We start from the raw sequence: 144,179 nt of genomic DNA, 5'->3' as shown, positions 1-144,179 counted from the left end.
TCCGGGCTAAGTACGTTACCAGCCCACAGCACGGATGGTCCTAACCGTCCTCTGCATATACGCCGATCCCGGCGTATGCCAACAGAGGGCAGAAATGAAATGGCCGACAATGCCAATCGGTAGGCTGTGAGGGGCACGAAGAGTGTTGGGGAGAATCGAGGAGTCAGGGAAACACCCAGCCGGGGTCTCTACCTGAAGGGAGCAGCCGCTCAACCTCTTCCTCAGACTGCACCGGGACGCGGAGTCACCTCCTGGTGATGCGTCACCGATACCCCAATCACAAGCAAGAAGACTGAACCGAGAGCAGCCGCTCGATCGATCCTGTGGACTTCCGAGTCTGTAACGCGGCAAACACCTCCTGGTGTGCGTTACAGCTGGCAGTCCCTGTGTCTCTGGTCGGGCTGGGAGTTACGACTCCAACCAGCATAAGCGCCACTGCGCTTGGACTCAGCCGAGTCAAAAAGCGAAGCTCAATGGTTGACCGGTAGAGCTTCCGGGTCCTTCACAGGTGACGATGGGGCAAGACACGGCCCAGGGAGTAACGACTCGACCTACCTCCGTTCTTGCCTTACTGGAGCACCACTCCGGAACACTGCTCTTCACGAAGCAGGTACGTCGGTGTAAACACAATATCCGACAGCCTTGTACCTCCCGGTTCCTCCCTTTATAGGGCGTGTTTTCATTGAGTTATGTAACAGCTCTCCTGTTTACATAAGGGCGTGTTTCCCTTGAGTTATGTAACAGCTCTCCTGTTTACATAAGGGCGTGTTTCCCTTGAGTTATGTAACAGCTCTCCTGTTTACATAAGGGCGTGTTTCCCTTGAGTTATGTAACAGCTCTCCTGTTTACATAAGGGCGTGTTTCCCTTGTATGACAGGAATTCTTGACAGTACATCCTCCCTCTCAGCGGCTCCCCACGGGTCCAGCGCTGGCAGGAAAACGCCGATGGAACAAGGAGACCAAGCGCGGAGCATGAACCCCTTCAGCCGGTTCCCATGAATGCTCCTCCGGGCCATAGCCTTTCCACGCAACCAGGTACCACAGCTTCCCCCTGCGCCATTTGAACGCCCGTATGCCCGACACTTCATACTCCACCTCCGACTCCACGCATACCGGCCTAGGTGTCCCAGACGGCTTGGAGGGTGCTGGTTTGAGCAATGATACATGAAAGACAGGGTGTATCCGCAATGACTGGGGCAAGCACGCCTTCACGTTCACGGGACCCATACACTTGGTAATTCGATAGGGGCCCATGTACTTGGGATGGAACACACTGTTCTTTCGAAACCTCATGTTTCTTGTGGATATCCAGACGTAGTCTCCAGTGCGGTACAGTGGCCCGGGCCTTCTCTTCCTATCTGCCGCAGCCTTGTATCTTCTCTTGGCCTCTATTAGGACAGCCCTTGAGCGCATCAATGTGTCTTTTATGTGTGCCACCCTGTCCGCTGTGGCGGGAATCCTGTCCTCTCTGAACGGATGTAGAAATGGCAAGAACCTGGGATGTTGGCCATAGTTGCTATAGAACGGAGATGACTGTGTGGAGCTGTGAGTGGCGTTGTTATAGGCTATCTCTGCAACCCATAGCAAGTCGACCCATTCTTCCCTGCCCTGGTCCACAAAACATCGCAGATACTGTTTGAGCGTTTGGTTCAGGCGCTCGGTTTGGCCGTCCGTTTGAGGGTGGTAGCTGGTGGACAGGGCGGTCTTAACATGCAGCGCAGTGCACCAAGTCTTCCAGAATTGCGCAGTAAACTGCGACACCCGGTCCGACACGATCACCCCAGGTAATCCATGCAGTCGTACCACATTCTGTAGGAGTAGTGACGCCAATTCCCCGGCCGTAGGGACTCTCTTGCAGGGGATGAAGTGCCTCATTTTCGTCAAGTAATCCACCACCACCAGTATTGCCGTCATCCCCTGGTCTACCGTTAGGCCCACCACGAAGTCCAGTGATATGCTATCCCATGGTCTATCCGGGGTCGGAAGTGGATGTAAGAGCCCTTGGGTTCGGCCATGGTCGGCCTTCATGGTAGCACACGTAGGACACTCCTGTCCCCACCTCCTGACATCCACTCTCATGGTTGGCCACCAGAAATGCCGTCCCATGCTAGCCACCGTTTTTTCAAAGCCCAAATGACCTGCGCATGGAGAGTCATGGCACCAGATGAATGCTTGTTTCCTTAGCCTAGGCGTGGGTATCAATAGGCACCTGCCCTTCAGGGGTATCCCGTCCTTCAGCTGCCATTCTCTGTGACTGAGGAGCCACCTCCGCCATGCGAATGACCTGATCCCTCTCTTTATTCCCCTCAGGAAAGTATCCGGTTGGATAACCCCCAATACCATCCTCGGGGAAATGATGGAACGCTCGGTTGCAGGCAATGGTTCCTTAACTGCAGATTGACGGGACAGGGCGTCCGCCTTCCGGTTTTCCGTCCCCGGCCGATATGTGATGCGGAAGTTGAACCCCGCAAAGAAGATCATCCACCGCAGCTGCCTGGGAGAAAGGTGTCTAGTGGCCGTCATGAACTGTAGGTTCCGATGGTCCGTGTACACCGATACCACATGTCTTGCCCCCATCAACCAATGCCTCCATTCGGTGAAGGCATCCTTGATTGCGAGAAGCTCCTTCTCCGCAATATGGTAGTTGCGTTCGGCGTCGTTGAGTTTGCGGGACATGTACGCAACGGGATGAAGCACCCCTGTGTCGTGGTTGCGTTGGGACAAGATAGCCCCCAGCGCCACATCCGACGCGTCCGCTTCCACCACGTAGGGGAGATCCGGATCGGGGTGAGCCAACACCGGCGCCTTACCAAAGGCGCTTTTCAGGGCCTCAAAGGCTTTGTTCGCTTCAGGGGACCAGACAAACTCCTTGGACTTCCTCAGTAGCTGTGTGATTGGGGCCACCACTCCTGAAAAGCCATCTATAAACCGCCTGTAAAAGTTGGCGAAGCCAATGAAACTTTGGACGTCCTTCACGCTTTGGGGCACCGGCCATTCTTTCACCGACTTGATCTTTCGTTCTGCCATCTCCTGTCCCTCTGGACTCAGCATCACTCCGAGGAATTCCACGGATGTGACGTGGAAGTCACACTTGCTGAGTTTACAAAACAGCATGTTTTCCCTCAGCTTTTGGAGCACAGCTTTGACGTGGTGTACGTGCTCCTCCACACTGGACGAATAGATGAGGATGTCGTCGATATATACGACCACGTAGATATCCAACTCCTCTCTGAATACCTCATTCAAAAAGTACTGAAAGGCTGCCGGGGCGTTGCACAGACCGAACGGCATGACGAGGTACTCAAAAAGGCCGAACCTGGTCTTAAAGGCGGTCTTCCACTCGTCTCCGTCCCTCATGCGCACCAGATGGTATGCCCCTTTCAAATCCAACTTGGTGTAGATACGAGCTTTCTTGACCTGTTCCAGAAGTACACTGATGAGAGGCAAGGGGTACCGATTTTTTATGGTTATCGCATTCAATGCCCTAAAGTCCACACAGGCTCTCAGCTCCCCATTAGCCTTCGGGATGAAAAAGAGTGGCGAGGCGGCCGGAGACTTGGACGGGCGGATGAATCCTAGCTTGAGGAGTTTATCCAGGTACCCCCGGAGATGCACGTTTTCAGGCTCCGTCAGGGCATACAGCCTGCCGCTGGGAACGCTGGCCCCTGGCACCAGGTCGATCTGGCAGTCAAACTGTCTATGTGGTGGTAGCACTTCCGCCTTCACCTCATCAAATACATCCTCAAAACTGTGATAAGCCTGGGGGAGAGCCACATCTTTTTCTGCCGCTGTAGCCACCGTCTGACTCCCGCTCTCATCTGCGTCAAGGGATTCCGTTCTTATTCCACAATGCAGGATGCAATACGGTGACGTCATTTCGATGCGATGTGTTGGCCAATCCACAAAGGGGTTGTGTTTCTGTAGCCACGGCAATCCCAATATGACGCCATATTGGGGCGCTCGGATGATGTTAAAATCGATTTGTTCCAAATGGTTCCTCCCATATCTCATCGGAAGGACCCCCGTGTGCTGTCCGATGGGCCCCGTCACCAATCGCCTTCCGTCTACCGCATAGACGTCTTCGGGTACTGCTTTGGGAAGAAGCACTAGCCCTAGCCTGCATGCCTCGTTGTGGTCCATAAACATGCCAGTGGCCCCTGAATCCACCATGGCCACAACGGGTATCCACTGGTCATGCACTCCCACGTGCACCGTGATAAACAGGTGTCGTTGTCCCTTAGTGACCGAGTTGGAAAGTGAAGGGATGGATGAGAGACTCCGAGATGCCCCTTCTCTGGTCTTGGAGTCCTCTAGTTTTCCGCCGGTATGTCCACCACGGCTGTTACCGACTGGTTGGCCCGATAACGTGACGTCTTCGGTTTGGCAGGGCATTCACGTACGTAGTGGCCTTTTTTGCCACAATATAGGCACAATCCTTGTTTACGGCGTGACTCTTTCTCCGTGGCTGTGAGGCTCGCTCGTATTCCGCTGATGTCCATGGGTTCTCCCTTGGATGCGGTGGAAGTTTCAGGACTTCCCACCGTCACATAGGATGGAAGGGATTTTCCTTTTCTCCCATGATCCCCCTTTCTTTCACTTAGCCTATGTTCCAGCCGTAATACCAGGTTGATAAGGCCCTCACATGTCTTGGGTTGAGGGTCAATATGAGCCACGGCGTCCTTGAGCTCATCGCACAGCCCTTGATGGAAGAGCGCCGTCTGTTTAGCAACAGGCCACTTGGTTTCCGCAACCAGCCTTCGGAACGCGTTGAGATACTGCACCAGGTCGTTGGATCCCTGTCTCAACTCAAGCATTTCACGGTCCGCCGTGTACGAGTCAGCCCTTCTGTCGAATACCTTCAGGAATTCCTCGCGAAAAGCACCCCAATCACATAAGAGGGGGTCGTCCCTGCTCACCAGAGGTACGGCCCATTGTGCCGCGTTTCCAGCCAAATAGGATATAAGGAAAGCCACACGAGCCTGACTCGTGGGGAACGCCTTTGGTTTGCACGATAAATGTAGCGCCACTTGTGTGAGGAATACCTGCACTGTGTTAGGATCCCCACTGTACCTCTCTGGTGTTGCCAAGGGGATGGCTACCGGCATTTCCACTACTACCGCAGGGGTCTGGTTCGTGAGGGAGGTGCTGGGCGTGAGCGGGTCCAATTGGATAGCATCCAGTCTGGCTTTTACATCGGCTGTTTCTTGCCTAGAGGCAGCCACTTCAACTTGCATGGCCAATAAAGCAGCCAGCACATCATCAAGTGTTGCCATGTCTGTTATCGACCGGGAGACAGTTAGTGTTATTAAGGTCGGATATTTTGTAACGCCCTGAACGTCTCAGGATCGTTTAACAGACACGCCAATGAGGACGCAACCACTTGTGAAGGGTTAGTTCTTTTAATGAAGGCAAATAAAATACAAAGAACAAACAAAAGTTATAGTCACTGGAATCCTCCGGGCTAAGTACGTTACCAGCCCACAGCACGGATGGTCCTAACCGTCCTCTGCATATACGCCGATCCCGGCGTATGCCAACAGAGGGCAGAAATGAAATGGCCGACAATGCCAATCGGTAGGCTGTGAGGGGCACGAAGAGTGTTGGGGAGAATCGAGGAGTCAGGGAAACACCCAGCCGGGGTCTCTACCTGAAGGGAGCAGCCGCTCAACCTCTTCCTCAGACTGCACCGGGACGCGGAGTCACCTCCTGGTGATGCGTCACCGATACCCCAATCACAAGCAAGAAGACTGAACCGAGAGCAGCCGCTCGATCGATCCTGTGGACTTCCGAGTCTGTAACGCGGCAAACACCTCCTGGTGTGCGTTACAGCTGGCAGTCCCTGTGTCTCTGGTCGGGCTGGGAGTTACGACTCCAACCAGCATAAGCGCCACTGCGCTTGGACTCAGCCGAGTCAAAAAGCGAAGCTCAATGGTTGACCGGTAGAGCTTCCGGGTCCTTCACAGGTGACGATGGGGCAAGACACGGCCCAGGGAGTAACGACTCGACCTACCTCCGTTCTTGCCTTACTGGAGCACCACTCCGGAACACTGCTCTTCACGAAGCAGGTACGTCGGTGTAAACACAATATCCGACAGCCTTGTACCTCCCGGTTCCTCCCTTTATAGGGCGTGTTTTCCTTGAGTTATGTAACAGCTCTCCTGTTTACATAAGGGCGTGTTTCCCTTGAGTTATGTAACAGCTCTCCTGTTTACATAAGGGCGTGTTTCCCTTGAGTTATGTAACAGCTCTCCTGTTTACATAAGGGCGTGTTTCCCTTGAGTTATGTAACAGCTCTCCTGTTTACATAAGGGCGTGTTTCCCTTGTATGACAGGAATTCTTGACATCCTGGGTCGATATGGAGACGTGTGAAAAGTCCAGAGTGATTCCTATAGATCATTTTCCTAGAGCAGCGCATGCGTGCTGCGCTAGGCTCGACCTAAAAAGGAGTATGCATGGTTTGTTCACCAGTGGCTGGTACTGACTCTACCTGTCAATACCCCAGAGTGCTGTGGACCTGTAAACCAATGGCCACTATCTCGTTGCTCTTTGCAAAATTGGATCTTCTGTTGTGGACTCTGTTTCCAGTCGCAAGGAAGCTGGTTATTGTTCTCACATGTGGTGCATCAGAAATAGACTAAGGATAACTTGGTTGTCTCGTTTAACTGGTAGCCATTAGGTTTTCATCTGTACCAAGTGTCATTAGGAAGAATCTTTTAGGGCATGCCTTGTGAATGTAACATGCACATGTCGCGCATTTCTTTGTGTATTTTCCATTATTATCTTGCCAATGATATTTCTTCTTGTGTGTTCGTATTGACCCTTACAGGAGGGTGGTCTTATTGTTGTTATGAGTGGTTGTCACTCATCCCATGGCTTTTATTACCGCGCTCTTTGGCGGCCTCGGTATAGCTGTGTCACACAGAGCTTGGTGGGACGTACCTTATAGCCGGGTACAGCGGGAACGATGCGATGAGAGTTAACCCTATCCCCTCAGAGGTGATACCCAAGCGTGCTCATAAAACACAGCTCAGTTACCACCCTCCCCCGGGGAAAGGGAAAAAAGGGACAAAGAAACCAAAAGGAAATAATCAGCTGCTGTTAGGCAATGGCACGGGCTGTCTTCACTAGGGAGTAACTTCGTCAACAGCGCTTCACCCCAGAACCCTGTGCGTGAGACATAAAACAAACACCCAATCACGCAAGCTCAAGGGCTACACCACCCTCTTCCCTTCTCCCTTATGTGTGTAAACTTACAGAGGCAGTGCGCGTATTGTCCCCACAGCAGCAAGCGTAAATGAACAGAATTTCCAAATATGGATAGTCTTAGAATGACACTTAGAATGTACTTATCTCTGGGCATTGGGAAGTGAAGATCTCCTTCCACGGAATACCGGTCTCTCAATTGCCACAGGTACTGCACCAGGTACTTTGGAACAGCAAGCGGTACTCTTCGGTGGCTTCTGTGGAGAGTTCTAGTTATCCTCTGACCATCAACAGTCCGCTGCAGGCAAAGAGGACAGCGGGGATTGCCCTGGCAATGGCAGGCGTAGCCAGGGGTTGTAAGTCACAGAACAAGCAGTCCAAATAGCTCCCGCGGAGCCGATAATGCTCAGCAGTCCAAATAGCTCCAGCTGAGCCGGTAATGCATTGCTTCCGTGTTATGTGTATCGTTGGCGCATGCGCATGGAGAGTCCTCGTAACGCGTCGCGCTACGGTGAAAAGGCTCATCCTGTATGAGGCGTTTAACTCGAGGAAAGTAGCTGAAACGGATACCGGCAATGGTATCCCCAAAGCGAGCAAGACGCTCGCATAGGCTTACTGCGATAGTCCTCCAGGAAGTCTTCGTAGTGGCAAGCCCCGCACTCCGTGTGGGCGGAGCTTAAATAGACCAATCCTTTGTTCCCCCCAGCATCATGGGAACAGTAGTTCTTTCCCCCCAGCCTTATGGGAAAGAACGTTCCGGTCTCCACATAGTCATACATTACGTCGTGTGCCTCCTCTCGCGCGCCTCCTCACCCGATCCATGACAGAACCCCCTTGCAAAGCCCGACATCTCGGCGGACTGCCTGGTTTCATGGGGTAGCGGGAGTGAAAGCGCCTCAATAGACTTGGGCAATGCAGATTGGCCTGGGGTTCCCATGAACGGTCCTCTGGACCATAACCCTTCCAATCTACTAGATAATGTACTCGTCCTCTGACGATCTTGGAATCAAGAATGTTGTGTACTTCGTATTCCTCCTCCCCTTCAACATCTATGGCTGCGGGCCTGACTGGCAACCGCATACCTTGGTGACATGGTTTGAGTAAGGACACATGAAACACGGGATGTATACGCCACTGGAGCGGCAGTACAAGTTTCATGGCAACCGGATTTATGGCCTTGGCTATTTTGTAGGGACCTATGTACTTGGGTTGTAACCTGTTATTCCCTTTGAGTTTCAAATATTTGGTACTCAGCCACACCCTATCTCCTGCTTTATATGTTGGTTCAGGTGCGCGCTTTTTATCTGCTTGTGTTTTGTCTCTTTTACAAGCCTCTTCCAAATGTTCCCTGGCGTGTCTAAGGTCTTTTTTAGATTAGCATGATGTTCCTGTATGGACGGGTGTTTGGATGTAACCGGATATTCGAAGGGCAACATGTTGGGATGGAAACCCTGGAGGCAGTAGAAGGGTGAACAGCCCAACGAAGAGTGAGAGGCGTTGTTATATGCAAATTCTGCTGTCCATAATAACGCGCTCCATTCATCCATCTCTTGTAACGTGAAACAGCGAAGGTACTGTTCCAAGGTTTGGTTGAGCCGTTCGGTTTTTCCGTCCATTTGAGGATGATAGCTGGTAGAGAGACGGGCGTCGATTTTCATTATCTTGCATAATTCTTTCCAAAACTGGGAGGTAAATTGGGTTCCTCTGTCGGTGATGAGGTAGGACGGTACTCCATGCAGCTTAATTATGTTTTGCAGAAAGATCGAGGCTAAGGTAGATGATGTGGGTAACTTGGTAAGCGCGAGGAAATGAGCCATTTTGGTCAGGTGGTCAACTACCACCAGAATGGTGTTGTAACCTCGACTGGGAGGCATTTCCACTATAAAGTCCATGGAGACGGTGTGCCACAGGGCTGGTGGGATGGGAATCGGTCTGAGCAGTCCACTGGGTCGCTGATGTTGTGTCTTGGCTTGGGAAAAAACAGAGCATTCAGAGACGTAGGTGGTCACATCCTTATGTAGGGATTCCCACCAAAAATATCTGGTTAATGCAAGACCCGTTTTCTGGATTCCGGGATGTCCCCCCAAGGAGGTGTCATGTATCCATTGTAAGGCCTGTAGTTGAAGAGGTCGTGTGGGCAGAATGAGTTTACCCTCCTGGAACAGCAATCCTTCTTTCACACATCGATGTAGGGGGGCGTTCTGTACCCATTTGGCCTGATCTAAGAACGCGGAGTGCTGCATGACTTCTTTCAGGAAGTTCTGTGAAGAGAGAAGCGCCACAGTCTCAGAGGGGAAGGATGCCTTTTGTAGGATCACGGGGGATTCTTCTACCTCCTTGTATTCAGTGTCTCCAGCCGAAGGGGGTCTAGAAAGGGCATCAGCCTTCCCGTTCTGGGGGCCAGGTCTGTATTTGATAACGAAATCAAAGTCTGCAAAAAATAACGACCATCGTAGTTGCCGGGGTGTGAGGGCTCGGGCGCTTTTCAAAAACAACAGATTTCTGTGGTCCGTGTATATTTCAACGGTATGCCTGGCTCCCAACAGATGGTGTCTCCACTCCTCACAGGCTCTCTTGATGGCCAAGAGTTCTTTGTCAGTGATGTTGTAATTGATTTCTCAGCTGGTTAGCTTTTTTGAAAAGAAGGCAACGGGATGTAATTGTCCTGTATCGGGGTGTCGTTGCGACAGTATTCCTCCTACGGCATAATATGAAGCGTCAGTCTCCAGGATAAAGGGTTGTGACGCATCCGGATGTCGTAAAATGGGAGCACAAGTAAAATGACTTTTGAGAGTCTGAAAGGCTTCTTCGGCTAGTGGTGACCATTGGAATACCGCCCCTTTCCTCAGGAGGTGTGTCATAGGTTGAATGATCCTGGAGAAATCTTGGATGAATCTTCTATAAAAAATTCCTAAACCCCAGGAAGCTCTGTAGGGCCTTAATACTTGACAGTGATTCCCACTCCCTGATGGCCTAAGTCGTCTTAGTGTCCATACATAGTCCTTTGGGACCAATGACATATCCCAGGAATTCCACTTCTCTGGTATGGAAAAAAAAAAATTCCAGTTTGGCATAGAGTGAATGGCTTTGGAATCTCTCCAGCACGGCGGTTACATGAGTTATGTGTTCAGTTAAGGATGAGGAATACACTAGAATGTCGTCGATGTAGACGATACATGACACATCCAACAATCCCCTGAGTACTTCAACCATGAAGTACTGGAAGGCGGCGGGGGCATTACAAAGCCCAAAAGGCATTACCTGATATTCATAAAGGCCGAATTTGGTTCTAAAGGCCGTCTTCCATTCATCCCCCGCCGCACACGTACCAAATGATAGGCTCCACGGAGGTCCAGTTTCGTGAAGATCGTGGCTCCTTTTAATTGATCTAATAGTACAGGAATCAAGGGCAGGGGGTACCTGTTCTTCTTTGTAATGCAGTTTAGAGCCCGGTAGTCGATACACGCCCTCAATCCTCCCTCACGTTTAGGAATTAAAAAAAGAGGCGAGGAAGCCGGGGAAGTGGAGTGACGTATGAATCCTATGTCCAACAATTTCTTCAAGTACTGTTGAAGATATGTGGTTTCAGCTTCAGTGAGAGCGTATATGCGACTGCACGGAATGCTGGCTCCAGGTTCCAGATTAATTACACAATCATATGCTCTATGTGGGGGAAGAGTACTGGATTCTTGTTCGTTGAATACGTTCTGGTGTTTCTGGTAGACGCTGGGTAGCGTTGTGGTACAACTCACGCTTGCGGTGCCAGAACTGATGGCTAAGAATTCCGCGGGGTTGATTGTCGTGGGCTGAGTTGGTCCTGCCTCGGACTTACAGTGTTCAGTACAGTAGGGAGAATTCAACGTAACCGTCCTAGCTGCCCACTGTATATTCGGATCGTGGAGCGTGAGCCAAGGCATCCCCAGTATTAGAGTGAACTGAGGGGCGTCTATTAAATCAAACTGGAGGGATTCCCTGTGATTCACTCCGACCAGCATCTGGACCAAAGGAGTGTGGAACCTTATGTGCCCTGATGTTAATTCTGAGCCGTACACGGCTTTTACCAATTCGGGTATCTTCTTCTTAATGCATCTCATGCCTATTTCATGGGCATAACGTTGGTCGATAAAGTTGCCTGTTGCTCCGGAGTCCAATAAAGCATGTACAGACACCATCCCGATTCCTGGCACCTCCAAGGTAACGCAAACGTTGAGATGGGCCACAGCGTTCTGAATTGTGTTAACTACTGTATGGCAGACCTCATCTTCTGGTGGCCACAAACAAGGGGTCTGAATCGTGTTTGGGCAATCTAGTTTTCCGGCATTTCAGGCAAGTAACCCAGAGCAGGCACCTTCTGTTCTCCCCTGCTTTCTCTATATGGTATTCTGGTTTTCGCCTTACACTCCTTAATGAAATGTCCTGCTTTCCCACAATACAAACACAGGCGCTGCTTTCTCCTTTTCTCCCTCTCCTCTTGGGTTAAAGGCCCTCTAATGCCACCAATTTGCATGGCTTCTGTCCCTTCCAGGCTGGGGGTGACCCCTTCATTAACTGCTCGAGTGCGAGGAGTTGTGTATCGTGTCTCGGGGAGTTGTTTATCTCCTTTCCTCTCCTGTAGTCTATCATCTAGTTGTACCGCGAGATTGATGAGCTCATCACATGCTGAGGGCACGTGGACTACTTGGGCCAAGACATCTTTCAACTCGCTTCTTAAACCTTGATAGTACAGGGAGGATTGTTTTTCCATGGGCCAATCTGTTTCAGAGATGAGTCTATTGAACGTAGTGATGTATGTAAGTAAGTCTTGATTTCCTTGCTTCAGTGTGAGCAGTTCCCTGTCTAAGGAGAGGAGGTGTGCCTTCCTATCAAATAACTTACGCATTTCATCACAGAATGTGTCGAAATCACGCAGGGCGGGATCATCCCTTTCTATGAGAGGAAAGGACCAACTAGCTGCGTTCCCTCCTAAGTAGGACATAACGAACGTGGTTTTGGTCTGGTCGTTAGGGAATACAGCCGGCTTACACATAAAGAGCAACTTGCACTGTCCCAGGAAAATGCCAAACTTTTTTGGGTCTCCATAGAATCGTTCAGGTGGTGCTAAGGGCATGTGGGCGGTCTGGATAACTTGTATGGTCGGAGAACCTGAGCTACCCCCTACCGCTTGAGCCGGTTGCCCTGATCCTACCCCCTGCTGATGGGGCGGAGGTAGCGTCCAAGGTTTAATATATTGAGACCCTCGAACATCTCCAGGCCCTGGACGCGACAGACCTGCAACCTCCCTCCTCATACAGCTCATCTCATTACGGAGCTCTAGATTCTCGCCCCTGAATGTCTCTACTTCTATTCTCAAGGCGGTTAACGTTTACATCACCGAGGTTAGCACGGTGTGAGTATCCATCGTTCAGGCTGTATGTAACCGTGGGCTTGCCACTCTGTCACAGAGAGCTTGGTGGGACGTACCTTATAGCCGGGTACAGCGGGAACGATGCGATGAGAGTTAACCCTATCCCCTCAGAGGTGATACCCAAGCGTGCTCATAAAACACGGCTCAGTTACCACCACCCCCCCGGGGAAAGGGAAAAAAGGGACAAAGAAACCAAAAGGAAATAATCAGCTGCTGTTAGGCAATGGCACGGGCTGTCTTCACTAGGGAGTACCTTCGTCACCTGCGCTTCACCCCAGAACCCTGTGTGTGTGACATAAAACAAACCCCCAATCATGCAAGTTCAAGGGCTACACCACCCTCTTTCCTTCTCCCTTATGTGTGTAAACTTACAGAGGCAGTGCGCGTATTGTCCCCACAGCAGCAAGCGTAAATGAACAGAATTTCCAAATATGGATAGTCTTAGAATGACACTTAGAATGTACTTATCTCTGGGCATTGGGAAGTGAAGATCTCCTTCCACGGAATACCGGTCTCTCAATTGCCACAGGTACTGCACCAGGTACTTTGGAACAGCAAGCGGTACTCTTCGGTGGCTTCTGTGGAGAGTTCTAGTTATCCTCTGACCATCAGCAGTCCGCTGCAGGCAAAGAGGACAGCGGGGATTGCCCTAGCAATGGCAGGCGTAGCCAGGGGTTGTAAGTCACAGAACAAGCAGTCCAAATAGCTCCCGCGGAGCCGATAATGCTCAGCAGTCCAAATAGCTCCCGCGGAGCCGGTAATGCATTGCTTCCGTGTTATGTGTATCGTTGGCGCATGCGCATGTGGAGAGTCCTCGTAACGCGTCGCGCTACGGTGAAAAGGTTTGTCCTGTATGAGGCATTTAACTCGAGGAAAGTAGCTGAAACGGATACCGGCAATGGTATCCCCAAAGCGAGCAAGACGCTCGCGTAGGCTTACTGCGATAGTCCTCCAGGAAGTCTTCGTAGTAGCAAGCCCCACACTCTGTGTGGGCGGAGCTTAAATAGACCAATCCTTTGTTCCCCCCAGCATCATGGGAACAGTAGTTCTTTCCCCCCAGCCTTATGGGAAAGAACGTTCAGGTCTCCACACAATCAGATATTACGTCTTGTGCCTCCTCTCGCGCGCCCCCTCACCCGATCCATGACAAGCTGCTATTGGCCTGGCTTTTTTGTATCCCTTTCTTGATGGATGGGAATGGGTTTTAGTCCCATTTTCACGCAGTAAGTCATTTTACCCTTAAATTTGGGGTGGAAATGGGTTATAGTCCCATTTTTACAAGTTTACGCTACCAACCCCTACACAGGGGTGTCCTATGGGTACTAGTCCCATTTATGCAAATCGTTTTGCATACCCTTCCTTGAGGGATATTTTCGGTGTGTAAGTCACCCGTTGCTATACGTATACATTTATTTCTTAAACGCTGTGTAAGTCACCTTGTACTGCACTTTTGTTGTTTGGTGTGTAAGTCACCCTGTGCTACGTGTATACATTTATTTTTTAAACGGTGTGTAAGTCACCCTGTGCTACAGTTTGTTGTATGGTGTGTTTGTTACCATGTGCCACATGCGTTGTTTTCAGCCTTAGGTCATAGTGCTGTATGGGTGGGGGTCAAACTTCTTTTCATTTTCCCATAAACCCTTAAAATAGGATGTTGTTGGGTGTCCCCTGTTATTTCAGGTTTATCCACCTACCCGTGTTTTGGGGACATTCTTTCGGGTGTTCTTCACCCATTTTTACTATTCTGTATTAAATTTGTAGAGGAGAAGAATTTGTGATATATTATCTTGTATATTTATCTGCGTATCTCCTCTATGCTTTTCAAGTCTTTATGTATATTTTTCTTTGTTTTTCTTCTTCATGTCCTTCCTTCTTTGTGGTCCACTTCAATTTCTCTTGTATATTTTCTTGTGTATCTTCTGTGTATTGTCTTCCATGCTCACTGTGGTTTTTCATTGTATCTTTGCTGTGATGCTTTCATTTGTGGGTTCTATTCCTTCTTGCATTTTCTTACTGTTGCTTATTTCTCTTTCTCTGATTCATACCTTACTCAAGGTTGCTGTTTTATTTTTGTGTTGTGGAAGGAGGGAGGATGTGTAGTAACCTGTATTGTAATTACCTTGTTGCTTTCTCCCTAGCTGCTCAGCCAGTGTGAATGTGCTGCATGGAATGTTGGTGTGATTGACATGAACGGAAAGTTTGGATGCCTGGAAAGTTAAGTGTGACAGTTGGAGTATGGGCTGAGTAGCAGGCAGTCTGCTCCTGGTGGGGCTGCTTCACATTAATTCTACAACTTGTAATTGAAGCTCAATAAAGCTACATCCCGGCTACTGGACTTAATTACTACATAATGCTATTAGTGCAGTCTTTGTTATTTTTTGGTTAGTCTGTGCAATCGGTTCTACTTTGTCAGCATAGTTCTTGATAAATCTGGAGTATAACTTGCATAATCCCAAGGATAGTAGTTTGTCCAGTACTGTGGGATGTGGTGAATGGACAGTTGCAGACACAAGGCTCAGTTTGGGGACCACACCATCAGCTCTGCTGGCATGACCTAGCTTCTCCACTTTATCCTTGAAAAATATGCATAGTCAATGCTATATGCTTGTATACGTTTGAAGACCTTCTGTAAAATTTCCAATTGACATTCCTGGTTGTTAGGGACTACAAGTACATCATTTTGAAATGCTCGGGCTCCCTTTAGTTTATGGAAGAGTTTGTTATCACTTTCTGAAAAATTGCCGAATTTAGGCCAAAGGGCATGTGACTAAACTTGTATGGCTCTCTGGCTACAATGAAAGAAGTAAGGTCACATGAAAGCTTGAGAATAACACCTTGATGGTATGCTGTGTTGAAATCAAGGATCAAAATTACTTTAGCATCACATAAGGTAGCTACCATTTTGCGGCTCAACGGAAGGGGTTGACTTTCTACCACAATTTGTTTGTTCAACTATCGTAAATCTATACATAGGCTGATGTTTCCATTTTGTTTTGTTTTTTGGTAGAACCACTGGTGATAATCAGGAAGATGCTAAAGCTTGTTTGATTATGCGTTCCTTGAGTGAATGATCCAACATTTTCTTGATGTCTTTGCGAAAAATGTAATTACATGTTGCACACTTTGTTTTATTGACATAGCCTGATCCTTAAGTTTAATGAAATGCTGGAACCTCCTCAACTTATCTAAGGTACCAGAGAAGGCTGCTCGGAATTCACATAAAATATAGTTGAGGTCAACTGATAACATACGACCCTTTTTTTTAATTTATTTATTTTATTCTTATTGATTTTAACCAACCATGGTGAAGCAGCATTAAACAAATAACATTTCAATTCTTTACAGCTCACATAAGCCACTTCTTCCCATACCCTCCTCTCAGTCCCTCCCCTCCCTCCGCCGGTGCGCTTCGAGTCTCTGCGTTATCATCAGTAACCTATTTCTGCAATTTTCCCCAAAATTACCGTGCCACAGCCTGTGTGAGCCATTGTAGCTGAGCTGCCAAATAATACCACTCAAAATCTGGCACCGCCATACCCCCGTCTGCCCTTGGCCGTATCATTGTAGCCATCGCCACCCGCCCACCCGTCCCCCAAATAAATCCACCGGCCAGAGATCGGAGCTGCCGAAAGATGGAGCCCGACACCCAAATTGGCAAGGTCCGAAAATAATACAATAACCGCAGCAGTGCTACCATCTTCAGGAGCACCACTCGCCCCGCTATCGATAACGGCAGCGTGCTCGAGAACGCCATACTGCTCCTGAGCCCCCGTATGGCCCGACCTAAATTCCCCTCCAATAGATCCTCGGGGGCATGGCAAATATTAGTGCCCAAGTAAGGCAAACAGCAGGGCTCCCAGCAAACATCCTCCAGCTGGAGGAGGCGCATCCCATCCGGCCTCTCCGGAAACAAGCAAGTCTTTGCTCAATTCACCTTCAGCCCTGAGTGTTGTCCGAACATATGGAGCAGATGTCTTGCGCCCTCCAAAGCCTCCGAGGTATTCGCTAAAAACATTAGCAAATCATCTGCGTATAGAGAGATAAATTGCATGTCCCGTCGCAGGTATAGGCCAAGGTAGTGCTGTCCCAGTCGGGCGTGGGAGGCCAAAGGTTCAATGGCCATGGCAAATAATAGCGGAGAGAGCGGGCAACCTTGTCGCGTACCCCGCCCTATTTGGCAGGACGCAGATATCGTCACTCCCGTACGCACGCACGCGCACCGTCGCCGATCTATAAAGAAGCTCCGTCCATCCCACGAAAGTCTCCCCAAGTCCAAATGCTAGTAGGATTTGGTACAAATATGGCCACTCCAGGCTATCAGACGCCTTCTCAATATCAACAGAGAGAACCGCTGCATCAGGCACATCACTATGATCCTCTCCCAGGATCCGTAGAAGGCGGCGGACGTTGGTCGCGGTAGTCCGCTTCGGGATGAAACCCGCCTGGTCACTGTGGACCAGATGCGTCATATAGGGCAGGAGCCGGGTCGCCAAGATCCTGCTTAAGATCAGTCGTCAACATGGATAACGGGCGGTATGCCGACCTGGATAACGAATCCCTCCCTGGTTTCAACAACGGGACAATGATAGCCTCCCGAGTAGAAGCCGGCAATCTCCCCAGTTCCTTGGCTTCTCGATAGAGTGCCTGAAGCTTGGGGGCTTGGGTGTCCACATACGTCAAATAAAATTCTAATCGGCAGTCCATCAGCCCCTGGGGTTTTTTTACGCGCCATGATTTTTATCGCATTGCGTATTTCACCCTCTTCAATTCCCCGACGCAATAGCTCCCCTTGGTCTTCCTCAATGCGCGGCAATCGTAACCCAGCTACAAACTCACTCAATCCACCACTCGGGCCCTGCAACTTACTTTCGTAGAGCTCCGCATAGTACGTAAGGAACATCCCATTAATCCTGTGTTGGGTACATTCAGGTACCCCCTCTGAGGTAGCCAAAGCCAGGATGGGTGTGCCCCTCGGAGCCGGGTTCGCCAACCACGCCAAAAGAGAGCCCGCCTTATCCCTTTCCGTGTGCACCTTCACCAAATACTCCTTGTAGTCGAAGCAACGTAATCACTCCACCTGCTGTGCTACTGCTTCACGTGCAGTTGTAACTTCATCCCGCATATCTGGGTCCTCAGGATAGGCCCTTTCTGCACAAAGTAATCTTTGCTCCTCCCTTTCTTTATCTTGCAGCAGAATTTTGCGCACCCCTACTGCTTTAGTGATGCATAAACCCCGTATCACCACTTTAAACGCATCCCACTCCAAGCCCAAGGTCGACGCAGTCTCCTCGTTCTCAAGGAAGTAGGGCTCTATACCCTCCCGCACTTCAGCGCTAAACACCAGGTCTTCCAAAGCTTCCGGGCGTAGGCGCCAGGTGGGGATAGCAGGTCGCTCCCGAAACCACTCCAAAACCATCAATAGGGGATTATGATCCGGGATTGTCCTTGCCAGGTACTCACTACACCGCATCAAAGGATGAACATCCGGGGAACACAACACCGCATCCAACCGCACATGCAAGTCATGTAGGGAGGAATAGTAAAAATAATCCCGCTCCCAGATATGTTGCACACGCCATGTATCTATCAGTCCCCATTCTGCCTGCCAATCTCTTCGGAGTTTTGCAAGTTTATGTAAGGGCGCCTGGGGTAGCGGTGGGTGTGACCTATCCAGCTCAGTATCAGCAACAGAATTAAAGTCACCCCCCAATAACACGGAGCCCGTAAGGAAGGACACCAGCTTCCCAGATAAGGTCGCAAAATATGATTTCTGGTCTACATTAGGGCCATACACACTGCACAACGTTATATCTCTCCCGTCCAGGCGTCCCATAACAGCTACATATCTCCCTTCGGGATCCACTAGTTGCTTGGTCAGCTGAAAAGGAACCCCCGCCCACACCCAAATCAATACTCCCCTGGCAAAAGCGGAGTACGTGGTACAGAAAAGCTGCCCCCTCCAGCGACGTTGTAAGGCATGGCCTTCAGCTCTGTCTATGTGGGTTTCCTGGAGAAAGGCTATTTGTACTCCTCTTCGAACCAAATAAGCATGCACTTTATATCTTTTCATCATTGTATGCATCCCCCGTACATTCCACGTAATACATTTTAATTCAGGTAACACCCCCATTATTCAAATTATTCTTGTCACTCAACTGCACTCTCTGGTGCGGCGCATCGGCGGTGTGAACTGCCCCAAACTCAACAACAACCCAAAATCCCTCAACTCCCCATCCCAGAACAGGCTCTAAACAGCTAGCACCCATCCAAACAATCTACTTATAGTCCCTCTGGCAGCTACCAGAGAGTCGCCCTAGGGGCGAAACCTGACGCCAGAAAGTACTCGGCCGGAAGCCTCATTACATTTGGGCGCCTAACCCCTCCATAAAGAAATCTTCAGTCTTCCCCAGAAGGGACCCCCCCACAGGGGAGAACCCCTCCCCGGGCATCCACACGTCCAAAACTCACCCCTCATCCCAACCGGTAAATCAGCCAACGCCCTCTCGCCTCCCCCCCCGCAAGCAACAACATCAGGTCCAGCTGGCCCCTCTTACTAGATACTGCCGAAGTTCAGGCGTCAACAATCTCATCAGCTGTCCTTGGAATAATGTGCGGCAGAGCCACACTTCCATCAGAATCTGTCCCCACTGATCCTTTTTCAGAATCAGTCAGTCTCAACGGTGCCGTGCCGCCTGCCTGCGAGATCTCTGTCACGGCCTGCAGTGCTACCGACTTTTCTCGTTCCGTCTGAGCAATGGAGGGCCTCCGCATCTCCTAGCGTCGCCCCCTAGGGCGCCTTACATGGTGCGGCAGTGGAGCCTCCTCTTCCCGTCCACCTGCGCTCCCTGCTCCGGTTGTTCCTGCTCGGTGGGTTTCCAGCCAACTCCATGCCTCGCCTGGATCAGTATGAAAGAACGTTTTGCCGTCCAACGAGATCCGTAGTCGTGCCGGGAACATCAGGGAGTACTGAATGCCCTCTTCCCAGAGGGCCTTCTTGACTCCCAGGAACGAAGCTCGGCAGCGCTGGACCTCAAAGGTGTAATCTGGGAAGAGCGATACACTGCTGTTATCTACTTTATACGGGCCAGCCGTACGTGCTTTATGTAGCAGAAGGTCCCTGTCTTTGTAATGGAGGTCTCCCAGGAGCTTGCCGTGTACCCTCTCCAAGGTGTAGAATGGTGATAAGCCCTCCGGGGCTAACACAGTGCGCAGCCACTGTTCCAGATAGTCAGTCATATTATCACCTTCAATTTATTCTGGAAGGCCCACTACACGTATGTTATTCCGCTGATTACGCCCCTCAGCATCTTCAGCTCTCTTCTCCAATGCTTGAAGCCTGCAGGTAACCTCAAGCATTTGAACATCCAGCGCCTTCTGCGATGGCTCCAAGACCTCCAGAGTAGTCTCAGCTTGCTTCTCACGGTCCACAAGCTTTGCATGATCGGCCCGCAGGAGACCCAGTCCCAGTGACACCTGAGCAATGTCCTGCTGGAGTTCTTCTTTCGTATCTGTGATAGCGCTGAGGATCTGATCCACCTATGGCTGCATCAGTCCCTCAGGGTGCGACTCAACTACGTCCTGCGGCCTCCGTTCCAGCGCTCCATTATCCGGCTCTGGGTGCGTACCTCCCTGTGGGCCTCGTGGTTTCCCCATGGCTGCAGATCCTCTGGGGTTCCAGCTACAGTCACACCTTCCTGTGTCCTCTGCAATCCAACAGTATGAAACCTCCCAGTCGTCCGGGATTCAGATACACCAGGCCTCTAAACCCTTCTCTCTAACTCGCCTCCAGGGGAGCCTCCCAAGGTCTCAGTTCTGGGCGGGGGACTCCTCCGAACAGCCACCGCCCATTAAATTATGTTATTCCTGAGCGAAATTGTCCCCACTTCCTCTAAATTCACTTTGACCCGGCTCTCAGAACCCAAGTTACTGACAGTCCAGTGGGATTCACTACGCGGCACTTTCAAAATCCAGTTATGAGGAGCCCTGGCGCACACTCAACCAGGTTGTGCAGCCGTCCGCGTCCTTCAGCCCAGAACCTTCGAGGCGCCTCAACAAACATCGGGTCTGTCCACTTATGAACTGCACCACTCTCAGCTCCCAGCGTCAGCGCTATTAGTCAATCTCCTGCCTCCGATCGGTGCCACCGGCCATGCCCCCTCAGGTCCAGGCGACCCCCCGCAGCCCAAGGTCCACAGTGCCGCACAGTGCTTCTTCTGTCTTCACCTTTACGTGGCGCAGTGCAGGGCCGCCTTACAGTCAAATCCAACCTCAATCTTCAGGGGGCGACCCCGCCAGGTACTCATCGCCGGATCCAGGGGTCCATCAGAGTCTATACAGGGACATTTCTCTTTGTTGCCCAAAAATGTTGTCAGCAAAGTCCTTAAGACCTCGTGGTTGCGCTCCAATGAGTATGGGGAGTCGCAGTCGCTCCCTCGGCGACTGCCTTGAACACCTGATTAGCTAGTGTCCGTGCCCAACACCTCTAGCTTCCAGCAGGGGCTGAGAGGCCAACAGTTAATGCTGCCGCTCCCCAACAACGATGGTCTACAATGCCTGCCACAGACCACGTCATGCCCCCTATCAGCCTTGCACGATCCCAGCCTCTAAGCTTACCGCTGAGGAAGCAGTGTCTGTATGGGTGACGGCTGGGTTTCAATGCACAGCTCCAGCAGCAGTGCGGCACCGCAGGGTCACAAAAACACACATCGGCATTCCCATTGTCCACTACGCGTTCCTCCAGGCCGTCGTCTCTATCAGTGGTGACACCCAGATCCACCGCTCTCGTCGTCCGTGGTGGGGCCCCACAGTGCGCGCCCTGCGTGTGCCGCCGCCCCTGGGTTGGGGAAGCGCACTTTCCTCACGCCGGTATTCAAAGGCGCATTAGCGTCGGGGCTGCACGCACATTAGAGTCGCTGCCTCCTGAAGCTGCTCGGCTGTCTCTGAGGCACCCGCACCACAGCAGACGCAACTTCCAGCCCCAGGCGCATCAACAGCGCCTGCCAGCCACAGCCAACATCGTCGGACTTCTGCACGCGTGGGGGGGGACAAGGCTCACCCCACAGGTTCAGTTCACAGCAGACATGAGGGGTAAGCGCATATTCCCCTCAGATCGACGTTTCTCCTCGCGATCCTATCGCGCATCATTCATCAGGTCCGGGTGCTCGGTTTTTCTCAAGCTCATTGTCGGCGCCCAGGGGCAGCGGGAGCCCGGATCACTCGCAGAGTGGGTCCCCTCCTCCAAGGGGGCCCCCCCCGGGGTCACCGGTAGAACAATCCGGCGCTCAGAGCAGGATAATAGGCGAGGGTGGCGCGGAGCACTCGGCTCACGCGACTGTCTCCATCGGCGTCTAAGCCACGCCCCACCAACATACGACCCTTTGAATGAATTTATTAACATGCTTATATTTTACTGATCTGACCAACTTAATATGTTGACACCCTTGTCAACAGCGTATACTTTAGCAGAGGCAGCCCTTCAAAGTCAGATTAGCCCTGAACACGTTGTCCATGGGATAGGCACCCGGTGTGATACTGTAGGGATGCAGCATATTCCCGATCCGGCAGCACCGAAAGCGAGAAATTGTACAGACTAGGAGATTGCACCCCTGAACACAATATGCCTTTCAACCTGCGTAAGCCAAAGGGATAGACACGCAGCGTACCCTCTTAAGGACTTATGCACTTAAATAATTTGGATGGAATTGATACAAACATTGTAAACAGTGTGGCCAATCGCTTTCGTTGTGCTCTTGGAAAAAAACAGAACGTAGGAATGACTAATGGCCTAATATATCAGGATATACAATTTTTGACGCTTACTTATTCTTTAGAGGAGTCAAACCTCTAGAATATTTTTGTGTTTACTGCACCAGTTGGAATACGGATCAGGTGTTTGGAAATCAGAGGCTACGCCAATAAACACACAGAGAACCCCTATTCGTTCGCCGTTCAGACGATAAAGATACCTTTAATAATACACTGGTCCTGAAGAAGGAGACGTGGAATTTATATACAGTCTCCGAAACGTACGTAGACCGGGAGTACCGACCATACATCTGGGAGATCCACAGAAGAATTCAATCTCAACGTCCTGATCCTAGTATCTTAGGACTTAGCAAGAACTATTCAAAATCTATATGTATATTTTCTTTGAATCAGAATTTAAGTAGGATCTCATGCCAGAGTTGGTTTGTGGTTTTAATAGGAAATCAAATCTTTCTTTACCCTATGTAGAATGTCTGATGGTATGTAAGAGTGATTGATAGGTGAGAATGCTGATGTGACGGTTTTTTCTTATTTTCCTTTGGGATCTCTTTTCCACAGGCTTTTTTAAACTGTTTTGCCTTTTATATTCACAAGTATTTATGAAATTCAATTAATGTGGAAATATTGTGTGAAGTAATGTATGTTCTATATACAAATTATATGCTAATAGAACAATTATGAATGTTCTGCTATTTATATCTTTAAAAAAAGAAAATAATAAAAAAATGAAAATGTTTTTGAAGTAATTTTGCATTCTGGGTTTTTTTGTAACACATAAGTGATTAACTCTGTAGAAATAAGATAGGTCAGATAAGAGGTTCTCTCTCTTCATTGGTCTCTTTCCCCTCCTCTTGGACCTAAAAGTACCTAGGGGAAACCTTTCGCACACATAAGATAGTGATGCATACAAACGTGTCCACTAAGATCGTGACATCAAGTTGGGTTACTTGAATGGTGCATCTGGGTGGAACCGTAGCATTAGATTTATCCAGGATAGCCATCAGCACAAAAAGGTCTTCTGAGTGTTCCTCATAATCAGTTGCCTCTCTGTTTTGCCGAAGACCTTTTTGGGATGGCCATTTGCATGAAACTTTTGCAAAATTAGCTCTGTTTCCACACTTGTGTGTTCTTTTGATTTCTTAAACATTTTCACTCCCTTGGCTGAACTTTCACAACTTTTGATAGTGCTGGTGCCTTTCTGAAGACAAGGGTTTCTGTGGCATAGTAACCTCTCTTGCTCCTTAGCAAATGTTGTGCACATGACCACTTGGTCTCAGATCATTTTTAAGTTACCAAAATCACAAGTCAATGCTAGTATGTGGAAAGGTCCAACATATGACTCTATTGTCCGACGCTTGTTATCTGTAGTAAAACTTATGACGCTCTTTATGTAGCAAATAGTTGTATAAAAATGTTCCTCCATTATCTCCTTGGCTTCTATGAATATGTTTCAGTCTTCATCTTCTTCAGGTTTTTCAACGGTGCCATATTGTCAATCATCTGCCTACTGCGCACACACATATATAATCCCAGGATGATGAAATCCTAAATTCTGGATTTGGCGTGGTGGATACAGGAAGCAGAATACTATGTTGTTGTAGTCTTATCCTCTTTATTTGAATGCAAGTGAAAGCAAAGACAGCTGATACGTGTTTCACACCAAAGGCCAGCAGGCCAGAGCTTTTTCAATGCTGATTATAGATGTGAACATAATTACATAGTAGTGAGAGAGAGTGTGCTGATGAGTAGACTCAGGTGTCCGGTTGAGGCCCAGAGAGGAAGTAGTGTTGTGCAGGTAAGAATAGAAGAAATTAGAGGGAAAGAGGAGTATAGAATTAATGCAAGTGTGGTACGTGTAGGCGTGAAGGATGATGTAGAGTGAAAATGGAGTACAGAATAAGTTCCCAAACCATTGCTTAGATGGCGAGAAGGGCTGTGGACCCTTCCGTGTCCCCAATTCACCCATGGTCTGGGAATATCTGTGTGATCAGGAACACCTCACAACAGACTGTATGGCAGTGAACTTCAAACTTTTTAGTGCAGCCCCTCCCTACGTGGGGAAAGAAAATCATCAGGGCAACTCCTCTACATTTTTAACAATGATCCTATTAAACTGCCAATGTTTAAATATGTCTACACTTATTTTAACAAGTTCTGTTACAGATTTAAAAATGCAATCACATTCATGATTGCCAACGTATTCTGATCAGGCAGGCCTTATTAACCTGTAAAAGAACCCACAGTGTGATTATTAGAAATGGAGTGTGTGTGTGTGTGTGGGGGGGGGGGGGTATGAACAATATTTGGAGTCCCTTCCTTTTGGAAACCTTCTCCCTGCCAGGAAATAAATGACAAAAGATGTTAGTGATGGCCCATTACAGAGCAGCTTACTGCCGCTAATTTTTTTACACTGGAAAAAAAGCAGTCATCAGCATAATGCTTCTTTTCACTAGAGCCTGACGCCCCCCCCCCCCCCCCCCCCTGGGATCACTTGAGCCCCCCAGTTTGAAGACCCCTGCTGTATGCGGAACATCATTTAGTGGTATACCACTGTTAGTGAGAAATGGAAAGGCTGGGATGCTCACCGTGATTCCACTGTTATATTACAGAAAATGGTTGATGTGTTTGGCATAAAGTATGAGGGGAAGACGGTGGCAGACAGGGCCGGCTTTTTGCAAATGAGGTGCCCGGTGTGACAATTTTTGGTGCCACCCGTGCCCTCCTCCTTGGATGCCCTTACTACAGCCGGGCAAAAATGCTCCTCATCCCTCTATAGCCCCTCTCTTGCATACATTTTTTTTTTTTAACACTGGTAAAAGCTGGCTTTACAAATAAGAAAGTATATCTATCCCAAAAAAACTTTTTAGCAACCTTAGGAATATATAATGAAAGACTGGGGTAAAACATAACTTCCTAACCTATTTTATTCAGTTTGCATGCAGCTCTTTGATGACATTTCATAAGACACTGTTCGATATGTTGTATCTTATTAACTACAGTAACAAAACAATCTCTGTGACAAAGGCAGTAATCCACTCCGCTATACACCCTAAAATACAGATGTGTTATTTGCACCCTGCAGGTTCTTTGCGATAGGTATTTGAACCATCTGACCTACTTTATGACAAATCAAAGCTGCCACTAGACAACACCCCGATCCCGCTCTCTAGCGGGATCATTAATCACAAGAGTTATCTTGACATTGTTCTTGCTCCCTGAAAGCTGGGCGCAAAAGGAACTCTAGAGCAGATGTTTTTAAATATAGTAAGTTATTACTGAACACGGCGCCCAGGTAAGTGCACCCCTTCCAGGTCAGCGCCCTGTGCGGCAGCACCAACCTAAATCCTGCCCAGGCTGCAGATGTGAGACAGAAGAGCTGAAAGCACAATGGGATCGGAGCCGCACCGTATTGGCAAGGTACGTCCTGTCGGTCCTGGGTGCCGGGAATTGTCTCGGTTTGTATTAAGACATTTGGTTGGGAATAAAATGATTAGGCCAGGCACCCAGTCTGGTCGGTGCTGTTTCTCCTCTCCTCCACCCGATGGCTACTCTGTAGGGGAGAGGGTGTCACGGCCTTCGGTGACGTTTCGTGCCGTCACAAATCTTAGACCAGAGCTGGAAGGAGCGCCCATTGTTCGGTCATGGACACCGGCTCCGGTAAGAGCGCGCCTGATACAGGCCAGTCTTAGAGCATCCAACGGCCACTGCCCATCACGCGGCGTGAGCCTCCCCATACGAGATGGCAGCGCTGTCACTCCATCCAATGAAACCAGGCATCGCATGCTGATTGATATAACGCTTGTCGAATTAGCGATGGAATTCGCCGATTGATTTCCCTCGCGTCCAATCGTTGGTCGGTGAGTGGGCGTGCTGTCTGCAGGGCTTAACCCGCCCACTGCTGGAATCTGAAGGTAGTTCGATCGGCAGCGGGAGCGGACGCCAGGGAGCCCGAAGGCAGCAGCCACCGCCGGCCTGATACCATCAACCCCCGGGGAAGGAGTCAAGTCACCACCGCGGACACCAGCATGAGCAGCGAGGCCGACACCCAGCAGCAGACCGAGGCTGTGGAGATCAAGCCCGGCCTGGCTCCGGCGGCCCCCGCGGGGGACAAGAAGGTCATCGGTGAGGTTGGGGTGGCACATATCAGGGGGTTAGTGTGGGTACACCTGCTGGGGGCGAACATCTTTAGAAAGTGAAGTGTGGGATGCGCGCTGGGTCAGTGCGCGCCCACCTGCAGCCTCTGGTCCTTCTGTACTGACAGGTGAGCGCGCGCTGCAAGCGGCTAGAAAAGCGCGCGACACGAGGAGGTGGGGGCTTAGAAGGACCCTCGTACGAGACAAAATGTCTGCCACCCCCACACCAGCCTTTTGTTTGCAGTGAGATTAATACTGTTCCCTCTTTCTCCGTGGAGGCGGGCTGTTTTATCTATAGTGGCAGCAAAGAGGCGGTTCTCCTCCTCTGAGTGCACGTAGTACCAGCCCCAGGGCGAGTGGTCCTTCTTCCTTGCGAGTGTGTGGAGGGGAGGAAGGGGGTCCTCTTAGTGTACACCCGCAGCACATCATGTGTTTCCCAGTGGGCTATTTGGAGCGCGTGCCAAGCCAATAGTGAAGCCTGGACATGAGTTCAGTAGGCAGAACTGAGCACTTAGTCGCCTCCGAATTGGATGGGGCCGCCACCTAGCGTGCTCTCCTGAGCGGCAGTGAACTTGAACTACGTTTCCCAGAATGACGTTTTCAAATGAAAGCCCAGGCCGTGAAATTTGATGACGTGCAACTGGCATATGTGTGTGTGAGCAGAGGCCAATTTATTTAAAAATTAAGGACGGGGCTTTAAGCTTTGATTGGGACCTCCCTGCCCCACCCCGCACGATTTGGGAATTTGCGAATACCAAGTCTGATTGGCTCGTCTTGCCTATTTCTTCCGCCTCATCCTACACACTTTCTCCCTCTCACTATTGTTTTTGCCTCTTTCGCGTTTTTTTTCTCCATTCTCGCTTTCTAACTCTGCCACTGTTTCTTGCCTTTTTGTTCACAGTTCTTTCTCCCTGTTCTTTTTCTATGTCAAAGTCTAATTGTTAAAAAAAACAAGGCTTTGCTCCTAGATTCGTTTTGTGCTCCCCACTTGCACATATTAGACCCTGCAGTAATTTCTTTCAGAAGAACAATCAATCTGGACGGGACTTTTAGCTCTGTTTATTCTGTCTTGCCCTGCCTACCGAAGAGATCCTTCTGTACTGTGGGCGGGAGAAACACATCCTAATACATCACGAGGGAACTCCTATTTTTAACTCAATATATTTTCAGGCACCAGGTTTCCAGTATGGACTTCAGCACATAACCCAACAAAGCTGTGAGAAGGGCGAGAGAGGCCAGTGCCAAGGTAGTTGTGTAATTTTGGTTAGCTAATACAATCGCAATTTTATATATTACTGGACATCGCGAAACCCGTTGCAGAATGGGCCTGCATGAGCCCTATTTCTAACCGTCTCAGTGGCAATAGTCTACAATTGAGTGTTCGAATTTTAAAGTGTAGCGATTTAGATCGATTACAGAAGAAAATGTTTTTACTCATTTGTTAGTTGTCTATGTCCGCCTCCCAATAAGGTATAGCGACAGAGTAAGAAGGATATTCTTGACTTGGCTATTTCTCTCGTTTCTTTCTTTCTTTTTTGTTGTTGTTTTTTGTTTGTTTTAGAAATGGCTCTGTGCACCTAGTATCTGCTGTCATAGCCTGTTTGGGGGGGAAAACTTTCTTGTGAAAGATTCATAAACCTGGTTATATAGATTGAACTGCATGTTTCAACTTGAAGTATAGCAGGAAAGGTCCAAACGGTTTTGCCACCTCTGCCCTTAATCAAAGCTGCCACTTTGGGAACATATCTCCGAGCACTGACATTTTAGAGGAGAGAGCAGTAGGCCAAGAGACCAGGCCAACCCGTACAATTCAAAACAGATGGAATGTGCTGTTCTTGGGCTTGATGCTCAGAGCGGCATGCAATGAACAATATATTAGTCCAGCAGTTGTTTAATAATGAACTGTTTATAGCATGCTAGAGTGTGTAACCAGAAACCCTCTAAATGAGCTTGTGTTGATGAGTGGACATAAAGGGTCCAGTACAGCTATGTCGCAAATCTACATTGATCTTCTGAGGATCTTCTTCCTATCACTAGCCAGTTGCTTTGCCCAGATTAAACGTAAACAATGATACAAAAGCAGCGGGGTTTGCCCAACTCACCCGGGCAAAGAAACTACATATAACACAGAAAAACTTGTATAGAGGAGCAAATATCTATGCATTTACTTCATCATAGGGAACCTCAAATTACCCTATAAACGGTACAACTTCCCATTTCAATTTATGGAGGACTTTCTTTGAAAAAATCAATCATCTTTTTTGTAAATAGAAACATGAAATTACACACATATAAACATTTACATCACAAACATATATAGATATGAACATAAACAAAGTTTTTGTTGCCTATACCCACTTATATTTACAATAAATCAGTGTTCGCACACTTAATCTAGGCAATACACTGTGAGATAATCCTCTTTGCACACAAGGTTTCAACTCCTCTAAAGACATTTATTGAGTGTGCCATGAAATACAATAATACATCTTGTTTTCAAGTGGATTCCTCCCATCAAAACTGTTGACGCGTTTCAGCCCCCATTCCTTTTGGGCCTCATCAAGACAAGGGTAAAGGAACCAACGTGGCCTAAACCAATTCTGGCTCTGGTGCGTGCTCCAAATACACAGTACCCCTCCTTGTGGGGAATGATGTTTTACCGTAAAACATGGTTCAGTCACCTCTCAGTGATGTCAAAAACTCTTAGCTGAGGCAGAACAGATTCATACACTGTTGCCTGCCCAACCTATGAACATGATAGGGATCCAAATTTCCACAGATGTCCGTTTAGCTCCTACTGGCTGAAGCAGGCAAAATGAGACTCAAACAGCCATCTCAACATTTACCCAAATATGAAGGTCTGGTGGCACTGCGTCTCACACAGATCATGCTTCCTGCCAGCAAGACAGTTGAAGCAAATGACCAGAACAGGATATGCATTTATCACCGTTAGCTCAGTCCCCCCCCACCACCCCCTCCCCGCCCAAACTTCACATTAAGTCCACAATACCAAGAGAGGGCATCAAAAACAAGGTAAAAGATGGAATGCTTGAATTAGTCTTAACCACTGGCAATCCCACTGGCCGTGTCTCCAGCCATCGTGTTTCGCCCACCATACCAATCAGTTTGGACACAGGGCTAAAAATGATGAATTGGAATGTGGCGCTGATGCACAAAATCAAGAGACGTAATTATCAGAATAGGATCATGGAATGTTGCAGGCCTATAACAACTAGTCCACTGCTCTCAGTCTAATTAAGCCAGAACATGTATTAGCTTCCAAAAGACCTGGAGCACACTTCTGGAACTCATTGCTGGTTTTCTATCTTAACACAACCTAGCAATTAAACAAGTAAAATGAGGTAGGCTTGGGGGGGGGGGGGGGGGGTGGCTAGAAATGTATTTAATGTCATCTCTCACTATTTCCATAGATGAGATTGAGATCAATCTCACTTGCATTCAGGCTTTTCTTGTTATGCAGAGGCACTGTAAACCCACGTCCCCTAACTTGATTATAGTAAATCTCTCCATCAACCCAGTGGCAAAAATAAAGAACTTCAAGTAATTTTGGAGGAATCGACTTATCTGAAAGTTTAAAACATAGTAGCCAAATTAATAATCACTGGGGATTTAACATGAATTTAGCACAAAGCTATCCCACATACAAGACATCTGCCATTCAAAACTCACTATATGAGGTTCCGGAATGTGTCTTATGAGACTTAAAAACACTAAGCTTGGCATAAACTTCTAAACCCATCTTTTCGAGTATGCTGTCTAAACTGACAGTCTTCCTCAGATAAGCTTTCCCACTTCACCTGTCTCCAAACACAAACATTTCAGATTACACCTTTGCAGACTGCTCCCTATTCAGACACACACAATATTTTAAAATCATTGAGACGAATGAGAGCAGTCATTTTGTACAAAGAGCGAACGTCAACATCGGTGAATGCTCTGTCATGTAAAGGCTTGCAAGATGAAAGTGGCACATGGGAGGACCATAGACATTCTGGACATTTGCAAACTAGAATCTGGTTCAAATAGTGAATCAGTGGCACTCCCGGTTAGAGCCTTGCAAGAGAGCCTAGCCATGTGCACCCATGGCACTTTAAGAGAGCAACATTGACACCACCAACCATAGCACAGTTACTTCATTTCTTATAAAATATAAAAGGGAATGTGGCTGAAGCTAAGTACGACCCTCATCCAAACCAGAACATCAGGTGACTTCCTCTATAGTTGAGCATCAAAAAAGGGGAAATAAACCACCTACGACGAATTGCCACAAATACAGATGCGAATTAAAAACCCAAATAGCTGTATAAGATGCAAGTATGGGAGGCCAAGCATCATCAAAGGGAGATGGACAGTCTTGTACCACATGATATATGTAAGAACAATGACCTAAGTCAGTTATAGGCTTACATAAACTTAATGGAATACGGCTACCAGGCAAAATAAGATAATTATATCCCAAGAAGCTCTTGGAAAATGCATGTTGCAGCATTATATTGCCAGGATCAGGAAAAAACAGCTATCCACTTGAGTTGCGTAACTCATGCTGATCTAAAAATCGGCCTGCAAGATCAGATGAAGTCTTCCTCATGGTGCACGACCCGTTCTGTAGCCACCGGCATCATGAATGTTAGAGCTAATGGAGCCCGCGGTCCAAACAGACTGATTGCAAAACTATATAAAATTGGCACGGAGTACTGGTCCAGCAACCATTGTACAATACTTGCTATTTCACGGTTCTGTTTGCGCCATCCTGGAAAACTCCTCCTCTGTCCTGTACATAAAAAGGCTCCAGCTTATGACTGATCAACTACAGGATAATAGCCCTCCTAGACACAAGCCAAGCAATATGCCAACCTCTTACTGAAGGACTTAAAACACTGGACTGACAACTTGGATCTTATCCCTTGGTTCCAAACAGGCGTTAGAGACAGCCATGCCACACTCCAGAACAACATGTCACTCTCACAGTTTGCCATAAAGCACCGACCCATTAATCTATTGATTTGTTGGCACATTTCATAATGTGCAAACTGCATGTGATTAAATAAACTGTGGCTCAAGCTGGCAGGCTGGGGCAAGAATCGAACCCACTTGCCAGTTATTCAGGTATTGTATACAGATAATGGATCAGCCTTAAAATGTGGGATTGCTCTTCCTTAACCAGCAAAATCTACACAAAATAGTGGTCTAAACAGGGTTGTTTCGTTGCACACTACTTTTTAATCTCTATGTAGCTGACATGGCCCCCAACCTCTACAACAGACAGTACCCCTCCAAACTCAGAGAAGCAACTATCAAACTTTTAATTTACGCAGTCAAATCTGTTATATTTGATTAAACTGGAATTAGCCTGCAACATACACCTCACCAGCTGGTATCCTATTGTGCAGCCAACAATCTAAGCATAAATCATGAAAGGCCAGACAGCTTCTTGCACTCTGGCAGAAGGATCAGCTGGAAGGGTGGTTGGCGCATAAACAAGACCATCAAAGCTGCTGAAAAGTACCTGTGCCTATTGTTTAACATCAAAGGTTTCCTCTCCAGACAATTTGAGGAAATACAATCTAAAGAGAGCGGCTTGATTTACGCTCATTAACCTATTCGATAATCTGTCAGAGCCCATTTTCAAACGATTACTGGTGGTAATAAAAGCAAAGTATATGCCTTCCCTGCTGTGCTTCTGCAAAATTGTGTCTATCTCTCAGTTCGACAAGTTGGAAATAACAGTGCACTCTCTTTAGAAGAAGACTATTTACTTTACGGTTGTCAACACACCAGCCGACACCAGGGTAGGATTTGATTTGTAAAAACGATCAGTGTATCCGGTGGATTGGTTATTTTCCTACTCGCATAACTGCAAGAGGGTCAAACGGAGCTTGTTAAGATCATTTCTCAGGCGAAAACTATGGGCCTTCCTGGAGCTAAAACACTCCTAGCACCCTTGAAGAACCTAATTAAAATTCTCAACATAACAGACTTTGGGGCCCAGCTATAGTCTGGTATCAACTATAATTGCTATTCAAAAACCAACAGCTCCTCTGCTGCTTTGCACCCCACACCTCCTTCCTTGCCCTCAAGCACTCTGTGCTTTATTACACCCTTAAAAACAAAATACTGTCCAACTTTACGTGACAGGCATTCTTGCTTAAATTTAAAAGGGAACTGTCAAAACTGATATTCGGACTGTTTGATGCTGTCGAAATAAAGCAGACCAGGAAGCTTGCCAGGTCCACCAACAGTTGCTGCTTCTGTTCATACAAGACTAAATCCCTGGCTCATGCACTTAACTGCTGTAAAGGTCGTGCGGAAGACCAGCTGGACATTTTAATACCTGGATGTACATTTTTGAAAAGGAAGACATGCAAAAACGCAATCTGTGAATATTGTAACCCCTCGGGCATGCTAGTGGCACAGTGATTATTTTTTTTTCTTCTTTTTTTTAGCTTAATTTTAGCAGAAGAAAATACTCGTTGAAAAGCCCAAAATCGTCTAATGTCTGAGTGAATGCTTTGATTACATTTTTTATAACCTGTTAAAGTTCGACTTGAATCCCAGTTTTGTAATGGTCTTAATTAAGTGTACAATAAAGGTTATGCTTGTTTTAGGGAGATAGTTGCATGACAATAATGCGTACACTGTTGCATTTTTATCTAGAACCCTCAAAAAGAACTACAGTACCACAGAACACGAGGCACTGGCTTGTGTCTCGACTGTGGAATAGCTTAAAACGTACTTGTGGGGTAATCCATTTGATTTACACCCAGACCATAAACTGGCAAGGACACCCGAAGACTAGTGAGATTGTAGGAATATAATTTTGAGCAGAAACACATTTACGGGGTAAAAATGTTAGACCCAGTTGTCTTTCTCGTTTACCTTTAGAAGATGTGAGAGAACATTTTGAAAGTTTAGAGTTTGAGTGTGTGGTGGTGACTGTAGATGCTAGTCACACTTGCATGGCTGCATTTTTGAACTGGAATGGAGTATGGCCTGTAATGAAGATTACGTTTTGAGAGAAGTTCAAAGAAGCATTGTGCATGGGTGGCCTTGTATTAGAACTTGAGCTGCTTATTCCCTTTCATCACTTTTTTACTGAATTGTCATTGGAGAATAACAGGATCACTAGGCATAATCTGTTTGTTCCTTTGACTAATCTGCATCACAGGTTAATTGAGATTGCTCACACAGGCCGTTCTGGTCAAACAGCCACCAAGAAGATTTTGAAAAAAAATTCTCAAAGTCTCCAGATAAAAATTATACCGCATTCGTGAGGGTGGGCCAAGTACCCGCAGCAGGGAAGGACCCAAAACGTATTGTGGAGACATCAAATTTACCAATCACAAAACAACCTGGTTTTGCGACGGCGGCACCTACATTTTTGGTCCCGGGCTCAGCGGCCATCTAGGGAAACCTACCAAACCCACCGATTTCTGAAAACTCGTGTGGGGGGCAGAGTCCAGGAATGAGTGGCTTGTGTGGATCCCCCCCCAACATTTTCTACCCAGAATCCCCTGCAAACCTGTGGTGTTTATAGGTTCTTCAGAAATACGCGATACATAGAGCTAACAACTGAGCCGCAGCTTATAACCGCTTTTCAATGTGTGCCTACCGTACAACAATTCATATGGATAAATATAAGGTAAAATATATTAAATGAAGAATAGGTATGAAGGAGACCAATTTATTTCTAAAATGTGCACAAGATAGAGTTTAGGAACAGTGGTTAACTGTACACTTCTTAATTTTTCGTTACCCATACTATCCTGTGATCCAGTGGGTATTTTTCGAAATGTCTTTTCACACTGGCTTACATTTGGAAGCCAAAGATGCAGGGAAATCCAAGCAGTAATGACAAATGTTCTTCTCCCAGTTGAAAACGGTACTTCACCCCCTCAGACATTCAGCTAAATTGTAGATTGACAAAATACCTGACGAGACTAGAATTAAAAATGAATCGTTCAGCTGGCTGTATTGTATTTGAGGCGGATTAGGTATTTTGAACTCTTTTCATGTACAAGTCTAGTCACCACTGCCACTTTAGATGAACACAACTGGACTAATTGGAACAATAACCAGCTGATGGAAGCACATGCGGGCTTACTCATTTTAAACGGATTACCTGCACCCGAGTGGTTTAGAGGGCAGCTCGACCTCCTACGTGCAAGACTATGTCCATACTGCCATTTTTTTGCGGCCAAGGTTTGTTCAAGACCCTTACTGCTGCCGCATTTTAGTACAACAAAGCATTTGTTTTACATCATGTACTACAGACTGATTAATTACCGTGTATGGCCAAAGCGTTAATCTTTCTACAGTCTATTAGCTAGCCAGAGAAGAGACCAGCCATGGAGCTTTATGTTGTGAAACTTCAGTATTGACTTTGCAATTATCAGAACTTTTGTATTTTACTGTTTTATACACATAGTACTGTACATTTAAATTATTTCTATTTTGGATAATTATCTCTTTCAGTATTTTGACATTTTTAAATGAATTGTCTTAAACATTTTAGTGACAATGTTTTAATTAACTACACACTCAATCTCGTACTTAGTGTGCCTTTTTTTTATCCCATCTACTTAATCTGAAAATATTATGCTAGTAAACTGTACTGCCCACTTGCAGTGTAAGTGGGCATATGTTGAAAGTATGTGCTTACGTTTCTTATCAGATTTTAGTTTGAATGTGTTTTTTTTTTGTTTCAAATCTGTTTATTGAACATATGACACACAGAAAGGAAATATAATCCCATCAAAGAGCATAAAAAGAATATCACCACCCACATTGGATGTCAAAGTATTACAGAGGAAAGGAGGAAGACTAAAATGAAAAGCGAAACAATATGCAACAACCCTTTCCAAGGTATCAGAACCTCGCTCTCCATTCGAGGCAGACCAAAGGAAAACATCCAACAACGTTGAGATCATATGGAATATTGTCCTTGTCAAAACAATTGGATGATCCGTATGGAACTACGTATAACATACCCTGCTCACCTCTGCCATTCGGAAGCCACTAATTATTTTGAATGTTTGAAGTACCTTGAATCTCAATTCTCAAATCAATACAGATTGAGTTTATCCCTCTGTAACAATTCCAATTAAAGTAATGTACAGCCCTTCCTTGAACAGGGCAGCACATTGTTTCAGTGCATGCCAAAAAATGCTTTTGTTGCCTCTAATATCGCTTTGACACTAGCCCACTGTTATTTATACTGCTTTCAAGAATACAACTACTCTAGATACTCCTACCAGAAATACTTCCAGTGATACTTTAAATACGGCTACCAGTACTAAGTTTCATGTTAGTTGAAGCCATTTCACCGCTGGTGGATTTTGTGGAAATTTGATCGTCCGACCTGCTAGGTAAAAAGCAAGTGTGTAAAGCCATTTTTTCTGTGGAATCATTCTAGTGTAGGATGACTTTAAAATTCCACTGCTACTTCCACTTGCAGATGAGGGAGAGAGAGAGGCATCTAGTAGTTTGCCAACTATTTAAACCCTTCTGATTAGCGGGCGTCGGCTTGCAGTATGGACGTTTGCATCTCTGGCCTCAAAGTGGATGTATCGCTTCCTACCACCATGAAAATAGTAGGCTCTTTCCTTCCTTCCTGAATTAGAATGTTCTTTTTGCTTCCTTAAAGGCTTAGGCTAACGGATGCGCTGGTGATGGGGAAGAGGGGCGAGGCAATTCAGCCTTGACTGCTGTATTTCCCTATTTGCTCAGTGTTCATGCTCCCTTTTATGCAAACCCCCCCCCTATGGGGTTAAGACCTTTACCTGGGCAGGTGGACGCAAAGGACCGACACAGACCGGCCAATACAATGTAGTGATCACTCCAGGCTGATTGTGATATTTCAGGAGGATTTATTCAGGTTGGTTACAAGATGAGTAATTTAGTAGTATTCAGCCTCACCAGGAGCAGCCAGCAAGGCGCTCAGCCCTTCTCCAACTGTGTACTTCATACCCAAACATTCTATGTTACATCATCTCAAGAGTGTTCCACTGGTGGAGCAGTGGATGACATGTAAAACATAATAACCAAGATACTACAACAGGCTAATCAGTGCAACCGTTAATTTCATGTGCGATGCACCGTAAACTTTGTTTTTCATCACTCTAAGATCTCTTTTCTATATTGTCGTGTTTTGAATGTGAATTATTACTGTAAAATGGTCATGCATACATGACTGCATTCACGCAAATTATGGATTTTTGTGCTGTTAATTATATGGCTGAGAAAACGTGTGAAGCTAATTTTTGGTGTCCTGCAACTGATTTTAATCTGTTTCTTTTCAGCAACAAAGGTTTTGGGGACCGTTAAATGGTTTAATGTACGGAATGGGTACGGTTTCATCAATAGGTGAGCTGGATATCAAACTTTCATATGTAAATGATGTTTTGCTTTTTTTAGCTCATGTACCTTTTGTCTTTTAGAAGCATATGCATTTTGTTTTTTGAGATGACGATCATGAGAGAACCTATACTCTTTGTATTGCTCTGGGTGGTGTTGACTTGATGCAACTTACCAAGGAGCACGGCAATGTTTCATTTTATGCCCTTTAAGATTTGCTAAATATTTTTTTCCAACGACTTTGGTACTGCAAAAAGCATGTGAAATGTACAATTAAGCTATCTCGCTCTTCAATTTCCCAAACAGACACCATTGCGACTAATCCTTATTCCGTCCCTAGTTCCAAGCAGATTTGTTTTGGCCAAATACTTTACACTCGTCAACTATGATACATCATACACAACATAATTTCTTCAAAATATGCAGTGCTCATAAAAGGTTGGTTTTTCAATGTACCAAAAATAGAATTAATAGATAAAAATTAATCTATTAGTATAATGCTCAATTGAATTTATGAATTTCAAAGAGTTACGTCACATTTGTTACAGTAGTATTGTACTCGATATTCACCACACAAGTTCAACAAATAGGATAAATGATACATTGTGGCAACTATGTACCCACCTAAAATATTGTTATGAAAGAGGAGATTATTGCGTATGTAGCTTTTGAATGATTTAGGTTACAAAAAGATTTTTAGTGGGCTTTAGAGGGTTAATGAGGGAGCACTTTTATATAGCATAGCTGATAATTTATGGATTCTTCGAGTAGCTGGATCCTTGCCTCCTTCGAGAATACTAAGTTTGAAAATCTAACAGATCATATTCAAAGAGAAAGCATTTTTTCCTTCATCCAATACAGACTGCTTAGTTCAGACACTTTTGTTGTGGTGCCCATAACAAGATGCCAGACCTCCATCCTGGGGACAGGAGACCAGGGAACTATCCCCCCGAGAGGTAGATACCCCGAGTGTTTTTTTTTCCCCTTAAAATTCTTTCACAGAATGTACAGATTCAATTTCAGTTTGATAGCCAAAATCCTTTCACCTACAGCCAATTTTCAGATATTCTACACTGATGGCCTCTGTTTACAACAAAAAAAAAAGAAAACTACTGGGTATAGAGAATTGGCTGCCACCTTGTATATTTACACACCTATTATGACACCTGTCTGTAAAACAATGTATTAACAGTGTTTGGTAACACTTCACTGTCCGGGTAATCACAGGTTGGCAAAAGTCTACTAACTTAAAGTGAGTGAGCCACCATTACAGTAAATATTGCAGTTTGCAGGTCATGCAAAATGGCATGATAGTTGTGGTGAGCTACACTGGGGGTAGTTGGGTAGAGCTGCTAGTAAAGTTCTAGGTAATCCTTTTGGGCTTTGGACAAACAGAGAGATGATGAAACATGTTTATTCTTAAACTCCCATATGCAGTCATGTGGCACTGGCTTGCTGGGAGGTTTAGTTAAGTTCTTTACTCCACACAAGCAGGGGGACATTGTTTTGGCTGATAAGAAATTCTATTCAGCATCAACTTAAGCTCTTAAATTCTCAAGCAGTTATAGCTTGTTGCACTTTACAAATATTGGAACAGTTGTATTACTGTAGCAGCATCTACCTTAATGCTCTAAGATGAGCAAATGATGGCATTCCTTCTCACAATTCAGACAATATAAAAACAGTATCAAGTGGTTAAAGTCATCTTGCTTCACTCTAAAACGCAAAAGAGGTAATTGGATTTCTCTTTGATGGGAAAGATGTTTGCTGGTGTGGTTTTATCATAATTTTGAAGCACTTGCTGACAAATCATGGCCCATGATCAAAAGTCCATACAACTTGAAATCCACGGACTCTAAAATTCTGTTGTCTCATTCATTAATGGTTCAGTATAGGTAGACAGATTTGGAACTCGCTGCCCTTGAATCTTAAAGATCACATACAATTCAGTAAGAGACTATAGACTTTTATAGTACACTTGCTCATTTTGCTCTTGGGCAAAGGCCAGTTTGGTATTGGAACTCCCTATAAACTACACTACCTAAGCATGTACTCCAGCAGTGTTATGTCTTGGACGGTCAACTGGAAGAAAAAGGTTAGGAGTAAATAACATGTGACTTACAGTTCATGGGGAATGAACCAAAGATCTGGTCTGGTCTACAAGAGACATTAACCTCTACTTCGTGTACATAGGAGGAGTTTCCTGTCTCAAAATTTGCTAAAAATCGGTGAAAAGTAAACCCCTTAAGTGGTTAATACCCTAGCCAAAAATGAGAAAGTTGGATGTTTGGCAGCAGATCTTTCGGTATAACATAACATTTCCACACATCAGTTGCACACCTCTTTGTCTAGGGCAGCTTCGCGGCCACATATGTGGCCACATTCTATGCCGCGCCCAATCCTATGATCTCTGGTGCAGTAGATCATCTGGGTTCAGCATGTCAGACCCATGGGTGTCTTTGTCGTCGTCGGACGACTTGTGGTTTGCCAACCATGCCATGGTCTGTCTGGCTCTATATGCCCATCAGACCCCTGGGGAGACGGGGAGTTTGCTGTGTTTAAGGTCATTTTAGCACGATCCCCAGCCGGAGGCAAGGGGGGGTCCAACCCTGAAGGGGTGGTAGTATCAAGGAATGCACGTTTAATCCTATCAAAGGCGTCTAGGTCGACACCTAGGTCCCTGAAGCGCTTCCCCTTGGACTTATGAGCGACTGGCTGCCCTATATGAAAGGGGGTCAAGGACCCATGTAGGTCCTCCTTTGAGTTTAAATAATCTCTGCCATTGCTAAATTGTTAAGAGCTTCCGCTCTTAAGGGCTCCACTGCTTCGGAGACCGCCTTACAAATAAGTGTCAATGACATCTCACAGGTCGTAGGTAGGAGACGCACTCCTCCTACATAAACGAGTCCTACGACTCCTGCGTAGTTGGGGCAGTTATAGTGGGGGAGGTGTAGGAAACTGGCTCTTTATATATCAAGATGAGGTATATTGTGTAGAGATTTCAGGTATGCTGTACTAGTGGACAGGGCTTGCTTCAACAAACCCAAGGTGCTCTTTTTGTGGTAGTGTGGTCGAGCAGCCATAGGCTTATCAAGGAGGAATAGTCGACTTTTGTTGCATACACACAGTCAAAATTTGATAGACACACTCAATAAGGAGATCACACCAATTTAGAAAAATAGCACATATTTTTTGACACTTTGAACTTTGTTATTGGGTAAGTACTTTTTAAAATAGCAGTTTTGAAGAAAACCGGTATGTACACTTGTATTGCAGTAATGTCATCCTATGGGAAAACACATATACTGCATACAGGTACTAAGCAGCGACTTACAAGATCAATCTTGTGGAGTTAAGGTAAGGCAGCACCAACAGGTCACCTCAGTAGGTCAAGGGGAGCACGGGTGCACTAATGCATTACGGAGTCGGGTGCCTGTTGATGTACATGGGAAACGGCCCTGGGACAAAGAGGCTGCACGTAGGGACGGGGGAGGGGGGGGGGTAGTCCGGGTGAACTAACAGGGTGGCTCTGGTCTCCTGATGCTCGGGCATGTAGTGACCCCTTCTGTTTACTTCTCCTCGGGCTGTACGGCTCTGGTGCAGTGGTGTTTTGAGGAGTCAGGTTTTCATTGCAGAAGAAGCTCTTGGCAGAGGCAGGCTTGCACAAAGAAGCAGCAGGTGGCAACTGGAAGTCCAGTCTGGGCAAACCTAAGCTAGAGTTCGTCTCTGGAGGGTTTCAGGGCCTCGCTGACATAACTGGACCACTTCGACTGTGACTTGGGGACACGTGTGCAATGGTGTTTTCTGGTTTCAGGCTTATGGAGATCCAGATTTCTCGCAGTTCTTCTTGGGTGGCTGGTGGGGGAGCAGCTTCGCTACTTCACTGGAGATCCTGGTTGCTTCTTGAAGTTCTGGGAGTCCTCCCAGGCTTTTGTAGACAGAGCAGCTGCAGGACGAGTAGTCTTTGGCACTGTTATTGGAGACAGACGGCAGGCCAGTAGGGTTGGCACCAGGTCACTTGCTGTTCCTTAGCTCTTTCTTTTCACAGCTCTTCTGTGTCCTTCTTAGGTCAGTAGAATCTGCTTTTCTGGTGCTAGGGGCTCCCCTAATACTAAATTTAGGGGTGGCAAGGGGAGTAAGGGTGGTAACCAATGGGTTACTTACCCTTGGGGTCATTACGCAGCACACGCCTCCACGACGCAGGGATCCGAGACAAGGCCTTGGACTGGACCACCTCCTTCCTCTCCGGCAGAACTCAGAGAGTCTGCCTCCCCCCCAATCCCCCCCACCCCGTTCCAGTCCGAAGACTCCGAGATAATCTGCGACGTCCCACAGGGATCCTCCCTCAGCCCTACGCTGTTGAAAGTCTACATGGCACCACTCGCACGCATCGCCCGACAACACGACCTCAACATAATCTCCTACGCCGACGACACGCAGCTGATCCTCTCCCTCACCAAGGACCCTCTCACCGCCAAATCCAACCTCCCATTAGGGAATGAAGGCGGTCGCCGACTGGATGAAGGAAAGCCGACTTAAGCTGAACTCAGACAAGACGGAGATCCTCATCCTTGGGCCCAACCCCTCAGCATGGGACGACTCCTGGTGGCCCGCATCACTGGGGACACCCTCGGCTCCTACCAACCACGCACGCAACCTGGGAGTCCTCGACTCGAAACTCACCATGACCAAACAAGTCAACGCAGTCTCCTCTACCTGCTTCAACACCCTCCGTATGCTCCGCAAGATCTACAGATGGATCCCGACAGACACAAGGAAAACAGTCACCCAGGCCCTAGTCAGCAGCAAACTCGACTACGGAAACGCCCCCTACGCCGGAGCCCCGTCCAAGCTCATCAACAGACTGCAAAGAATCCAGAACGCCTCTGCACGCCTGATCCTCGACGTCCCGCGACGTGACCACATCACCCCCCACATGAGGAACCTGCACTGGCTCCCCGTCGACAGAAGAATCTCCTTCAAGCTCCTGATTCACGCACACAAGGCACTCCACAAAACCGTCCCAGCCTATCTCAACAGTCGACTCTCCTTCTACGTACCCAACAGGAAACTCCGCTCCGTTGACCACGGTCCCGCGCATCTGTAGAACCACTTCCGGAGGCAGGTCCTTCTCCCACCGCGCCGCCAAGACCTGAACACCCTCCCCCCCTCAACCTACGACAAACCGAAGACTTGCTGACCTTCAGGAGACTACTCAAGACCTGGCTTTTCGACCAGTAGCAGCAGCAACCCCCCCCCCCGCGCCTTGAAACCCTCACGGGTAAGTAGTGCGCTTTACTGATTGATTGATTGATTACACCACCATATATGACCACTTCATGTGGGAAGTGAGCATAAACCTGACCCAGAGTTCCTAATGCTGCAATCACCAAGATGAAGGAATTTTCCTAAAGAACGGCATATCAGTCAGCTCATCTTAAGGGTGTGATTTTCCCACCTGCCCTGGTGCCAAATGGGCCCAGGGCAGGGGGTTGTCATTACCCTGTCTGGGGAAGCTGTAATCACATATCAAAGGCGGAAGAGGCCTTTGAAGCCTCATGCTGGGAGGAGGTGACAACACCTCTAGCCAGAGAAGGCATTTTCTCTGCCCTCAGAGAACCTAGGCTCTCACATGCAGGGGGTCAGAAACGTTTTTGGTGGCAGGTTGGTCTGCACCAGTCAGCCAGCATACTAGAGGCTGTTGGGTTTTCAGGGGGTACCTCCAAGGAGCCCTCTGGGGGCATGTTTTAATACATTCACCACTGGAATCAGTTCTCTTCCAGGGGATCCTCATCAATAGTCATAAGCACTGAATATTCCAGCCCATGTGCGGGGACCCCGGAAATAATAAAAATTATATATGAAAAACATATATAAATATACACACATTTTTTCTCATATCAATGCAGCTCCCATCTAGGAGGCGAAACAATGTAATTACACACATAAAGACTGAATTTGCCAATATATATCTAAAAACACAAGAGGGCAAGTAGCACTTGAACTCAGTTTTTTTATTTTATTGTATTTTTTTTATGAGCAAAGTACTCATAAATAGCAAACTGCAAATAAAGTAGACATTGTTAGCCTACAGGCTGCATTGTAAACCAATAGCATAGAAAATGAAAGCATTCAACAAAAACTGGCACCGTGCCTTTAAGGCAGCCATGACCCTCAACTTCCCATCATGCCTCAGGGGTGACAGTTAGGTCAGCTGTTCTCTTCGGCTCCTACAGTCAGGACCCTGGATTTTCAGCTCTTCCTTTTTTTTTTTTGGCTTTTAGTCAAAAAATATCTCTAAAACTTCAAGTTTTTCTACCTTCACTCGACGTTTTTTTGCCTTAGAGTGAAAGGGACACCTTTTTTGAGCTCCAGAAAAGGTTTATTTTCTTCAGAATGCCTTCTTTATTCGACCCTTGCCCTGCCTGAGGCAATAAGAAGGCCATATCTGATACACACCCTGTGTGTGTTCTCTGCCTCCCTCAGTCTCACTCTTCTTACAATTGCCATCACTGCAAGAATCTATCGAGGAGAACCTTAAAGGAGAGAGAGAGGAATCGTCTTTATGGCCTCTCTGAAAGAGGTAGGTCTCCTGTGAGGCAGCAGAAGAGAACTCAGTCGACGTCGAGAGGAAAGTCACGACCTGTTCTCCATCGGCGTCCGGATCGACGTCGAAGCTAGCGACGACGAAGAAATCGGCGTTGAAGACTTCAATGATGCAGGTGCATCATCGATAACGAAATCCTCGTCGACGGAGGTAACCGGTCCTCCGTCGACGTCAACCAGGCGGCGTCCGACGTCTAGGGACAAGTCTCCGTCGGTGCTCGGTGGGCGATCGATGTTGAGGCACATCACCCCGTCGGCGCATCATCGACGTCTAGGTACATCACTCCGTCGTCGCCGCAGCGTTCGACGTCGAGACACATCCCTCCGTCGTCGCCCCATCATCGGCGATCGACATCGAGAGGCAGATCTCCGACAAGATCAGTCCAGAGATCTCCGTCGTCGAGGCACAGGACACTTCCTTCGACGTCGAGGCAGAAGTCTCTGTCGAAGCCAGGTGAAGAATTGTCGACGTCAAGACATCATACTCCTTCATCGACGTCGAGGCTGAAATCTCCGTCGAGATCAGATCCAAGATCTTCAACGTCGAGGCAGCATTCTCCGTCGTCGGCCGTCCATCGCCAATCGACGTCGAGACACCAGTCTTCAGAACGGGGAAGGCAGACATCCAAACAAGGCACTCCGTCGGCGTCGGGCAGACGTTCGACGTCGAACACGTTCGGCTGCAAGATTAAGTCCCGCTTCCAAGAAGAGGAAGTCAACGTCGAGACAGATTTCTCGGTTGAGGCGGCAATCTGTGCAGAGGTGCTCCAGATCACATTCGAGGCTTCCATCCAAAGAGGCCTCACCTCCAATAAGCTTATCCACTTCACCACCATCTAGAACTGGCTCACGCAGTTTTTAAGGATCACCTTCAAGGTCCCTAGAAGTGGTGATCTCGATGTCCTGCAGCCCAGAGTCAAAGGGACACCAAGAGTCTCCAACTAGGTCTGCACAAGAACAGGTGACCTCCCCTCCTCCTGCAAAGTCTCCTGAGGGGCGAGAGAGACACAGATCGTCTTCCATTCATCTATCACCACGGTGGTACAGGCCGTTGCATCACTGGGCCAAACCCTCCGCAGCAGGGGTCCAGCATTATTCTAGTCCTCTTCACAGGGCTTCGTTGTCTCGTCTGGTGGAGGCTGTTGATAGAGAACTTCATCTCTCAAGAGACAGAGCTCGCAGTCGCACACCTGCATGCTCGCACAGTAGGAGGTCTAGATCTCGAAGCAGGAGGAGGACACAAAGATCTCCAACTCCGTCCACTCGGACGTCCCACAGAGACCACTCACCTACTCTGATGGATAGTCCACCGTTGAGTGTCTCCCCTTGTGGATGGCGTCTACACTTTTCAGGACATTCTGGGTAGAGGAGCGGCGAAGCTAGGCATTCCTATGCTGACTCGTCAAAGTAAGTCCTCTGTAATTTTTGAGACTCTACACCGGCGAGAAGAATCCAGACCTTTTATTGCCATTAGTACCAGGCCTCATAGAGCCAGTAATGGACATCTTTCTCACTCCGGCGAATGTAAAGACTGCCCCAGCTCTTCCTTAGAGCTGATCCTCCCCCAGATTCTGTCATAATTCCTGCTGTTACCTCCTCCTCTACTGTACCACCAGACAAGGAGAGTAAAGCACAGGATTCATGGGGTAGAAAGGTTTGTGGCACTTCCGCCTCCATGATGGTCTCCAATGCATCAGCCCTCCTGGGCAGGTATGACAGATCGCTCTGGGACTCACTGCTGTGATTCACGGAGACATTGCCGCAGGAGGACCGCAAAGATTTTGAGGAAATCTTGAAGGAGGGCAGCTTGGTGTCTAATCAAGTTATCAGCGCTGCGGCAGATGGAGCTACTCTTTCGGCCCATGCCTATGGAATATGTGCCAGAAGAACATCTTGGCTCAAACTGACAGCGCTCAAACCAGAAGCGCAGGCACTTATCCTGAACCTTCCCTTCTCTGGTTCCTTTCTGTTCGGGGCTCACATTGTTGAGGAGATGTCCCGCATGAAAACAGAGCTGGACACACTGAAGGCAGTGGGCCTCGAGAAAAGGAAGGAATTCCGCAAACGATACAGGCCTTACAACCGGCGATCCTCCCAACAGAGGGTTCAAACCCCTCATTAGCAGGGTCAACAACGATCTCCGTATCGGGGCAGACGTTCCTCCAGAGGAGGAAGAAATCCACGCCAAGGTAACAACTCCGCCAAGACGCAGTCAAAGCAATGAGTGCCCACTTCCCCCGTCACTGTTCACCACTTCAGTGGGGGGGGGGGGAAGTATCGCAAATCATCTCTAGGAGTGGCGAGCTATCACAAAGGATCGGTGGGTGCTAGCTACGATGCAGCATGGGTACTCTCTACGTTTTCGACTCCGTCCTCCCTCAATTCCGCCAGTTCCATCATCGTGTCACCAACGGAAGCTCTTACAAAAATAAGTGGCCACCCTTCTCAGAAAGTCAGCCATCGAGAGGGTGCCAGTAGCTCAGAGAGGGAGAGGAGTTTACTCAAGATACTTCTTGGTAAAGAAGAAGGGTCGAAAATCGGAGTACAGACCCATTCTGGACCTACGGACACTTAACCAATCCATCGGAAAGGAGAAGTTTCGCATGTTGGCTCTCCACCAAATATATCCACATCTGAGACAAGGGGATTGGATGTGTTCGCTGGATCTGCAAGATGCGTATTTTCACGTTCCAATAAATCGGCATCACAGACCATACCTGAGATTTCTGGTGGGATCATCTCATTACCAGTTCAAGGTTCTGCCCTTCAGATTGAAGTCAGCCCCCCGGGTGTTCACGAAGTGCATGGCGGTAGTGGCAGCTGCACTGCGACGCAGAGGAATCTTCATGTACCCATACTTAGACGATTGACTGTTGAAAGACCCCTCTCCAAACAGTGTGAGGAATCATTTCCTGAACTGTCTCGCACTTTGTCACGGGCTGGGCCTGCATGTAAATTTCGACAAATCGACTTCTCTACCAACTCAGAGAATTCATTACTTAGGTGCTCTGCTAGACTCCAAAGTAGGAAAAGTGTTTCCTTCGGAGGAGAGCCAGTGTTCCCTCATACAGAAATGCAAGCTGGTTCTGCGCGACAGCAGGCTACCGGTACGTCTGATTGCCTCCCTGTTAGGGTCGATGGCATCATGCATCTTCCTGATTACCAATGCCAGGCTGCGAATGCGTCCCCTTCAGCAGGATCCGGAGGACAAATGGGACCAACAAGCAGCTCGCTGGGACGAAAAAATAAAACTTTCAAACGCAGCAAGAACCGCCATCCTGTGGTGGATGAAGGAGGGGAATTTGCAAGTCGGGATTCCATTTCATCAAACTCCGCCTGTTCACACACTGATCACGGACGCTTCACTGCAGGGCTGGGGAGCCCACATGGGGTCTCTCCAGACTCAAGGTTTATGGTCGCCAAAAGAACGATCCTACCACATCAACATGCTAGAGCTGAGGGCCGTGCACCTAACCCTCAAGGCTTTCCTCCCCTCGATTCAGGAAAATTCGATCTTAGTACAAACGGACAATACCACCACCATGTACTACCTGAACAAACCGGGGGAACACGCTCATGCACACAGTCATTGGAAGCGCAAGCTTTCTGGCATTGGCTCCTGGCACGAAATCTATCTGTCACAGCAGTCCACCTGCCGGGAGAACAGAAAGTGAGAGCAGACGCTCTGTCGTCACTTCGAGGACAGAGACTGGGTTCCCAACGACGAGGTCGTAGAAGACATTTTCCAAGCGTGGGGTCGTCCCTCCATCGACCTCTTCGTGGACAGAAGAAAATACGAAATGTCAAAACTTCGCCTCAAGGTTTTACCGACCAGGATCGAAGGGGAATTCTCTTTTGATAGACTGGCCAGGGGCATTTGTGTACGCCTTTCCACCCCTCCCTCTCATCCCGAAGGTGGTGACGAAGCTGTCTAATTCACGCACAAGGATGATACTGATTGCCCCGGACGGCCCGAGGCAATGGTGGTACCCGGACCTTCTACATCTGTCGGAGTGCCCTCACAGGAAGCTGCCGTGCAGGCCGGACCTGCTATCCAAGATGAACGGGAGGATTCATCACCCCAACCATCCCTCACTGAACTTGGCAGCATGGCTCCTGAGGTCCTCCAGTATGGCCACGTAGGACTGTCACAGGACTGCATGTCCATCTTAAAAGAAGCAAGAAGGCCTTCCACGAGGCACTCGTATGCATGCAAGTGGGAAGCGTTTTTATATGTGGGGTGTTCAAAACCATTGTAACCCAACCAAAGGACAGGAAGAGGTCATCCTTCCTTACCTGCTCTATCTGGCAAAGGCAGGTTTGAAGTTTCCTTCCATTAAGGTGCACTTAGCAGCTATCACTGCATATAGACGTTCACCTTCTCAACCTTCCTTTTTTCAATTACTGGTTGTTAAAGACTTTTTACAAGGATTAAACAAAGTTTACGCTCTGGTACGGCCTCCTTCTCCACCCTGGGAGATAAACCTGGTGCTATCAAAATTAATGGGTCCGCCTTTCGAACCCATACACAAAGCAACCTTACAACACCTTTCTAGGAAGGCGGCTTTCTTGGTAGCGATCACGTCAGCTCGCAGAGTGAGCGAAATACAGGCTCTCTGCTCTAAGGAGCCTTATACAGTCTTTAATCTGAATAGGGTCGTATTGAGGACGCACTCCTCTTTCCTCCCTAAAGTGGTGTCTGATTTTCATGTAAATCAGTCCATATCTCTACCCACTGTTTTTCCTAATCCCTCCACTCCAGCTGAGAGGGCTTTGCACTCTTTAGACTTGAAAAGAGTTTTAAAGTTCTATCTGGATAGGTCCAAGTCCACGAGACAATCTGATCAACTATTTGTTAACTATGGGTCAAGCAGAACAGGTTGTGCAGCCTCAAAGAGGTCCATCTCCAGATGGATAGTTTCATGTATCAAGCTTGCCGATCAACTAGCGCAGAGGCCCCTTGGGTTTACTCGCAAGGCATATTCTACCAGAGGAAAAGCGGCTACTACTGCTTTTCTCCATAACGTGCCCTTATCTGAAATCTGTAAGGCGGTGACTTGGAAGTCCGTCCATACTTTTACGAGGCACTACTGTCCAGATTCAGACACCAGAACAGACACCCAAGTAGGCCAGTCCTCCTTGAGGAATCTTCAACAGTTGATTACGACTGTTATTATATGTTGGGTCATTCTCTCTCTCTCTCATTTGCCTGCAGGTGGAAGATGTGCTTGCTATTCTATTCAGTGCTTATGACTATTGATGAGGATCCCCTGGAAAAGAAGGATAAGTTACTTATCTGTAATTCTAGTTCTCTTCCAGGGGTATCCTCATCAAAGTCATAAGCAACCCACCCACCTCCCCAGGCAAATGAGACTTTTCTTCATTGTTAAAGGATATCTTTGTGCCCTGTTCTTCAGGATTACGCAAAGAACAACTGACCCAACTGTCACCCCTGAGGCATGAGGGGAAGCTGGGGGTCATGGCTGCCTTAAAGGCACAGTGCCAGTTTTTTATTGGCAAATTCAGTCTCTGTGTGAAATTACATTGTTTAGCCTCCTAGATGGGAGATGCATTGATATGAGAAAAAATATATGTGTGTGTATATATGTGTGTGTGTATATATATATATCTACTGGCGGTCGCCAGTAGATAGTTATAGTTAGGACCTATCTTCCATAGGCAATCCGCAACATTCTATTCCCAATAAGTGTGGCGCCGGTTAACGTATCTTCGCAAAATTTTCCAAACTTTTGGCCAGCTCCGCTCTGCTCCTACCCTGAAAGTTTTGCAGTGATCCGTCAAGCGGGGGCCGAGAAAAAAAGGGGGGTCCCAAAACACGTTTACCCCATGCAATTTCCCATAGGATCTGTTGTCGCAGCTACAGCCCGAACCGCTGAACGGAATGACACCAAATTTGGCAAAGAGGTAGTCCTCAGTTCGGACTTGTGCCTTTTGCATATATGGTGTGAATCTGTTCAGTAGCTCCTGAGTAAATTAGGGTAAAAAAGTTTGTGATATCTATGGCTGCGGAGGATCCGCGGACCGTACACGCACCGTAAGCGCACCCTCCTCGAACCGGGCGCGCACCCTCCCGATCGCGCGCTGAATGCTAATTGGCTGTCGAGTGTCTTTCTACATTCGAAACCAGGAACTGTTGGCGGCCATTTTCTGCCTCGGTAGAAGCGAGGCTGAAGATGCAAGGGAAATAAGTGTATAAAACATATAAAGGGGGCAGAGTGGAAAAACTCTGACCCTCTAGAGGTGCTTAGGGGGTCCCAGAAGGACCCCCTGGGGCTCCCCCTTTTTTTTTTTTTAAACTGCGAAATGCGCGCATGGTGCGCGCATCCTATCGCGTTGGATGCACGGATCCTCTCGCGGTGGGTGCGCGGATCCACGGCAACGTTTTTTGAAAAACGACAAGAAATCATTGGTTGTATGACAACTTTCTACACTGAAAGGTAGGGTGTATATTTCTGTTTTTTAAAGGTATGATTGTTATTGGTTAACAAAAACAGATTGTAAGGAACATTAATATATGATAAGCTGATATGTTGAAAAGTCAAGCACACTTCCTGTCTTGTGTAGGAACATTGTGTGCTGAACTTGTGAGCTCAGTGCAGTGTTCCATGACCTGTTTCTATGGTAACAGGCAGAAGGCAGATTGGGGGGGGGAAGGGTTGAAATGTATTTCAGTTGGAAAGGGTTGAAATGTTTAACCAATAGAAATGTGTGTTTGCTTTTGAGTTTATGTGCGAAGGATTGTGATTTGATGTTTACATGTATATGTGTGGAAAATGAAAGGGAAACTTTTTCATTCTTTGCTTTTGCTGAGAGGTGCACAGTGCAGAGATTCTGTAAAAGAAAATATGGTGAGTGATTTATATACTTCTTAATCTACAAAAGAACTTGAAAGATGAGTTATTTAATTGTGAGGGGATGTATGTAGACTATTTTGATTTTAATCAGACTAATGTATTTTTCCTGCTAAAGTGTAGGGAGTACTTTTTTTCTCTACAATGTGTGTGCATGTAGAAACCATTCTGTGATAAGCATTTGTGTTTTTTCATGTGTTTGTAGACAGATAACTGTGCTGTTTTTATATTTTGGTAGAATTAGAAACCAGTCATTGTTTATGAATTTGTGAAATGAGTTATGTTATGTTTCTATACTAAAATGTAGTACTACTTCTAGATGAAGAAATGTGTTTTGGTATAGTGCAAGGGATAGTGTTTGTTTAGAATCACAGAGTGAGTCTGTGTGCATTTGGGAACCACTGTGAGAGAAGCATTTGGTAACATCGTGTATTTGCTGACAGATAACTGTTTTAACTTGTCATGTTGTGAAGTTTTAGTAGCATTAGAAGACAGTTATGGCTTATGATTTGATTAAATGAGTCAGGCTTTGACAGAAAAGTGCAGTCCTGAAATATGTAGATTGTGTGCAGTTCCCTTACAAGTTGCACTGTAGTGAATGAGTTTTGGTAAACTCATAGGGATAGTGGTGCTTGTCTAGAATCACACTGTGAGTTAGTGTGTATTTGGGATCAGTGTGAGAGAATCATTTGGTAACATCATGTATTTGCTGACAGATAACTGTTTTAAAATCTGTCATGTTGTGAAGTTTTAGTAGCATTAGAATCCAGTCTTTGCTTATATGTTGATTAAATGAGTCATGCCTTGACACTGATGTGCTGTACTTAAATATGTAGATTGTGTGCAGTCCCCTTACCCCTTCCACAGTAGTGAATGAGTTTTGGTAAAGTCCTAGGATAGTGTTGATTGTCTAAAATCACACTGTGAGTCTGTGTGCATTAGGGTAAGGATTGTGAGAAGCATTTGGTAACATTGTGTATTTACTGATAGATAACTGTTTTAAAACCTGTCATGTTGTCAAGTTTTAGTAGCATTAGAAGCCAGTCTTTTCTTATGTGTTGATTAAATTAGTCGGGCATTGACATTAAAGTGTAGTTGTGAAATATGTAGATTGTATGCAGTTCCTTTACCACTTCCACTGTAGTGAATGAGTTTTGGTAAACTCCTAGGGATAGTGGTGCTTGTGTAGAATCTCACTGTGAGTGTGTGTGCATTTGGGAATCACTGTGAGAGAAGGATTGGGTAACATCGTGTATTTTCTGACAGATAAAGTCTTTTAAAACGTGTCCTGTTGTGAAGTTCTAGTAGGATTAGAATCCAGTCTTTGCTTATGCGTTGATTAAATGAGTCATGCTTTGACACTGATGTGGTGTACTTAAATATGTAGATTGTGTGCAGTACCATTAACTCTTCCAGAGTAGTGAATGAGTTTTGGTAAACTCCTAGGATAGTGTTGCTCGTCTAAAATCACACTGTGAGTCTGTGTGCATTTGGGTAAGGATTGTGAGAGAAGCATTTGGTAACATCGTGTATTTGCTGACATATACCCGTTTTAAAACCGGTCATGTTGTGAAGTTTTAGTAGCATTAGAAGCTAGTCTTTGCTTATGCATTGATAAAATGAGTCAGGGTTTGACACTAAGGTGTAGTACCATGTACTATTCTGTTCACTGTGGCAGAACTGAAAATGTAAAAGTTTTATCTAACCACTGTCCTAGAAGTAGTCTGATTATTTAGTCAGTTTCTAAGTACCAAATAGACTGCTTCAAATGTCTATGCAGTATGCATGTAGTGTTCTAACCTACTATACACTTGTCTTTTACACCTTCAATTCCCTAGTCCGTATCCATACACTTCCAGGAAATATCCTGTCACTTCGTTTGCAGTCCTCTAGTGACCCATTCAGCATCATGTACTAATCCATTCACTGCGCCAAACCCTAATAAATTCACCCAGGCACTCTCCTTGCAGTACTCTAATCATTCAGTCAGTACCCAAGTACTCATCCAGTGACCCAGGCCTTAGTATATGGACTGCTTCAAACCCGTATCCACTATGCATGCAGTCCTCTAACCACCTACACAATTGTCTTTCTCACTTTCAATTCCCTAGTCAGTATTCATACACTTCCAGGAAATACCCTGTCACTCCCTTTGCAGTCCTCTAGTGACCCATTCAGCACCATGTACTAATCCATTCACTGTGCTAAAACCCAAACACTTATAAATTCACCAAGATACTATCTTTGCAGTACTCTAATCATTCAGTCAGTGCCTAAGTATTTATACACTGAGCCAGGCCTTAGCACATGGACTGCTTCAAACCCCTATGCACTATGCATGCAGTCTTCTAACCACCTAGACACTTGTCTTTCACACTTTCAATTTCCTAGTCAGTATCCATACAGTCCAGCACTTGTGACTGCCTTTGCACTCCTCTAGTGACTCATTCAGTACCAAGTACTAATCCATTCCCTGTGCGAAAATCCTAGCACTTATAAATTCACCTAGGCACTCTCCTTGCTGTACTCTAATCATTCAGTCAGTACCCAAGTAGTCATTCAGTGAGCCAGGCCTTAGCACATGGACTGCTTTAAATGCCTATGCAGTATTGATGCAGGCCTCTAATCACCTACACAGTTGTCTTTCACACCTTCAATTCTCTAGTTAGTATTCATACTCTTCTAGCAAACACCCTGTCACTCACCCAGTGTGTCTCCTTATAGTACTGTAATCATTTAGTCCGTTAACACGTAGTCTTTTAGTGAGGTAGGCTTTAGGGCATGAACTGCTTCAAAGTAGTATGCACTATGCATGTAGTGTTTTAACGATCGTCACACTTGTGGTTCAGGGCTATAGTTTCTTAGTCAGTTTTTATATAAAATGTGTTTGTACAGTAATGGAATAGTATAAATTTGAAAGTTATTAATATACATTTATTTGTGATTCTTTTTTATAGATACAGAATGGGAGTGTTTCTCATCTGTTTGCACTCTTCTCGTGCAAGATTGTTTGGATGAAGGGGTCTTAGGTGTTTCATCATACTTGCTGTGCCGCACGAGTATGTTTTGTTAGGATCCCCTCGTAACAGAACTCTTTGGCAAATCTTGCGAATGAAGAAGGTGGCATTGGTCTTTGTTTGCCCCTTGGAAAAAATTAAAAATTTCTTCACCACTGATGAAAAACATTGTGGGCGTGGTGCCTTCTGCAAAAAAATGTCCTCAGATTCGGTAAATATTTTAAAGCGGCAACATTTACAGTTTTTGTAAGTTAAACTTACAAAAATTTTGTTAGCTGTATACATCTGTGATTTGTTTCTTGTGGTATTTTGTTAAGAATACCATGTTGTTTTTTTTTTTAACAATCTTTTTGATTTTCCAGGTCTGTCCTCGACATCCGTGGTTCCCACAGGAGTGTTCTGCTTTGTTGTTTTGTATTATTGTTGTTACATTTTGTTTATTAGTTTATTGTTTATATTTATGTTAATAAAAATATAAAGTTTGAAAATAGTTTATATATTTATTATTATAAAAAATAAAGTTTGAAAAAAAATTAATAATGTTTTTAGTTGTTCTCTTAACTGCTGTGTGACTCTTTCTTATTACTGTTATTTGATGGAGTCCACCATGGTGTTAAATTTTGGGGCACTTATCGCTGGAATAATAGTGATATCTGCAGTTTGCACCAACTTCTGAATAGTGTGTTAGATTTATCTCAACTTTACTTTCGTTAAAGTGCTGACAATGAAATGCAGAGTAGCCGTTCCCGTGCAAAAAGACATGAGGTGCACCTTTTGCGATTTATTCTAAATACTAAAATCCTGTATTGTATTGCACTGAGGTATTGGCTGCACTTACAGTGTACACACAAAATCTATAAAGAAATCTCATTGTATTTGTATTGATTGGGAATAGTGCGTCAGGTGCTGGATCATGACGAGATACACTGCTCAGTTCGTATATTGTTCTGCATACGAAAAAAATCACATCACAACTTTCACACTAATTGCAATGCAAAACAAATTCCGGCGATAAGACACGTTAGCACCAGGGATTTTACACCTGCTTTCTGCTGGTGTTAAGCAGGACAACTACCTGCACCATGAAAGGGAACACAGCGAAGAGCCACACCAGAACACCCACAGGTGCCATAGAGTCAATGAGCATGATACAGGGATACCCATGAGGGCCAGAAGACTCCTCTCAACAACTCCAGGACCGCCAATGCCCCCCAAACCCATATCTTAGTAAGTGTGTCCCTGTGGTCATTGTCTTAGCATGATAGGCACGAGCCCTGCAACATCAGTGTGCTGTCACCTCAGCGTTGGCAGTGAGCCTGGATGTGTAGCTACGTACGCATCCTCCTGCATGCACAACTGGCCTGTGCTGGTTTGGGGTTCACAGGTCAGTGGAGGGGTGTGCCTATCCGGCAAGGGGAACGGGGTGTCTCGGACATGTCCGTGTACAGGAAGTGCGGTAAGTGTGTCTCTGTGTTCTGGTGTGGCCTGTTACAAGAGCCGCAGCAGTCGATGTTGCAAAGTGGCATGTACCACCTCCAAACGGCACTGTGATGTTGTTGTTGGAATGTAGCAGGACATGCGCAAATAGGCATTACAATGGCGTGCCGTACGAGTGCACGAGATACAACAGCTCACCGTACAAAAGTGTGGGGGCTCGTGGGAGGGAGGAGCAGCCGTTTGGGAACATAACACACAGTGAACTCGACCATGTGCCACATGCTGGGCATCTCATCCATGATGACCACGGTCGCAGACATCCCACAACACCAACGACTGGCCTTTGTACACATCCTGTATGAATGCAGCGTGGTTTTCACTTCTATGCTCGTTCAGTGATGTGATGTTGGCGGGTTGTGTGACTTGTGCTCCTTGTTGGTGTGTTTCATTTTGGCCATTGTTTGTCTATACTTGTGCTGTACTTAATTGTGCATGTGTGCCATTCTGCCCATCTCCCCTCATCCCCCCACTCCCTGCTTCTTCCTCTTCCTGGTGCTGTTGTGTCTATAATTTTGTTGCTGTACACATAAATACATGTAAAGAATAAATTAGAATAGTTCCTTGATTCTTTTAGGTTTCAAAACTTCTCTATTGGTTTCTTTTTAATTTTCCATATGAACAACACATAGAAGTCAGAAGTGCAACGTATTCTAACAACACACTTTCTAGAACATTCTAAAACACGTGCAGGTTAAAAGTTCATCAATTTTTTAAAACTTTACAATATTTTTTTGTAACATTTTCTTGAACATTTAATGACGCGTGCAGGTTAAAATTTGACGATTGTTTTAAGTTCAACAGTGCCTTCCAAATGCAAGTAGCAGGTGTGGTTGAGCTGAGCAAATTTTATCCTATGATATGTACTCCACGTTGAAACTGCTTTTTCTTAACCGATCACAAAGATGCTTTTCCACAAAACTAATGTGCACCCTACTTTTAAAAAAAAAAAGGCTTTTCATGATATCTTCAGAGATAAGTTATAGATAGGAATTAGCATTTAAAAAACCTTTGAAATTCACTGAAAAAACCATAGATTTCATGCACGTTATAGTTAGGAATTGGCATTTAAAAAACCTTTGAAATTCACATTTGAGATGTCATCAGTGATGTCACTGACCATGTCATGAGTGATGTAATATGTGACGTCATCAGCAGTGCATTGCGGGGGCGTGAGTTATAGTTAGCTGAACTAACTATAACAGGGGAATTTCTAGGGTTTTGTACGAGGGAAATGTCCAGCTAACTATAACACCCCTGAAACCTATGGTTTTTTTCAGTGAATATATGAATAATATATATATATATATATATATATATATATATATATATATATATATATTACCTACTGGCGGTCGCCAGTAGGTAGTTATAGTTAGGACCCCTTTTCCATAGGAAATCCGCAACATTCTATTTTGAATAACTTTGGCGCCGGTCGATGAATCCTCGTGAATTTCTCAAAATAGGTGGGGCGCTACGCTCCGCTCCTACCCTGAAAGTCTCGGGGGGATTCGTCAAGCGGGGGCTGAGATAAAAGGGGGGTCCCAAAACGCGTTTTTCCCATGCATTTTTCCATAGGACCTTTAGACAGAGCTACAGCCCGAACGGCTGAACAGAATTACTAGAAATTTGGCAGAGAGGTAGTCCCTATGTCAAGGAAGTGCCTTTTGTAGGTTTGGTGTAAATCTGTTCAGTAGATTCTGAGAAAATAGCCTTTAAATCAATATATATATCTGAGCCCGCTTACGGTACGCTTACCGTACGCGTACGGTGGCGTGCGCGATTCTGATTGGCTCTTAGATCTTAGTAAACATTCGAATCGGCCGAAACCAGGAAGCGGCGTCCGCCATTTTGTCTCTCGCACTGAGTGTTATTTATCAAACATGATGCCCAAAAACATGTTACGGGGCTGTTTTGACAACTCCCTCCCACATAGTCATGTTGAGGGAGTCCCCAAACATCCCCCAAGAGCAAAAACGGTTTTATTTTTTTTTCGGCAATTTCGCCGAGTACGCTTACCGTACGCTTACCGTAAGCGTACGGTAAAAAATAGAAATAAAAAAAACACTATCCACACTTACCCCACCCCCTGTGCTTTTGGTGGCCGTAGGCCACCAAATGTACTTTGCTTATTACATCAGTAAAAAAACTATATTTTGGCAACATGAAATTATAAAATCGAAATAAAAAAAACACTATCCACATTGACCCCACCCCCTGTGCTTTTGGTGGCCGAAGGCCACCAATTGTACAGGGCTTATTAAAGTTGATAAAAACCGTGCACGGAACGCACTGCGTTAAGTGGGCGCGCACGCCTCGAATGGCGTAAAGTAACTTAGCATTTAAAAAAACGTACAAATTCACTGAAAAAACCATAGGTTTCACACACGTTATAGTTAGGAATTAGCATTTAAAAAACCTTGCAAATTCACTGAAAAAACCATAGGTTTCACACATGTTATAGTTAGCGGAAATTTTACTGATAAAAAACCAATGAAATTGCCCCGTTATAGTTAGTGCTGGCAACTATAACTCACGCGACCGCAATCTTCTGCTGATGACATATGTGTCTTTATAAAAAAAAATATTTGTAATATATGTATAGCTAAAAATGTATGGAAGAAGACATGGGCAAATAAGTGTCTAAATACAGTATTGGCATCAGCAGAGGATTGCGGTCGCGTGAGTTATAGTTGCCAGCACTAACTATAACGGGGCAATTTCATTGGTTTTTTATCAGTAAAATTTCCGCTAACTATAACATGTGTGAAACCTATGGTTTTTTCAGTGAATTTGCAAGGTTTTTTAAATGCTAATTCCTAACTATAACGTGTGTGAAACCTATGGTTTTTTCAGTGAATATATATATATATATATATATATATATATATATATTACTGCTCCCAAACACCAGTCAGGTGCACTCTCAGGCGGGTGCTTTCTCAGTGCGGGGGTGTACCCCCATATCTATTACCGCTGCAACTCCCCTTCTCTCGTTAGGTTTCTCTGGAGAAAGACAGCACTCACGGGGGGCCGTTTCTGTAAATTTAAAAGCTATGCGAACTTGTTCGTAGGCTGGTGGGAGGAGCAGGTAGCCTGGGATGCATCCAATATGGATTGGACGAATTAGGTGGTCGGGTGGTAACGTTTCATTGATGACTTGTTCATCGTGTGGAACGGTTCACTCGACACAGCTAGAGATTACATCAGGGTCCTGAATACTAATGAGGTGAACCTTGAGTTTACTGGTGAGGTAGATGCAGTATCAGTTAACTATCTTGATCTTAACATCTATGTTGAGGGAGGACAGATCAAAACGAGACTTTATCGTAAGGAGACTGCAGGGAATTCTGTCCTGCATGCCTCGAGCAGTCACCCTACCAATTTGGTCAGGAGTATCCCCTATGGGGAATTACTCCGGATTAAGAGGAACAGCTCGGATGACAGAGAATTTCAGAAGGCAGCTAGTAACAGTATCAAACGTTTTGAAGCACGAGGTTACGGGAAGGGAGTCCTGGATGAGGCTTTTGGGAGAGTCAATGTCACCAAAAGGTCAGATTTATTGAAGAACAAAGAGACACAGAGCTTAGATAATGCAACCAGTGAAGGCAAATTCAGGCTTATCACTACCTTTTCTAAGAATGCTAGTGATATAAAAAGAATCATGAAAAAAAACTGGCATATTCTTCAGACTGATAGTATAATAGGGGGAGATCTTCCATCTAACCCACTAATTACATTCAGGAAAGCAAGATCACTTAAGAACGATCTAGTGAGAAGTTATTTAAGTGATACCCTAAGATCAGCATTTGGTACGTTGCAAGGTTTCTTCCCGTGTGGCAAGTGCAAAGCTTGTAAAGGTAGTAAGAGGGTGCTTTGTTATGATATCCCAAGCATAAACACTAGCAGGAATATCAGAAAGTTCTTGACGTGCACCACGCCTTACACAGTATACTGTCTTACGTGCCCGTGTGGCCTACGATATGCGGGCAGCACTATTCACCCCACGAAGATTCGAATACTGGAACATATGCGGGCTATAGCCAAAGGTGATGAGACATATCCTGTAGCACGACACTTTGACAAAATGCATAATCGCAATAGAGATCAGTTGTGAGAAGTTGACCTGGTATATGATGTTCACTAGTTAAAGTGACCACCTTGTACCATGCCAAGCAACCCTTATGGTGTGGTTGTAAGTCAACCTTTTCGGACCAGCTGCCCTAGTGGTAGCGTAGGCTAAGCAGTCTTGGAGGCTAAACTCGTTTAGGCATGTAAAGCAAGCTGTTTTACCATATGTAACCCCCCTTTATACCAATGAAAGGACACCACACAGATATATATTCAAAATATATATGTATTTATTACTCAAAGTATCCCCTAGACTCTTTATGAGCACAGGAGCACAAATCGTTAAACAAGAAAGTATCACAATATACAGAAGTTGCACTTTATATGGATAGGCCCTGGTGGCCACTCAAACCATATACTAAAATAGTGGTATAAGTACCACGAATAGGAAAGGGAAAAGGCCTAGGGCCTCTAGAATCGCTGGGCCTACAAGGAGCTAACTTTAGTTAGTGACCAGGAGGTCCACGGGTCGCGTGTGCAGTGAGGAAAGTTACACGCGGGCTCCCATAGGTTTTCAATGGGTGCGTAAAAGTTCAAAAGTTACTGCTAGAAGGGTCTTCTGGTTGGACTACGAAATCAAGACTTCAAACCTAGACATTCGAGATGTTACTCTACACTTGTGCACCGGAGTGTCAGCTTTACCTCACCCACAGGAAGCGGGTGCATAGGTCTCGAAGTGCGTCGGGTTTCGTCTATCTGTTCAATGGAGCCTGACGACAAAGATGCTGCAGGCGGTCGGTCCAGAAGAGATGCGGTGGATCCAAGGGTGGATCGGAAGTGTAGAAGACCTGTAAGCAGAGGGGACAGTGTTCACAGTCACTAGCCAGTGACTGGCGTGGCACCAGGTAGGTACCAGGCGATGTCGGGTGCAAACAGGTGAAGAGGTGTAGCTGGTCTCTGCAGCCACGTGGTCCCTGAAGGTCGACGACGTCCAGGAGTCGGTTCACGAGCTGTCCCACGCAGGCTCTCGCTGTCGGCGGTGTCGGCGACTCAAAAGAAGCAAACAAGCCTTGGCAAAAGCAGGAGTCGCAGGAATCGAAGAAAGCTTGTAGCTCTGACCAGCAAGGTCAGAGGGGCTGCTCCTTTGGAGGGGAGCAGGGGCCAGTCTGGAGCAACCAGACCAGCGTCGTAGTTTTCAAAAAGGTTCGCCAAGATGGCCACTAGCCAACGGGCCAGGGACCGGGTAGGCGCGTCGACTCGCAAAGTGCAGAGGGGCCCCACGCAGATCGTGGAGATGCTGGAGGGCTCACCTTTGGTGCAGATGCTGCTCGGATGTTGGGCTTCTCAGGACCCAAAGCACAACTCAGAGGGAGCCTCTGTTGTCGCGCTTGCAGCTTGTCGAGTGTCTTCCAAAATGGCTGGCTCCACGTGTCTCGGTGCCTCCACGGGTTCCTTCTTTGCAGGGACTGTGGATCGGGCTGTGAGAGGTCTGGAGATCCAGTTCTTGTCGGTCTCTGGGCTCGGGCTCCGGCAGGAGGCGGCGGCAAAGCAGACGTCGATTTGCTGGATGGTGCTTGCGTTAGCAAGATGGTCACTCCCTGACCATAGGGGAGATTTCCTTCAGTCTTCTGTGCAGCAGAACGTCGAAGTTCCCGTCTTCTTCTTAGTTTCAAGTTGATTCCAGGATGTCTGAAGTCTTAGGACACAGCTCCTACCTTTAAGCGGATTCTAGGGGCCGGACTACCTGCTAGGTCCCTCCCTAAGGGTGGGACCAGGAAGGGGGGTGGTTACACCCCCAATCCTTTGTCCAGCTCGCCCCAGGTCTGCGGCTGGTGTGCCCCAGGACCGGTATGAACTGGCATATGCACCGAGGCTCCTTGTGAGCCTCAGGCATGTCTGATTCTATTCAAGCCCTACCTGACCAATACACAAAATCCTGTCTGGGGTGGTGCTCGCACCTCCCCTGGCAGGAAACCCTTTGTCCACGTCTCCCAAGCTGGAAGGACTCCCAGCAGCAGGAGGGCAGACTTGTGTCGGTGGTGGCAGCGTCCATTTTGTGGAGCTGAGGCTATGTCTGATTTTACCCGGGTTTCAGGTTCTGTACATGTCGTGTCCCTCTAGAAGGGTGGAATGCTAACCCGCGAGGGGTTAGTATTCCAATTCGTATGACACCTTACTCGACATGTTTTGATAAAGCCAAACCAAAGATAGCATTTAACCGCGAGGTTCATAATGCACTTAAGAGTATATGGTATGGCGATATCTGGAAACGGTAGAAGGAAGTTGTTCCGACCACTGCAGACAGGCTCAGCTCATGCCAGAGCACCATCTCACATGGAACCAAGCACTCTGCCTTCAGGATTGTTAAGGCCTGCCATAGGAGTGACTTATAGGTTAACATGTGTCCCATTTATGGTTATGTATAGGTATACTACACCTAAGTAAGAGGTGGATACACCAACTTACCCCAGCTGAGCAATCAGCCAGTTGTGTCAAATTGTTAGGCCAGGCCAGGGGTGGCACAATACATGCTTCAGCCCCTGGTAGGCCTTAGATACACCAATGCCCTGGGTACCTAGTGTACACTGGTACAGGGGCTCACAGGGTGATCCAGTCCCAATTGGTTATGCACCTAAAGTGCATAGTGTCAATTTAGTAGAGAGAACAGCAGGCTGGGGGTCTGATTAGCAGGCCCACAGCCTCAGTATGTCAAAAACCAGTGAAGCAAAAAGCAAAAATTTGGGGTGACCATAGGATAGCCGACCCTACTCTCCTACATCAGTTAAGCTATTTTTGTCTTGACCATGTACCGATGAATCCCAGAGGAGGGGATAGGATATTGAGACTCCGGAGATTGGAGTCGCGGTACATTATTGATCTGCAGACAAAAACACCCTGGGGACTTAATAGTAGTGAAGAGCTGGCTATCCACTTGGGGGAGTAGAAGTAATAGTATTGCTTCATACATCTATTGCTGTGATTAGCCTTAGTGGCTTTATGCATTTTACCCTTAGTGGCGGGATGAATTCTTTATGATTGATGCATAGGTGTCGAGGCCTCAGGCGGCAGGAACAGAGTGTTGCCAAAATCCACAGGAGCGAAGAACAGGCCTTTCCTCTCCTTCGAGATAGCACCCTCCTTGATATTTTGAACACCAAAAAGGGGGCAGTATCTCTAGGGAGGGGAGGGACAGGAAGTCAGCACCAAGGGGAGTTAACCAGGAGCTCTCAGCAGGACAGTGAAAGGCAGAGAATGAAAGAACCTGCAGCGATACAAAACAAAGGCAGAAAAGAACAGGTCACTTAACAATGCCAAAGGTATATTAAACAGGTAATCTTTGTATAATCTTATGCCTTTGTGTGCCCACACAAACTTACTCAGGGACCAGCAACACCTTTCCTTAAGTCAGGAATATAAATCAGACAGGGGTTGCAGCCCCTCTCGAGGGGATAACAAGTGTAGAGTTTCAGACTGTTAGGTGCCGATTCGATGGAAAGCAGATGCTAGCTGGCAGTGTCACAACGACTCCGGATTTATCAGAACACGAAACAAAAAGGCTCCTCAAAGTAGTTAGTACCCAAAAGAGCTTTTCTCAATCCGCTTACTTCTGTGGGTGTAGGCAATAACGGTAAAAGAAAACCCAGTACTTAACTTTCCCTTCTCTCACGTTCCGCAGGAAGGAGGGAACAATCCACAAGGTTAGGTACGTCCCGTATCCTTGATTAACAGCTGGTCGCTGCACGAGAAGTGTGCTCTCTGAAATTGTTCTCCGTTGTAAGCACGAATAAAAATAAAAAAAAAATAAAGAATGCTCGGAAGTCTCTTACGTGCTCTCTGCGCGTCTTAAAGGTACAGCGTACCTTTCAAACATTAACGTCTCTCAGGATTCCCAAAGGTTAATAAATCAGTGGCTGGAAGTTCTGGTTATGCAAAGGGAGACAGGGAAGAACTTTAAAGAAATCAATGCGGTATTGCGCGGCTTCTCTGGGGTAAATCCATGACAATGGAAAACGCGATCTCTCTCGCGTCCGATATCCGGGATTCTTGATGGCGGGAAAACACAGTCTTTTACTAGCACAGCACGTCCTTGCGCGAATTCCCTGGGGGAGTCTCAGAGGCCCGACATAGTATCAGGGATATTGCCAGAGTTCGAGAGTCGATTCTCAAAGGAAAATAACACACACAACGGTGCGCGACAAGCAGGAGCTTCAAACGTAGGTGTTGCAATTAGGACCAGGCATCAGGTATTGCAATCAGGAACAGGGCGGGGCTTCAACAGGAAACAAAGCCAAGCTCAGAGAGGCGGGTGTTCCCTGCTTATAACCCATACTCCACAGCTGTGTTCGCCAGGAAGTCTGGGAAGGCACACAAGAGACCGCTACTCTGATGCATTGTGGGACACGTAGTTGAGTTAGGGCCTGAAGTGAATGTCTACCTGTAACAATAGGACAGGTATATACTCGTATATTTGTACATATGTATTTTTGTATATATTGTATATATTGGATTAATTAGAACTTGATCGCTTGTTCTGTCTCCGTTCCTTTGCATTTAAACTTATAATTCTTGATTCTTTTTCTTCTTCTTCTTCTTCTTTTTTGCTGCTTCTCTTTTTCTTCTTTCTTTTTTCTTAAAGGAATTATTTTGAAGGTTAGCGTAAGCCCACTTGTAGATTTGTAAATATTTATGTAAGACATAGAGTAGAATGTATAATCAGGCAGCCTGAGTCATGATTTGAATTGGAAGTCTTCATTTTCCTCCGAGGTTTTGCCCATTCAGGGCTTGATGATGTGAATGTTTCTTATACTATATATATATATATATATATATATATATGAGTTTGGAAACAAGGTTTACCCATTGGTGGGTTGAATTACAAATATCTTTAATTGGGTAGCACTCCTATGTTAGAGCATCCCAGCCTCTCGTGATGTCAGGATTTGGCCTGGACATCTCAAGATGGCGCTGATGTTTACGAGGAAATGAAATGTTTGGGACAACGTGATCCACGTTTGTCCCTAGTCGATATCCATGAAATTGTTGAATGTTTAAAATCATGGCGAAATGGCGCTTCGGTAAACATAGAAAAAGGTTGTTACCGAAACGCGTCTGTTTTGTGAGCGTGTGAAGTTTCCTGTTAATAAATTTACGGAAACGGCCCCCGTGAGTGCTGTCTTTCTCCAGAGAAACCTAACGAGAGAAGGGGAGTTGCAGCGGTAATATATATATATATATATATATATATATATATATATATATATATATATGTTTTTCATATATATTTTTTATTATTTCCGGGGTCCCAGCAGATGGGCGGGAATTTTCAGTGCTTATGACTTTGATGAGGATACCCCTGGAAGAGAACTAGGATTACAGGTAAGTAACTTATCCTTATGGTTTATTAATACAGGGTGTTTGATGCTAAACACCATAGATTTCAGTGAAGCCATCATGTAGCTGTGGAACTCATTTTTACCAGTATCCCCCACCTGTACTTAAAATGGTTTCCCTGGTAACTTGTGACATCTAAGCATTGGTTCAGACATATCTGCTGTAGAGGTGGCTTACCTATACTGCATGGAATATCGGTAGGCATGGCACACAGGGATGTGTGTCATGTTGTGTTTTACTTTTATCTGCATCAAGACACGCAGCCTGAATGGCAGTCTGCATGAGTTAGATGAGGGGGTCCCATAGGGTGGCATAAGACATGCTGCAGACCTTAGAAACCCTCTTTAGCCTCCTTGCCCTATGTAAAGGGGTACCACTTACTAGTGGCTTACAGGGGGTGCTAAAGATAGTGCCAATTGGGGAAACAATTGCACAGTTTAGGGAAATAGATCTGGCACTGTGGATCTAGACTCCAGAAACTCAGTGCACTATTGTCAAAACTTGCATCAATTACCAGGCAAAATCTGGGGGTGACTACATCAAAAAGGGGCACTTTCCTACAGTGGGTCCCAGTTATACAGATATGCATTGCCTAAAGGTTAATAATGGTTAAACCCCACTACTGTGGAAGCAGAAAGCCTGGGTCAGTGTCCCCACCGGGGAAGTGAGCGTGTTATATGCAGGTCAGGTTTCTAGATCAAATAGGGACGACAGGTCCTCATTCAAACCAAATAATGAGGAGGCAAAAGCCTAAATAGAGACCTCTTCACTGGGGCATGTTGGTGCCCTTCAGGCACTTCAGAAATACAGACCCCTTAGAAGGGGGGGTGACACTTCAGGCAGCGGGGCAGTTACTTGTGTGGCAAGTAGCATTGCTCCAATGTTGTTTTTGAAACTATGCGTGTGCGCCGGCTGGGACCAGATGCACCTCTGGGAGAGGTGAGCAACATGTGGGTGCCTTCTAGCTGTCAAACAGCCCCGCCTGTTCTCACCGCGAATGGCCTCCGAGAGTTGAGGTGGCCACGTAAAAAGTGCAAAGGCGTCCCCGCTGCCGCTCAGTACCTCTGATGAAGCAGTAAAAATACAGCAAGATGTGCAAAATTATAGCCATGATATGCCAGATACATAAAAAAAATACACTTTACTACGACCCGAAGGCCAACGTACTTAACTGAAGTCTACGGGAGCAGTGAAGAAAGAGTCAACAAGGGACTACGAAGGGAATCTCATATGCGGATTGAATAGACTTTGGTTCCTGTTTTGCTCCTTATGGTTCATGGGATTTTCAAGTTTTTTTATTAGTTGGCAGCTGTAAAAATAAAGCTAAAGTTTAGCATAATCCTCGCCTCCGGTCCTGACATCGAATCCAAAACCGCTATTTGAAGAAAAAACAAAAACTCTGGGTACTCCTACATTATGACACTTTCACATACTCAATCTGTGGATTCAGGGCCACTTGCTGACCTTTAGGAAACCACTTCATAGCTGTCCGTACAGCTTTGCATGTCTGGCACCTGTGCATTCTTTTCCTAAGAACCTTCCATTCCCAGAAGCTATCAGGACCACATTTTTATGACCCTTCCTTACTCTCCAGGGATCGCCTCATGGTATTGCAGGACTTTGCAGACCATATATACTCCATTTGCAATATAGTCTTTCCCTTGCTGATGGGTTGGAGATGGAGGTGGGCCATCAGAGTTGCATTTTCCCAGTGTCTCTTCTGACATTCAGTCCCTTCAGCCCTCACCATAGTGTGGTCGACACAAACCTCCAGCCCTTGACTTAGTGATCTCTACTGCACCACTGTAGAGCCATCATGGGGTTATGTTGATGTTCAGTTTGCAGCACCAGTTCTTCATTGGGTTTCTATGAATTCTGGCACTGGATGTTCCACCTCTCCCTCACTGCCTCCTTAATGTGGAGCACATCTTGTTGGTCGCCAGCTTGCTACTAGGCTTTAGGCTTGAAGATCAACACTCCACCACCACCTTCCATTGACCTCTAGAATGTCCCACTGTGTGTGACGTTGTTGGGGCTTATAGAATCATCACGCTTTAAACAGGCTGCGGGCCAGGCATTTTTAGCCATGGGCAGACCATGGTCATTTATCACCACAAAGGAGGAGGAAGGATTGATTTGGGCCTCCTCCACCTCACTACTTTAAGATTCTCCAGAGCAGGTCTACATTTGGACTCCTTTTATCCTGAGTTTTTACTATTGACAATGCTTGTGCCCAGCCATCTGCTTTTTGCCTGTTTTGACAGGTTTAGGAACATTCAGCTGTTCTGCATGTAAATGGTACTGTTTTTGCTTGCTATAGTGTTTTTTTTTATCGGAGCACTAGGGAGGTCTCAAAACATTGAAGAATTTGAGCAATGGGAGCTCACCATAGGAACAGCCATCTTGTCAGTGTCGTGTTATGGGCTTCTTCGACAACTGTGGATGTTCTCTTAGTGGTTGAAGATGTAGGATCTTGTTACATCTCTATGCTGCTTTTCATGTAGAAGTACATACTTTCGGTTTGTTGAAGCAGCCTTGGCTTCTTGATTTGTTGTCCCTCTCGGATCAGTGCAATTATTGTTATTTTTTTTTCTTAATAAATTGTTATTGAGCAGAGCATTGAGAACATAACAATCACACAGAAGATATGAGCAGGAAAACATCATTTGATCAGCATGATACAAATATAGATACAATAAATACGTTTAAAACACAAAGTAGGTGTAGGAATCATATTCCTTCAAAGATTCTGGCACGTAAGACATTTTCTCGATGATAGCAATAATAAAACGGGTTCAAAGTTATATTCAAATCATTTTCGCTAAAGTGCTAGAGAATTAAAATATTAAAAAGCTAAAGTGCTAGAACTGCTGAAAGGCAACCTCCAGTTTTGCCAGCCTTAAATTTCAGCAGAATCGTAAATTCATGGTCGGAATAGGACTGTTAAACAATCTATTTTTCCAGATTCCTTAAATACTTCCAAATTGCATTATGCTTTTTGAATGCACCCACCCGCCTCGCATAGGCTTCCTCGAAAGCCCTTGTCCGTTTCATTTTATTTAACCACTTCTCAAAAGTGGGTGCTTCCGCCGACCGCCAATTCTGGAGAAGTAAAGATCGTGCAAACAGAGAGGAGATAGAAAGAAAAGTCTCCTTGGCTTTTGTCAAATTTGCCCTATATTTACTCATTCCGAAGAGGGCAACCTCTGCCTCGATTCAGTTCAATTCTCAGTGATGAATCCCAGTAAAACAGAGCTAGATATGTTCAATCTATTCCTGATCGTTTGAACTGTGGTTCTTGCACTGTTCTATCCATCAAGAAATATGTTGTCTCCCCATATTAGCTATTCTGTACAAATTTGCTTGGTATTGTCTTCTAACGTTTTGTAAGAGGTTCAGATTCTAGAAATTCACTCATATTTACTCTTCCATTGTGGCCTTTGTTTTTAGGTCTCGCGCCTAGCGATGCAGTGCGGATCACTGCTCGCGCAGCGAGAGTCCTTATGTGGAGGGTTCCAAAACGTAGCCTGGAATCGCACACGCTCGTGCGTGTGCGATTCCTTTTGGTCACGGTATTGGGGTTTGCGGTCGTCTTTTTTAGAAAGACAGCATGCAATAGGCCAAAGGCGGTTGCGTTGCTCCGCCCATGGCCTATTGGTGTCTGTTACCTGCACGCCGACATCTGTTTTCAATTTTCGTGCCCAGACACGGGCGCGATAATTGAAAACCGATCACTCGCTGTGGCGCGCGCACGCACCACTCACGGGCTTGTTCTGGATTTGCTCAGTGGGCACTCATGGCGGGAAAGCGGGGGCTGCCTCGGAGCGCAGTTTCCTCTGAGAGGAGGGCCAGCCCTGGAGGTGCTGACAGCCATCTTTACCAAATCCGCTTTTCATCAAGTTTTTTGTTTACTGTTGAGGTATATGCATCTCGGAAGCCCGCTTTTTAAATTATTATTTCCAGTTTGGCAGCAACATAAAGCGTTGCGGTGTATCTCTTGCACACAGGACATCCAGGCTCTTCACGGGAGGTCTTGATATTAAAACTACAATCGCCAAGCAGGCCTCAGAAGCCGGCAGAGGCATTGTAGTTAAAATGCCGACACCTGAGGGGAGAGAGATGGAGGGGGGAAAGGGGGTAGACAAGAAGAAAAAAAAGGTTTTGTCATGTGGGGATCTTTTTTTATCTTTTCAGCTGCTATCTTCCTATTGGCTCCTTGAAGCATTCCTGAAACGCTTCAGAGCAGCTGACAGCCTGGATTTTGTTTGAAGAAATGCAGCGACATTTGCTCCAAATGTCACGTTTCTCCCCACAGTTTAAAAACAGCATATCTCGTGACCCCCGGCTTTGCAGAGCCTCTTGATTATCAAACCGAATTGATGGAGTGATGCGCGCCCGAACCCTGCCCCTTCCTTCATTCACCACTCTACCAATGTATTATTTATCCACCGTGTAACATGCTGTCTACATGCGGCCTTATTTTTTTACCAAACGAGACAAATCAGTGGATTATAATTCCGGAGCAGTTTTTGCAGGGTCCCCCCCCCCCCCCCTTTTTTTTTAGCATTTCCGAGGCAGGTGATGCTTGTAAGTTGAGCGGCGGACCCTTGAGTGACAGCATACGACCTGTTAAAATAAGGTGCACTTTTACGGTAATGTGACATTTTATGAGCCGGCTGACTGCTTTCATTACTGCAATTTATGCGCAAAATCCTGTGTGGCTGGAGGTTGGCTCAGTGGTGGGAGAGGGGTAAGAGAGCGGGGTATGTTGCATTAGAGGCGCTTTTTCAGCATGACTTGCTGTCAAGAGGTCGCTACAGTGCGATTCCGACCAGCTGAAGGACCCTTCTACGCAGCTGATATGTGGATGGTGCTTGATGGTGAATGAAATATACCAATCTCGGTAAAGCTGCTAAAATAATGCTATCTGTCATTTGTACGAGGCTCTGCAGTGGCATTGTGGCCGTGACTGTCCGGAGGGATTACTGGTCTGGTAAAAAGAGGCGTGTGGTTGTAATATGACATATGTGTTGGGTAGGGTGACTAGGCTTCCCGGATTTGTCCGGACAGTCCCGGGTTTTCACCAGCTGTCCTCGCAGATTTAAGAAATGTTGGCTCATGTCCCGGTTTTTAGAGGGGGTCGACTGAAACTAGTGAGGGACAGTTATTGGGTGTTCTAAACTTGTGCTAGTTAGCAGCTGTTATAAGTAAGCAATTTAATTAACAGGGTGATGCTGGTTTTTAGAAATTACATGTTATTTATTTTCTTAGTGCTTCTTCTGTGTTCCTATGTTGATACTAGGTGTCATTCTGCGCAGCACCCTTGAAGTAAAATTCTAGTCCCTCTTCTATTTTTGCAAAATGTCCCGGATTTTGGTTCTCAAGGTCTGGTTACCCTATGATATGTGAAAAGATTTAGGTGGGATGCGTAGACATGGTCTGGTAGTATCATGGTGAACTTGATGCTACATGTGTGCTGATGAGAACAGGAAACAAGCATTTGCAATGCAATAGGTCTATCATTTGCTAGAGTTTAAGCTATTGGCATTGTAAATGACAATGCTTTTATTTATCTGTTTTGAAAACCAAAACATAAATAAAAGGCATTCTCATTTACAATGCCAGTAGCTCAAACTCTTGCAAATGCGAGACCTATTGCATTGTAAATGCTTGTTTGTGGTGGGACTGTGCCCATCGGGTCTTTTTGGATCTCCCAATGTACACCTTTGCTAAACCCTAGCAACGAATAGCTATAGTGGCCCTTGTTATACTTAGTCTGCTAGTCTGGCCTCCCAAGACTCGGATCTCTTTGGATCTTGCATTGGTTTCTGCTAGAGAGTCAAAGTTATAGATATTTTGTATAGCTTGAGCAAGCATTGACCTGGAGACATTGTTTCCTACCCAAAAAATTCAGAAGCCTATTCCTGATCGCGTTCGTCCAATTACTTTCTGCTCAAAGTTCATACATCAGAAGAAAACAATTAATTTGATACTCCTTGTATTTGGATGCTATCTCAGGGCACTTTACAATTGTCCACTGAGACTTTGCTGCTCTCCTCAGTTTCAGAAAAGGATTTTTTATTCTTAATTCTTGAATATTAACACTCAAAACTGCTTTGTAAAAATTGTTGAAGGGTTTCATCTAGACACACCATCCCTATATAGACTCCATAAATGTTGTGATTTTCAAATAACAGCTGATGTAATTTAACTTCCATGCTGGATCATTATCAACATGCAGAATAAGAACATGTCTTCTTTTCTTACTAACAATGAAATATAAAACATGTAATTAGTGGCATTAAAAAAAATGTCTGCCATGTTAACGTGAATATCTTGCTGTGTTTTAAAGCAAGCATTGTTTATTGTGCCCTGCACTCACAGGCACAACACTTGCACTCCAATCACATGGGTAGAGTCTTTTATCTCTGATGTAGTGGTAAAAGGAGCGAGAACTAAGAAAGAGTGTCTGCTGCTCCATTGCAATAAATGGGTGCATAAGGAAGCATGCCTTGGATGAATAATTAAAGATGTTAGATTTCAAGGAGGGTAGAAGCAGAGTTCTAAGTTACCCAGGACAAGTGCGAGCATGTGCCTTGTGCACTATGTAAAGTGCCTTAAACAAGTTTTATTTATTGAGTTGTAACTCTTGGAAGAAGTCAACTGGGATTTAAAAGAAGTGGACCGAGGTAAATTAAGAAACTAAATTAACAGCTGCAATCAGAAAGTGAAGCAAAAGTTCACTCCTATAATCCAATCTGAATGCCTAGATCACCAACGTTCTCTCTTCAACTCCGATACAAGGAATATTCCTTGCTCTATTAAAAAATTAACAGGACCAAGAGAACTTGTTGACATGCAGGCTGAAGGTAAGTTCAACGTTAACAGTAACACCATCATTTTTAGGGCTCGCGCCTGCGTTGCAGTGCACAGCACTGCTCGCGCAACGAGAGCCCTTTTGTATGAGGTTTTGAAAGCTGACCACACGCTTGTGCGTGTGATCAGGCTTTCGCCGGCAGGCATTGGCTTTCGCGTGTTTATTTATTTACTTTTTAAAGGCACGCGATTGGGCAAAGGCGGCCGCATGTCCTGCCTTTGCAACACCCATTCCCGACCGTGTCTAGCACGCGCAGCAGCGCGCTTTCGCCTCGCTGCCGCGCTCCCTCCCACCGCTCCTCTGTGGTGCACGCGCACCACTGGTTTGTATTTATATGGATGGCAGATATTTATATAATGCGCAGACATTTAGCACATTAATAAAGTTTGGGGATTATCGGAAAAGCAAGCCCAAGGTGAAGTTAACAGCAGGGAGACCATGTTTTGCAGCTGCTGGTGATGCTCTGAGAGGGAGGGAGGAGGGAGTGTGCCGGTGCTGCAGACACAGCCCCGGTGTTGCACATGCGCACACTGACAGCAGCGTATGTTCCGAGCACCCGTGTGAACACGCTGACATCGGCTAAACCGTGTTCGGTGCCAGCAACCAGACGAACGCTAATGATGCTGATGAGAAACCACGTCTCCCCGGACACTTGTCCTAGACTTAGGAAAACCTAAACAGCCTCCCTTTGTTATAGAAGGATGGTGCAGCACGATAAAAATAACGACAAGCACCGTCCTCGGCACAAGCGCGCAGAAATGTGTATTCGATTCATTTAATATATGGCTTTCATAGGGCGTGGATAAACTCTGCTGTAGAGACCCCCTGAGATTTGAGACTTAGTGTAATGAAAACAATACTGAGAAGCGCTAAGAACTCGAGACATCAGCGTGTTGAACATTCCCTGCTGACATTTGGGGTGACCTGCAACATGTTGGGAGTTCGAATCCTGGCAGGATCAACTTCGCCTTTCATCCTTCTAATGTCGATAAACCAAAGCCCATTACATTAACAACGGGCGCTCTACAAACACTTATTTAACATTATGATTTTGTAGAAATCATGTATAATAAAAACAAGATGTCAATTATTTCAAGTGTATTGGAATGTCCTTCCTCAGCCCATCTGAACCATAACGACTTGCAAGAACATCTCATCATCAGCCTTCACCTGCCAACAACCCCCCCACTAACTAGATACAATACGTATGTAACTATGTATACTTATCTATTCATGTTCATAATAGCAATATTAATAATACTAAATATAATATGCTTTACACAGCGTTCAGAAGCACAGTCCTTGTTTCTAAGCGCTTAAAACGCCCGGCGACAAGCCGTAATTGGCCCCTGCCAGCTGTGGCATGTTTTTCTGACCGGTTATGACAGTGCTGCATATACGATGATTTCTCATTTCTACAACAATCCAAACTCCAGGATATTGTGCTGATGTCTGGTCCAAGAAGCCAGGCCCACGTAAGGATTGGTTAGGCCTGAAGACCTGTGTGGACCGCTCAACAAGGCTGGTGCTTCCATAATTCGAGATGAGGGCTCCAGGCACTAGCAGTAGGCGGGGCTAAATACCAAACCATGCAAGAACGGCCTTCTTCCTAGTGAATGGGGAGCGCTTTAGTGGCGAATGGTATTTCGCCTTCCACATTTAACACCCTTTCACTGTTCACAATTCATCTGACATTCCCATCTCTGCACATGCTTGAAGGTGTAGACATGGAGGCTTGCAGGCGCAGCAGGCTTACATTCTGATGCCGCATATACAGGAAAGTGGCCATTTATCTTGTCTGCAAGAGGAGGACAAGAGACTGGCTCCACCGGTCAGCGGGTAAATCTTTATACCTGAACACGATTCACATTTGGTGTCCCTTCTTCACGCCGTAACTTCTAAGAGAGAGGGGCTCCACTCCGTTCCTGATTATAGCTACTTGTTATGTAGAATAACTAAAATGAGCGCTAAACAAATAGTAGAGAAAAGCTCCAGGCTTCATTTCTTAAGGATGATACAGTAGTTTACATCCCATGTACTCGTTGCAGTTGTGTCTCAAGTATCCCAACTGGGTGTAAATGCAGAAGTGCACAGGCGAACATACTTTTCTTATGTTTTCGTCTCGATTAAATCCTCATACTTGAAGTGTCGTTCTGCTTCCAACAGAAAATACCGTTCAAACTTGGTGAGAGCAGCTGAGGACAGCTTTCCGAGGTGACTAGTGTACCAAGTGATTTACACTGATACATCACTTGACAATGAAGAAGGTGTGGCCAGTGTTCAATTGTGCTATAAGGGGGTGGTGTCTTGGATGTTGAGCATGCCAGCAAACAGGAGGGGAATGGGGGGGGGATGTGGTTATTTAATTGTGCTGGACGTTAATTAGTAAGTCCATACTATTGGTTTTGTCTTAAGTTGCAGATCAATGCCATCCTCTAGTTGTTCTCTCTCACCCCCAGAACTACCTAAGTCTTGATGGAGTGGGTTGTGCCTGAGGACAGTTCTTGTCCTAAATTTGAGTTGATGTGAGGTGGTAATACACGGAGCAACTGCTCAATTTCTGTCCTGGTTCCACTCACATTCTCAGTCAGCCCTTGTTTCACAACTGAACTCTTTGTGACGTTGGGTCGGCACTGTACACATCCCTGTGGCATAGTTGATCCTTGGTCTTGTGGTGTCTTCTCTATTCATGATTTTAGCTATTAGTTTTAGGTCGGGTCATGGGGAGTGAGTATCTGCAGCCCACTGGGAGAGCACGCAGCCGAGCCAGGGACGCAGCCTGCTTTAGAATTCAAATAACGCCAACATCCGCCATTTTAATACTATGAGAGGATGGTGTTTTCATTGCAAATGCTTGTTTAAAGTGGCAGCAAGGTGTAGGAAATCAATAAAGGGGGGGCCTTCTGGCCGAAGATGCGTCCATAGCATTTTCGATCTCGTGATACGGTATGGTTGTTTGACCCTTCTTTCTAGCCATGGTACATACCTATAAATGTGAATACACCTATCAGGCTATAGTTCTACCATGGTTTTGAAGGCCTTTTGATGCCTACATGGATGCAACGCTGTCGGATATCCTATGCACGTATTCATGTGCAGTAGATTTGACCCTGCTGCATATTATTATTGTTGGATTCGACTTTTGTATTTCGCTTTAGAAATGCGTTTTTGTGGTTCATTGATTTCTGAGCCGTAGGCCTCATTGCACTGCCATCTGCCAAACAGCAAAACTTTTATTTTGTAAATTTTACAACTGATTATGCTGGCAGCATTATTGTTAGATTCTTTGTAGGCATTTTGTTTTAAAAATGTGTTTTAGAAATCTTGGATTGTTGATTAAGAAGCCTCGCTGCTCTGTTACCTAGCTATTGTTTTTAAGTTGCTGTTGTAGATGATGTACTGTAGATTTGTTATTTTTTCTTAAATAACATTGAATAAAGATACGATGATGACTAAATTTGGGTTATAGGTGGTGCTAGTAAGAGGTATGCACAGTAAAATATAGCATACTAAATACTTTTGCTCGAATTACTATTACAAACGAAAATAATGGTTTCAGTTTGCATACCAGAGAACTATGTTTTTATGCATTTGCAACGCATCTCGAGCAGGGGTGGGTGCTTGCTGTTGATGTGAACCAAATAACATTTTGCAGGGGATAGCGAATGAGACTTTAAGAGACTGCTCACAGGAGCGACAGTAGACCTCCTGTATTAGAGCAATGAGCAGCATTTGAAGCAGCTTTGATATGTCAGCTGTAGTAGTAGTGCAAAGAAGAAAACTGTGTCCCATCACTACCCCCAGTTGATAGTTGTTATGCATGAAAAATTTACCAAAGGATTTTATTGCTGGGTTTTAATTTTCTGTGTTGATTTATGTGTGCTAGTAGTCTTCGATCTGCTGTTTGCAAGAATTTTATACTAATGCGTATCCCCGTGAGGGAGTTCAGATGTGGATTACTTGTTCTCTGCCAATACAGACTCAAGCTGCTGCTTATTGGTTTGACACCCCTTCCAACCAGGCATTAGGATTTGAGGTCGTTTCTTTAGCCACTTCAGAGAGTATGGGGCCTAGAAGTGTACTTTATGCTGCAACAATAGTTATGGTGAAACCAGTTTGCATATAGCTATTCCCATGCACCTTTCAAATGGCACAACCTAAAAATGATGGACTTGTGTATTACAGGGATATAAAGTAGTGATATCTTGTCTAGTTTATTTGCATGTCGGTCTATGTGTCCTTGTTTACACGTGTCTGTGTGTTTACTTGTGTTTATTCATCCGTTTAGGCATTCTCTATCCCCCCACTATCCTTCTCAATACAAATAATCTGACTAACATATCCACCACTCAAATTACTTTCATATTTTTCACTATACGAATTCACCACTAATCCCTTATGGGTTCTGAAGTAGTGTGCTACTCACCGAAAAAAGGAAACAAAAACAAACAAAAAAACTTCAACATCACCATCAGGGGAAGCAACCGCTATATACCTAATGTACTGCATAGCTAAATATTTATAAGGTCCCAAAAGCGAAACCGTTTGCATTGCAAATGCTTGTTTATTGTAGTTCCAGGAGTTGGAGTCAGCCAAGACCAATTGACTATGAAACTGAGGTCCGGGTCTAAGGATAATTCCCTAGAACCAACACTTCTGTTTTATCTGCATTCAACTTCAAAAGCTTATCAGTCATCAGACTCATGCAAGACAGTCACAGATTTTAAGGGGAATGTTGGAGTTGCTTCCACTTGGTTACATCAGAAATTAAATGCAAGTAGCTTAGTTCAAAAAGTATACGAACAAATTTAGGCAACTGTAAGGATTAAATAAGTGCTAAATAACTCAGCAAAGTACACAGTCTTTACTAAATCAATGTGCAGTGTACTTTTGAAAAGAAAAAGTACTCAAATTAGCACAAAGGTAGAAACTGAACATACCATACAATTGTACACGATGAAAACCAGACCTATTAACGCCACCTGAGCTAGAGGTCTGTGTCCAAAGTTTGCTTAGTGTTAAACATAGTATAGTTTACCATCAAGGAGTTCACAACACAAACTGGCTTCAATTGCAGTTGATACAGAATTCTCAGTGTAAAACCTTTCCCCCTTAAAATGCATAGTCAGAGTTCACATTGTCAACCCCCTACTTACTACGCTCAATAAGTATTTCACAGTGTAAAACCTGGGTCTCAGGGTATCGACGAGGAGCAGTCTAAGGTTGACTAAGGGAGGTGTTGTGGGACAGAAACTAAAAACTGAGCAACACACAAACATAACACCCATTAATATCTAAACACTGCTTTTCCTTTAAAAAGTAGACGTTTTAATGCACTAACTGATACATGTAAATCCACTTTCTCTTGCATTTGTTGAAGTTCATAATGTAACCATTATCCAGTATTGGGGTATTTTTCATAGGTTTACATGCCTGAATCATTCCCCCATCTCGACGACTGGGAATGATTCAGGCATGTGAATCTATGAAAGATACCAATACTGGATAACCGTACAGGTAAGTAACGTATTTTCTTCGGTTGTATTTTATCATAAGGTTCACAATGTAAACACTTCTCCTGTTTATTTGGCAGAAAAAAATAATATTGTAAAAACCCTTCCTAATTGTATTTGTCAGTATTCTCATTTTCCTTTGAGGATTTGTGAATTCACAATGTAAAATACTTTCCTGTTGAATTTCTCACAGAGATTACATTATAAAACTCTTTCGTGTAGTGTTTCACAGGATCACAATGTAAAACCCCTTCCTGTTACTTTATCAGTGAGTTCACAATGCAAAACCTCTTACTATTCTATTTGGCATATCCGATTTAGGATGTCTCAGGGCGTTCGGCAATTACTGGAACACAGTTGTCAATTGGGAGTCTATATCCTTTGGTGCCCTGAAGCCTCTCTACCTTGGTCCCACAAACTGGGTACCAGCAGGCTTTAAGGATAAAAAAATAGCAAAGGCCCTAATGGGGCCTATTGAAAACCATCACATTTTCCAAAATCGAAAAGATTGTGTACTGGGACCGTCAAGTTGTTTACTATGTAAAGTTGGAGGCCTACTGCCTTTGTCAACACCTTTTAAATATCAGTAAAGCAAGCTTGTTTACTCCCTATAAGTCATATAATTAGGTGCTGCAAAGTGTTGAGTGTGATGCCTAAAAAGTCTTAACAGATGTATTTAATGTGTTATGTTCTGAGTTATTTGTCCTAACGGAGAGATGGAACTTTGGCATTTGAAATATCTATAAAGTTTTCAAATCTTGGTTGTTTTTTCAGGAATGACACCAAAGAAGATGTCTTTGTACACCAGGTACGTCAACTATATATCTCAATACTACCACATGTCTATCTTTCTTTCTGATTTAGAGCATTTAAAATGCAAGCTTTTGTCTGTTCTACAGAATTGTTGCTAGAGGTTAACCTTCCTTGGTATGGGATCCTGCTATACTTTGATTACAGGTGGTTTGGAGGATTCTGCATAAGTGCATCCATAAAAGACTGCATCTCAGTCATGGCAAGCAGTTTCCATTTTTTTCATTACTTTGTCATATGCTGAGTCTTTACCTTTTAAAATATTCCCTGCTCAAGGCTTGGAATATGGACTTTTTTATTACATTGATTTTGGCAACAAGGATTACAGAATGTGTCTCAAAGTGTTGCTTATGAATGAATGAATGAAAGAAAATTTATAAACGCGCAACTAAGCCAGAAGGCATCAAGGCGCCTAACCAAATAAAATCATAACAAGGCAGAACAAAACTAAGGGTAGGCTTTGGCAAATAGCCACGTCTTAAGGGCCTTCCTAAAAGCTTGCTTTGAAGGAAGAGATTTAATTTCCACTGGCAAAGTATTCCATAACTTAGGGGCCAAGATTGAAAAAGCTCTGCCACCCCACTTGGCTCTACGAGCCCGGGGGACTGATAACAAGGATTTGTTAGCAGAACGAAGAGTTCTGGAAGGAGTATAGGGGGCCAACAGATCCCTAAGGCCTCCAACCCTGTTGGTAGCCAGAGCCCCATAAATCAAACACAAAGACTTAAAAGAGATCCTGGCCTCAATGGGGAGCCAGTGTAAAGTCCTTCTGGCAGCCTGAGCAGAAGCCCGTTTAGGCAGATCCAATACAAATTTAGCAGCGGCATTCTGCACCATTTGAAGTCGCATTAACAGGCCCTTGTTAATGCCTAAATAAAGGGCATTACAATAATCAAGTCTGGAGCCTATCAGTGCAATAACAATTTGTTTTCTGGCTTGAAGGGACAGATAATGTCTAATCTTCCGTAGGATATTTATTAGACCCCAACAGGTGGAGATAGTCCTTTTTACTTGTTGGTCCATCCCCAGGGTAGGGTCAATCATGACTCCTAGATTTCTAGCCAAGATAGTAGGTATAGGACATACACCCAGCGAGGTGGGCCACCAATCTGCCGACCAAAAAGCCTCCTTTCCACCAAACACCAGAATTTCTGTCTTTTCGCCATTAAGCTTCAATGAATTACAGATCATCCATTAAGCGACTGCTTCCATGCAATTTCTAAAATTGGAGGCAGCGGAGATGACAGGTTGGGCGAAAGACAGCAATATCTGTGTGTCGTCTGCATAGGAGATTACCTCCATCCCGTAAGATCTAATAAGCCTGGCAAGTGGGGTCACATAGATGTTGAAAAGGGTCGGGCTTAGTGCCGACCCCTGAGGGACCCCACAATGCACAGGAAGGGATGGAGATAAAAACTCCCCCAGCTTTACTCTCTGTTCCCTCTGGTTAAGGAAGGAGGCCAGCAAACTAAGTGCGGACCCCTCCACCCCTATTTCTCTCAGCCTAGATGTAAGAACTGAGGGAGACAGGGTATCAAACGCAGCCGTAAGATCCAGTAGGATAAGGAGAGTGGTCTGACCCTTATCTACTCTAGTGCGGATGTTGTCAAGCACAATTGTAAGGGCAAACTCCGTACAGTGCTCTCTCCTAAATCCGTGCTGCGAGTGATCTAACCGACCAGAGGTTTCCAGGAAGACTGCAAGATGCTGGTTAAGATAGGTTTCCAACATCTTTGCAGGAGCTGGGAGCAGCGAAATGGGGCGAAAGTTTTTAAGAACCCCCGGATCTAACGTAGGTTTTTTTAACGGGGGTTTTACCACCGCTTTCTTCCATTGAGAAGGGAAAATCCCGTCCCTCATAGCCCTATTCATAATGTCCAGTAAGGGAGGCAAAAGACACTCCTTACATTGTTTCAGGAGTTTCAAGGGACACGGGTCTAAGGGAGACCCCGACCTAGTCTTAGTCAGGAGGACTTCAAGTTCCTGGAGGGAAAGGGGTGGGAAACTAGACAGACACTCTAATAGCCCCTCCTCAGATAAGGTTGGCAGAGTGATGGGAGTGCATAAAGAGGTAGAGAGTGTTAACCTCTGGAGCTCTAATGCCGAATGTATATCGCCAATTTTAGAATGAAAAAATTGTGCAACATCGTTGCAAAGCTGTTGTGAACTAACCACAGAATCCGGCATCTTCAATGAAATGAGCGAGTCTACAATTTTAAAAAGCTCTTTCGGTGAGGAAAGTGATGAGGTAAGAGAGGTAAAGTACTCTTGTTTAGTACTAATTACCTCCATCTTATATTCCTTTAGGAGGGTTTTATGAATATCCCTCTCCCGCAAGTCCCAGCTAGTCCTCCAGAGACGTTCCTGTCTCCGTAGTCCCTGCCTCAGCAGTCTCAATGCTTCAGAGAACCACGGGGCCGAGGGACTTTTACTCGCCGAGTAGCGTAGTGTAGCCGGAGCCAGTTCATCAAGAGCTGTTTTAATAGCACTCTCCATCTTCACTACTGCAGAGCTTACATCCTCCTCAGGAGAAATCGTTAAACTCAGCAGTCTAGGGGCGAGTACATTATTAGTTATATTTTTTAAGTTACGTCTCGGTTCCATCTTACTAGGCTCATTTCCCTTACTAGTGACCAAAGCGGTCGTTAGTACTAAAGGGATCGCGAAATGGTCAGACCAAGAGAGAGGAATGGGAGTCTCAATGGCAAGCCGATTGTCATTAGAGAATACCCCATCAAGCGTATGACCAGCCTGATGGGTGGAACCCTTGACCAACTGTCTTAACCCACAACCCGAGAAAATGTCCAATAAGGATAAAGTTTCGGTTGACTCCAGGTTTTCCAAATGGAAATTTACATCCCCAAGAACTGTAAAATGCTCACAGCCAAAATGTGACTCTAGAATATTGAGCATTTGATGACCAAAATTCATTCTGGTCCCTGGGGGTCTGTAGATGAGAAAGCCAGTAAACGGCGCTACATATGATCCATTAATGGAAAATTGAAGGGCCTGAAAAGAGTCTTGAAACTCATCTAGAGGAGTAATATGGCAGGAAAGGCAGTCCCTATAAAGGATACCAAGCCCTCCCCCCCCCCCCCCCCCCCCCATACGACCCACTCTATCCATCCTCACTAGTGTGTAGCCTTCTGGTACTGCCTCAACCAATTCAGGACCCGAGGAGTCCTAAGCCCAGGTTTCCGTTATAAACACCCAGGCGGGTTCTCTGGCCAATACAAACTCCTTAAAGGCAAGATTATTCTTAATTAGTGACCTCGCGTTTAAAAGAAACCCCTTATCGGTCCTCAAACTAGTCCCTGCCTTAGGACTCAGAGCTGTAGATGTAGCTACCGCCACGGGAGTCAGCCCCAGAGTGGAGGACCGGAAACAGTGGCAAATAGGGGAAGTTAGAAACCCTTCCGGAGCATACCCATGATGACAGGATAGCTTAGGAGGCTTCAAGGTAATCAAATCCTGCCGCGAATAACCGATTCCAGTGGTCACACGATTTAAATATCCAGTCGCCCCGCCATCCAGCCCGTCCCTAGCGCGGACGGGCGCAGACGGGCTGGACTCTGGCGTGACTCCGGCGTTACTGCGGCACACACGCCGCGCGCCTGCATGTGAGATCTATATAGGGCTCTAGCGAGTCCACCTGACTGCTAGAGCGCTCCGAGGCCTAGCGTCCTGACAGCGTCCCCTACCCAAGATGGCGCTGAAGATCACGAAAGAGCGCGAAACGCGCTAGGGAGGATCCGCTGAAGCAGCGGTGAGGGCACAATTTAGAATGCAGGTAAGAGTGACCTTTTTAAGAACAGGGGTGAATAAATGAATTAATTTTAACAAAAATACAAAAACGGGTATTATTTAAAAATAAGTATAGCACCTAAATGTCCAGCGCAGCGCTTAGTAATGAGCAGCCTTAACCTGCAGGCCTACCTTTCACAGCCCCTTAAATACAATTCCCAGGTGATTGCCTCTAGCCAGTCCACCTGACTGCTAGAGCGCTCCGAGGCCTAGCGTCCTGACAGCGTCCCCTACCCAAGATGGCGCCGAAGATCACGAAAGAGCGCGAAACGCGCTAGGGAGGACCCGCTGAACCAGCAGCAGCATGCTTAGCCATGGGCCTGTCTTTGCCATTGCCCTGTCACTAAGTGCTTAAATGAATGTTAAATGCTAGAGTGAGTGAGATGTGCCTGTTACTACTATTATGTCATGTTGTTGCATGTTCCATTTTTTAAAATTATTTTTGCTCACTTGTGTGCATTGCAACCTGCGTCTTGTGCTAAGCATGATTCTAACTAATGTGGCACCCTATCTTTATGCCCCACGGTGTTTGTTTTTTTGGCTGTTTGTTCCCTCCAACCTGTTTTTCCTTCAGCTGGTCCACCTTTAACCCAACAGTGCAACATTAACCTATGCACATCGTCACCAACCATTGGGAACATTGGATTTCCATTACCTCAGCATCTCATTTTTGAGGTTTGAGGAACAGTCATCCAAGCGCAAAGTTGCACCAACCCCTTTGGGACTTGGACTTTATCATTTGGGACGATAATCACATTGGCCCTGCATAAGTATTTCACGTAACTGATAGTACTTCGTTGCAAGAATGTTGTCTCTTGCTCTCGTGGGCAAGACTTTAGAGGCAATTTTGTGGTGATCGTAGTGGCCTCACCACGGAATTAGAGCATTTGTGCACTGGTGAAAGCACCAGCTCCTTCAACTGCAAGATTCCCTTTCTCAGTCCTTAGTCGTACACTACATGGACAACATGTTCAAAGATCCTTAAAGACTTTTATTCTATTTCAGTGTCACCCTCCAGTTCAATTTGTTGTGAGGAAAGTAGCTTTCCTGAAGGTTAAAGCAACACCCTGTTACATGAACAGGCCAGGTGTTAGGAGAAACTAAGCAGAAAATGTACCAGTTTAGAGGTCTCTCTAGACAGGAAATATTAGTCTAGGGAGACCTCAGTGGTAACTTTGGGCTACATCTGTGGCACAATTTCTTCCTGTGGCCTTTTTTTCTCTCTTTCAAGTCCCTTGAGGAGTATAAGTTCATGCTAAGCCTGCCAAGGAGGATCCAGGACAAAAGCTGCTGATGTGCATGGAAATGAGCCTTACATCTGCTGTTGCCAGAACTTCAAATAGCAACATGTTCATGCACAGGAAATACAGTATTAAGTCCTCCTGCATGTGAATTTGGATTAAGTTCTCGACTTTCCGTTCAGCGTGGAGAGAATCCATTTTATTTGTTTGCAGATAACAAGAAGATGGGCATGACCAAATTGATGAGTGCCATTCAACTGATTCCTTGAGACCGTCCTTCCTTTTGCAGCTAATGAAGGCTTTCTAGTCTTTCAAGACTATGAAATCCTTTTGCTTCAAGATCCTTGTTAGAGGCGCCTCTTCAAGAAACCAGCAGAGAAGGTGCTTCTGAGAGATGAACAAATCAACTTCTTTAGACTTAATAGAAGCCAGGAAGTCCCAGTGACTTATGGGGACCTTCTGCCCTTCACCGCATGATTTCAGATGCCCACTCTACGCATGTTGAGGGGACAAGACTTTCCTCTACAGCTGGCTCTGGACCAGATAACCGTAGATGCATATGGCACACTCAGTGGCGAAGAACAGCTATCCTCCACAGCAAACACATCTCCCTCTATCCTGGCCACTTCTGTCCCAGGGAGCACAGTCATCATTCCTGCAATAGCAAGTAATATTTTCTTGTTAGCCATCCAGCCAGTCCTGCCCTCAGAAAAAGTGTCAGGCATATTACTTTCACTATTTCCTGTGAGGACAAAAAGTCGATACTGTTGTGCCTCATCCTAAACCTCCATTATCTGCAAGCCTTCAGTATGAAAAACGTTCATGATTTATCATGAGATTCCGCTTTCCTTCACCCTTAAGAGTTCTATCTTAATGAGAAGGTAATTCTTGTGAGATTATACGCGTGCTCCACGGCTTCCTCAGAAGAGCAGACCACATGAATGTAAGTTGTCCCTTGTGCTTTTGTTTTGACAGTTCAAGGGGTCTGCAAGATTTTGAGGAATTGTGGCCAACCAAGAAGACTGGTTGGCCACCATTGCCTGATAATCTGTTGGTACACCTAGCATGGAGCTCGGCCTATGTCTAGTGAAATATCACCTGTGCCAGAGCTCTTGAGGTGTCTGTGGAATTCTCCAGGTAGACAATTGTCAGAGACTAATGTTGGGTGGCTTCATGCATTCTGCTGAGTCTGCTCTCCAGGCTGCTTACTTCAGCTAGGGAAGATTTTGGCAGGAACCGATCTTTAACTGCTTTGCCTGTGCTGCCTTATGCCTTCTACTCCTCCCTTTCTCATTGTCAGCTTCTTGCATTCAGTTCACAAATGAGAATGCAGGAGTAGAATAAAGGTACCACAGTTCTCTCTTCTTTAGCTCTTTCCAGCACATACCCATGTGTCCCTTTTAGCATATTTAAAAACAATGCACTGATTGATGACTTTCTCACTAGGGACGGGCTTTGGGGTACGTATGCAGGGATAGTAGACTGCCATGTATGATGCACACATGCGTGGACTATACCAGATGGCATTGGCCTGAAATTAATAGATGGAGAGACCGCTTCCTATCCAACCACCTGGTTGAAGGGTAGCCACAACATTGATCATGAAAAAGAGCCTATGGATTTTGAGTATAGGAGTTACCATAAGGGTAACATTGACATTTTCTGCTCCACAGGCAGTTGGGCTTTACTGTCTTCAGAAATGGAAGTATGAAGTTCCCTTTGTAGTACTGTCTCAAAAATAAGCACACATGCTATAAGATTTTAATACTACAGCAAACATCATTCAGTCATATCTAAGACAGGCTCCCAAAGTCAGTGTAGGTATTTTGTGATCTCATTATCATATTTAATTTATTATTACTAGGGTTGAGCCTGCAAGAGTATGCGCTAGCGCATGCATCCCGCTTGCGAGACACTTGTATACAGAAATGGGCTTGTAGTCTGCCCATTGCTTACCATTTGTTGCCTTGTGTGGCACTCTTCTTTACAGCCTCGTAATTTGTCACGGCAGACCTAACATCATTTCCCTTCTTTTCTGTGGAGCAGGGACTAAGCATTGATTGATTCAACTTAATCAGTGCCCGTCTGCTGCTCCCGACGTGATTGAGATACTGTTTTGTTTGTTTTAGGTTTTAGTGCCCTGCAAACAGAAGTCATGTGACTGGCAAAGACGTTCCTAGCAAGACAAACAAAATTGTAAAGATTTATTTTCTACAGATAACTTTATTCTATTTTTCCAGGTCTTCTTTTCTCACTTTGCATTCATGTGTTTTTTTTCTTTCTTTTCTTTTTTTTAAGCAATTTTTATTGCGTCATTTGTCAAATACAATGCAGAGCTCTGTAACCCAGAGGCGGACTGCTACATAATACAATAGAAGTGTTGCGTTAATTTTTAAAATATGCATTTTACAAAAATGAACTAATAAAGAAACAAACAGCCCCCATCGCCTCCCCTGTGCACTGTCCTTGCACCACTCCGTAAACCACAGGTATTCGCCCGCCCATAAGTAACAAATTTAGCTGGACCCTCTAGATCCCATACCACATTCCTGCCCAGTTAACCCATAACAGCAACATCCACAACGGATGGGGGCTCTAGGTACAAGCCTCTATGTTGCCTACCTCCTCCAGATCTTAAAGTGCTTCTGCGGACACCCTGGAGCTTTAAAAATAGGAACCTCCAGACCCTTATTAAAATCAAGACCATTTTTCCATGCTGAGAGTGATGGCGGAGTCCCTGCCTTCCACTTTCGAGCAATGTCTCGTTTAGCAAGCGTGAATCCCAATAACATCAGATGGCGTATTATAAATATTACCCCCTCTATTATATGCAGCAGCACCAATTTTGAGGAATAGGAGAGCTCCCACCCCATTTTTTCTTTTGTTTTTGATCGTGGGGCTGTTCTCAAACGATGAAAATTGTTAGTGCAAACCGACCTTGTTTGTTTCTTATGTGTAATCTCAAAAATTATGCTGTAACACATAATCCTACAGTACACCCCACTCGCTCCAATTCACGCCAGACCAATCCTCTCCACTCAGTCCAATCCAGACCTTGCGCCTAAATCCAGGCCACTCCAAATCACCACACTTCAGTACTCCCAACGTACCCCGCTCCACTCCACCCTACCCCACACCAATCCTCTCCACTCAGTCCAAACCACCCCAGACCAATCCACCCCACCCCGCTCCAATTCAGTCCACCCCACCACAATCCAGACCACTCGCCCAAATCCAGGCCACTCAAAATCACCACACTCCAATACTTCCAACCCAACCCACCCCACTGCAACCCGCTCCAGTCCAAAGCAATCTGCCCCACTCCAATCCAAAACAACCTACCGCACTCCAGTCCAAAGCAATCTACCCCACTCCAGTCCAAAGCAATCTGCCCCACTCCAATCCAAAACTACCTGTTCCAATCCAATTTGCCTCTATCCAAATCAATCTGCCCCACTCTAGTCCATCCTACTCCAATCCACCCCACTCAAGTGTACCCTACTCAAATCCAAAACAGTCCACCCACTTCAGTCCGCCCCAGTCCAATCCACCTCACCCCAGTCTACCCACTCCAATCCACCTCGTCCAAATCCAGTCCACCCCACCCAAATCCAGTCCACCCCATTCCAATCCAAAACAATCTGCCCACTCCAATCCAAAACAATCTGCCCACTCAAATCCAAAACAATGTGCCCCAATCCAATAAAAAACAGTCCGCTCCACTCAACCTCTCCCGAATACAGTAACCCTACTCCAATCCAATCTACTCCAGTCCAATTCACCCCCCTCAAGTCCGCCCCACACCAATTCAATCCATCCAAATCCAATCTACCCCACCCCACCCCAATCCTCAATCTAATCGAATCCACCCAATACAGTTCACCCCACCCCAGTCCAATCCACCTCAATCCAATCTATCCCACTGCAATCCAGTCTACTCCAATCCTTCCACCCCACCCAGTTTCATTCCACCCCACCCAGTTTCATTCCACCCCACTGCAATCTTATTCTCCTCATTAAATCCACCACACTCTACCCCAATGCACCCCACTTAATCCAATCCATCCAGCCAACCATGCTCAAATCCAATCCAGTCCACCTCACTCCAATCTATCCCCCTCCAGTCCATTCCACACCACCCCAATCCACCCCACTTCAAACTACCCTACTCTTAAGTCAATCCACTCCACCCCAAACCAATCTAATCTACCCCAATCCACATCACTCCATTTCAATTCATCCCACCCCAATCCAACCTACTCCAGTCAGTCCACATCATTTCCTCAATCCACTCTACCCTATTACACCTCATCCAATCTACTACACTCTGCAACACTGCACTCTACAACACCCTGCCACTGAACTCTACTCGCCTCTGACATTCTACTCTAACTTGTACAGTCTGCAGCACTCTACCCCCACCCCCTCACTCTAGGACACTCCATGCCACTTATGTTTAGCCATACTGAACAGCAGCTACACTGGTGTATAACATGGCAAAACCACATTGCCAAAGCCAATAAATAGCTCTTGTAAAGGTGATACCTATTGGCTTTGCCAATGCCTGTTTTTATGTAGCACACACTTGACCTAATGGCATTAGAGCACTTTGCAATGAGCACTTGATCACACAAGGTCACAGTTTTGTTTTTGGCACATGAAGGTTAAGTAGTTTTCCAAGAATCACAGGATGTCAGGAAGACTCCAGGCCACATCTACTCAATTCCTTCATGATTGAGACCTGCTGAACATGATGTGTTTGGGAAAATTGTTCTCGAAAGAGGAAGGTGCATCCGAATGTGTTTAATTGCTCAAGCGTGCCCTCAATTTTCCATGTCGTTTGAATCTGAGCAGAGCTCGTCAACACTCTCTGAAATAGTGCTAAGCCTACTTGATCTCACAGTGAATCAAGTGTTTAAAAACTCCCATCATTCTCAGGACATAAAAGAAGAAAGCAGTGGTGAAGTATTTCTCGGTCTCTCCTTTGTCGTATTAGGTGGGGGCAGGGTGCGCTGGAAACTGGTGTTTGAGTTTTGTAAGTGCTCCAGAGGTCTTGAGAGCAACCCAGGTCTCCTGGTTTGGCAGTGAGTAGTTGTAGCAAGCAGCTTGCGCCATTTCTCTAGTATATTTGCCAGCAACATTTATGTCTAAAGTTTTTAGAAACAGGTTTTTGGAATAGTTTTGCTCTTTTGCAGAGATACAGAGAACTGTATCCTCCTGAGGCGGAAGCCGGGAGTAAGCTAGTTTGCTTTTAAACTTTGAGTGTCACATATACTATTGCTTTTTAAAAAAAACTGTTTACCTTGTTCCTGGGCACTATTTGGGGATCCAAGCTTGCCTTTGTCAGTGATTCGTGGCGGTTCTTGGCGCCGCTGCAGGACCTGCTTCGCACTCCTCGCACGCCATCACCGCTCGATCCCTCAGGCCACGCCCCCTTAGTGTGGACACGCCCCCTACCGAGACTATTTAAAGTCTCCGACCTCAAAACCAGTCAGAGAACTGTATCCTCCTGAGGCGGAAGCCGGGAGTAAGCTAGTTTGCTTTTAAACTTTGAGTGTCACATATACTATTGCTTTTTAAAAAAAACTGTTTACCTTGTTCCTGGGCACTAATTGGGGATCCAAGCTTGCCTTTGTCAGTGATTCGTGGCGGTTCTTGGCGCCGCTGCAGGACCTGCTTCGCACTCCTCGCACGCCATCACCGCTCGATCCCTCAGGCCACGCCCCCTTAGTGTGGACACGCCCCCTACCGAGACTATTTAAAGTCTCCGACCTCAAAACCAGTCAGAGAACTGTATCCTCCTGAGGCGGAAGCCGGGAGTAAGCTAGTTTGCTTTTAAACTTTGAGTGTCACATATACTATTGCTTTTTAAAAAAAACTGTTTACCTTGTTCCTGGGCACTAATTGGGGATCCAAGCTTGCCTTTGTCAGTGATTCGTGGCGGTTCTTGGCGCCGCTGCAGGACCTGCTTCGCACTCCTCGCACGCCATCACCGCTCGATCCCTCAGGCCACGCCCCCTTAGTGTGGACACGCCCCCTACCGAGACTATTTAAAGTCTCCGACCTCAAAACCAGTCAGAGAACTGTATCCTCCTGAGGCGGAAGCCGGGAGTAAGCTAGTTTGCTTTTAAACTTTGAGTGTCACATATACTATTGCTTTTTAAAAAAAACTGTTTACCTTGTTCCTGGGCACTAATTGGGGATCCAAGCTTGCCTTTGTCAGTGATTCGTGGCGGTTCTTGGCGCCGCTGCAGGACCTGCTTCGCACTCCTCGCACGCCATCACCGCTCGATCCCTCAGGCCACGCCCCCTTAGTGTGGACACGCCCCCTTTTACCCTCCCACCTCCCCTATAGTCATGTGCATCTTCCGGTCGCGCAGCGGGCGCGCCGCTGGCGCGCCGAAGGCGCGCCAAAGGCAAGCCCGTCTGCGCCCGTCCGCGCCCCGCCCGTGCCCAGTGCCACCCCCCCTGCACAAAAAATTATCTATTCAAGAGATGACTTATTAAAAATTAAACCAGACCCTACTTCCTGCACCAGATCCCTTGACCTGACCACTTGGTCTGGGGCCTGGACCTGCAGGTGCTGTAGTTACAGCCTTGGCATCAAAGCAAGTGATCAGCCACCCTTACAAGCTAGGAATCTAAGATGTGGACTGATCAATGTCAGGTCTATGGGAAAGCACGCCCCACATATATTTGATCTCATAATGGAGAATAAACTTGACTGTCTCTTTATGACGGAAACCTGGCTGACACCAAATAGTAACCCTGACATAACAAACTCCTTACCCCCAGGATATCTAATCTCTAGAGAGGATAGACCCTGTCAGAGGGGTGGAGGCATTGCTATTGTCTATCGCGACACCCTCAATTGCCAAACTTTCCTTATACCTGACCTCAAAGGGGCGGAAAATGTTGGCTTTGCTCTAAAATTACATGACTCTTTCACCTTTACAGGGGTCCTGATCTATCGACCACCTGGTTCACATACTGATTTCATTGATAGTATCGGTGAAGCTCTAGGCCACTTAGTCCTCAAATCAGCTAATTTCACCATCCTGGGAGACGTAAATATACATCTAGACGCCCACTTGGATAAGGCTACAATCTGCCTCACCGATACTATGAATGTACTCGGTCTAAAAACTCTTACCACCTCCGCCACTCACAAAGCGGGACATATACTCGACTGCATCTGCTCCAATATTGAAACGATTAAGGTAGATACCCCGCAAATACTAACTTGGACAGACCATAGATATATCCCGTTTGAATTCCCCGTAACATCGCATCCTCGGACTAAGAAATCCAACAACCACCCAGGGTCTGACATGAAAGGACCCCGCTGGAAAGAGCTGATAGGACAACCAGATCTCCTGATAAAAGCTGACACATTTAGACCGACTCTGTCGGGAGCCCCCGACAAAGACAGCCAGGCCTTTAAGGAATGGATCAACTCACTCATAAAGGACCAGGAGTCTACTCTTCCTTGTTTGAGGACCAGGAGAAAACAGAGACCTATCGCCCCGTGGTTCTCTCTCACTCTAAAAGAGGAACAACGGAAAGTTAGGGCTCTTGAACGAAAGTGGCGACTCAACTACACAGAGTACGACCAAGATATGTACAAAATCGCCCGTCGTCTATACCACAGGTCGATTAAAACGGCCAAAAGGGAATACTACAAGGAAGCCATCGATAATAGCAAGAACAAACAAAAAGAAATCTTTAATATTGTTAACACTTTCCTCAACCCCATAACTATGCAGAAAGTTATCCCCCCCTCACAGAGTCTCTGCAACACTATTGCAGACTACTTTGAGGGAAAAATCTTATCCTTGACCAAAGATTTCCCACAACCCCACAGTAATGAGGAGAACAAGGTCATTAATTCCGGACTAAAACTCAACACCTTTGCCTCCTTTCAACCGGTAAGCAAAGAAGAAACGCAGACAGAAATCCTTAAACTTACATCCGGATCTCCCTTTGATCCCTGCCCTCCGCTAGTGCTTCATTCACTAATAATGGTTGTTAACCCATTTATCAATAGCATCATAAACTCCTCACTCACCCTAGGTCTGGTCCCTGATGAATGGAAAATCGCAGCAGTCAAACCCCTGCAAAAAAAAGCACTACCGGACCCCGCTACCCTTACAAATCTCCGTCCGATCTCCCTACTCCCAGCCTTCTGTAAACTTACAGAGAAAGCTGTTAACAAACAACTTACTGCCTTTATGGAAAATAATAACATCTGGCATCCCAACCAGGCAGGCTTTAGAGCCCAACACTCCACAGAATCAGCCCTGATCTTTTCCTCCGAAACCCTCCGTGGAGCATTAGATCAGGGAAAGAAAGCAGTCCTGGTTCTATTAGACCTTTCCGCGGCGTTTGATACGGTGTCCCATGCCATTTTATTAGACCGACTAGCCGCGGCAGGAATTGTTGGAACCGCATTAGACTGGATAAAGAGCTTTCTTGTGAATAGAAGACAAGTTGTGGTCTTAGGACAGTACAGATCAGAGGAAAAGTTAGTAGGATCTGGAGTTCCTCAAGGATCCTGCTTAAGTCCCACACTTTTTAACATATACATGGCCCCGCTAATCACTCTTATCTCATCCTTTGGTATTGACACCATTGCATATGCAGATGATACCCAGCTCATCCTAATACTGGAAAATGATTCCCAAGAAGCCGAAAGAAGGCTCCAAAGCTGTCTTACCGCCACTTTCAGATGGATGAACTTGAATCATCTCAAGTGCAACACTGGGAAAACAGAAATCCTTCCCTTTGGTAAGGATAATTTCTTCAATCCCTCAGTATGGTGGCCGGACGATGCCATTGCTCCCCCTAGCACTGCCTCCTCAGTCCGTAACCTAGGGATCAAATTTGACCCCACCCTGAGTTTCAAACAGCAAGCCACAGCCGTAGCAGGGACCTGCTTCGGAATCATCAAAGGACTCAGGAAATTCTTCGACCTAATTCCCCTTCCTGCAAGGAAAACGGTCGCAGTAGCCCTTATCACCTCCCGCATCGACTATTGTAATAGCCTATATGCAGGGACTAACAAAGAAGTCCGCCATAAATTACAAATTGTACAGCATGCGGCTGCCAGATTAGTACTAGGATGGAAAAAGAGGACCTCAGCTACGGCAGCAATGAACCTTTTACACTGGCTGCCCATTAACAAAAGGGTGCTCTTTAAAATTCTACTGATCACCTTTAGGGCTTTCAATGGAAAGGGACCCAACTATATTCTAAAAATGTTTAAACATTATAACCCCATGCGATGCCTTAGGTCTCAAACGGCCAATCTTCTTACCATTCCTAAGTTCAGACTCAAGACTAAAGGAGGAAAATCTCTGGCAGTACTTGGGTCCAAGGCCTGGAACCTTCTTCCCTCCTCCCTCCGTCAAATCCCCACAGAAGCGACTTTCAGAAAGGCCCTCAAGACTTGGATTTTTGCTCTCCCTGAATGGCAGTGCAAAAATCTAGTCTAATTACCTTCCGCTTGTTTCATCATCAGGATCTGATTCTTCTCTATAGCGCAAAGATGCTCCCTGGAGTGCAACCTGCGCTTTATAAAAACCCCATTACATTACATTACATTACATTGTTGAGTAGAAGGGGGAGGGTGTCCAACCTCATCATGTTGCTTACAGTATTTCTGTGCCATTCACTCTGCTGGTTGTGGCAATTTTTATATTTTTGTTTGTGAATGGTTTGCTCAACTTCCAAAATAGAATTAGGAAAGAAAGTTGGTAAACAGATTTTCTTCCTGTTTCAAGTGGATATTTTGAACAGCTATTGATAGAAAATTACTATCAGTCTTTAAAACGTTTATTTCACAATAACCTATATGGATCCTCATCCAAATGAGCTTCTAGCTCACTTATAAACCACCATTGTAGAGAGTACGAGTTTAAGGTTTAGGACATTACTAAAAGACCACTCCGGATGAGGCTTCTAGGTTTTACTTAAAAGAAAACCTTGAAAAGGTCTTAGAACTACTTCCATTTTGTAAGATGTGTACATATGTATGTATGTGTGTGTGTGTATATATGTGTATATATATATATATATATATATATATTGTATGTATATATATATATATATATTGTATGTATATATCTCTCTTTCAAGTTTTTCCCAAATGGGAGAAAAGGCAGCGTAGTAAATTTCACATCATCAGTGTGTAGGTAGTCTCCAGGTGAATGAGTACATTAGGTGAATTTCCATATATCAGGCTACAACCATTATATGAATCGGTTTTCAACTTGGTCCGTCTGCCTCTCCTTTTTATAATCGTTTTTACCCTAATCATTGTACTGTGCCTTTGTACATAATAAAGTGGTTCATGCAGGGATTTTGTAGCTGGGATGCCGTGAGGCTATTGCTGACCCTACAGAGGAAGTTTGTTCCTCATTTGGATCAGAACTGTTAACAGCTCATTTTGACAAATCCATACAGCCATCATTTGTATCATGGCAATTTGGGAATTTCCTTACCTTGGCTGTGACTCTGTTGGCCAAAACCAGCGCTACATCCCTTTTAGTCTCCACCTTTTTTCCTAGATGTATTCTCCGAGCAGGCATGATTGTCCTGTCCATAGGTCTGTCCTACCTGTCCACCCTAAAAATATGCCTGTTGCTGCTAGAAAGCCTCTACTTCTGTACAGTGGATGTTGAAATTGCATGCCTAATATTCCTCTGCTTTTGCATCTTCGTGTCTTAGTATCCAATAGCTCACAGTTTAGCTACAGTATGTGCTAACTACATTCCCCAAAGATTCTACCAAAGTTGGACCACCAATGTACTTGTCTCATCAGACCTCTTTCGCATGAATTGATCAGTTGGTGTATTATTCTTTCCCAGTGTTAGACTGCCTTTCAGGTAGTCTGGCAGTCAGATGCGCCATTGTGTGTACTGTTAGTTTTGGTCCCGTCCAACCACGCATCAAAGAACCAAAAAAACTGCCCTCACACAGGCCCTTTCAAGCTGTCCCGTCTGGCAGCACCACACTGTCCAAAGGCCAGACCCACACTTAATATTAGTGAAGGTCTGGATGTACTTTCCTATCAGTTAGTTGTGAATCATAAGCCCAAAGAACAAAAATACTGTCACCTTTAAAACAAACAAGCTTTTGCAGTGCAATAGGTCTCGCATTACTGAAAGTGTGAGCTATTGGCATTGCATTATTAGATTGGAATCAAAATCAAGTTCTGTTTTATGAAATAGAAAAACATCTTTACTTTTATTAAACTGTTTTTATTATTTTCTTTCTCAAGGCATAGACATTTTGGACATAATTGAACAAATACATGTAATCATTACCTTTGCATTGGTGAACAGTGTGGCACTTGTTACTATAGCATCACAAACATTTTTTTTAAACTGGTAAGTGTCCTCATATTACATTTCCAACTCTCCTTCAGTTTCATTATCGGAGTCTTCCTCTACTTCAATCTCAGGGGGTTCACAAATGTTTCCCCTGTATTTATTCCACGCCCCCCACACCTTAATCCATTTCCCGGGGCAACCCCTATTTACAAATACTGCTTTCTCTGCCACCATAGCCAAATCAAGATCCCTACACCAGACTGCCAATGACGGTGTCTCTTTCACTCCCCACTTTTGTGCGATGTTGCGCTTTGCCACCATTATCCCCACTGTTGCCCACTCCTGTGCAGGGCGGGCGAGGTCATTTGGCTCCCACACATTTAGAATGCATCTTCTAGGCTCGGGCGCCAGTGATATTTCCACTACTTGTGAGATTGTCCTCATCACTTTTACCCAATATTCAGCTATCCTGGGACACTCCCACATGGTATGGAGGAAAGTGCCCTCCTCCCCACAACCTCTCAGGCAATACGGATGTGGTGCCGACCCTATTGTGTGTAGTACACATCTTTTGTAATAAGCTCTATGCAGGATTTTTAATTGTATCAGTTTAAGTCTGGACGGTATCCCCACCTCCCGCGGTGATGCTAGTGCCTCTCGCCATTCATATTCGTCAAAATCGCCCATCTCTCATGTCCATTTTTCCCTGAGCGCCCCGTGAGGGTCCGGGAGGTTATTCACTATCTTTCTATATGTGAAAGAAATTACTTGTTTATACATGCAATCTGTCAAAAGCCTATCCTCCAGGGAGGTGGCTTCAGGGACCTCTGTGCCCGGCGGAATGGCCGCCCGCAGCGCATGTCTAATCTGCAGGTACCTAAAGCGCTCAGAGGGCGCCAGGTCATAATGCGCCCTAAGATGCTCGAACGTGGCTACCCCTCCCTTATGCCACATGTCACCCACTGTAGATATTCCAATTGCATCCCACTTGTCAAAGCCCTTGCAATGTCCCAAGCCGCCCAACCGCTGTGTCACCCACAAAGGGGTGAGCTGTGTTATCCTTCCTGCCCATCCCATTTTAGCCTGCGCTATGTGCCAGATGTCAACCGCCAACCTAGTGGGTCCGAGTAGCATCGGTGTGCGCTTTCTGTTATATAGTACGCACATCATGCCTTCCGCCCCAAACCCACTTCTGTCTGCCTTATAGGCTGGATTTGCCTGTGAAGCGTGTACCCATTGATTAATGACTTTCAAGTGCGCCGCCCAATAATATAGCTGGATGTCCGGAAGCGCAATGCCCCCATCAAACCACCCTTTGTTAAGCTTGCGTTGTGCGATGCGCGCCGGTTTGTTCCCCCACATTAGCCCCGCGACTTGTGCCGCAATGTGCTTGAAATACGCGGGCGGCACCGAGTACGGCGTATTTTCGAGGGCGTACAAAAAGCGAGGCAGCGCCATCATCTTAAAAAGCGCTGCCTTCCCAAGCAGCGTGAGGGGGAGAGTCCCCCAATGGGTGACATCTCTTTTTAGGCGGTCATGGGGGGCATAAGATTTTGCTTAAAAAATTCCTCGGGATTCGGAGTGATGTAGATTCCCAAATATCGGAATCCCACTACTGAGATTTGCAATGGGCAATCCTCCGGGAGCTGTGGCGGCGGGCCTCGGATTATGAAAAGTATTGACTTGGACCAGTTGATAGTGTAGCCCGATGCGCGGCCAAATTGGTCACACAAATTGAGAAGCACCATGATGGAGCGCCTCGGGGAGGCCAGGTAAAGCAGAACGTCATCCGCATATAGCGAAATGTGATCTTCCCAGTCTGCCGTCCATCGCAGTCCACGTATTTGAGGCTCCCACCTGATCCATGCCGCCAGTGGCTCCAACACCAGTGCAAACAGCAACGGTGACAGCGGACAGCCCTGCCTCGTGCCCCGGGACAGTGGGAAGTCCTCGGAGATGTGTCCATTAGCCGTTACATGGGCCATCGGCTTTGTATAGAGTAGGCCTACCCACGCACAAAACCGTGGGCCAAACCCTAAGTTTGTCAAAACCGCAAATAGGAAGGGCCACTCCACCATATCGAACACCATACGGGCGTCCAATGACAGGACCACTGCCGGTTCCCGAAGGCAAGTTACACGGGCCATCACTCCATGTAGTCGCCTCAGATTTAGCGCCGTGTTCCTATTAGGCATAAAACCCGATTGATCCGGGTGAGCCAGGGTCGTGAGATGCGGAGTAAGCCGCAAAGCCGGGACCTTCGCTAATATTTTAGCCTCCGCATTAATTAAGGAAATGGGGCGGTATGATGTACAGTCTTCTGGGGGCTTCCCCGGCTTGGGGATCGCCACTATTGTGGCCACACGTTGATCCCGCGGGAGTTCTCCCTTTATGAAACTATCCTGGTACATATTTAGTAGGTGCGGGGCCACCGTCCCTGCCAACTTTTTATGGAGCTCTAAGGGGATTCCATTAGGTCCCAGCGCTTTTCCCGTCTGTAAGGAGCCAATTGCTACCTGTAGCTCCTCTGTTGTCAAATCCGCCTCCAACGCAAGGGCTGTCTCTGGGGCGAGCTTGGGCATCTCTATATCCTTGATATACGTCAATGCCTCTTCCATTGTCATCTTTGACTTTGTCGTGTACACCTGCTGAAAGTGTTGCGCCAGCCTGTGTACTATGGCTCGTGGGTCGGTGGTCAGTACATTGTCTGTCATTTTGAGCTGTGCTATCCATTTTCTATCCCTTTCCCTCTTATCGAGCCACGCCAACAGTTTCCCTGCTTTATCTCCGGTCTCATATATTGTGTCTTGTTCCCGCCAGCCCACGTTCAGCCTCCTCCCTCAGGTGTTCCCTATATAAGTGTTGTTGTAGACGTAGGGCGTGGGCCGTATCAGGAGTCTGGTCCCGCGAATGTTGTGTATCTGCCTTTTGTAGCTCAGATTCTAGGGCAGTGAGTTCTCTACGCTGTTCTTTCTTATAGCCCGAGATATCCGAGATAGCTTGCCCCCGGAGCACTGTTTTATAGGCCTCCCAGAGGGTGGACGGGGACTGGACCGTCCCGACATTATCCTCGAAATATTGCTTCGTAGCTTTGCGTATGGATTTCATAATCTTGGGAACTCTTAAGTAACCCGGAAATATGGGGAATATTCGCCGCCTTTTCCCTTGGTGATACTTGTATGTTAAGACCACAGGCGAGTGATCTGATATGCCTCTGGGCCGGATGTCCACTGAGTCTACCTGTTTGAGACTCTCAGAGGAGGCCATAAACTGGTCAATTCGTGATAAGCTATTATGCACCGCAGAGTGGAAAGTGTACTGACGCGCCGTGGGATGTCGATGTCGCCGGGTGTCCACTAGCCCCATTGCCTCCAGAAATCCGCCGAGTCGGGACCCCCCCATCACCCGCTCCCTCACAGGGTGCCGATCCCTATCCCCGTCCACCACGTCATTAAAGTCCCTCCCAATCAGTAGCCCCCCCTCCGGGAGATCAAGAAGGAATTCACTCAGGGCTGGAAGCGCCACTGCCTGCAGCGCCGGGGGAATATACACCGACACTATATTGATAGAGTGCCCCTCCCATTGACCCATCAGCAAAGCGGCCACTCGTGTCTGTCTTTATTTTATGTTTTATAAGTGGCGATTGTTTACGGACCAATATACCTACCCCTCTAGATCTCGGAGTGTGCCACCATCCGGAACCCGCATCTATCTAACGCTTGATATGCACTCCCAGTGAGATGCGTTTCTTGCAGTAGGACCACATCTGGGGTGCTTCGCTTAAAACGTCTTTACTTTTAAACAGGGCCTGCATTCCAATCTATGCCTGAGGCTTCAATGACTTCTTCTGCGAAAACAAAACTGGTATATTTTTTAAAGTTGCTTTTGCTAAGGTTTCTGACAGGCCTAAAGTCTGTAGCTTGTATAGTTCCTTGGAATAAGGGTAGAGGTGATCACCAATACTGCAGGGATTAATGAAAAGACAAGCATTGAAAATAGGATGTTGCTAAGAGAACCATAACATTTTCATTATGTGATTGTGGCTAGATAAAATCTTTAGTGTTGCTTGAAGTGTCAATGTGAGTATTTAATGAAAATGTGGCCATTTTTGCTGTTAACTCCATTTTCTTTTCACTAGACTGCCATCAAGAAGAATAATCCCAGGAAGTACCTTCGCAGTGTAGGGGATGGAGAAATTGTGGAGTTTGATGTGGTGGAAGGAGAAAAGGTGCATATCTTTTTGCAAGTTTGTGGGGTTTTGTAACTTCATTATTAAACTGTTAATTTTAATATTAATGAAACAACCTTTTGTAGGGTGCAGAGGCAGCTAATGTCACAGGTCCTGGTGGCGTTCCAGTTCAAGGTAGCAAATATGCAGCAGACCGTAACCATTACAGACGCTATCCCCGTCGAAGGGGTCCTCCTCGTAATTACCAGCAAAATTACCAGAACAGTGAGAGTGGAGAAAAAAGTGAAGGAACTGAGAGCGCGCCTGAAGAAGGCAGTCTTCAACAGCCACGCCCATTTCGCAGGCGTCGCTATCCACCTTACTACATGCGAAGGCCTTATGGACGTCGACCACAATATGCCCATCATCCTTTACAGGGGGAGGTAGTAGAGGTATGTTTTGAGGTCTGACCTACAGACCGCTTTGGCTTTATGTTGCCTAAAGATCTATTGTGAGCAGTGCCAATACTCCTGGCGGGCTTTGGATCAGCTCAGTGCATGTCATTGGCTGGCTTTCTTAACAGTCCCATTAGCATGCTTATTATTTCATGTCTTTTCTTCTTATTTTTGTGTTGGCTTGGCCCAGCCCTGAACCAAAGCTTCTTAAATATCCTTTTGATTGGATGATTTGCATCTTTCTGCTTACATTCAGGCAACTGCTTTTCTTCCCGTTAGATTTTGACACTTCATTGTAGTGCATGGGTTTTCTTGCTCTCTCTCTAGTGTACTGCTTCCCACTTTGCTAACCATGGCCTTTGCTGGGCTTTCCCAGTTTGCCTCACCCCTCCAACGCCACCCATCACAGCTTGTCCATTGCCCCCAATATTTCCCATCCAACTCAGCTTTTATTTTCTAACAAACTACATTGCTCCCCTGCCCCTTTTCGTCATCATGATGGACTGTCGTAGCATATTGACGCATGCATGATGACCCATGCACACATATACATTATGGCACTTTTGTTGTCTGATTCTGTTCAACTGGCAATAACCATTTTTTTAACCCATTTTGAAAATTTTTGGGCAAAGCTTATAGGTTTGCATTGTTAAAGCCAAAGGCAATTAAATATCCTATGATTAAAAAAGGGGGGTTCTAACATGTTAATTTGTATGTATTTTCACCTGACTGAATTCTGAATGTCTTTTAGAAATGTTTTTTATTCTAAAACTATTCATGAATTCGCTATATATTTTTGACTCTTCCACCAAGGGTAACTGTGCTTCGCCAGCATGGAATCACATGCTTTCATTATTTTCCTTCTTTAAACTTGGAACCGCAAGTTGTAAATTTTAAATAGTAGTGATGACCCTCGCCTACCTAGAACTACTGAAGTGTAAGAATTGTGAGCTGCACTCGTCCCAGAGGCTTCCACCATTTGGCAGAACAACTATGAGAGATTCTGTTTATAAAATGGAGGACATAACATATAAGACATTTGGAATATATATCCTGGTTCTGGACGCGTGACACATCAGGCATTTTTCACATGGTAAGTGCACACATGTGTGGGTTTTGGCCTCACTCTTAAGAAAAACAAACTCCGATATTTCAATCAGTCTGAAATTAACAATTCACAACTGAAATTCTTCATGTTGTAAAGATGATATGGATTATTTGGAACTGGCATTTGGATATGTCAAACTTATTGGTGACAACATATTGGGACAACTTTCCGTCCCTAACCACTTGCACAGCCAATTGCGTTTGCAAAGTTTTTTCACCATTATCTTGTTTTCAGACTTTTACATGTCATTTTTCACTCCATATCCACATTTTCGCTTGCGACAATTGACATCCGCATGCAAGGAAATGCCATTTCCCAAATTTCTAATGTTCTTTCTGGGCCATCCGAGCCTCTCTTCAAAAACAGGACTGAAGCCAAATTCATCAATAGCAGTTTATTGAAGTCCAATGCATTTCGGGCCTCTTGGGCCCTTTGTCAGGGAAAACGGTAAATCACAATTAAACATACTTTAGTGTTCCATCCACCAATATACGCACTAAAATCACATGTGTAAACAGAGCTTATGTTTGAAAATACCCCATGTTTAAAAAAGCACCTCTTTTCTTAATCTCACCAACTCATTCCTTTTCAATGCATTGTTTACATTACTAAACAGAATCACCCCCTAGTGTCTCTGCCAAACAGCTCACTCTAATGTTAACACCTGAATCTTCCTTTCATTCGGTAAATAATTACTATACTCTAACCCCGACTGCTTCAACCCTCAATGTTCTCCTCTCTTATTTCCCCATCATTTAAACAAAACCCTCTGTTTTCACCCATCCCTTTCCACATCTTGCTTCCTGCTACCCATCCAAAAACCCCGACCGACATCCATCCATCCCACCTTCTAAATCAAACTTCCATTCCCTTTCCCCTTATCTCAGTGTCTCCCATAATCTCCTCTGCCTTTCACACCCTCATCTCGTACCTTCTAACTGGCAAACGTCCTCCTCACGCCATCCCAGGAAAAATCTTTCCTTGCCCTTTCGACCTCCTGGCTTTTAAATTCGACTTTTGCCCCTCCTCTCAAATAGCCCACCGCCTAATATCCGCGTAATGCTCACCTGTGTCACTTTCAAACTCCCAAACTACCCTGAGACACTACAACACCCATAATGCTTTCCTTTAGTCGCCATTGAGCACGCAACGTGAAAATTTGAAGTTAAAACTTTTTGGGGATAAACTCGTTATAAGTAAATAGAAAGGTGTGCAACCCGCACAAATATGAAACTTATTGGTGAGGCATTTTGTGAAATAAATATTTTAAATAATTGTATTAGAAAGCACAGGAAGAGGTGTATCCTGAAAGAAATGTTAATGCTGTTATAGAATTGTATATGATTTGAGCAAAGTCTCATATCTGGGACAAAGATTTCCAGACTTTAAAGACCCCAGTAGAGCGCGACTGATGTTCGTGGCATGTTTAGCTGTAGGTACTCCTGCCATCTAGTGTTGGGCTCAGACGAGTGCAGCCTGTTTTTGTTCGAAGAAGTAATTTCTGTACACAAGATGTGGTGACTCCACCTATTGTAGGCAATGCACATCGGCTACATAATTAGATTGGTTTTCTCCGCTGTCATGTTCAGACGTGTTTATTGGAGCTTAGGTTTGAAGCCACGTGGTGTTCTCCCCCCAGCTTTCGGCACCGTCCCTTGTCAGTCTGGTCAGTCCCACTTTTCCGTTGGTCTACCTTTCCAGGGTTTACTTTGATGCTGTCTTTTCAGGGTCGACGAATTCTCGCTAGCGGGGCTCTGTCACTTTGACTTCAACATTTTCAATAGTCGAGAATGTCTACGTGATGGAAAGCACTTCCTTTTGGTTCTGCCCATCTTTCCATGCCAAGTATCTAAGGACAGACTTGCATGAAGTTTGTAACCTGTACCTATTCTCTGACCACCAAGAGAATTCCCGTGTGTGTGTATCAGGAAAACTCGTAGGGACCAAAGTGCATGTCACATTGCCTCGGCTTCAGTGATGCAGTGAGTATACTCTGGGCATCTTTGGCGAAGGCGAGGAGGATGCTCTACAGCAGCCAGACACATCTGCTGCTGAAATCGAGGAGGCATTCTCTTCGGAGTAGGCACAGTCCGATGTCTAAGCAGAGGGGCCCACACCAGCCAAATGCCCGTTGCCAAGGAGCACAGTGAATACCACTCTCCTTCTGAGGCACCAGCCTTGAGCTCCCGGGCCACTTCAGATGGCTTCGGGGCGCCACTGCCTCATGGCCATGGCCGGCACCAAACTACCCAGCCGGCCCCATGCCCTCACAACCCTTGGTGCCAAAGTCCACCTCAAAGCTTCACCCCTTGACGTTGACCACCCTTTCGGTGCCAGATCTGAAGATGCTCAATCAGCCAAATCTGAGTTGAAAGCTTCTGAGCCGAAATCTACTTTGGGTTATTCTGAACGCTGACCCTCCCAGCTAACTTCGTAGGAGTTCGATCTGCCCGTCCTATAGCGGTTCCAACAATATCTAGACACCGGCCAGCAGGACATGTGCTGGATCCTGGCTAAGCCTGTTCACCCAAGGATCCCCACAAGAGGAGACCGACTTTCGAGGGGGCCCTTCACCCTCTGTCAGGTCCGACACTCAAAAACCCTCGTCATCATGACAGAAGCACCTCTCCAATGCTGCCTGGCCTTTCCAGACCTGCTCCTCCCCCTCCTCACATCCTCCTCTGTCTCCTCACCTCCTTCTCAGTACCTTCCTATTCCTATCTCCCCCTTGCTGCTTGTAGACCCACATTCACCACTGGATCTCCATATTCTGGGCATGGGAAAAGTCCAGGTTCTCTCTATGATTTACCTTATGATCCCCAGGCTTCTGACCCTTGGGAAGACTGTCAGTCGATCCTCCAGCAGACACAAACCGGATGTGTACCTGCCAAACCCTCTCCCACTGACAATACCACCTCCTACCATGAGTTCCTACACAGGGCACTTGCTTTCCATAAAGTTGAGTTTTATGTTCAGCCTGAAGAAGATTTTTCCTGATGGAAACCCTGTCCTCTACACACAAGCCCCTACAGTATCTGCCCATGTTGAAGGGCATGCTTAAACCTTTTGAGGGCATTTTCCAGGAACCTGTGAAAGCCAGAGTCATTACGCCCCGGGTTGACAAATAACGTAAGGCTCCTACCTCCGACCCCCCGCCTACCCTCCCCCAAACCACTCATCAGAGAGCAGTTCACTAGTGGTCCATACTGCCAGGAAGAGAGCGAATTCCGAGGGCACAGGGGATGTGCCCCCTTCAGATCAGGACAGCAAGAAAATAGATTCTGCTGGCAAGAGTGTTGCAGCGCAATCTGCCACTAAGTGGCAATTCACCAACTCCATGGGCTTGCTCTCCCGGTTTGATTGCGTCCACTGGGACCGGATGGAGGATCTTATCCCACATCAGTACCACAAGTGGGGTTATGAGTTTGGTATCAGAGGGGATGAATATCTCCAATAACATCCGGTGCGCTCTGGATGCCGCAAACACGGTTGCTCACTGCATTAATTCCAGTCTCCTTCTCCACCCCCATGCATGGCTACATGTGTATGGTTTTAAACCGGAGGTACAGTAACACCTTCTGTTGTTCCCTTCGATGGCAAGCGTCTTTTTTCTTTTCGGCCCTCAGGTAGACAAGATGATCAAGAAGGACACTGATACAGCTAAATCCCTGAGTGTCCTAGAGAATCTCACTACCTGCGGCTCTTTCCGCTGCTCACAGTACCACGGCGCAGCCAAAACAGTTGCCACGCCAAGACTTCCACCACCTACACCAGACAGCATCAGCAGACTCCTTCACAGGGTGTATTACAGGTGAGGGTATGTAGGGGCAAATGAGCCACTGCCCCAAAACCGTAACACTCGCCTCCTTTACCCTGATTATCCAACACCTGTCAAGGGCAGGTTGCAGGTTTTTCTGCCCCACTGGGAGGCAAGTTCCCTTGACCGGTGGGTTCTAGACATCATTCCGGGAGGGGTATGGTTTAGAACACACACACATGAACACCCCCCCCCCCCCCCCACCCACCCATGCTCAAAGTGGAGTTGCACGCACTACTTGCCAAAGTAGCCATAGAACTGGTGCCGCCCCTGCATTGCCACACTGCACTTACTTCCAGTAGTTTTTCATTCTTAAGAAAGAAAAGATGGCTCTCTCTGGCCCATACTCTACTTCCAGCCCCTTCCCAAGTACATTCTGCCATATGGTCACAGTTCAGGATGTCATCCCTCTGTTGTGGCAAGGAGACTTTATGACCGCCCTTGACTTAAAGGACAACTACTTCCATATTCTCATCCACCCTGCCCATCGAATGTTCCTGCGGTTTGTAATGAGTGGGCTATATTGTCCGTTCAAGACTATGCTTTCGTGGTAGCAGCCCCCTGGGTCTTCACCAAGTGTCTAGCTGTGGTAGCTGTTCAACCTCAAGTGGTGTGGCATCCACTCCTCCCTTACTTCAATGACCAGCTAATCAAGAGCACCATGCAGCAGCAATTGCTAGTGCACACACACACACACACACAAAGCTATCAACCTTCACTAGTTAGGCTTCATGTTAAATATAGCCAAATCTCACGTTCAGCCCCTCCCAGTAGAACCCTTCCTCTGGGCTACTCTAGACTAAATCAATGCGTTTTGTAGGCACAATAGCATCCTGCATTGCAATAGTTCTTTTGCAAGGTTCACCATGCGTGCCTTACTCCAGTGCCTAGTGGCACAGTGGTCTGAGGCTGAGGGTCTATGTATCTAGTGTTAATTTGAGGCCATACATATCGCTCTCTGTAATGGTAGGACGCCAACCACCTGTTGCAGGGACGGCCCTTTCTACGCCCAGTTTTGCAGGAGACCATCACCAAAGACTCCTCGCTCACCAGATGGGGAGTGCCTCTACAGGATCACACAATCCAGGGCTTGTGGTGCCCGCGCAGAAGGGCCTTCTCATCAACCACCTTGAACTGTTGGCTTTTCAGCTTGCTCTTTGAGCATTCGTTCCACTCATTCACAACAAAGTCGTTTTAGTCCAAATGGACAAAACCATAGCTATATTTTATGTGCAATGCAAATGCGGGTGGATGCACTTGCACCAGCTGTCTGCGCTAGCCCAGAGCATTTGGAGATGAGCAATACTTCACAGGGTGCAGTTGTTCATACAGTATATTCTGTGTCTGGACAACATCTAGGCCGACCTGCTCAGTAGCATGCATCAAGTCCTCGATTGGGAACTCCACCCCCAAACCCTACTCATTTACTTCCGGCAGTGGGGGTTTTCTCACATAGATCTGTTTGCCACAGCTGAAAACGCAAAATGCCCAAACTTTGCCGCCAGGTTACCACGTCTGCGGTCCATGGGCAATGCACTATGGGTAAACTTGTCGGGTATTTTTGCTTGTACTTTTCCACCTCACCCCCTCCTACCATTCGTCGTTTGCAAGCTGTGGCTGATATTCCTTACCCTCGTCCTTGAAGCCCCAGCCTGGGTTCTCCCAGCCTTGGTGCTACACTGTGCTGGAACGTGCTCTAGTTCCTCTTGAGAAACTCCCCAATCAACCGGACCTTCTCACACAAAGCCACTGAACGGCACACCAGTCCTAAGCAGCTCAATCTTGTGATCTGGCTCCTGAGGTCTTAGCGTTTGGTTATCTTCATCTGTCGAAGTATGTCCATTCTTTGCGAAGCATGCAGGCCTACTACCAGAACCTGCTATGCAGCGAAATGGAAACGTTTTGTGCACTATTGCCTTCCAAAACATGTTGGTCTGCTCACACCGCCTGTATGAAGATTTTGTCTTTACCTCCTTCACAAGTCGGGCCTTTCATGCAACTCCATTTGGTTACATCTGGCTGCTGTGGTTGCTTACCTACAAAATAGACCCTTCGCTCTTCAGAGTACCAGTAATTAAGGCCTTCATGGAAGGGCTTAAGCGGGTTATTCCCTCCGGTGTGGAATCTAAACATTGTCCTGACTAGGTTCCTGGGGCCTGCCATTGAGCCCCTTTACTCTTGCCCTCTTCAATTTATTCATGGAAGGTTGCCACCCTTGTAGCCATCACTTCCCTCGAACGAGCCTGTGAGATGCATGCTTTAACCTTAGAGGAACCCTTCTTCTAGGTTCATTGAGATGGGAAGGGGAGGGGGGCAGGGGACCTTCAAAACAGACCCCAAATACCTCCTTAAGATGTCTTCCAGTTTTCACCTAAAACAAACAATTGAGCTGCCAGTTTTCTTTCCACATCCAGCATCTGTAGTGCAACGTGTCTTGCATACCCTTGATGTCAAAAGGATGTTGACGTGTTATCTATATAGAACAAAACAGTTTCCTACTCCAAACCGCACAAGGGTCATACTATTTCCAAAGCACAGATTGCTCGATGGCTTGTCAGGTGTATTCGGACTTGTTATGCTAAAGCTAAAAGGTCTTGATCCGTCCCTTCCAGATCCCATTCCACTCGCATAAAAAGGCTTCTAGAGCTTCACGAGGTGATATCTGTAAAGCAGCTACTTGGTCCACACCTCAATACTTTTACTAAAGATTACTGTGTGGATGTCCTGGCTAGAGAGCAACCTAGAGTTGGTAAGGCTGTTTTACGCACACTGTTTCAGTATTCTACACCAATCTCAGGGTAAGGCTACCGCTTTTTGGGAAGGACGACTGTGCAGTCTATCCCCAGCATGTTTATCTACAGCTACAAATAGGATCGGGAAATGTTACTTACCTTGTAACATCTGCTTGTGGCATGTAGTGCTGTAGATTTACATGTGCCCACCCTACACCCTGGTCGCCTGGAGTTGGTTTCAAATACTCTTAATTCCTTGCTTTGCATGGTCATCATTTCTGTATCTCTATGCTCCATCTACATCTTCGCCCTCGGCGGGTAAAACAATCTTAACTATGGAGCTGGTGCCCATGAGCATTACCTAAAATAGGTTGAGTCCCCTCACCTCGTGACTTAAAAAGACTTTTTCAAACAAAAACAAGTTCCACACATCCAAGCCCAACACTAGATGACAAGAGTATGTACAGCCAGTGAATCTGCAGGACATCATGCCACGAACAGATGCTTACAGGGTAAGTAACATTTTCCATTTGGTTTGTTGCTTTCTGAACTATAGGACTTCGTACCGCTGCAGGTCTTCATTAACGAAATTACCATTGGACAGTCATGTGTGATCACTGTCTGATTCATTGTGTCTTGCTTACATATCCTATATGTAATGTAATTTATAACTTTCCATAGGATGCTGATTGCCAGGGTGCAGGAGAACAAGGCAGACCAGTGAGACAAAATATGTTCAGGGGTTACAGACCACGATTCCGCAGGTATGCTCAAAAGTGATCAATCCTTCCTTATAATTGTGTGTGTATATGTATGTATGTGTGTGTATATGTGTGTAGATATATATTTTTCAACCCTTTCCCGTAGGAAAGAAAACAGGTCGCACTCCGGTAAATCGTTTCAAAGTATTATCCAATATTTATTTCGCAACTTTGCCCATTATGGAAAGCAAAACCAACGCCTTTCGATCTCCCCTGAGATCTTGGTCACGGTTACGCCCCTCACAAAACTGTTACATATTTAAATCGAAAAGTGCTTACAACATTTCCTGTGTAAACTCTTGTGGGGCATTATGGGATACGTAGTTTTCATTTTTACAACACTACAATTGCGTGCAGATTTTATCAATTCTAAGTGAAAAAAATATATATTTTTACTTCTTCATTTATAAGGTATAATCCCAAAAGAATTATATATTGGAATGATTGGAGAACATTTTATATACATCACCAAATCTTACAATTCATGCCTCTAGTGGCTTAATATTATCGCATTGTTCTTATTGGTCCATACCTGGAGATTACCCCCTAAAAATTCCAAAATAAAGTATATGCCCAGCATAAATCAAATAAATGCCAAAAGGGCAAAATAAGTTTGTTAAAGAATTCAGTTCTCTATATGTACACGAAAGGCTCAAAAGATTATCGTTCTCTAAGTTATACATTCCCATACATGCTGTTCATTCGAACATCAAGGAGTTGCCTCCAGACGAAGTGCACTCTTTGACAGAACCTTTATTCCATAGGAGTCGATTCGGTAAGTTGCACAACATGGCATCGGCTGACGCGTTTCGGAAAAACGTCCTTCTTCTTCAAAAGTTGCACGCAAGAAAATTTCCACAATTAACCACCAATAAATACCCTTTAAAACATCATAGTCCTCATGTGAGTATAAAGCCAGTGCAAAGCTTTATGGGATTGGTAGTCTTTAGTAATGCCCATGTGGGCCGCCTTTCCATTACGTTTTTAAGTGCTTTTTTATTTGTTGTATATCACCCCAAAGCATGCTCCTTCACTCAGTCCTTCAATCCACAAAATGCTGCCCCAATAAGCCAGCTGCAGCCTGCTGACATCCCACGGTGGTGCAGTCCACGGCCGGGCCAGCCGTATTAATCAAACATCAAGGAGTTGCCCCCAGACGAAGTGCACTCTTTGAAAGAACCTTTATTCCATAGGAGCCGCTTCGCTAAGTGTCACAACATGGCATCGCCTGACGCGTTGCGGAAAAACTTCCTTCTTTAAAGGTTGCACACAAGAAAATGTCCACAATTAGCCACCAATACATACTCTTTAAAACATCATAGTCCTCAAGTGAGTATAAAGCCAGTGCAAAGTTTTATGGGATTGGTAGCCTTTAGTAATGCCCATGTGGGCCCCCATTCCGGGATCACAGCGGGCTGCAGCTGGCTTATTGGGGCAGCATTTTGTGGACTGAAGGACTGAGTGAAGGAGCACGCTTTTGGGTGAGACTTGCACAACAAATAAAAGGAATATGCTACTTACCAGTATGCATCTGTTCTTAGCATGTAGAGCTGCAAATCTACACACTTGTGCATAGATCTCCATCTGGTGTTGGGCCCGAATGTTTGCAGTTTGTTTTTTCTCTTGGAAAGTCTTTGGAAGTCACGAGGTCGGTGACTAGTCCTTTGGATCGTATTGCGCATGGGCTTCGGCTCCATCCTCCGATTGTTTTTCGCCAGCAGGAAAAGATGGAGCGTGGTAATAACAGTGAAGATGCCCATGTGTGTGTTATCTAAATAAGATAAACTGGAACAGATAAAGGTAGCCGGGGAGGCGGTGGGCGTGTGTAGATCTGCAGCTTTACATGCCAAGAACAGATGCATACTGGTAAGTAGCATATTCCGTTCATGGCATATGAGCTGCAGATTACACACTTGTGCATAGATTATATAATAGTACCCACCGTTAGCGGGGACCACCCGTATCTGTTGCAGTGGTTTGAAATAATATTTTGAGTACAGCCTGGCCCACACTAGCTTGTTGCTTAGTTTGCACATCTACACAATAGTGTTTGGTGAAAGTGTGCGGTGTTGACCATGTAGTTGCTATGCAGATATCATCTAATGGGATGTTTCCTAGAAAAGCCATTGAAGCCCCTATTTTACGTGTAGAATGGGCTTTAGGGGGAACGGATAGCGTTCGTTTTGCTTTATGGTAGCAAATCTGAATGCATTTGACAATCCACCTAGCTATCCCCAACTTGGAGATGGGGTTGCCCTTGTGTAGTGGAGAGAAAGAGACAAACAATTGTTTGGTCTTACGGAAAGGTTGTGTTCTCTCGATGTAGTAGAGTAAGGCTCGTTTGACATCTAGTGTGTGAAGAGCTCTTTCTGCAACAGTTTGTGGTTGCGAGAAGAATACTGGTAGTTCTACAGATTGGTTTAGGTGAAAAGGAGAAATTACTTTGGGGAGGAATTTTGGGTTGGTACGGAGAACCACCTTATTATGGTGCATTTGTAGAAAAGGTTCTTGAATAGTAAGTGCTTGTATCTCACTGACCCTTCTGAGGGAAGTGATGGCTACAAGAAAAGCGGTTTTCCATGTTAAGAATTGAAGTTCACATTTATGTAGTGGTTCAAAAGGAGGTCCCATTAGTCTGGTGAGAACGATATTTAGGTTCCACACAGGTGAGGGTGGCACTCTGGGGGGAATTATTCTTTTAAGGCCTTCCATGAAGGCTTTAATGGCAGGTACTCTAAAGAGTGAGAGATGTTGCCTGTTTTGTAGGTAAGCTGCTATGGCTGCGAGGTGTAGTCGAATGGACGTATAGGATAGATTGCACCTTTGTAGGTGGAGTAAGTAGCCTATGATGTGTTGAATGGACACATCTAGGGGATCGATGGTGTTGTTATGACCATAGACAACAAAACGTTTCCACTTGGCGGCGTAGCACGCTCTAGTGGTAGGGCGCCTAGCTTCTTTGATGACGTTCATACAGTCAGGGGGAAGATTTAGGTACCCGAATTCTAGGATTTCAGGAGCCAGATCGCAAGGTTGAGCTGAGCTGGGTCCGGGTGTCTGATCTCTCCATGGTTCTGGGTTAAGAGGTGTGGAGAGAGGTGTAATTTTTGATGCGGTACTACTGATAGTTCCAGCAGTGTGGTGTACCACGGTTTTCTGGCCCAAGTTGGCGCTACTAATATTATTATGAGGGAGTGCTGTTGTAGTTTGCGCATCACGAGTGGGAGAGGCGGAACAGCGTATGCAAATCTGCCTGACCAGTTCATCCATATCTCATTGCCTTTGGACAATGGGTGTGGGTATCTGGCGGCGAAGCTTGGGCATTTTGTGTTTTCGTGGGTGGCGAAGAGGTCTATCTGTGGATGCCCCCACATTTGAAAGTATGGGTGAAGAACTTGTGGGTGAAGTTCCCACTCGTGGAGTTGTTGCGTTTGTCTGCTGAGTAGATCTGCCATGGTGTTTTTTACTCCTGGGACATGTTGCGCTAGGAGAAAGATCTTCTGGGGTATGGCCCATCTCCATATGCTCTGTGCTAATTGAGAGAGCTGTGGCGAGTGTGTGCCGCCTTGTTTTTGAATATAATACATGGCTGTCATGTTGTCTGTGCGAATTAGGACTGCCTTGCCTGAAATCTGTGTTTGAAAGGATTTTAGGGCTAGGAAGATTGCTAGTAACTCCAGATGGTTGATATGGAGTAGCTTCTGTTGAGGTGTCCATTTGCCTTGCATGGTGAGATGTAATAGATGAGCTCCCCAGCCGGAGAGCGATGCGTCTGTTGTTAGTACTATCTGGGGAACCGGGTCCAGGAACGGTCGACCCTTGGAAAGGTTTGTGGTGGTCCACCACTGCAGAGAGCGATGGGTACGACCGTCTACCAACACCAGATCTGTTAATTGACCCTGGGCCTGGTTCCATTGGTGCGCTAAGCACTCTTGGAGAGGACGCATCTGAAGTCTTGCGTGAGGTACTATGAAGATGCAAGAGGTCATCATCCCTATTAGTTGCATGAACACCCGAGCTGGAAGGGAGTGTTGTGCTATGAATTTTGCGCGTAGAGCCTGAATGCTTGCAATCCTGGCAGGATTGGGGTAGGAGAGCGCTTTTGAGGTGTCTATAGTGGCACCTAGATATTGTTTTATGTGTGATGGTTGTAGATGGGACTTTTCGTGGTTTACCGTGAAGCCCAGCTGGTGAAGTAGCTGGATCGTGGTGTGTGTGTGTTGTGCACACTAATTGTATGAACTGGCTTTTATCAACCAGACGTCTAGGTATGGGAAGACATGAATGTGTTGTCTTCGCAGATGTGCTGCCACCACTGCTAGGCACTTGGTGAATACTCGTGGTGCAGTTGTGACTCCGAACGGGAGCACTTTGAATTGGTAGTGTTGGCCGTTCACTACAAATCTGAGGTACTTCCTGTGAGCGTTGTGCACTGGAATGTGGAAATAAGCGTCTTTTAGGTTCAAAGTGGTGAGGAAGTCGTTTTGGGAAAGTAGCGGAAGTACCTGCTGAAGTGTGACCATATGAAAGTGGTCTGAGTGTATGTATTTGTTTAGGGGCCGAAGGTCTAGGATGGGCCGTAGAGTCTCGTCCCGGTATGAGAAAATATAGGGAGTAGACCCCCATATTTTGTTGGTTGGTAGGAACGTGTTCTATTGCCTTTTTGTCTAGGAGGGAGATTACCTCCTGCTTGAGTAGCAGTAGATGTTCTGGTGACATTGGGCTTGTCTGGGTGGAATGTTTGGTGGGGTAGATATTAGTTCTAGGCAGTAGCCTGACCGAATTATTTGCGCTACCCATTTGTCTGAGGTGATGGTAGTCCAGACCGGAAGGAAATGTTGGAGTCTGCCCCCCGAGTGTGATGGTCTGAGGGAAGTCATTGGGTAGGCGCGGTGGCAGAGAGGGCGGTGTTTGTTGTAGCCGCCTCTTTGGTAACCCCTTGTAAAGGTGGACTGAGTAGGGGATTTGTATGAAGTGGAAGTGGTGTCTGAGGCGTAGCCTCTGGATGTGCTCCGAAAGGAAGAGCGGCGAAAGGAGCGTCTGGGAGGGTGAGATTGTAAGGCTCCCATGGATTTTGCTGTGTCAGTGTCCTTTTTCATTTTCTCTAGGGCGTCATCCACTTTGGGGCCAAACAGATGTTCCTGGTCAAAGGGATGGTTGAGGATGGAGGCTTGTACCTCCGGTTTAAAATCTGATATCCTTAGCCAGGCATGGCGACGGAGGAGGACACTAGTATTGATAGCCCTAGAGGCTGCGTCGGCTGCATCTAAGGCACAACATATGGAGGTATTGGTAATTGTTTTGCCCTCCTGAATTAGCTCATTGGCCCTAGCTTTGTATTTATCAGGGAGATGGTGCATTATGGCTTCTAGCTCGTCCTAATGGGCCCTGTCATACCTCGCTAGTAGTGCTTGTGTATTGGCGATACGCCATATATTGGCCGCTTGAGATGCAGTACGCTTGCCTGATGCGTCCAAGAGTTTAGACTCTTTGTCAGGTGGTGGTGTGTCACCTGACGCCTGGGAGTTGGCCCTTTTCCGTGCTGTGGATACTACCAAGGAATCTAGTGGCGCTGGCCCTCTGATTTAGGAGGGATCTGTTGGGGCGGCTTTATATTTCTTCTCAATGCGCGGGTTAATGACCCTGGCCCTGACTGGGTCCTTAAAGACCTCCGGCGCATGTTTTATAACACCCTTAAGCATAGGCAATATGGAGGTGTGCTATGTGCGGTGTCAAATGTATCTAGGAGGAAATCCTCCTCCACTGGGTCAGTATGTAAATCTACCCCGTGGTAGTGTGCCGCCCTTTGCAGTAAATGGTTGAACCCCAAGGAGTCTTCTGGTGGAGAAGGTCTGGAAGGGTAAAGATCGTCTTGTGGGACGTTAGGGATATCAGGGATATTATAATCGTCCCATGGGTCTGGGGATTCTGTGGGAGTGGGGTCCCCTGTAGGTATATCTTGGGGCACATCTCCTATGTCATCGTATGGATCCCCTTGAACATCATCATCCGGGGATGGGGTCGGGGAATGATGAGGTGGGGGTGGAGAAGGTGGAGGAGGTGGAGGGGGGAAGGTGGAGGAGGTGGTGGAGGTGGGGAAGGTAGGGAAGGTAGTCTGAAAGGGGAGGTAGCAGAGTCCTTCCTTTTTGGAGGTGGAGGCGGAGCAGCTTTCTCTAACTGTCTCTTTTTGATAGAGAGCATCAAATGTCCAGTTTTGGGATCCTTACTTAATGTTTTTTGTCCAGTGCGAATAATTCTGGAGAGGTTGGTTGGTCCGTCGGCGCCGTTGGTTTCTTAGGCTTGTCGGTGCTGGTTCGTTGTTTGGAACAATGCGTGGAAAGCTCTGATTGTTTAGTAGGCGCCGAGATGGATTTCGGCTTCGAAGTGTCGTGGTCTTGTGGGCTTTTGTCGGTACTGAAGATGGGGTCGGTGCCGAGGAGCTGGGTCTCGACCTCGAGTGTTTCGGTGTGGGGCTCGGTGTCGAGATGGAGGCCGGTTTCTTTTTCGGTGCCGAAGAGTGTTTATCGGCTCTGACGGTGGGCTGGCTCGAGCCCGAGCCGCCTGAAGGCTTAAATGGCTTCTTTACCAGCCCGAATGTGCGGTGTGGGAAGCAGTGTCTTTGGTCTTGCTCAGGCCCGAAGGCGTGACCGAAGCCTTTTTTGGTGCCGGTGAAGGTTGGGGGGGGGGGGGGGGGGGGGGGGGGTAGAGTAGCACTCACAACCCTCTGTACCGGAGTGATGTCCTCCACATCTGAATCGTCGGATTCGGATGCGCTGACGAGTCCCTCGTCTGTGTGTTGTTCTGGAGCGTCGATGCCTTCCCCGAAGATGTCATCCGGGATCGCCGTCGAGGAGTGTGCCATGGTTCTTCTGGCTCTTCGGTCCCGAATCGTTTTCTTGGACCGGAAGGATTTACACGCCGGACAGTCTCGAGCCTCGTGTTCAGGGGAGAGGCAGAGGTTGCACACCTCGTGGAGATCGGTGTGGGGGAATTTGGACCCACATCGAGGGCACTTTTTAAATCGAGTCCTTTCCATTAGCCAAGACCGGAGCTTGGGTAGGCCCGAAGGCCGCCGTCGACGACTGGAACCGAAGGTCTTGCCGATGAGAGGCGCGTCGAGTGGGGAGATCGCGATCGAAACAATACCGCGAATTGGGGTGAGGATTGCGCGTCAATCGTCGAACTGGAAGCTGTTCGGAACCGGAGCGCGAAGATTACATCCGAGCCCGATGGCGGAAAAAAACAATCTGAGGATGGAGCCGAAGCCCATGCGCAATACGATCCAAAGGAGGAGGTACTGACCTCGTGACTTCCAAAGACTTTCCAAGAGGAAAAACAAACTGCAAACATCCAGGCCCAACACCAGATGGCTATCTATGCACAAGTGTGTAATCTGCAGCTCATATGCCTCGAACAAACACTTTTGAACACGTAATGGAATGGCGACCCACATGGGCATTACTAAAGACTACCAATCCCATAAGCTTTGCACTGGCTTTATACTCAACTATGATGTTTCAAAGGGTATTTATTGGTGGCTAATTGTGGACATTTTCTTGCATGCATCCTTTTGAAGAAGGAAGTTTTTCCGAAACGGGTGAGGCAATGCCATGTTGTGCAACTTACCGAAGCGGCCCCTATGGTATAAAGATTCTTTCAAAGAGTACACTTTGTCTGGGGGCAACTCCTTGATGTTATATTGGGTTACATGCACGCCTTTTTATAGAAAATGTTTCTTGTTCTTAAACCTAAACACAGGGGCCCTCCTCGTCAAAGACCATCTAGAGAGGACATGAATGAAGAAGATAAGGAAAACCAGGGGGATGGGACTCAGAGTCAGCAAGCACCTCAACGTCGGTATCGTCGCAATTTTAACTACAGACGTAGACGGCAAGAAAACCCTAAACCACAAGATGGCAAAGAGACCAAGTCAGCCGACTCTCCAGCTGAGAACACGTCTGCTCCCGAGGCCGAGCAGGGCGGTGCTGAGTAAATACCGGCTTACCATCTCGACCATCATCCGGGTATGTATTATTTATGCTGAGTTTCATATGGCTTTTCATTATTTTATTACGTGCAGAATGTGGTTGTGAAGCTGCCTCTGTTAACAAATCTAATAAAAGCAAGAGTGGTGAACAACTCTTTTAGTGTGTCTGGTTAGAATCACAAGTACGGACTTTTCCAACATCATCCATCCCCATTAAGAAATCTCTATTTGTTAAGATTAACACAATATTAAAAGAAAATCAGCACCTTAAAAAAATTAAATTGGAATAAAAAAGGAAGAGACTTCTTAGAGAATTGTGTTGGTACCTATTTCAGTTTGGCAGACAGCAAGCACCCATAGTGTAATGCATCAGGTCAGTTCTATTTTCTGCTTTTCCAGAGAAAAACCTGTAGTAGCTGGATGCTCTCATTAAACTTTGAGTCAGATGTGGTGAATTAGAATGCACAAGCATTTTCAGTGTCTTTGCTGCCATTTTGATCATAACATGACCTTAAAAGAGAGAGTTAATGAAGATGCCTTGAATTGAAAGTTATCATGCTAAGCACCAGACCTAGTCGTGGCTCCTCTTCAGTTATGCCATTTCTTGGGCCTGTGCTGAGTCTGCCAAGAGAGAAGAAACTCTACTCTGAGTTGAGACCGAATAATGTCTTACCACTAGCCTTAAATTGTACCAAGTTTTCTTAAGTCTCCCCTCGAAACCCTGTGAAGTGGCTCGTTAGCTATGCTGTTTGCAAACAATAGCCACTGACTGAAAAGACTTTTGTTGCTGCCTGGAGCATTGTCACTAAGTCAGTAGACTTTAAGAAGTGAATTTTTCTTGAGATGATTCTAGATGTTGAACTTTTTATCACTCTATATTTTTACTGCTTTTTTACCTCCCGTTTAGCAGGTACTAAGCACACTAGCTGCATTATCTCCTGTCTAAAAATCTGAAAACCAGATGGAACATGTCTTACATAAAGCTATGGTATCAAAATGCACATTATTCATTCAGCTAAAGGCAAAGCTGCCTTTAGATCCTTGTTTGATAATGTCCCAAGTGTTTTTTGTTACTGTGCCACTTGGAATAAGATTTTCTAGTAGTTGACAGTATGAGCAGAGTCTAATATTAGGAAATCATTGTTTAACATTATTGAAGACAACTTTAAACAAATTACAAAAACAGATGAGTACGGAAAAGAGATTTAGATGAGTATCACGTCAGCCAAAAAGATAGTACCAGCACCAATGAATGGTAGACAAAGGTTAAATAAATTAACTTGAAGAGATTGTGTGGGACGTTGGCTGAATATCTAGGGCTGGCAATCCCAGACAGAAAAATAAAGCAGGAGATCAGATACAAATGGAAAAAAGAATGACTTCCTAACTGCATTAGAATGGTGATTACGTTTAACCAGCAATGTTATTTTTGTTACTGTAACCCCAGTAGGAAAAGTACTTTTTCATTCTAGTCTCTTTCTCTCATACCGTACTAGTTTGGAATGACTGTAATATAGGCAGGACTGAAAAATGTAATCAAAAGATGAACTGTTTACATGTTTTGTTCACAGAGCCATAATGAGTGTGCCTTACTCTTGCACCATCACCTTTTACCCTCCTTCCTGTGTACTGGGCCCTCTTTTTACCTGTACAACACTAACAATCCGATGTCAGTTGCTGTTTGATCCATTTGTTGTGAGATTGGCTCCATTTCTGGGCATTGTTTGTTTTTGCTCTCTACCCATCTTGGAAGAGTATTTATTCAATTATTTATGCTTTTATAATTGATTGGGTAAAATGCATTTGCATATTCTGTTGAAGACTGGCTTGAAGCATTGTATATGTTGCCAGGGCTTCATGAGGCCTGCTCTTCACAAAGCTTGTATGGGGTCTTGTTTAGGAAATGTTTGAGTTCTTTCCATTTCTGTGAAGGAACACAGCCAAGGTGCTATGATCAAGAATTCTCTCCTTGTCAAGTTAGGTGCTGCGCCACAATGGAGTATCAACTTATTGAAAGGATTCTGCTTGTTGATTTTAGGATATATGTATCTGTGTCTTTTGTAGTACCCATTTCGGCATCACGTTGGTAGGGGTTTCACTGTTCTGGAGCCCTTTACTACATGTTCAAGAAGCAACCATCCACACGTGTACACTCATTACCACCTATTGGTAGGTAGCACCAGTTAGACCATCATCCTCTGTTGCAGGATGGTCTGTTCACACCTAGTAAGGTAATTTCTGATTGATACATCTGCCAGCAGATTCCTCACCTCTTGAATCCTCCAAGTGCAAAACTGGCCCTGAAAACTTTTCTTCATTCGTCTACTTATACCTTAGGATGAGCCAGGTCAGTTTGCTTTATACCTTAGGATGAGCCAGGTCAGTTTGCTGCTGGAAGTGACATTCCTGTGATTTTGCTGACCCCATAATGCTCCCCACTACCATACCAACGTCAATCCACTTTTTATCGCACCTTCAATGTGGTTCTGAAGCTTGATTCTCCACAAGAAAAGCGTTCTGTCAGAGGTGCAGCAATGTGTCCTCTCCCAAGAGCTCAGGGTTTAAGCCCAGTGGCGAAGGTGAGGGTGCAAATGTCGATTACCGACTCCCACAAAACATGTGGCTTCTGGGCTCTGACCACAACTCCAAATCTTGTGAGTCTTGCCAAAGCATGCACCCAAAGGCCATTAAAGAGCAAGAAGCTAAGCTCTTTGTGCCTATAGCTAAGGAAATTAGAGGGAGGTGCAAGTCCAGGGCCCTACTCTAAGTTTCCGGCATCAAGATTCTTCCTCTGAAAGCATAATTAGAAGAGAAGACAAGGGAGCAAATACAAGTCAGGTAAGTCGCCCAAGCTATCCATGAACTCCTCTTCAGAGCCGGAGTTGGTGAAGGCATTCCCGCATCAGAGGCCAGCATCACTGGCATCATTTAAGGCCCTTGCACCGCCACTCACATCCCCTATTTCACCCCAGTACCCAGATATTCCAGCACTTATGTTAACACCATATTCAAAATATTCAAGCTTTCTATGGTCCCCTCTGGAGCTTCTATGGTACTTGAAGGGATGCCTTGTGGATTATATGGCACTGATCCCAGTCCAGCCGAGACCATCTCTGCCTGCGACACCCATCCCACATACCAGTTTCCACCACACCCAAGATGCTGTTGGCACTGGTCCTGGCTTTGGAGCCGTCCGAACCTTTGGAGTCATTACATACATCTATCTAGAAGGGAGGCACATGGCAGCTGGAGGAGAGCACCATATGTTACAAACTGGCACTGCTTTCTGGATGGTAGGACCTCCAAGAGTCCTAACTGGAATTTCAAAGGATTACCGAGGCTTGTTGCATAGATAACTCCACTGAGTTTGAGTTCCTGAACACATCTGAACCAGTTTCTGCTGGAACGTCGGCATACCATTCCATAATTTGAAAGGAAGGAGATATCTTGGAGTTGTCCTTGCCTATTGTTGAAACTAAAGCCAATATTCTGACTGTAGTAATGCAGTCCTCCACCTACCCTTTGTAGACAATGCTCCTAGTCAGTGAGGCTCTTATACCCCATTTTGCCTTCTTGGACCAAACCATCCTCTGACCCTGCTGTCAACAGTAAATTGCAAGACTGTATAGACCAGCCCCAGGTGATCCAATATTCCTTTCGGAACCACCCCACAAGAAAACCTGGTTACTTAAGCCTCTTGTTGAAAGCTTACACCTAGAGAGTTACCTACACCACCAGCAGACAGATAATCTATAAGGATTGAGACTTGGGCAAAAAGATAATTGCAGCTGGTAGCCTGCCATCAAAGTCCCTCAATGCCACTTGTCTGCTTGGTCACTATGTGAATGCCTTTTGGATACCCTTTGGAAGATGGCGGGTACGGTAGTTCCTAATCTCCCTCAAGAACTTAATACTCATTTCCAAGATCTGATCTGTGATGGTCAGGCAGTGTCGGCACAGGTGATCCGGCCTAGATCTGGCATATTCATTTGCCAGAACAGTGAGACATCGGTACCGTCAGGAGGCATGCCTCTCTGAACACGTATATGTTTTTTTTTTTTGTGGGATGTGCAATCCATTTTGATGAACCTTTCCTTTGAAGGTACCAAACTGTTCAGGTAAAAACCATCTCAGCCTTGGAACGCTTCAAAGCTACTTCTGCTACAGCCCATTCTTGCTCTGGAGCCACACAGGAAGGAATTCCGGGGTTTGAGAAGTTTTGTGACTTTGGAAGAGGCCTCTAGTCCACCAGTGCCATGCAGCCCTTGCTGAGCAGCAACCTCAGAATCCCATTATACTACAATACTTCCTCCTCCTAACCAGCTGCCACAGGAAAGCAGCTCTGGTTCTCTGTTTTTGTTCCATTTGAGGTTGGGTATCCCTTTTTCCACTGGCCTGGAAGGCCAATACTTCTGGTGCTCATCCAGATTTTGGAAAATGGATATACCGTACACTTCCAGTAGCCTCTTTCCCGGATCCTTCCACCCTATCCAGGCCCTTTGCAGGAACACTTTCTCCTACTGCAGAGGTGGCAGCCTTGCTTCAGCTTGGACCTGTGGAGTTGGTGGCAAAGATAAAATTAGACACAGGTGCTACTCATTGTACTTTCTGGTTCCAAAAAAGTACAGCAGTCTTCATCCAATCCTGGATCTTAAACGTCTTTCTGAGCAAAGAGAAGATCAAGATGCTGACCCTTGTTCAGGTTCTTTTGAGGCTTGAGACTAGATAGTGTTGCTAGACTTCCTAGATGTGTATTTTCTTATACCTTTCCTGACATTAAACAGGAAGAACCTGAGTTTTCTGGTAGAATTGACTCACTGGCGATCATGGTAGCTCATCTCAAGATGGCCAGGTTTCCAGTTTTTTCCCCTAATGAGACGGCTGGCTTCTGAATGCCAAGTCTCCAGAGATGGCAGAGTCACACACACCTGCAGTTAATGGCATCCTTGCTGTACGGCCTGAGCTTTTCCATCAGTGTGCCCAAATCCCACCTTGAGCCCTCTCTGCACCTCCTGTTTACCGGGGATACCACCTTGGGCGGGGCTTTCCACTTGAGAAGAGTATACAAGACATCCACGTGTAGCTCCCACCCTTCCAATAATTTGCTCAAATTCAAGTCCTGTGTCCTTCATCTGCTTGGTCTGCTAGCCACTTGCATCCTCCTGGTGTTGAACACTCGCTAGCATATCCAGACTGTCTAGCGGTGCCTACGCAGGCAGTGGTTCCAACATGAGGGTAACTTGCAGAATCCGTTATGGTCTGTGGGGACACTGCAGCAGAGGAAAACCTTAAAAGAGAGAGATGTCCTTCCAACTCCCTCCAGCCATGGTCACAGTAGTGGCAGATACATCTATTCTACGGTGGGGGATCACCTGGATGATTAGATGACTCTGGTCTGACATTCTGAGTTTCATGCTTTCTTTAGAACAGAAAACCTGTGCCGGGAGTACAATTAAGGGGTATTTAGCCTCCTTGTTACCATTCCTTTGTCTCCTGGATCAACCATCCGTTTTTAGGTTTTACTTTTCTGGAAAGGTCTGAATAATCTTTTCTTTTGTGATGCCTCAGTGGGATTTAAACATGGTTCTTTCCTTTTTAATGGGAGCTCGCTCTGTTGAAGACATATTCCTGAAAATGCCAGAGGACATTAAAGGAGCAGTAAGGCATATTGCTCAGAGCGATGCCCCAGGATGTGGGAGCAAAGGAAAAAGAAGAGTATGGAGGAAAGCTCCACTTATTCACCTTCTGTAAGAGAGAGCTCCCTAAAAAGACTTCCTAAGGGGAAGATGTTGGGACACAAAAATGAACATAATTGTTCCAGTCGTTACTGAAGATTGCTGCAGAGACTAACACCATCAGCATCTTCAGTACCTTACGGCTAGTTATCTAAGACTGTTACATCACAGTCATCTTACTGCCGACCATAAGCACTGAGGGCATTGGCCACCCAATGCTGGCAGGGCTCGAAAAATACTAAAAATGTTACTAGACCTGCAAGTCTAGTAACATGTAAAATCTCCTTGACCTAACTGTAACGTACTTGACCTCTGTCTCTGAAAGCGGAGCAAATGTGACAAGATAAGATTTAAAGGCATCTTTATTGATCATTCACTTTGTGAGCAATAAAAATGCCTCTAAATATTATCTTGTCACATTTGCTCCGCTTTCAGAGACCGAGGTCAAAAGTCAGTTTGTCTTCCTACTTTCCAGAAAGAGTGAGTAGGCCCTAAAAAAATAGCTTGACCTGAATAAATCTGGCTCGTCATAGCGAGTGGATATTTCGAGCACTGGCTGGGGTACAGTCTACACCACGGTTTTACTGGATAACGTTGACAAGATCACGGACTTCAGTGTTGCAGATGACCCAACGGTTGACAAAGCCATAATTGCCATTGACGTCTACAAGAGAGCACCAGTTGCTGTCCAGAAAGTCTGCAGAACCACCATCGTCATCCAATAAACAGAAATACATAATCTACCTCTCCATCCACATCAAGAAGACTCGGAAAAGGCATAGCACCCTCTCCATCGATACCCATGATAATGCCAGACTCTCCCTTCCATCAGCAATTTCGATATCTTCATCAAAATCTCTTCACTCACTGAGGCTTTATGACTCCATTTCAAAGTTTTCCTACGTCTTCTCCCTCTCCAACACCAAATTAGAGAAAAACATCAGAACATAACTAGACCTCCTCAGGCCTTACCATTGCTTGTCATTGTGGATTATCATCATCTGCCACTAATGCCTGTAAGACCAATCATTACAATTGAGGATCCCATTCAAGAACCTCTGCAGCCATTACAACTTTCTATACCAAGAATGGTGTCCAGAATCTACATCTCCGGTGGGAGGAACTAAGAAACTTTCACCTCCTTCTCGTCCTCAGTCTTCATCAAAAGATGTCACAAAGCTCAAAGAAGACTAGAAGACACAGGCTCCAGTGAGGTCTGTCAAATTTTGATATGCATGGTTCTCATTCCTCCTGAAGACCCACATCTCCAGCAGCGTCTTCTCATGTTTCACCTATAGATGACATCGCAACTTTTCATGAGGTCTTGCCCAGAGGAGCTTCAAACTTTAACACTTCTCGAGAAACATTACAATCCTGGGCGCTTCTAAAGCCTCTTCTTCTGCCCCCTCGATGTCATAGCAGAAGAAAAATACCTCATGTCTGCGATGGTAAAAGCTGCAACTCCACATCAAAGGAAAAAAGACTCCCAACAGGATCCAGACTTCCTGACGTCTGATCCAAATCCAAGCTCGATCACAATGGCATCAGTCAGACCGAGGCACCTTTGCGCCTGAGACTGTGGAGCCACCAGTAAAAGAAAGTAAAAGTTAAGATGCCACATGCGGATAAGTCTGCGGAACTGCTGATACATTTCCTAAAGTGCTACCGATATCCTGGGCAGGTACCAGCGAGAAATCATGGACAGCATGAGGTCCTTTATGAACAATTTGCCAAAACTTGTGAAAGAAGACTTCTTAGAAACACTCAGTGAAAATTCTCAGGTCGCCAACCAGGTAATCCTCATGGCTTTTTATTCTGCTGAATTAGCCTCCACTGCCTATTGCCACAGGATTGCAATTCGAAGATCTCCCTATCTTATACTAATACATTTGAGGCCACAAGCAGAACTAAAGGTTATGAATCTTTCTTTTACAGGTTCACCTCAGTCTGTTGTCGCACCAATGACTAAATGGTTAAGATAAAAAAAAAATGAAGCTGTACCCCTCAAGGTAGCTGGATCTGAAAATAACAGACAGTGGTATAAACCTAAAGACTACAGTTTCTAACAACGGATGGTTCAATCTCATAGGTGTTTTTTTTTAAACCTCAGCTACAATATCCACAGGACCAGAAATATTGGTATCGAAGATGTACATCCAACCCAACGCAACCTGAAGACCAACAACCCCTAGAAAGTCATTCTTCGGGAGGCACCACTGACAACCATTTGAGACTCAACCTTCAGCTTCCTTTCCCACTCCAGTGGGCGAGAGTGCTTCCTGCCATTAGGAAGTATGAACAAAAATCACAAGAGAAAAACTGGTGTTTATATTATGTCTCATGGATACTTTCTACTTTTCAAGTAAATTCCACCGCCCGTTTCTCCAAAACAATCCTCAAAGCACCAAATTTCAATTCGGAGGAAAGAACCATCTACCCTTCTCTAAAAAAAAAAAAAAAAAAAAAAAAAAAACAATAGAGTTGGAGTCACGCAACTAAAATGCCTCAGGATATACTCCAAAGTAGTTTCTGGTGCAACAGAAAGGTTTAACATGAGAATTCTGACCAATATTAGACCTTTGCTTCACAAACACATCAAAGGGGAGAAATTCTGAATGCTTGCCCTTTAGCAAATCATTCTGCATTTAAGAACAAATGATTTAAAAAGTGCAATAGACCTTCAGGATGTGTACTTTCACATCCCAATAGCCTCAGCACAGGAAATACTTAAGGTTCATGGTAGGGCAAGATCACTACCAATATGGAGTCTTGTCATTTGTTCTGAAATCCACTCCTTGCACCTTCTCGAAAACCATGGCAGTGATAGCAGGCCAACTCTAGATCATTGGTATTTTCATCTATCCCTTTCCGGGTTACTACCTTCCGAAGGCAACACTCGGCAAAAGTTGAAACAAGATCTCAAAGTAACAGGAATCCTGTTGCTCGTATTAGGGTTTTAAAATCTTGTTCATTAATCACCCCCTCTTCCAGCACGGAAGCTGGCCTACCTAAGGGCAAGACACCATAAAAAGAAATGGGTTTCCGTCAGGGCAGAGTGTGTCATCTCCACTCAACAAATATCATCTGCTATGGAGAGCTAAGAATCCTACAGTCATACAGATCTCATTGCTAGGCTCTATGACCTCTTCTGTTTACATTGTCCCAATGCATGCTTACACATGCAGACTTTATAACGGTTTCTGGAGGCGCAGTGGTGCCAAAAGATAAACCATTGGGAAGACCATCTGATGCTGACCACTACATCAATTCAGCCTCTAGCAGGGTGGTCCAGAAATCTTCCTTCCGGAAGGACTGTCCTTTTACAAATAATAGTCACCGATTCATCTCTGACACAATGGGTTTTGCACCTGAATCATCTTTTGGTTCAAGGACAGTGGACAGAAAGGTAGAAAACATAACCTATATAAATCTCCTCAGGCTGAGTGTAGTTCTTCTGATGGATACATCTGCCAGTGGATTCCTCACCTTGTGAATATCCCCTGCGCCAGCATTCCACGGAACTTTTTTCCCCAGCTCTCTACGCCGACATGGACGACGTCATAATGCATCGGCTCCGCTCGCGACTCCGTATGACGTCACCGGAGCCATAAGAGAGCCACGTCGGCGTGATGACGTCAGTTCCCTTTTTTACGCGCCGTCGACGCGCAACGGTTTTCCAGCACTCTCCTGCTACTTTGTAGTCGTATGGTGAGTTACTGTTGAAAATTTTGCCATGTCTTCGACTAGGAAGTCGGGTTTCAAACCTTGTAGGGAATGTGGGGGCCACATGTCGATGACAGACCCCCGTGAAGATAGTTTGTGGTGCCTTTCTTCTGACCACGACGTGGAGGATTGTTCCAGCTGCAGAAGGATGAATCCCAAGGCCTTGAAGGAGAGAGAGGCGAAGCTCTTCATGGCCAAGGCTAACAAGGAGAAGAGAGGTCGAGACCGGAGTCGTCCACTTTGCATTCTTCGAAGTCGAAGAAACACCATAAGAAAAGGAATCATTCCTCTCGGTGCCGGTCTTCGAAGAGCAAGGCGTCGAGATCGACTTCGCCTCGACGTCGAAGTAAGGATGTGTCTCCTTCTCCATCTAAGTCTCCAGAGAGATCTCCTTCGCCGAAGCGGTCCCCAGCGCGGTCCCCGGCGCAGTCACCGGCGCAGTCACCGGCACAGTCACCGGTTCCAGTGGAGTCTTCTGCTTCTGAGGCCGAGCAAGAACAGGAAAAAGAGCCTTCTCCAGAGCCGGATGATCCTGCGGCGCCTGTTGAGGACACTACTGCTCCGGTCCCAGGTACTCCTCAGCCGGATCCGGGATCAATCCCTTATCCACAGTTCCCGACTCCGGGTGCGGATTCGACGCATTTTCTAAATGCTATGTATGGGATTTTCCAACGGGCTGCCTTCCCATCCGGCGCATCTACTGGTCCCGTGGGTCCTATGGCATACACCCTGGGAGTGCCGCAGCATTATGCTCAGGCCCCGTTTATGCCCTTTCTGCCGATGACGCCTCCCTGGCAGTTTCCAGCGCCGTCTGGGGATCCATCCCGACTTCGATTGGATCGACCTTCTTCGGAGCCTTCCTCGACGCCGTTGCCGACTCCCTCGGCTCCGCGTCAGGCGGCTCCGGCGCCGCCGACTCCGACACCTCCGGCTCCACGTTCGGTTCCACCAAATCCGCGTAGGGCGCCGCCGGCGCCGGTTCCTCGGATCCGCTCAAGGAGAGAGGCCCTGAGAGTCTTGGAAGAGGAGCGTTATAGGGAGGAGGTGGAAGAAGGTGATGTGGATACTTCTTCTGACGACTTTGAGGGGATTCAAGAGGCTAGCGGTCTTGATATAACTCCGGAGTGGGAGCATTCTTCCACTAGATCCTCTCCACCGCAGGAACTGGCTCCTTATCATCTTGTAATAAAGAAGGCTGCAGAGTTGCTGGACTTACAGTTGCCCTCTGCTGAGTATAAACCTAACCTTCTGACGGAGGTGCTACATTCGCCTACCTCGACCAGTGAGCCTTTGTTGCCTTTTAATGAGGCTATTTTGGAGCCAGTTATGGACGTCTGGCGTAAGCCACTCTCTTCGCCGGCAGTCTCCAGACAGGTGGCAAGAAGATATAGGGTGGCTCCTGGGGATCCAGGTTTTCTTTCTTCCCACCCTTCTCCAGAAAGTCTGGTGGTACAGGCGTCCTGCTCGAAGCATGCTTCAGGAGCTTTTCCTCCGACTCCTGCGGATAGGGAGTCTAAGAAGGCGGATCAGGCAGCTAAAAAGACCTTTTCTTCATGGAGCATGGCGCCTAAATCCACTAATGCCAACTGCTCACTAGGGCGCTACGTTCATGCTCTTATGGACTCAATGAAATCTTTAGCCCCTAAGTTGCCAGAAGGTGATAAGGCGTCTTTTATGGAAGTGGTCGCTGACACTCAGGCTGCTGCAAGGCAGGTAATTCAGTCGGGGCTTGATACGGCTGATTCTGTGGCAAGGATAATGGAGTCATCTATAGCCACTAGGAGGCAAGCGTGGCTTTGTTCGTCTGGCTTCTCTATGGATGTTCAGGCCACTTTGGTGGATTTGCCCTTTGACGGACAGAGACTTTTGGGTGAAAAGGCTCGATTCCGCCTTGCAGAGATTTAAAGAGAGCAGGGTGACGGCGAAATCTTTAGGTTTGCAAGCTCCTGCTAAAGGATTTGGTCTTAAGAAGTTCAGAGGCTTTGGGAGATCTTCATTTTGCTCCTTCCGGCAGCCTCAGCAGTAGCAGCAGCAGCAGAATCCCCTCTATAGGTCCTATAGAGGAAGACAAAGAGGACGGAGAGGTTCTGGCCGCAACCCATCTTCATCTTCTGCCTCCTCTGCTCCCAATGAAGCTTCAGAGCAGCAGTCCTAGATCCCCCATCCTAGATCATGTAAGACCTGTGGGGGGGTCGGGTGTCCCACTTTCTGCGAGGTTGGAAATCTGTTACAACCGACTTTTGGGTTTTCAACCTCGTGGAGACTGGGTACGCCCTTCCCTTTCGGGAGTTTCCTCCCCCTTACCCTCCTTGCCAGGGTTACTGCTCAGAAGACCATCTACTTCTTCTGCAGAGGAGGTGCTAGCTTTGCTTCAAAAGGGTGCGATAGAGGTGGTTTCAGAGCAGGAAAGGGGTCAGGGATGCTACTCCCGGTATTTCCTGATTCCCAAGAAGGACGGCAGATTGCATCCGATACTGGACCTCAGAGTCTTGAACTTTTACCTGAAACAGGAGAAATTCAAGATGCTGACCCTTGCGCAGGTTCTTCAAGCGTTGCAGCAAGGAGACTGGATGGTGTCGATCGACTTGCAGGACGCGTACTTCCATGTCCCAATCCTGAAGTCGCACAGGAAGTATCTCAGTTTTACGGTTGGGTCGCAACATTACCAGTTTGCGGTCCTCCCGTTTGGTCTTACTACAGCACCTCGAGTCTTCACGAAGGTGATGGCGGTGGTGGCTGCTCATCTCAGGAGGTCGGGGATTCCGATTTTCCCCTACCTGGATGACTGGCTTCTGAAGGCAGAGTCCCCAGGGATGGTGCAGCATCATCTGCAGGTAACATCTCAGCTGTTATTCGACTTGGGTTTTTCGATCAATGTGCCCAAATCTCACCTGGTGCCCTCTCAACGCAACCTGTTCATAGGGGCGGTACTGGACACTACTGTGTGTTGAGCATTTCCTCCACCTCAAAGAATTCTCGACATTCAGAAGATGATCCCTTTATTCCACAATGGAGCGGTTGTTCCAGTTCTGAAGGTCCTTCGTCTGCTCGGTCTGTTCGCTTCCTGCATTCTGTTGGTCAACCATGCACGCTGGCACATGAGGGCGCTCCAGTGGTGCCTCCGAAGGCAGTGGTATCAGCACAACGGAGATCTCAGGGAGTCGATCAGGATCTCCAGAGAAGCTGCAGCGGATCTATCTTGGTGGAGCGTGGAGGGCAATCTGTCTCAAGGAAAGCCCTTCCTTCTACCTCCATCGGTGGCCACAGTGATAACGGATGCCTCCACCCTGGGGTGGGGCGCTCATCTGGGGGATCTGGAGATCAAGGGTCTTTGGTCTCCAGAGGAAAGGTTGCTTCACATCAACCTTCTGGAATTGCGGGCGATTCGTTTGGCACTCAAGGCCTTCCTCCCTTCCCTTCGCGGTCAGTCTGTTCAAGTCCTGACGGACAACACTACCGCGATGTGGTATGTCAACAAGCAGGGAGGAGTGGGGTCGCATTGTCTCTGCAGAGAGGCCCTGCGTCTTTGGTCCTGTGCTCAGGACCATCAGATTTGTCTGATGGCAAATCATCTCAACGGGGTGCTGAACGTACGTGCGGACAGTCTCAGTCGGCAGTTCTCCGCCGACCACGAGTAGAGGCTCCATTCGGAGGTGGTTCGTTACGTCTTTCGGACGTGGGGAACCCCTCGGGTGGACCTGTTCGCCACCCGTGAGAACACGCACTGCCCGTCATTCTGCAGTCTCCAGTTTCCGATGCAGGGGGTGTGGGGGGACGCGTTTCAGTTGAGTTGGGGCTCACGACTCCTTTACGCGTTTCCTCCCATACCCTTGATACCTCGGGTTCTGAGGAAGATTCGCCAAGACCGGGCCCAAGTTATTTTGGTCGCCCCAGATTGGCCAAGAAGGGTATGGTATACAGATCTTCTCCACCTCTCCTCGTGCCCTCCGCTCCGTCTCCCTCTGAGGGCAGACTTCCTCTCGCAGTCGGAGGGGCAGGTTCTACACCCCCACCTCCAGAGCTTACACCTTCATGCCTGGAGATTGAACGGGGCAACCTGAATTCCTTCTCTCTCCCGCCAGATGTGGTGGAGGTTATTTTATCGGCCAGGCGACACTCCACCAAGTCCATTTACTCATATAGGTGGTCTAAGTTTGTTAAATGGTGTGGAGAGAGATCCATCGACCCTTTAAAAGCCCATCTTTCTGATGTGCTTCAGTTTGCTCTTTCCTTGGCTCAGCAGGGCTGTGCTGTAGCCACGGTCAAGGGCTATCTTTCAGCCTTATCGGCTTTTCTATGTCTTCCTGATCAACCGTCATTTATTTAAATCTTCGATTGTACTAAGGTTTATCAAGGGCCTTACAAACAAGTTTCCTCCTACTCCTTTTGTAATACCACAGTGGGACCTTAATCTTGTCCTAACTTTTCTGATGCGGTCCCTGTTTGAGCCTCTTCATAGTTGTCCTCTGAGGCTGTTGTCCTTTAAGACGGTCTTTCTTGTAGCCATAACCTCGGCAAGGAGGGTGAGTGAGCTTCAAGTTCTTAGTTCTAAACCCCCTTTTTTAACATTACATGCTGAAAGGATGGTTCTCAGGACCAGGGCTGCTTTCTTGCCTAAAGTAGTTACTCCGTTTCATTTGAGGCAGTCTATTACTCTCCCTGTTTTTTATCCACCTCCTCATCCCTCCAAAGAGGAGGAAAGACTTCATCGCCTGGACCCAAAAAGGGCTGTGAGCTTTTACTTGGAGAGAACGAAAGACTTTCGTCTGGACGATCAGCTCTTCGTGGGTTATGTTGGACATTCTAAAGGAAGAGCGGTGCACAAGCGCACTTTATCGAGATGGATCATGCTTGCCATCAAGATCTGCTATGCCCTGGCCGGTAACGTTCCTCCTCAGGGTATTAGGGCTCATTCAACTAGAGCTAAATCATCTACATCTGCTTTGGCCAGGGGTGTTCCTGTGGCAGATATTTGTAAAGCCGCGACTTGGGCCTCCCTCCATACTTTCGCAAAGCATTATTGCTTGGACTCTGAGATGAGGAGGGAGGGCCACTTCGCGCGCTCTGTCTTGAAAGACTTTTTGGTATAGGAAGGTGGACACCCTCCTCCGGGAGTGGGGACTGCTGTGGGAATCTATTCACAAGGTGAGGAATCCACTGGCAGATGTATCCATCAGAAGAACAAGTTACTTACCTTCGGTAACGCTTTTTCTGATGGATACAGTATCTGCCTGTGGATTCCTCACTGCCCTCCCGCCTCCCCGTTGTCCACCTTTGTATACCTTAAAAGTTGTCTTGTTTGAGATGTTGTTATGCTTTCTGGTACATTGGTAGGAAATGCTTGTTTTATTTAGCTTTCCTTTTGTATATGTTCTATGTATATTTGATGGTATATTGTATACTGTGTATACTTTGAATTTGTCGTTGGTCCACCTGTGCGCCTCGGGAGCACGGAAAAAATGGGTGGAACTGACGTCATCACGCCGACGTGGCTCTCCTATGGCTCCGGTGACGTCCTACGGAGTCGCGAGCGGAGCCGATGCATTATGACGTCATCCACGTCGGCATAGAGAGCTGGGGAAAAAAGTTCCGTGGAATGCTGGCGCAGGGGATATTCACAAGGTGAGGAATCCACAGGCAGATACTGTATCCACCAGAAAAAGCGTTACCGAAGGTAAGTAACTTGTTCATCTAACCTTCAAAGCATTCCGCCTGTACCTGCGCATGAAGACAAGTCAGGATGCAAACCGACACCCCGGCCTCCATGCTCTAGATCACCAAGCATGGCGACACCAAGTTTCAACTGCTATCCATAGAAGCTCAGTGGATTTGGCATTGGACTGTAGCCAGGTATCTATCCATAACAGATCCACATCACCATAAACCAACAGGTAGACTTTCTCATCAGCCGCTATTACGAGGAACCACAAATGGGTCCTGGTTGATGAGGTTTTAGAAGATGTTTTCAAAAAGTGGGGAACAACTTCTTTAGACCCCTTCGTAAAGACACAGAACAAACATGTTGAGACTTCGCATCCAGATGACCAGGCTCAAGGGGAAAACATGTTCTGTACATCTTTTGATCCATATCGTGTATTCCCTCTGTGATCGTGAAACAGAGAGTCTCCAGGAAAGATGATTTTAATATAGCTCCAGGCTGTCCCGGATAATGGTGGTACCCATATGTGCTACAGATGCACACCAATCTGCACATGAGGATGGCCCTCATGGCTTCTCAAATCACACAGTATGAATGTCTGAATCGCCCTCCTGCTTGCACAGTGATTTTTAAAGAGGCCAAATGTCCTACAACTAAATCTTGTTATTCCATGAAGTGGAAACGGTTCTTGTTTGTGGTTTCAAAAGAGTGGTTACAAAAGTATTACCCGTCAAGAAAATGTCCTCTTACCTGCTGCATTCAGCTCAATCTAAGTTATTGTTTTCAACTGTTCCAGCGTATTTGACAGCTGTCGCGGCCTACAGGAGTTCTCCAAATCCGATTTCCTTTTTCAAGGTTCCAGTAATTAAAGGCTGGACTAATAAAAAGTGTTCTGCTCCAAACAGAAGACTATCTCTCTCATGGAAACGGAATCTATTTATGTCAAAATTGATATGCCTTCCTTTCTAGTCAACTTGCAAGGCTAAATTGCATTACCTGTCCTGAAAATTGGCCTTTTTAGTAGCTCTTGCGTCTGCTTGAAGAGTGAGCGCGATATAGGCTCCATTTTCAGTTTAGCCTTGCATGGTATTCCTCTGTAACAGGGTAGTGATGAGGACGTAGCCTTCTTTTCTTCTAAAGGTCTTTTCTAATTTCCAAATCAAGCAAACCATTACCTGCTTTCCAAAACCTTTGACCCCTGCTTAGCAGTTTTTACTCATTAGGCATTAGAAGAGTACCAATTTTACCTCCACAAGACTAAAACATATAGATGAAACAACCAGCTTTTTGTGAGTTTCATCATTGATAGGGTTTAGCAACCTCTAAACAATTGATTGCTAGATGGATATTGGCTTGAATTACTAAGTTCTATAGGAGATGAGCGTAAACCGATTCTTGGCCTGATGTTGAGCTGCTTGCGTCACCACAGAATCTGGTTTTGGATGACCCGGTGAGGCATACTGGTGAGCTTTCCTGTGCTTTTGTATTTTTTGTCTAACCTTGGTAAAACTGCAGAGACTGTAGCAGGGTTCTTCATTATCTTGACACCTTCTTCCCAAATAAAATCTACTATAGGGTTTGCATTAACTGATTTATTATTTTTTTATCAGGTTCCTTAACCGCTTCGGTGATCATGACGAGCCCAGCACGTCATGAGGCACAGTGGAGCTGTGCTCATTACGAGCTGGGCTCGTCATAACCGTCGCGGCCCGCCCACGCGCGATTGATTCTCCCGCACAGGCGGGGAATCAATCAGTGGGCGGGGTCGTGACGAGCTGTGCTCGTCACGAACACAGCGCTGCCGCCGCATCCCCCCCCCCCCCCGGGATTTACCCCCGTGTGGAAGGGGTTAAGATCATATTAACAACAATCTGACTAATAGGTAATTGAAACCTTTTTGTGGCTCTTTCCATCAGATTATGGAACCCTCTGTCATCAGGTGGAGAATCCACCGGTTGTGGTGCAGGTGGAGATGGCGCTGGAATTAGATAATTGGCCCATTTATTGGGTGTTGATTGGCTGTCGTGTATCTCCCCTTCTTTTCTATCCTCAACTCAGGAGACTGCCTCATCTGTGTAAGAAACTACAATATTCAAAGTTGGAGTCCTCTTAGGCGTGAGAGGCGTAGTTTAAAAAACAAAATTATGTCTTGAATTTCATTAAATATTAAAACAGTAACATCAACAGTTGTACCATAAATTCATTACATGTACAGTGAAATCACCGGACACCAAACCCCCCCCCCCCCGTACAAATCGGAAGGAAAAGCATTTCTCTCCACACCCACATAGAACAGAGATGACACTGATTACCTCATGAGGGAATAGCACCATGTAACAAGTGAGAATCTTCATGAGGGGGAAGACTGTAGATTGGGAACAGAGCCTAAGAGGGTAAAGTATGAGTGGTGTCACCATTTCGCCCAGTGGGTTCACCGGGCTCAGCACAAGTAGTCTCGTCGGAATAGCTGTCAGAGGGGCATGCAGGAGCAGATATGTCCGTAACACAACCCAAATGTACCGAGGTCTGGAAGTGGGAGGGAGTAGCTCAGCATATAAAAACAGTTCCTCATTATAGTAAATAAGATCAGCAAGCCACTCCTTGAATTACGGCACCCTCCCTCGTCCCCAGCGACAAGCAACTCTGCATTTAGCCAACAACAGCACAAGCGCTACATATTTCTTGAGGCCAGCCTCGAGGTTGCTGAGATATTCCGGCAGTGGGGTCAGTGTTGGGTTTTGCCCTGTCATGAGAGAGAGCATAGCGCTCACCTCACACCAGATGGTCCACACCAGACTGGGACATCCATCACCTGGTCTAACTCCATATTTATGTGGACGGGCCGGAGTAAAATATATCCTATGAAGGAATTTGTAATGGATGTGATGCAGTCCTGTGCTCCATGGAGTTCTACACTTTTTGAAGAGGCGGAACCGGCTGCAGCCTCTTATTTATACAAGCTTTTGGTCTCAAGTCTTTTTTTTCTCTAGAGCTGCAGACAAAATCTGACTGTTAGACCTGTCAGCCCTTTGGGTGGTCCCTCCTCATCATTATTTATTTTGTCCCACTTTTGCCTCAAACCCTGTTTGAATTTTTCCTTTTTGGGAACCACCAGACTTTTTAGTGTTGCTGCAGATTCAGGGAGCCATTTTACCTACCCCTGAAACTTCTGTCTGAGGGCCTGGAGCACAAAATGGTGGCCACCTGTGACATCACCAGCATCCACTGGAACCTGCTAGCACCTCCCAGAACATTCCAGAACCCTGTGACAGTTGGAGGCGGTTTAGAATGTTGGGAAGCTAAGACAGAGAGTTGGCAGTTGGAGCTGGCAGTTGGCACCTGACTGGTGAAGAGTGAGCAGCACAAACGTGAAGGAGGAAGGAGTGAAGCAGCAGGGGTGGAAACTTGTGCCTGGAGTGGGGTCCATAAACCCACCCTTGATGCTAGTCCTTACTGACGGAGCCCAGCCTAGAGCCCTGTGTGGGAAGAAGTCAGAAAAACCGTCCTGAGGACCTGGACAGCAGGAACAGGCCTTAGAAACAAGAGAACAGCAAGATCCTGACCTGGAAGCTGGTTTCCCTGAAGTCCGACGTCGAGTAGCCTAAGACCTGGAGCCCGAGGTGGAGAAGCGGCGCTGACTGGAAAAGCAGACGTCGTACCCGGAGCCGCCAGAGGTCGAGAGAGGGCGCCGTCAGAGGTCGTGAGGAATACCAGAGGTCGAGGAGGAAGTCACCCGAGGTCGAGTGAGCGGCGTCATCGGAGGAGTGAAGTCCGCCCTCCGGAGTCGTCGGAGACCGAGGTGAAGGGTAACGGAGGTCGGGAGTGAGGATCGCACTCCGGAGTCGCCGGAACCTGTGAGAATCGTGCCGGAGGTCGGGAGTGGAGGTCGCACTCCGGAGTCGCCGGAAACCTGTGAGGAGCACCGGAGGTCGGGAGTGAGGATCGCACTCCGGAGCCGCCGGAAGTCGACATCGAGGCAAGGCCGGCCGACGTCATCAAAGCCGAGGTCGTCATCGGACCGGAGCCGCCCGAAGTCGACATCGAGTAAGACTGCCCGAGGCCGCTGACATCGAGACCGGAGCCGCCTGCCGGCGTCGTCAAAGAACTGACATTGTGCCGAGGCCGCCGACATCGAGCTGGAACCGCCTCACGGCATCGACCCGACTCCAGCGGCGTCGGAGCATCAGAAAAAGGGCAGTAAGTGGAGTAGAGGGCGCCTAAGGCCCTGTGGAGACCTGAGAGACTGCTCTAAGGGGCTAGGGAGGTGCTGGAACCAACCTGACTGTGCCAGGGGTGAACTGGGACTAAACTAGAGAAGTTGTGTGGAGAGAGAGAGCCAGGTCTCTGGTATTTTCCCCCTTGATCTACCTCAGTTTAGGCCTCAGCCTTGACCAAGCCAGGGAGTAGACACCCCCAAGCCTTCCACCTCCCCACAAGCTGTGCCTGGGCCAAATCAGCCCTTAGGAATTCAAAAGTGATCTGATTCCATGAGTGTCACTGTCAGCTTTTAAGTATTTATTAGGGGCACTGTATTTATTGTATTTAACCTATTTATTGTTCCACTGTATTTATTGGTCCACAGTATTTATTGATGCACAATATTTATTGGTTACAGTATTTATTGCCTCAGAATATTTAATTGCCTGTCTGTATTGCACTTTTATTTATGCCTTCAGTATTTATGATCACCCCTATTTATTGAATCATTAAGCCAGTATTTATTTGTCCTGCACTTTCTAAAAAGTTTGTATATTGTGATTGTTATTTATTTTCTCCAATCAGCAACTAAGAGAAAAAGCAGATAAAGAAAGTTATTTTCATAATTTTTACGGTGTAGAGTCGTTTTTGGAACGGATGCACGCATGGTTATTGTTTGGGTATGTTGTATGCTTAGCACGGAGCCTGATTCCTGACCACTCGAGCCAAGCTACCACAGTGTGTCCGGAAGACCACCACCACCCCTTCTAGTGTGGGAGTGGTTTTCCAACATAAATTGGTGTTCAGTGGTGGGATAGAGCTGTGCCTACGCATACTCAACAATAACTGTGGGTAGTCCATAGGCCTACACCGGGAGTTTTCTCAAGAGCGGCCTTCCTAATTGTGGGTTTTTGTTTTTTCCAAATTTACTCTGGTGGTGGGAGGAGGTATTATTAAAGGTACCCCCCTGCATAGTTACTGCACAAAAACCTGTCCTCTAACCTGAGTGGGCAAGATGGAGTTTGTACTAGAAAATCTAGAAACGTACACTGTGGCCCAACTCAGGGAGTTTTGCCAGCGGGAGGGGGTGTACTGTCCCCCAGGAGCAAAGAAGGGTGCACTCCAAACCAGCTTAAGGGCTTGGGGGGAGGCACGCCGAGAAAGCAAGGCTGAGGAGGAAGACAGGGATGGAGAGCCTGACCCCGAGGGGGCTGAGATGTACCAACCTGAGGTGGGGAACCTGTCAGCAGGGCCCAGAACCATTTCTAGGAAGGGCAGCAGTGCCTCTAGCGGTGGCTTGTCTGAAGTGGAGCTAACAGACCGGAGGGAGAAAAGACAGCTCACATGGGACTTAGCAAGGCTGGAAAAGGAGAAGGAGGAGCAGAGGATGGCCCATGAATTACGACTGAAAGAAATAGATCTTCAGATATTGAGAATCGGGGCACAACCTGTTCCTAATGGTGGCAGCCAAACCCAAGAGATCACCAGGGAACCTAAACCATACCTGCCAAAGGACATAGTAGCTAGCTATGGAGTGGGCGACGATATCGCCAAGTGGCTAGCGGCCTATGAGGTCTCATTGAGGGCCCATGGGGTTCCAGAGAAGTACTGGGGAGGGGGATTGTACAAGTACATGCCTCCAGCGGGTAGGGATGCTTTATTGGCCCTCGAGGAGGATGAGCAGACCCACTACCCCACCATGAAACTGGCGCTCATCAGAAAGTTTGGACTAACACCTGAAAAGTACAGACAGAAGTTCAGGGGTAGTCACAAACTGGGCACGCAGAATTGGGTGGACTTCCTGGACTATGCGAAGAAGGCAATGGAAGGTTGGATTCAGGGCAGTGAAGTGAGGAACTACGAGGGGTTGTTTGACCTGGTACTGAAGGAACACCTGCTCGAGAAATGTTTCCCTGAACTGCGGCAACACCTGGTGGATAGCAAGCTGACCAATCCCCGGAAGCTTGCTGAGGAGGCGGACATTTGGGCTAGTACCCGGGTGTCCACAAGGGGGACTGGAGGGGATACTCAAAAGGCCGGACAGGGCGCCCCCCAGAAGAAAGAGGGAGGGGAAAAGAAAAAGGAGTTCTCCAAAGGCCCCCAAAATAACTTCCAAGGGAAGGGAACAGGATTCACCCCTAGGGCTAACCCACCCAGAAACCCTAATCCTGGCCAGAGTCAGCAGCCAAGGGTTGTCCATTGCTATGAGTGCGGTGGCGTTGGACACTATAAAGGAGATCCGAAGTGCTTGAAACGACCACCCCCTCCCACTGGAGGAAAGACCCCCGGAGTAGCTAGTGTAGTGCTCGGGGAGGAGATGCCCTTAACTAAGGGAAGGGAGTGGGCGGGTGTCACTTTAGTGTCCCTGGGAGAACGGGAGATGGTTCCTAAGATCCAGGTGCCCGCAAATACCGCAAAGTATGGGCAGTGGGTCACCATCAACGGCCAAAGAGGGGAGGCTCTGAGAGACACAGGAGCCAGTATGACTATGGTGCGTAGCCAACTGGTGTCTCCAGAGCAGGTAATTCCCGATGTACTCCACCCAGCCGCGATGGCTGACGGCAGAACAGGCCACTATCCAGTGGCCGAGGTTCCCTTTGAATGGGGGGGGTTGCAGGTTCACTTCGAGTTGCCGTAAGCCCTGCCGTGCCAGTCGATTGTCTGCTGGGGAATGACATGGAGCACAACGCTTGGAAGGAGGTGGAATACCGGACTCACACCGAGATGCTGGGTACACCTGACTGGGCCTGTGTTAGCACAAGGTCCGCGACTACCCGAAGAGGGAGTTCATTTCGGCTGGAGCCTGGAACAAAGGCCCAGCCAGCTGCCAGTCAAGGGAAGAACCGAGGACAGGAGGAGCCTGCCTCGGCGTCCCCACCCCGTAGGACGGATAGGCCACCGGAGGTGGTGGACCAGGAGTCTGCGGTGGGGGACGTTACCAACCTGGAGGACCTACCCATCCCGGCCGAGTGGCACGTGGAGGGAGGCCCGTCCAGGGAGGAATTCTGCCAGGGCCAGAGGGAGTGCCCTACCCTTGAGGGGCTGAGGCGACAGGCCGAAGCCCAGGCAGCAGGGAACGTTGAAGGGAACTACAGTGTTTACTGGGAGGATGGCCTCCTCTACAGTGAACCCAAGGCACCCCTACATGGATCGTCACGAGCCTTGGTAGTCCCTCAACGTTATCGAGCCTTCCTTCTGGAGTTGGCTCACGAGATACCATTGGCAGGACACCTGGGGCAAGACAAGACCTTCGCCCGTCTTGTCCCACACTTTTATTGGCCTCAGATGAAAGTGTCGTCCGATACCTACTGCCGGACATGTGTGTCTTGTCAAGCCAGTGGGAAAACAGGGGTGAAGCTGAAAGCTCCCCTGGAACCACTTCCTGTCGTTAGCACCCCCTTTGAAAGGGTGGGCATCGACATTGTGGGTCCGTTAGATCCGCCGACTACAGCTGGTCACAGGTTTATCCTGGTTCTGGTGGATCATGCCACACGGTACCCAGAGGCAATACCTCTGAGGACCATAACAGCACCTGTTGTGGCAAGGGCCCTGATGGGAATCTTTACCAGAGTGGGTTTTCCCAAGGAAGTTGTGTCCGACAGGGGGACCAACTTCATGTCAGCGTATATGCGGGCAATGTGGAAGGAGTGTGGAGTGACATACCGGTTCACAACTCCTTACCACCCCCAGACCAATGGTCTGGTGGAGAGGTTTAACAAAACCTTGAAGGGCATGATCAGAAGTCTACCTGAAAGCCTGCGGAGGAAATGGGACGTCCTCCTACCCTGTTTACTTTTTTCCTACAGGGAAGTGCCACAGAAGGGAGTGGGCTTCAGCCCCTTCGAGCTTCTGTATGGGCACCCTGTACGTGGACCTCTCAACCTGGTGACAGACGGATGGGAAAGAACTCCCAGAAAGCTTCCCCAGGATGTGGTGAGCTACATGCTGGCCTTCCGTAGCCAAATGGCTAAGTTGTGGAAGCAAGCTTCTGACAACTTGGAAGCCAGCCAAGCAGTAATGAAGGCGTGGTATGACCACAATGCTCACCCGGTGGAGTTGGAGCCTGGCCAGAAGGTGTGGGTGATCGAACCAGGAGAGCTTAGTGCCCTCCAGGATCGCTGGTCAGGACCCTTTGAGGTGTTGGAGAAGAAGGGTAAGGCTACCTACTTGGTGGACCTGAAGACCCCTCGTCAGCCCCTGCGGGTGCTGCATGCCAACCGCCTCAAACCCCACCACGAGAGGCCCGAAGTCATCTTGATGATGGTGACTGACGGAGGAGAGGACGTGGAAAGCGAGCCTCTCCCTGATCTGTTTGCGTCTCAAGAGAAGGATGGGTCGGTGGAGGGAGTGATTCTCTCCCCATCTCTAACTCCTGAACAGCAGGAGGACTGTCGCCAGGTACTGGGGCAGTACTCTTCGTTGTTCTCCCTTGTCCCGGGTAGGACTCACCTGTGCGTCCATGACGTGGACACAGGAGACAGCCCACCTGTGAAGTCCAAGATCTACCGGATGTCAGACAAGGTGAAGGCCAGCATTCATAGTGAAGTCACTAAGATGCTGGAGCTAGGAGTGATCGAACCTTCTAGCAGCCCCTGGTCTAGTCCGGTGGTGTTAGTACCAAAAGCTGCACCACCGGGTGCCCAACCAGAACTGAGATTCTGTGTGGACTATCGGGGACTGAATTCAGTGACCAAAACTGATGCTCATCCGATCCCTAGGGCGGATGAATTGATTGACCGGCTGGGAGCTGCCCAATATCTAAGTACCTTTGACCTTACTTCTGGGTACTGGCAGATCTCTTTGACTGATGGAGTAAGGGAAAGGTCAGCCTTCTCCACGCCCAATGGCCACTACCAGTTCTGTGTGATGCCCTTTGGGCTCAAGAACGCACCTGCCACGTTTCAGCGCCTGGTAAACCAGATCCTCACCGGAATGGAGAGTTTCTCTGCTGCTTATCTGGATGACATAGCCGTCTTCAGTAACAGCTGGGAGGATCACTTGCGTCACCTGCAAGCTGTTCTCCAGGCCCTGAGACAAGCTGGATTGACGATCAAGGCCAGCAAGTGCCAGATCGGGCAGGGGTCGGTAGTGTACCTTGGACACTTGGTGGGTAGGGGAGCGGTGCAACCCCTCCAGGCGAAGATCGAGGCCATCATGGCCTGGGAACCCCCCAAGACACAGACTGAGGTCCGAGCATTTTTGGGCCTCACGGGATACTACCGCCGCTTCGTGAAGGGGTACGGTACCATCGTAACCCCCCTCACGGAGCTCACGTCCAAGAAACAACCTCGACGGGTAGTCTGGACGGAGGCTTGTCAGCAAGCCTTTGAGAGATTGAAGAAAGCCATGTGCGAGGCCCCGGTCTTAAGGGCCCCAGACTTTTCCAAGGAGTTCATTGTCCAGACAGATGCATCAGAACATGGCATTGGGGCAGTGTTATCGCAGCTCAACGAAGAGGGTCTGGATCAACCCGTGGTCTTCCTATCCCGGAGACTACTTCCCAGGGAACAGAAGTGGAGTGCAATAGAGCGTGAAGCCTTTGCAGTGGTATGGGCTCTGAAGAAGTTGCGGCCATACCTGTTTGGCTCGCACTTCCTAGTTCATACCGACCACAGACCCCTTCGTTGGCTGATGCAAATGAAGGGGGAGAATCCCAAGTTGTTGAGGTGGTCTATTTCCCTACAGGGGATGGACTTTCAGGTGGAACATCGGCCTGGAGTGGACCACGCCAATGCAGACGGTCTCTCAAGGTATTTCCGCCTTAGTGATGAGAACTCCCAAGGGGTTGGGTAGCTCTCCCCACTTTCAGCTGGGGGGGGACGCGTGTTAGACCTGTCAGCCCTTTGGGTGGTCCCTCCTCATCATTATTTATTTTGTCCCACTTTTGCCTCAGACCCTGTTTGAATTTTTCCTTTTTGGGAACCACCAGACTTTTTAGTGTTGCTGCAGATTCAGGGAGCCATTTTACCTACCCCTGAAACTTCTGTCTGAGGGCCTGGAGCACAAAATGGTGGCCACCTGTGACATCACCAGCATCCACTGGAACCTGCTAGCACCTTCCAGAACATTCCAGAACCCTGTGACAGTTGGAGGCGGTTTAGAATGTTGGGAAGCTAAGACAGAGAGTTGGCAGTTGGAGCTGGCAGTTGGCACCTGACTGGTGAAGAGTGAGCAGCACAAACGTGAAGGAGGAAGGAGTGAAGCAGCAGGGGTGGAAACTTGTGCCTGGAGTGGGGTCCATAAACCCACCCTTGATGCTAGTCCCTACTGACGGAGCCCAGCCTAGAGCCCTGTGTGGGAAGAAGTCAGAAAAACCGTCCTGAGGACCTGGACAGCAGGAACAGGCCTTAGAAACAAGAGAACAGCAAGATCCTGACCTGGAAGCTGGTTTCCCTGAAGTCCGACGTCGAGTAGCCTAAGACCTGGAGCCCGAGGTGGAGAAGCGGCGCTGACTGGAAAAGCAGACGTCGTACCCGGAGCCGCCAGAGGTCGAGAGAGGGCGCCGTCAGAGGTCGTGAGGAATACCAGAGGTCGAGGAGGAAGTCACCCGAGGTTGAGTGAGCGGCGTCATCGGAGGAGTGAAGTCCGCCCTCCGGAGTCGTCGGAGACCGAGGTGAAGGGTAACGGAGGTCGGGAGTGAGGATCGCACTCCGGAGTCGCCGGAACCTGTGAGAATCGTGCCGGAGGTCGGGAGTGGAGGTCGCACTCCGGAGTCGCCGGAAACCTGTGAGGAGCACCGGAGGTCGGGAGTGAGGATCGCACTCCGGAGCCGCCGGAAGTCTACATCGAGGCAAGGCCGGCCGACGTCATCAAAGCCGAGGTCGTCATCGGACCGGAGCCGCCCGAAGTCGACATCGAGTAAGACTGCCCGAGGCCGCTGACATCGAGACCGGAGCCGCCTGCCGGCGTCGTCAAAGAACTGACATTGTGCCGAGGCCGCCGACATCGAGCTGGAACCGCCTCACGGCATCGACCCGACTCCAGCGGCGTCGGAGCATCAGAAAAAGGGCAGTAAGTGGAGTAGAGGGCGCCTAAGGCCCTGTGGAGACCTGAGAGACTGCTCTAAGGGGCTAGGGAGGTGCTGGAACCAACCTGACTGTGCCAGGGGTGAACTGGGACTAAACTAGAGAAGTTGTGTGGAGAGAGAGAGCCAGGTCTCTGGTATTTTCCCCCTTGATCTACCTCAGTTTAGGCCTCAGCCTTGACCAAGCCAGGGAGTAGACACCCCCAAGCCTTCCACCTCCCCACAAGCTGTGCCTGGGCCAAATCAGCCCTTAGGAATTCAAAAGTGATCTGATTCCATGAGTGTCACTGTCAGCTTTTAAGTATTTATTAGGGGCACTGTATTTATTGTATTTAACCTATTTATTGTTCCACTGTATTTATTGGTCCACAGTATTTATTGATGCACAATATTTATTGGTTACAGTATTTATTGCCTCAGAATATTTAATTGCCTGTCTGTATTGCACTTTTATTTATGCCTTCAGTATTTATGATCACCCCTATTTATTGAATCATTAAGCCAGTATTTATTTGTCCTGCACTTTCTAAAACGTTTGTATATTGTGATTGTTATTTATTTTCTCCAATCAGCAACTAAGAGAAAAAGCAGATAAAGAAAGTTATTTTCATAATTTTTACGGTGTAGAGTCGTTTTTGGAACGGATGCACGCATGGTTATTGTTTGGGTATGTTGTATGCTTAGCACGGAGCCTGATTCCTGACCACTCGAGCCAAGCTACCACAGTGTGTCCGGAAGACCACCACCACCCCTTCTAGTGTGGGAGTGGTTTTCCAACACTGACCATTTAAAAAAACGATAAAGACTTGTCTAGCTCATCTGTTGTAGTAGTAATCAGCTCTGACATACCTACCTCTCTAATTAATGAATTGTTTTTAACACTGCTTGCCTTTGATTCATGCATTCGATTCAGTTGTTAAAGCTCAATCACTTCTGCTTGACGAGTGAGCAGATATAGGCTCCATTTTCAATTTAGCCTTGCACTGTATTCTGCTCTAACAAGGTAGTGATGAGGACTGATCCATTGCTTCCAGAGGGTTTGTTTCTGAAGATGATAGTGTCTCTGCATGCAAATCCTCAAAGATAATTAAAAGGCAGTAAATGAGAGGACAGCACACATCTTCACATAGCACAACTGCCTGCATACTGATGAGGGTTGAGACACAGGTTGTCAAGCCATTCTGAGAAGCGTTGCTTTGTTGAAGTAGCCTCACAGCTCCATCTCCCAGGTAAACTTTGCTCACACTCTCTTCACAAGTATCTAAAACCAGGACAACCACAATGGTGAATATAGTACATTCCTATAACTGCAGTTCACTGTTGGTATCTTTCATTGAGGCAGATCCGATTTGCACTCCTAGTTGAGACACACAATATTAGGGAATATAGGGGCTCTGGAATTCAAACCCTCCTATTAAGGTACATCAATGCACAGATGCATAGCAAGAAAAAAATTACAATATTGAAACGTGTGAATTTGAAAGCTATCAACACTGAATCTGTAATTAAAGGTAACTCATTTCTTTCTTCTAGGTGGTAAAATGCTTTGTCAAGTGATGTTTTTGTACAAATATATTTAATATACTAATTTATTTTGTGACCTTTTTTCTCCACAGTTTAGTCATCAAGAAGTATGAAATTCCAGCAATAAGAAATGGACAAAGAATTCGAACTAAAGACCTTAAGTGCTTGCTTTCTGCAATTGACCAGATGCACCAGACTGTCTGCATTATGTATGCAACATGGAATTTTTATTATTTTTACCTGAAGTCTTTTCGGAATGACAAACCTGTTTTTTAAAAGCCTATTTTTTCTCTATATACCTTTTTTAAAGGTTTTTAAAATTGTTTTTATCTGGTCAAACAGAGATTTTTAACGACCTTATTTTTAATTTGTATAAAATTTACACCTGGTTTTTTCAAATGTCAACAAACTGCAAGCATCTGTTATTAAAGGTCTTAAAGTATGCTCTTGTATTTAGTCTGTTTTCAAAGCCTTTAAGCACCACATTCAACAGCATCTATCCTCGCAGTGTGAGGGCTCGTTGCACTCGCCTGCTCAAACTGAAGTCCCATTGTGTTCTAGTCCAACTTAAATGAAGGATACAGAGTGCCTGTTCTTAGATACAAAGTAGAATCCAACTTACCTGTTTTTCCTTTGCAGAGTTTTCAGCTTTGCTTATTTTTTTTTATTGCACATCCTGATTAACTTCCTATCTTTCAGCAGTCATGCAGCTAGTGATCTTGCCTTACTCTGCTTCATCTTTTGAGGGTCACAAACATCCCCTGTGGCACTTGGGACAATTTAATTCCGTGCATAGTTTATTTTAGAAAATGACTGTAGGAAAGATTCAGGGTTCCCATGGAATTCAAAGACGTTGTCTACATACCAAAATGACGTCAAACTTTGTTTGCAAGTGGTCCTAAACTTAGCTTATTTTTTTCCAATTCTTTTCACCATTATTTAAGAGGTCGATAACATGGCCAAAAAGTCCAATCGCCATTTATTTAGTTTCAATATCTCTTTTTTGATTTTTCAAGGATTAACAATATCACACTTAAAAATATCACTTTGCAGTGAGACCATAAGTCAATATTTGCCTAACCCACTGATTACCAACCACACGTTAACTTTCCCAATACCCACTGCTTAATCCTCCTTTTTACCTTTCAGTGGCATTTGTAGGTGAGCATAGTGGGCCTAATGTAGGTAAATATCATTGATTCATACAGTTTAAGTATTAATTAAGTGCAGTAGTGCCTTTGAAGGTCTTATCCTCTTAGGAGAATCCCCAGTGACGCTGCAGATTAATTACACAGTTTTACTGTGTTATTGTGCCAAGTTTTTAAAGCACATACCTGCGCCATGCTTTTCAGTAGAATAACTGTGGTGATTTGTTCCTGG

At 46.5% G+C, this 144,179-nt stretch overlaps 1 protein-coding gene across 1 annotated transcript; it reads left to right on the top strand.

Moving 5' to 3' along the window:
* The first annotated feature begins 26,263 nt into the window (after positions 1 to 26,263).
* YBX1 (Y-box binding protein 1) lies at positions 26,264 to 143,242 on the top strand. Its single transcript, XM_085603928.1, has 8 exons — positions 26,264 to 26,495; positions 36,826 to 36,889; positions 77,496 to 77,529; positions 98,048 to 98,137; positions 98,224 to 98,529; positions 106,871 to 106,953; positions 114,709 to 114,974; positions 142,892 to 143,242. Exons 1-7 carry the CDS (start codon positions 26,399 to 26,401, stop codon positions 114,941 to 114,943), a joined length of 909 nt encoding a protein of 302 aa, XP_085460054.1. The 5' UTR covers positions 26,264 to 26,398; the 3' UTR covers positions 114,944 to 114,974; positions 142,892 to 143,242.
* The last annotated feature ends 937 nt before the right edge of the window (positions 143,243 to 144,179 follow it).

Source organism: Triturus cristatus, chromosome 1_2 (genome assembly GCF_964204655.1).
Source record: "Triturus cristatus chromosome 1_2, aTriCri1.1, whole genome shotgun sequence".
Classification (NCBI taxonomy): domain Eukaryota; kingdom Metazoa; phylum Chordata; class Amphibia; order Caudata; family Salamandridae; genus Triturus; species Triturus cristatus.
The sequence above is the reverse complement of the archived record's forward strand: the minus strand, read 5'-3'. Positions and strand labels throughout refer to the sequence as shown.

Excerpts from the sequence above, each read along its gene's own strand:
- YBX1 (XM_085603928.1), top strand. The coding sequence starts at position 26,399 with ATGAGCAGCGAGGCCGACACCCAGCAGCAGACCGAGGCTGTGGAGATC. Across the intron at positions 77,530-98,047 it reads AAGATGTCTTTGTACACCAG|ACTGCCATCAAGAAGAATAA; the intron begins GTACGTCAACTA and ends TCTTTTCACTAG. Across the intron at positions 98,530-106,870 it reads TACAGGGGGAGGTAGTAGAG|GATGCTGATTGCCAGGGTGC; the intron begins GTATGTTTTGAG and ends AACTTTCCATAG.